The sequence below is a fragment of the Homarus americanus genome, unplaced genomic scaffold (genome assembly GCF_018991925.1).
Source record: "Homarus americanus isolate GMGI-L3 unplaced genomic scaffold, GMGI_Hamer_2.0 scaffold32583, whole genome shotgun sequence".
NCBI lineage: Eukaryota > Metazoa > Arthropoda > Malacostraca > Decapoda > Nephropidae > Homarus > Homarus americanus.
This window is the reverse complement of record NW_024713129.1, coordinates 24,812,799-24,943,117: the sequence shown is the minus strand read 5'-3', so window position 1 is coordinate 24,943,117 and position 130,319 is coordinate 24,812,799. Positions and strand designations below refer to the sequence as shown.

The 130,319-nt window shown below is 43.0% G+C and overlaps 2 protein-coding genes across 2 annotated transcripts; one reads left to right on the top strand and one right to left on the bottom strand.

Moving 5' to 3' along the window:
* Positions 1-32,431: 32,431 nt before the first annotated feature.
* On the bottom strand, positions 32,432-94,745 carry LOC121869628. Its single transcript, XM_042371117.1, has 2 exons — positions 94,581-94,745; positions 32,432-36,488 (listed from the first exon to the last, which is right to left on the bottom strand). Exons 1-2 carry the CDS (start codon positions 94,593-94,595, stop codon positions 33,627-33,629), a joined length of 2,877 nt encoding a protein of 958 aa, XP_042227051.1. The 5' UTR covers positions 94,596-94,745; the 3' UTR covers positions 32,432-33,626.
* Positions 94,594-112,672, top strand: LOC121870533 (mucin-6-like). Its single transcript, XM_042372370.1, has 5 exons — positions 94,594-94,787; positions 108,122-108,549; positions 108,713-109,401; positions 111,712-112,246; positions 112,470-112,672. The coding sequence occupies exons 1-5, from the start codon at positions 94,594-94,596 to the stop codon at positions 112,670-112,672; spliced, it is 2,049 nt and encodes a 682-aa protein (XP_042228304.1).
* Positions 112,673-130,319: the final 17,647 nt, after the last annotated feature.

The following is a 130,319-nucleotide window of genomic DNA, read 5'->3' as shown; positions in this document are numbered from 1 at the left end:
CGGATTGCCTGAAAATTAGCCATCCAGTTTATTTCAGCTGATGATTGAACCCATTAACGGTACCTGGGGAGGGGGTAGCTTAACGTGAAGTAAGCTTGGGGCTAATCTTAGGGTTGCCATATCAGAACATTAAAAAAAGAGGACGCTCCAGAAGACCTCCTGCCCCACTCCCCCCCCACCCCGGCACACACTTTGGCGCTATGTAACCTTGAAGCAGCCGTGACAATTAATTTTGCATACTTGCATAACATTAATATATATATATATATATATATATATATATTAATGTTATGCAAGTATGCAATATATATATATATATATATATATATATATATATATATATATATATATATATATATATATATATATATATATATATATATATCTTGATAAAATCACACGGGAAAAGGGAAACAACGGAGCACCTTAGCTTTCGTCTTTATTCAAGTCATCTTCAGAGGCAACTGGCTTACATGGACAGAGAGAGGCTTAAATATACAGGGTGACCTTAAAAACATGAGGTCAGGTCATAATGATGTCGGAACCAGTGTTAAACAGATGTGAACAGTGGTGAACAGTGCTTAAGTCAGTGAGAACAACTCAACAGTAACAGTCGTACCCAAGTTAACCCTCACACAGTGAGGTCCCAGGTACCCAGTGATAACGGCGAGACCCAACAACAACCAGCGATGTGTTAATCCGTCTACGATAGGAAGGCCTAAGACCAAACCTCACTCATATAACACCATCTGTGAGGGAATTACTACACCACATGTCCCTCATAACACCATCTGTGAGGGAATTACTACACCACGTGAGGCCCCTCATAACACCATCTGTGAAGGAATTACTACACCACGTCAGGCCCCTCATAACACCATCTGTGAGGGAATTACTACACCACGTGATGCCCCTCATAACACCATCTGTGAGGGAGTTACTACACCACGTGAGGCCCCTCATAACACCATCTGTGAGGGAACTACTACACCACGTGAGGCCCCTCATAACACCATCTGCGAGGGAATTACTACACCACGTGATGCCCCTCATAACACCATCTGTGAGGGAATTACTGCACCACGCCAGGTCCCTCATAACAACATCTGAGGGAACTACTACACTACGTGAGTTCCTCCTAACACCATCTGGGAGGGAGTCACTACACTACGAGTTTGCTGTTCAACACCTACAGTAATCTGTATGTTCACTGTATGTTCCTTTACCTTTCTCTAATGAAGGCTTTTGTTAAACCACCAATGTATGTAATAAGTCATTTATGTCCAATGTATATTTTCAGCCTTTCGGGCTGCAGAATTTTTTCAATAAACCGTTAATTATTATTATTATTATTATTATTATTATTATTATTATTATTATTATTATTACACCAACACACACGTAGAGGAGCTTAAGAGAAGGGGGGTGACGTGACTAGTCAGGTCAGGTCAAAAATAAGGGTCCCACTAAATAGTGGGTCCCTTATATATATATATATATATATATATATATATATATATATATATATATATATATATATATATATATATATATATGTATGTATATATATATATATATATAAATATATATATATATATATATATATATATATATATATATAAATTATATATACAATATATATATTATATAAATTATATATATATATATATATATAATATATATATATATATATATATATATATATATATATATATATATATATATATATATATATATATATATATATATATATATATATATATATATATATATATATATATATATATATATATATATATATATATATATATATATATATATATATATATATATATATATATATATATATATATATACTCTGTTAATGAATGTGATGTATATCTTTGTGTATGAACCACTGTCCTACGTGACAGTGAGAAGTGATGCCACCCTCAGTGTCAAGACATAAGAACATAAGGAGTCTGCAATAGGCCGGCTGGCCTGTGCATGGCAGCTCCTGTCGAGAGTTACTACCACTCTCTATCATTCATGAATCTATCCAGCCTCCTTTTGAAACTTTCCAGCGTTCCATCACTTACTACAAAGTTGCTAAGCTTGTTCCACTCGTCCACCACCCTATTTGTGAACCAGTTCCTTCCTATCTCCCTCCTAAACCTAAACTTATCCAACTTAAATCCGTTGCTCCGAGTCCTATCCTGCTCGGAAATTATAAGAACTTTATCTATATCCCCTTTATTGATTCATTTCACCCACTTAAATACTTCTATCATATCTCCCCGCACTCTTCGTCTTTCTAGGGAATGCAAGTTTAGTTTCTTTAACCTTTCTTGATATGGAAGGTTTCTAAGTCCCGGAATCATTTTCGTCATTCTTCGCTGCACCGACTCTAGTGAATTGATATCCATTCTATAATAAGGGCACCAGAACTGAACCGCATAATCGAGGTGCGGCCTGACTAGCGCAAGATATAGTTGCAATACGACCTCTGCACTCTTATTATTTACACTTCTAGATATAAAACCTAATACCTGACTGAATTACTCAGAATAGGGAACTAAAAAAAAAGCACTGGTCACTGACCCACATCGGAGCCTGGGGGACGAAAATGTAATAATAATAATAATAAAGAACCACAAAGAAATAAAAAAAAATAAAAGTGAGAATTGATATACAGCGGGGTATGTATGTTGTGTTTTAGCGTAGTGTATGTGACCAGTTGTCTAATTTTTCTTTGTGTTTCTCTTTATTAGGCTCACATACATACGTACATGTAGGAGATCTTGCACTAAAGATGGAGGTGAGAAAGGAAACTCAGAATAGCTTAACTCTACATGTATTGTATGTACAATGCAGTGCTAGGGAGTTGCTGTGTGGTGAGAAGCTTGTTGAGAGGAGGTTGTAGAGGAGACGTCCACTACAATACGTCCACTACAAGGTCCTGTCCGTTTGAGAGCGTTGAGTAAAATGACCTTCACGTAGTTGTTGTTGATGAGATTGTCGGACCGTAGTCCGACACTGGCCTTTGCCTGTAGGCGGCCCGTTTGGTGGTTCCGACTGGAGCTCTTGGAGCAGCCAGAACGGATTTGGGATTGGGGATGAAGGTTGTCCTACCTGCAGATATGAAAGGATACTGCAGGTTTGCAAGTGTGAGCGGACCCTCGGTCAGTGAACGCTTACCACCAACCCCCCACTCTTGGAAGTGGTCAGTTTCGGAGTGGCGCGCCCCCCGAACTGGGGTCCGCACTTGCTGGGGGAGGATACTTCCTAAGCTATCTGGGTGGTGGGTATCATGTGATGACCCGGAGAAGGTGGTGAATGTGGTTTGTTTGGGCCTTTCGGGTTAGAGTGGCCGCTGGTGTTGTGTATTCTTGGAAGTTTCGAATTCTGTTTCGGAGACTTTGTGTGACTTCGCAGTCGAGGAGATAGTGTTCCAGTGGGTTGGCTGCTGGCTCCTGACAGGAGGTGCATTCCCTGACGACATTTCCGATCGTCTTCCAGGAGCACTTGTACCCTAGTCGTAGTCGATGAAGGCTAACTTTGGTTTGTCTTGGTGTTTTCTTGTCCGCGAAAGGTGGTTCCCCTTTTGTAGCCACCAGGTACCATTTGGCTTATTGGGAACCAGCGTTGAATGCGTCAAGGAAGCTCTTTTGGAAGTGGAATTTGGTAGTCTTTCTGAGGTGGTTCTTGATCTGTTGCACGCTTGCTGGAACTTGAATGTGTATGCTTCTAGAAAGTGTGACTGCCTTGGCTGCTTCGTCTGCCATGTCGTTTCCCCCAATCCCTACATGACTGGGAATCCAGTGTAAGACGACTGGGTGATTTTGTCTTTAGAAGTCCTGTAGCTGTGCGAGGATCGAGGTTATGATGTGGACGTTGTCTCTTGGTTGACTGTGTTGCAGCGCCTGCATGGCTGTTTTCGAGTCCGTGTGAATTATGATGGACTTGTTGTATTCTGTTGCAGCGTGTTGTAGGGCCTCTGAGATTGCTACCAACTCTGTTTGTAGGGTGGAGCAGTCGTTAGAAAGTCTCTTTAGGAGGGTCTGACCTTGGGTGTAGAAGGCCGCTCCGGATCTATGATGTTTTTGGTCCACCGAGCCGTCTGTGAAGTATGATGCTGCATCAGCCGGTGTCTCGGTGGCTATAGCTTCCTGAGTTATTCTTTTGAGGCCCTCCTTCTGGAGGTTGTCTTTGGTATCACCTAGTTCGGTGATTTTTAATGTGGCTGGTGGAGGGCTCCATGGTGATGGAACTACATAATCCTTGCCTCATATGTCTTGGTTTGTCTTGATGTGTGTTTCTGCTTGTAGGTGTCGGATGACCTCACTTGCCTCGTGCGACCAGGTGGCCCCTCGCACTCTGTGGTCGAGGTGGAGGGAGGCACTGATTCGAATCTTGGCAACTGTGGGCTTGTCTGCTCTACAGATTTTGGCGAGGAGACCGGCTGTCACCTGCTTGACTCGTACTGCCAGGGGTGGTAGCTCGGTTTCCATTTGCAGATTGCAAATTCTGGTCCACATGGGTGCTCCGAGCATGGTCCTGAGAGCATTATTTTGGATGACTTCTAGCTTGGCTATTTGGTCTTCTCTCAGTCCAATGAGTGCTGGAGCACTGTAATCTACCAGCGATCTGATGGCGGCCGTGTAGTAGGCTTTGAGCACGTGTATGTTCGCTCCTGTGGTTGTGCTGGTGAGCGACCTTATTATGTTGTGTCTGCTCTTCGTCCTGTGCCTGAGATACTCGAGTTGCGGCTTGAAAGTGAGTTTCTGGTCGAACCAGATTTCAAGACACTGGTGGGTGTTGGTCCAGACTACCGGCGTGTTTTGTACGGAGATCATCATGTCTGGTGTGTCTGTGCCGATGGCCATCGCTTTCGACTTGGCTGGATTTATCTTGAGTCCAAGTCTGTTGCACTCCTTTTCTATAAGTTGGAGTGCGTGTTGCGTGTTGACTAGTCTTTTTGCTCCTCTTACTATGAGCTGTAAGTCGTCTGCATAGCAGAGGAGCTTGGCTGTTTGTCTGAAAGGTAGTCTGACTAGATTTTCCACCAAGACATTGAACAGCGTTGGACTGAGGATGCCTCCTTGTGGACCCTGTAGCTTGAGGTTGCTCCCTGAAAGCGTACTCTTGCTTCTCTCTGTGTAAGGTAGTTCTGGATCCACCTCAGCAACCTTCCTTTGACGCCTTTTTCGGCGAGCGTCGTTATAATGGCGAGTGGATTTGCTTGTTCGAAGGCCTTCTCCAAGTCAAGGAAGACCACCAAAGCTGGTTTATTGTCCACTGTGCAGAGTATCTCGGCAATGTTGTTGCTTGTGCCGGTGTTCTCGGTGGAAGCAAAAATGTGAAGGTGTGGGCTGCCGACTTTCCACTTGAGTCTGTTGAGAACCATTCGTTCTCCCGTCTTCGCTATGCAGCTGGGGAGGGAGATGGGTCTTGGTTTGTCTGGTTCTCTGGGCTTCGGAATGGGCTGTATATCTGCCTTCTTCCATTCCGGTGGAAGTCTCTGTGCTATCCAAGAAGCGTTGATGACTTGTAGCAAAGCCTCGTGCCCAGCTTCTCCGGCATAGGAAAGCTTGGAGTAGATTATCCTGTTGGTCCCTGGTGCTGTGTCCTTGCTTCGTTTTATCGCCTTCTGGAGTTCTTGCTGGTTGAAGGGTCTGTCGGTGTCATCTTCAACATTGCAGGCCTCTTCGATCATCTGGAGTCTGGTCTGTCACAGACGCCGTTGTGTCTCCTCCGCATGTCTCAGGAGGTTTTTCGTTGCTGCTCGGTCGGAGAAGAGTTTTGTAAGTCTCTCGGTTTCCTCTTCTGGGTTGGGATGGGTTGGTGGTGGTGGTGTTGCCTTCCCAGATGCTCTTCGGATCTGGGCCCACATTTTGCCGAGAGAGTTGTGCTCGTTCAGTTCGGAGCACCACTTGAGCCAGCTTGCGCTTTTGATTTCTTCCTTCTCTTCCCTGGTATCCTTGACTACTGTATATCTTGCAGGAGATGTCTGTTTGTGTCCGTGGGATGTCTTCTGTAGTTTCTTCGGGCCATGTTCACTCTATGGTTGAGTTCTTTCACCCTGGGGCAGTCGTACCAGTAATCATTGTACTGTCTTGATGTAGGTTTTGTTTTTGGAATAGCCTCTTCTGCCGCTTGGTGAAACGCCTCGACCAACTGTTGGTGTAGGGTTGTCTCGTCCACAGGTGCTGCACCAGCCGGCTCTGATTTGGCGCACCACTTAGCCAGGTGTTTCTTATAGAGTTCCCAGTCTGCCTTTTGGGTATTGTATCTCCATCTCGGTGGGGGTGAAGTGGGGAGTTTGTTCACCTTGTGTGTTGTTAGGTCGGCAATGTGGTCGCTGGTCAGCGTGGGGCGTAGCTGCCAGGAGGCCGAAGGCTGTAGTGCACTGGACACGAAGGTTAGATCTAGCCTTCCTCCCCTAATGTGGGTGGGCTCTCCGGTGTTTAGGAGGGCGATCTCGGGTGTGTCTTGAAAGTTGGAGTATAGGTTAAGGCCGTCTTCATTTGTGGGGCCTACCGATATTAGGAAGGGATGATGTGCATTGAAATCCCCTCCTGTGAGTGTGGCATGGTCAGCGGCCGAAGCGAATAATTGAGTCACCTCCAGTGAGTCCCTTGGGTTCTTGTAGATGTTGTGGACAGTTATTTCCCGTTCTTGGAGGGTTACTTTGACGGCCTGTGTCTCAATGTTTTCCCCACATGGCAATTGCTGCATGACCTCGGTGGAGGGTATGCTCGACGTGACCAAGATCATACATCCTCTTGTCGACGTCTGCGTGAAATGCCTCCTGTATGTCTTGTTGCCACTGAATTTGAAACAGTGGTGTTCTTGTAGGAGTGTTTCTTGTAGCAGTATAATGTCAAGCTTTTCCTTGGCTGCTGCTTCTTGCATGAGGTGTTTCTTGTTTATGATGCCCTGAGCATTCCATGAAAAGATGTTCAGGGTGCTGGTGTTTTCCACCACTGTTTCATCGGGGACTTCTGGTGGTCCTCAATGGATATGTTCAGGTCTGATTCCGACTGGATCAGGTTCATATCATCTTGTTCTGTTGTGGTTTTTGCCTTCTGGGCCGTGGTTCGGTTCGGGAAAGCTGAAACATCCAGTTTCTTTCTGGGAGCTGACGGTATCTTTGGTTCCCTGGTGGCTTTTTCGGTGTAGAGTGTACCTCGGCTGTCACTCGAGAGCTGTGGCGACTTGCCAGAGGACGCTCCCCATGAGTATTTGAAGCTGTGTGGGCTGGATCTTGTGGCCCAGTAGTCCGGCTAGGCCCTCCGCGAAGGTTGTCAGTACCTTGGCTAGGTCTGATACGTGTATCATTCCTTCTGGTGCCTTGGTGTGTGCTTGTTTTGTCTTTTTCGTAGTTGTTGTCGTTGTCTGCTGCTTGGAGGGATGAGGTGTGGCCGTAGGGAGGCCAGGAAACTGGATTGCACTTTGGGTGTTGACTGGTTGAGGAGGTTGGCTTTGTTGTTTATTCCTTTGGGTTCCCCACACGAAGGTACTTGGTGGGGCTGGTGTGCAAGCGGTGGAGGCCGGTCTTGCTGCTGGAGGTGGTGCTGGTCGGTTTGCCTGGACCCTCTTTGTCCTCTCGGAGCATCCAGGGTTCCAGGCGTGGTGTTTGTCCCCGCAGTTGGCACACTTGGGGGCAATTTTATCCCCATTCTTCAACTTGGTGAGGCAGGAGTGTGTGCCGTGCTTCTGCGCGCAGACGGCACAGATTTCCTTGTACAGTACGTGCATCTCGTCTGATGGTGCCCGTATTTCTGGCATCTGAAGCACCGCAGGGGCTCCGGGACGAAGGGTCTCACTTCATAGATTCCCCAGGTTTTGAGGTCTATGGTGCTGGGGGGCGGACTGTAGTGCCTTATGAGCACTTGTTTTGTGGTGGCCGTCTTGTCAGTTGTGGGAGAGCATTTCTCGGTTTTTAGGATCTTCGGGTGGTTCTCCAGGGGTTCGAGGGGTAGCTCCTTTGGGTATCGGAGGACTACCGACTTCATCAGTTTTTGGGCGGGGTCCAGCTTGGTTGATGCAACGGTGGTGGTGTTTTGCAGGTAAGTGTCGAGGGTGGTGGCGGAGTCCTTGTCTTTGGGGTGAATAATCATCTCCCCCTTTAGGTTGGGCCGCACTGAGAACTTGGCATGTGGATTTTGTTTCTCCATCTCTGTGATGGCGGCATATGTCGTTTTCGTGTCCGTTTTCGAGATCCGGAATTTTGGCAGTGCCGTTGGGGGTGAGCTGGTGGTGGTGATGGGTGCCTTTTGGGCTGCTTGACGGATTTCGTTTCCCGAAAAAGCACGTCGGCGTTTATTTTTTTTCAACCTTCGTCCAGTTGTCCTCAGTGGCGGTAGCAGTGGTGGTGGTGATGGTGGAATTGTTGGAGGCGGTGGCAGTGGTGTGGATGGCGTTGTTCTTGATTTTCAGGGCTTCGTGGAAGGCCCGCAGCTGGTCTGCTTTCTCTGTGCTGAGCCTGTCGTGGTTCGGGTCGTTGGGTTGGCGGTTCAGGTGGGGTCGCGGTTAGAAGGGCGTACGCACTCCATAACTGGTGGTTAAGTGGTGTTTTCTTCTTCTGTGGAGGTTTTTCTGTTGTTCAGAGCCTACATATTCCGGTTGAGTAAGTAGCAGAGGAATTTCAACACTCCCCACAGCCACTTGATGGCCTTGGTGGTCGTAGAGTGGTCCCTGAGCTTCTCTCCTGGAGCCCCGTTTGAGGAAACCTACTTTCTAGTGTATGTGACTGCTCACTAATAGTCGTGAGCTAAGTGTGCCTTTTGGTTAAGGATGGGGATTGCTACCCTCTTTCCAGGTGGACCCGCACGATCACAGTTTTCCTGGAAAGACTTTGCAGAGGGATGGGCTCTTGCTCCAACCCCCTTTCGTGTTCACAATCTCCTGGGAGGGAGGTGGACAGTTACAGAGGGGACTGCAGGATGAATACACTTTTGAGGGTACAGGTCCCTAGGCCAGAGCGAAAAAAAGGAAAAATAGTAGTAGAAGGAAAAGAGCTCAAGCCACGTCGGGAATATCACGCAATAGCTGCTCTCCAGCTGGAATGTGGGTCACTCACACCACCAGTGGGGAGGGCAAACTAATACTCGATAAACCGAAAACGCTCGTGAGATGTTGTCGACGATGTCAGTGGCGGACTGTCCGGTCAGCAAAGTTGGGTAACAATGGCAGCAAAGAGAGGGCAGGTCTTCACAGCTCCGGGTCCGGTTGGGTTGGTGATACGGAGAGAAGAGAGCATTAGCTCTGAGGGTGCAAGAAGGGTACAGCACAAGGTAAAGTTGAGAAGTGGGAAATATGGGAGGAGGTTGACAGCAGGTGGGCTATCCACCTTGCGGAGACGAGGTTTTGTCTTCCGTCAACAGTGCTGCATTAGAGGACTCTTGCGGTTAGGGAAAGCCAGTGTCATGCGACAAATCTTCCGGTGCGATAAACCTTCCAGGCTCAGCAATTACTGATGTTCATTATCGACATCTAAGATGTATTATTGATTTGTGGTTGATTTGTGAGAGCTGAAAATATTAATAAATACGGTAACGGAAGGTTTTGAATGAATTTCCCATTATATCTTGGGCAAACTGACTACAGTATAAGGATGATATGAAACATACTCTCTACCAAAGACAATGAAAGCACAAAGTGGGCAGTGCTTTGAAGTCGATGGAAATTGTGGGGTAAGAACACAAAAAAATGAACCAATCAAACCCAAGGAATCCTGACCTAACCTTTCCTAACCTAACATTACAAAATCTTGCCCTACTTAAGCATTTACCCCGGAAGGTTTTGAGCACGGAAGGCTTGTCGCACGACACCGGTCTCGGCCAAGGTAAGCTAAGTTGTTCTATTTGATGTTTTCTTGGGGCATATTATGTTGGGGGGGGGGGGGTCCCTCCAGGTCCTTGTGGCACTGGAGGGATGATCCCCATCTTTTTCGTTTCTAGTTGTTATTGTGGGTGTTTGTGATCTTTTGAGGTCTTTGTTTGTTTGTGGGGTCCCTCCAGGTCCTTGTGTGACTGGAGAGTTGTTCCTATCTTTAGCTTCTTTTTTATTGTGTATATAGAGGCTCTGGTTCTTTGTTATCATTTTTCCTGCTTCTAGGCCACCATCTGTGTGATGTGTTGTTGTTGTCCTCATTTAGTTGGTTTAGTATGGGATCCTGTTCTTGCTGGATTTTCTCCCATACTGCATTTGCTTGGGTGTGTATTCTGGTGTTGAGTGGGTCTATACTGTGTTCTGTGTGTATGTCTTGTGCTGTTTGTGTGTATGGTGGTCTGTGTTTTGCCGCTCTTCTGAGGGCTATATTTTGCACTGCTTGAAATTTAAGTTTGTTTGTTCTTGTGATTGTGTTCAGAGGTATCGGAGGGTATTCTAAGTGTGGTCTGATCAGTGCTTTGTATAGGTGCAATTGCGTGTTGGTGTTTAATGGGCGGAATCTTCTGAGCTTTGTAAATTGTGATTTTGTAATTGCAATCTTTCATTGATGTGGGGGATTATTCCGTTTCTGGTTATCTTGAGTCCTAATATTTTTCCGTTGGCAGCATATGGTATTTGTTGGTTATTGACAATAATGGGGAAGGGATTTGTTTTTGCGATGTGAATTATTTTGAGTTTTTGGACATTGGTTTTTATCTTCCATTTTCATTCATTGTTATTTATTATCTCTATTTTTCTGCTTGTTCTGATGGCCATCATTTGTTTGGGTTTTCCTGGGTACCTGACTATCTGTGTTACATCATCTGCATATGCTATATATTCTGATTGCCGTGGTTGTGGCATGTCTGATGTGTATACAGTGTATAATGTCGGTGATATATTACTGCCTTGGGGAACTCCACTGTGAAGGTTGAAAGTTTGTTCTAGATGGTTGTCGATGTCCTACTATTGCATAGTTGTAGTGTTCTGATATTGGTAGGCATGTCCAGTTTGATTATTTTTAACGCCAGTCCTTCATGCCAAACTTTATCAAATGCTTTTGAAACATCTCTTAGAATTATATTGCATTGGTCTCTGTTACTTGCAGCATTTGCCATTGATTCGTATATTAGTGCTATTGCTGTATTGGTTCCTCGGTTTTTCCGAAAGCCGTGCTGTCTCGGGTTATATTTGTTTTCTTGGTCTAGATAATTTCTGAGTCTGTGGTTGATTATTTTTTCCAATATTTTACCGGGTGTTTCCAGTAGTGAGATAGGTCTGTAGTTCTCTGCTTGGGTATGGTTCTTGCCTGCTTTCGGGATGAGTCTGATTTTGGCTATTTTAAATTTGGTGGGGAAGAAGCCAGTTGCAAGTGAGACATTATATATATTTTTAAGCTGTTCGATCATAGACTCAGGAATGTTTTGTAGTGCGATGTTATTAATTTGGCTCATGCCAGGTGCTTTGTTCTTGAAGCTTGCTATTGTTTTTTTTCAATATAATTTTGGGTTAATGGAGCAATTATTGGGTTATTAATATTTAATGAATTAAGGTTTATTTTCTAGTGGGTTTCCATTTCTCTGTGTTCTGGCTCAAATATGTTCTAGTTGACTGTTCTTTTTCTTGGCAGAAGCTTCTATTGTCTTCGTCGTTGATTCTGAATATGCCTTTCCAGTATTCTCTAAATATTGGTTCTTTATCGTGTGGTTCTGTTGCCTTTCTTCCGTTTTTTGTCCTTTATGTAGCTAATTTCGTCCGAGTTAGTTCCCATTATTTTTTTTATTTTTTCCAGAATGCTTTTGGATTTCTGTAATCTGCTTGTGTATCCTGGATCAGTTTGTTCCATGTTTCATTGTGTTTGTTCTTGCTTATGTCTTTCAGTTCTTCTTTTAGATTCCTGTATAATATTCTGTTGTCATTGCTCCACCCGTGTGTTTTTGTGTATTCATAAAGATTGGTGAATCTAGTTTGGATCATTTTCTCTTCATGTGTTAATTGTGCATGTGGTAATGTACGGTATGTTGTTTTTGGGATGTTGTTTTTCATTGCTGTTGTTACTTCATTGTACCATGTGTCCAGTGTTATGTCAATCTCAGTTGTGTCTTTGTTGTGTAGGAGTGTTGGTTCGTTGTTGCTAAGATCCGATTTAAATTTTTCCCAGTTTGCTCTATTAAGTGAAAATCTTGGGATTGATGGAATTTGTATCGGGGATGTGGATAGAGTTGTTATTATGGGTAGATGATCACTGGTTGTTGTGGGTACAGCTTTTAGATGTACGTTTAGATGGTGATGCCTATTGGTTAAAACAATGTCTGGTTTCCTAGTGTTACCAGCTGATACGTAAGTTTCGAAGTCGGGCCCAAGGTGTGTTATTGTCCCGTGTTCGATGAGAGCATGGAGGATTTTTCCTCCTGGGTTTCTAATATTGTTTCCTAAGGTTGTGTGTTTAGCATTGAGGTCTCCTATGAAGTATGCTGGATTGTTTTGCCTCATTAGTTTTAAGATGTCCCCTGTAGGGAATATTGGCCTTCTGAATGTTAGATATGAAGTTCCAATAGTTATTGGGCCTCTGGTTGTATTTATTTCGGCTGCAAGAAAGTTACTTTGAAAGTTGTTTATGATTTTGTATTGTATGTTGCATTTTATAGCTATTGCTATTCCGTCATGTGGTTCGTCGTGTATGTTCATTTGATGTACGTGGTAGTTAAAAAGCTTGATTTTGTCACTGTTTTTCCGACCATGTGCGTTGATGAAAATGATGTCTGGGTCTATTGTGCTGTATATGTGAATGAATTCTGTTTTCCTCGCCAGGGTCCAGGCAAGAACATTGTGTTGGATTATCCTTAGTGATTTGTTTTGTAAAGTCGAGGATCCCGAGAACTTGGTGCAGGGTGTTTGCTGGCTCGTGTATCTCCTGGCGAGTGTCTATTTCTTTCTTCCTTTAGTCCTGTTCTGATTTTCTTGAACTTAGTTACGTCTACCATTTCAATTTTGTTATATTTGGGGTTTATTTGTCCTGCATTTATCAACGTTTCCATGTAGGATTGTTCTACCCTGACATCTTCGTAGGTGAATTTGACTGTGCCTTCCTTGATTTCCTGCAGAAGTCTATCACTTGATATTGTAGGTGGTGTGTTAACTGAGTAGAGACGGATACCGATCTCATCTCCAAGGTCTGCTGCCTGCACTTTGGTTGGTGAAGATGGGCGGCACGATGGCCAGTGTTGGATTCTTTTCTTGTTTTCACTTTGGTTGGGTCAGATTTTGCAGGTTGTGGTTTCTCTGTTTGCTGAGTTGTGGAATCTGATGATTTGTGGTGTGATGTGACTGGTTGGCTGAGTGGGTCTATTTTCATGACGTTTTCTTCTATGACAAGTCTGGTTGTTTGCTCCTGTGGTTTAGTTATTCCCAGGCTATTCTCGGTAAAATTTTAAATATTTCTGTTGAAGGGGTGTCGTCTGGGAATTTCACCTCCGGCAGCAAACAATTCCCTGATCGTTTTTCAAAAGGATCCTGACTTTGCGATGTTGTTGATGTGTGCATGAATAATAGTGGTTAGTATTGCGAATGTTAGTCCTTCGCTCAAATTAAGGTATGTAGGTTGCATGAGGGGGTTTTCTTTAGTTTTCTTCAGGACTTTGGAGGTGGTGTCATGCAGCTTTGCAATTGCTGCATATGTTTTGTTAGGGTCCGTTTCTATGTTCTTGTTTGACTTTTCCTTTTCTGTCAGTTCCTAATTATTTATTTCCTTGTGGGACAACGTGCTGCTCGTGTTCTGTGGACCCCATTGCAGTTCAGGCATTTGGGGTTATCCTTGTTACTACAATCTTTGAATGTGTGGCCCTCTGCTGCGCATTCAGAGCAGAACTTCTTATCTTTTTGGGGACAGTTTATTGATAGATGATTGTATTTGTAGCAGTTTCAACACGGTGTTATTGAGTAGAATTCCTCCTGTTCAATTTGTTGTTTTGATAGGTGGTAGTGGGAGATGCAGAGGCCACTCTCTAGGGCTTTTTGAGCCATGGAGATCTCTCCAAACCTGACTTTCATCATGGTGGGAGCACCGGGCATTAGCACCACCTCCCCAACTCGTGCCCATGGGTTCCTTTCTTCTATATTGTTAGCTATGTAGCTTGGTGTTTCGTTCAGCATGTACCTGTCTACCCTTTTAATGACTACTGATTTTTTTGCACGGAGTTGTGGAGGTATTACTATTTCAAAATCCCGTTCTTTTAATTTCTTTATTGAGTCGGCAGAGAGGATGCTGTCCACGTCCTTTTCTTCAAGGCAAAGGACTATGAATGAGTCCTTTGCTTCAATCAAGGCGCCGAATTTGATGTTTAACTGGGCACATAATAGTATGCCCAGTTCCTCCTTGCGTTTTTCGGATACGACCCCCTGGAGGGAGTGTACCCGTATCCTGTTTCCAGTTGTCCTAGTCATTTGCTTTGGTCGTTCTCCGTGGCATCAGTCTTGTTGCGTTGAAGAAGGGGGTATTTATACGATTGAGAGATGTGAAGTGAGCGGCGCTGCTGATTGGCTGAGGTGAAGGCGGTAACTGACCAATCACCGCTCAGTCCGAAAGCGAGGCCCGGTCTGCGGAACTCGCCATTGGTTGGTTGGTAAGCGGACGGCAAGTGACCAATCAGCAGTTGTAGGGGAGAGTATCCACTACAGTGTTGTCAATAGTAAGAGACAATTGAGACCCTGCAGTAGTGTGTAAATGAGGCAGAAAGTCAAATCAGCAACCTGGGACTTGGTCACAATTTTTGTGATGCCATATGGCAGCAGGGTCTACCATTAGACAACACATTATGCTTCCACTATCTTCCCAGGCGGCAGTACCTCCCTGTTTGATAGCTACCTTCTACCTGCACTTTCTATCTAGTTGCCTCAGAGAGTTTCTTTACACCCTGTGGTAATATTTACATTATTGTGGCAGATTGCAATGCCAAATTTGTATCGATGGAGCTGATTGGAGAACAACTTCCGGTGTTGAACTTCACGAGATGGAGCTACGGGGGGGGTCCCTGCCCTAAAGATAAAAACAGTGAAGCCTACCCCACCGCCACACTATCGTGGTAAATCAGTAATCCTCCTCAATTTTGTTTTGATATTTCATGACGGCTCTGTGCACACCTGAGATGATCCCAGACAGAGACACTCCAGACAGATACACTATAACTAGACATACTCCAGGCAGACACATTATAACCAGACATACTCCAGACAGATACACTATAACTAGACACACTTGAGACAGACATATTCCAGGTAGACACACTATAACCAGACAGACACACTATAACCAGACACACTTGAGACAGACACACTACAATCAGACACACTCCAGACAGACACACTACTGACAGACACACTCCGGATAGACACATTCTAGACAGTTACTGCAAAGGTGTTCGAATGTGTTTTGTTAGGTTAGGTTATCGTTTGGGTTTTCAATTATCAGGTGAAATAATTTGGGGTGCCTAATCTTCATGTGGTCAAACCAACTGCAGTACCTGGTCTATTAGTAATGTCTAGTGCGTCGTACACGTCGGTGAATACTGTTTATCTAGGTCGCAACAGGATCAGTAGTAGTGCTGGTTACGAAAGATATGAAAGTCATTTTAAACCGAAGTAGACTTGTCTCTTGGAGGAGAAGGATCACACGTTTGCAGCCTATAACAATAATACTTACCTTGTCATGGGTTGCTTTTCTTGTTACGGGCCTCAATTATCTTATAATACTGAGCTGAAGTCACGCTTCTCCTTACAGACCCCTTAAAGGAAAGGGTTTAGATTATTTTTTTTTATCATTACAGGAGGCGGCAAATGATTTGCCTAGTTACAGTATATTATAAATCCTGTAAATAATCTTCTGAATGATGGTAGAACGTCTTGGGAAGATCATCGTAATGGAAGGTGACACTGTTCGCCTCAGAGGGTCATTTTTGGAACGTTGAGCGTCTGTAATAAAAATAAATAATAATATCGGTATATTGAAAGAGCATGGCATCCGGAAGGCTGAAAATATACAGTTATATAATTGGGGAATGGGTCTCTTGATTCACAAATAATATACAAGTAACATAAGTGATACAAATATGATATATAATTACTAGGTGGGGAGAAGCTCAAATACAGGGCATTTCAAAATAGTGACAGTGCGAAAAGTAAGATTGACTGGGAGTGAATAAAACTGGTTGATTACAAGTTATTAATAAATTTTACAATGGTTGGGACTGGGCTGTTCTTATAGCGATCACTTCGTGCAGGTATGGCTGGATGCGGTTGTGGTGTCGAACAGCAATTCTCGGGCTAGGGATCTCAGGTGGTAGTAGGTGCCGGTGTCGAGGATGGTGCAGCAGCTTCTCACCAAATTTGCGGATGAGGTCGTGGTCATGGTCAGAAAGAGCAGAGGGTCAGTGTGTTGAGCGTTTCTTGATATGTGGAGTAGTAAGGAGAGAGAATAATCTTGCATGCCCTCTTTTGCACTTTTTCTAGATGTTTGCGTTGTGTGGCATTTAGGGAGGAAGACCAGGTAGGGGAAGCATAGGTGAGCTTGGGAAGTATGAATGTTGAGTAAACACTGAGAAGTTCGGGCGCAGGAACTCCGAGGGACTTGAGTCGGCGGAGGAGGTGGAGACGGAAACTGGACGATTTGACAACTTCACTGACGTGTGGTTTCGAATTTAGTTTGTTGTCTATGGTGACGCCGAGGAGCTTCGTGGAATCTACAACCAGGAGTGTGTTGGGGCCTAAAGTAATGGAAGGAGGTGGGACAACGTCGAAGGAGGGGTTGATGTGCATAACCATGATCTTGGTATGGTTGATGGTGACGTGGCTGTTGGTGGCCCAGTTTGGGAGACTGTTCAATAAATCTTGGAGGCTGGTATAATCAGGAGCAGAATTGTTGACACTGATCCCAATGGTGCAGTCGTCGACATATTTCCAGCGAGCAGGGGTTTCTCTTAGGGCATCATTGATAAACAAAAGGAAGCATAGTGGTTCCATCTTGGTGACTTGGGGGACGCCACAGGTGAGTGACTGAAAGGTGGAGACAGCCCCTCGGAAGCGTACAGCTTGGCGTCGGCTACTGAGGAAGTCTGTAAGCCATGGTATAAGACTTCTTCGAAACCCGAGGTCGATAGCCTTGTTGATGATTAAATTGTGGTCGACTAGGCCAAATGCCTTGGTGAAGTTAATGAAGGCGACAGCTACAGACGTTTTTCGTTTTTCCAGATGGCGGTATATGTAGTCGAGAAAGCTGACAAGACAGTGAGTGGTGGAGGAAGTTTTCATATTACCAAATTGCTGAGGATCTACGTAGCCTGCAATATCAGCATAAGCCCAGTCAAACACAAAACTTCCACAGATTAAGCTGGGTATTGGGGTGATAGCAATGGGTCGTAGCTGATTTAAGGATTGTGGGCTGGTTGACTTGGGTACTGGTGACACATATGAAGTCTTCCAGTCAGCTTAATATTTGGCTTGACTGAGGGAAGCATTGATGATGGAGGAGAGGGGTTTAGCTAGCTCCAGGGAGAATTCCTTGAAGAGTTTCATTGGTAAGTCAGTGGGGGTGCTTGCCACACACACACACACACACACACACCCACACACACAAACACACTATTACTTTTCTGTCACTCGGAATCGAGTATGACAATCATCCAGCTATAATACAATGATATTATTTATTAGGGATGTCGCCTTCATTGGTGAGTTTTGAGATGACTAAAGAGGCCAATACGGGACCGGCAGAGTCTTTCACAGATGTTGCACATGTGGAGGGCTACAATGAGTGCGGGAGGGGCGGTAGCAGTGTCTTTCAGGCGTTGGCGCTTGTCTGCCTCAGTTTGCAGTCGGGCTAACTCGAAAGTATTGAGACCTTCTCGTGTGGTGCTCCTCCAAGCGTTACGATGTAGAGTAATCGTCTCCCAGGTGAAGGGGGTCGATTTCTCACATTTTCAGGTTTGTTACGTTACGTTTACTATTCGTTAGGTAACTGTAAAGTAGCTGCTTTGGCAGTCTACTGTCGTCCATGCGCGTAACATGGCCAGTCCAGCATAGTTGTTCATGGTTAATGGTAGCCTCAATGCTCCTACAGTTGGTGTCAGCAAGACTAGTGGCATTTGTTCACTTGTCTTCCCAGCGAACTCGGGGGATGGAACGTAGACTACGTTGGTGAAAGTTTTCAAGTGCCTTGAGGTGCCTCCTGTGTCTCTCTGCCATATAGCAGGGTAGGGAGGACTACTGTTCGATATACATGTAACTTTGTAGATAATTTCAGCTCCCTACAGCTGAAGACACACTTTTGGCGTCTGCCAAAGGCTTGAGATGCACATCTGATCCGATGCTGAAGCTCTTCATCATTTTCGCCGAGGTGGACAGGTGGGAGCCAAGATACAGAAAGTGAGTAACATTAGAGAGGTTAGTACCATTAAGATGGATGGATGGTGGAGGTGTGTCTGAACCAGGGAAAGGTTGAAATAGAATTTGAGTCTTACGTACATTCACCTCAAGGCCGAAGTGTTCATACGCATCTGCATAGGTGTTCAGGATCTCCTGTAGGTCGTATTTAGTGTGAGCAACAAGAGTGAGGTCGTCTGCATTCTGAAGTTCAGTAATAGAAGCTGCCGACACCTTTTTTTCTTGCTTGGAGTCGTCTTATGTTGAAAGACCCTTCATCCAGTACTTGATGTCCACCCCGCCGGCTAAATTAGCACTGGCACTAGAAAGGAATGCAGACAAGAAAATGGAAAAGATAGTTGGTGCCAGTACACACCCTTGTTTAACCCCCGTTTGGAAGGGGAAGAACTTGGACTGCGACCCATTGTGCAGGGCACTGCCGTTCATGCCATCGTGGAATTGCCTTACAGTGGGGATGAAATTTGGGTGAGCAGCCAAAACGTTGAGGGTCCACCAGAGGGATTCCAAGTTGACCAAGTTGAAGGCCATGGTTAGGTCGATGAAAGCCATGTGGAGGTCAAGATGCTGTTCTCTGCACTTTTCCTGGATCTGGCATGCAGCAAAGATCATGTCAGTGGTGCCACGTGATGGTCTAAAGCCACATTGAGGTTCTGGGGAAAATATTCCGCCTCAGGAAGAAGTCTGTTTAGGAGGAATCGGGCAAAAATCTTGCCAGCTACTGACAGCAGCGAGATCCCACGGTAGTTGCCACAGTCTGACCGGTCTCCCTTGTTCTTATAAATATTGACGATGGAGGCGTCTTTAGGAGCTTGGGTGATTTCCTCCTTTTCCCATATATTCTCCAGGAGAGAGTGGAGATGGCTTGTAAGTAGAGGTCCTCCTGCTTTATACACCTCGGCTAAGATTCCATCAGGCCCTGAGGCTTTGTTATTTTTCATCCAGGGATGGAGGATAGCTGAGGTGGGTCAGTTCTGGATGCTGAAGGACCTGCTGGGTAGTCAGGACATCCACATCAGTGTTTCGGTTGAGCAGTGAATGGTAGTACTCAGTCCAGCGCAGAAGGAGGCCTTCATCGTCTTTATTTCTGTAGTTACCATCAGATGAATGGAGGGGCTATGCCATGAGTGATTGACCTATAAAATGTTTTGGTGGAATTGAGAAATTGGCACATCTTGTGCTGATCTGCATTTTTTTGTGTTTCACATGCTTTATTTTTAAACCAGTCATTCTTTAGATTACGAAGTTCCCGCTAGGCCACAGCTTTCTTCTTGCAGAAGGTATCAGCTTTGGTCCGAGACTGAGCGTTGTTTTGCCAGTCAGTTAAAGCAGCACATTTATCATTGATGAGTACATTGATTTCCGGGTAATTTTCATCAAACCAGTCCTGGTGTATTCTTTCGATGTGGCCTAGGGACTCTCTGCAAGTTTTTGTCATGACAGTGTTGAGAATATCCCATTCGGCACTGGGGTCTAGGTTGTTAAAACCTCTTCTCGAGGCTTGGTGCCTTTGCCGTTTTGGGGTGACATGAAGTGAGAGCTTGGCTCTGACAAGCCAATGATCAGTGTCGCAGTGGTCTGAGCCAAACATGGCACGGGTGATGTGAAAATCTCTACTCGATCTCTTTCTCTGATAATGATGTAGTCAATGAGATGCCTGTGTTTGGATCGTGGGTGTTGCCACGAATCCTGGAACTTTTTTGCCTGCTTAAAGAAGGTATTGGTGATAGTGAGGTTGTGTGCTGCTCACGTGCTGGGAAGGAGTAGGTTGTTGGGATTACACTTGCCTAGTCCATTTCTCCCTATGGTTCTCTGCCAAATGTCTGCATCTCTGCCAACTTTGGCATCGAAGTCACCAAGGAGCACAACCTTATTCTCTGGGGATAGAGGTTAGCACTCTGTCAAGGTCGGCATAAATGGCCTTCTCGATGTCATGCTCTGCATCCAGTGTTGGGGCATATGCACTGATGAAAAAAGCATGACGTGAGTGATTCAGTGGGACTCTGAGTGTCATCAGACGCTCACTGATCCCAACAGGCATTTCAGTTAGCCTTTGTAGGATGCGTTGGCGGATGTCAAAGCCAACTCTATAAATGCGGTTTCTCTCCTCAGCTGGCTTACCCTTCTAAAAGAAGGTATGGTCAGACCCCCATTCTGTGTGTTGACCCTCGTCTGGGAGCTGGGACTCACTAATGGTTGCTATGTCGTTGTTATACCTAGACAGCTCTTTTGCCACAAGGGCATTTCTTCTTTCAGGACACTCATTTGTGCCAGTATCCAGAAGAGTCCTTATATTCCATGCAACGACCATAAGAGGTTGTATAGTTTGCTTTTGTTTGGATATGTGATTTTGATTGTGTTTACAACCACAAAAGGATGAACTTATTGGGTGTGGTTGCCCAATCAGGTTGGTTTTTTAGGCAGGGTATGTTTAGGGCACCTTTTCTAGCCTCCTCCCCATGTGGGGTGAGCAGAGTGGCTCCTTGAAAGGGCTGCTCTGTCGCACAGACACAACCAGATTGCACTGCCGCCTAGATCTAAGTGCAAAAACGACCATCTTATCTGTGCCGCTCATGTGCCGAGTTGTGACTAGAGACTCCCAGAAGTTATCTCTTCTTGTTCCCGTCGCCACTCGTCCGTAGCCAAAGGACTTTTTGGGGTTTAGGGATTTTGATGATGATGAGAGGTATAATGAGCTGGATGATGGCTGCGCATGAGTTGATTTATGTGGTGAGGCAGAAGCGCAGGCTGCAACCACACATCTTGGCTCTCCCTTTTCCTGATCCAGTAATACAAATGTTGCAACGACTGGGGAGAGGGAGAGAATGCAATGGATTGTCGGTAGCTAGTTTGTTGGGTCTCGCCTTGGTAACCTGTCCATCTTGCATTGCCTTCAACCGCCGGTGTAGTTGTTGCATTCCCATGGTGGCCACCTTTTCTGCCTATACCGCCGTTGGGGTCTTGTTGGAGCTCTGTAAGCATGTCTGCCTGATGCTGGGCTGAACCGCAGATTTTTCGTTCGGGGTTTACTTCCGTAGCCTTATACCACCGAGGTTAATCTGCAATGGTTGGTAGGCACCAGGACGTGTCCACATGCCAGTGGGCTTAAGCGCTGTCCGTTTGGGGCCCACTGCTGCTCCGAGATCCCCTGCTGGTCTAGCCTGGGCCAACTTAGTACCCAGTTACCATGTGTTGCCACAAGGAGGCACAGCAGGAGTCTTGATGGTGAAGAGGCTGTGTACTGGCAGGGGAAGACTTATGCAAGTTGCTTCGCTGTTCGACACGAGGGCTAGCCAGCGGCGGTAGCTGAAAGTGAGAGGGAGCAAGCAGTGTTTGCACCTTAATACTAACATAACGCTGCCACACTAGACGCATTACATCATCCTGTTCGCACAGACACACACACACACACACACACAAACGCTATGCGGCGTTTTGGACAATGGATAACCCGGTATCCCTGGACTGAAGTGATCACGGTAGACGATGTGCAGAACAAGTGGGATAATTACCTGGACACTATCACCAAAGCCTACCACCACTTCTTTCCAGCCAAAACACTGAGGATTCACCCCGATGATGTCCCGTGGATTATGCCCCAAATAAAAAGACTTATTGAGCAGCACAACAAGGCATACTATACCATCAATCGCCTGTACAAAAGTCTACGTAATCAAGTCATCAGGGAAATCAAGTCGGCCAAGAAGACTTATTATCCCAGGAAAGTGCACGGCCTCAAGGAAGTCGGTATCGGTCAGTGGTACTCCAAGGTAAAAGATCTCTGTGGTCTCAACCGTCAGTCTCCCACACTTCCTTTCATCTCACATTTACTTAGTGAGGAGGCAGCTGAGATAATTAATAACCATTTTGCTACCATATGTCATACCTTACCCAGTCTTGACCTCACTCTCCTCCTAGCTTACTTACCTTCCCCCTCCCCCCCCCTCCCAGTGCTCAACCATATGAAATCGCCAACAAACTCCTGAAATTTAAATCCAAACGCTCCACGATCCCAATTGACCTCCCAATCAAAATATACAAGGAGTTTGCAGTCGAACTTGCCACCCCCCTCTGTTCTATTATTAATGCATCCCTCAGACAAAGCAAATGCCCAAATGAATGGAAAACCGCATTTGTCACCCCCATCCCCAAGGTCACCACCCCACAGTCCCCTAACGACCTCAGGCCACTTGCCATTACCCCCATACCCAGTCTACTTTGTGAGGACTTTGTTTTTGGTGGGCATTTGCCAGTATCTATCAGTCAATTGATCCACAGCAATTTGGCAATATGAGGACCTCCTCTACATCACACTGCTTGGTGAGCTTTCTGGATTTTCTGCACAAAAACTTGCAGAAACGTAAGACATCACTGGCCGTTGCCCTTGTGGACTTCAGGAAGGCCTTGAACCTTGTTGATCACTGCACTGTTATCAACAAGGCTATTGCACTAGGGCTGCCCACCAACCTGGTTTCACAGCTCACTGATTTCTTGAGTGGACGTCGCCAGGCAGTGAGGTATCAGGGCTTGGTCTCCACATTCCAACACCTCACCTGCGGTGTTCCCCAGGGGACCAAGATGGGACCACTGTGCTTCCTCATCCTGATCAACGACGCTCTATTGGACACTCCTCACAGGTGGAAGTACGTGGATGACTGCACTGTGGGGGTTTCAGTGGACAACACCGCACCAGACTACTCATCGCTACAAGGCACCCTGGACAGGCTACAGGCATGGACTATGGAGAACAAGGTCACCATCAACCACACCAAAACCGTAGTCATGCACATCAATACCGCCACCACTCCAGTGCAAGCCCCAGCAGTCATAGTGGATGCCCATCCTCTCCAGCTGGTGCAGTCTGCTAAACTCCTGGTTGTAACTATAGACAACAAACTTGACTGGAAGGCCCATGTAAATAACACAGTCAAGGCAGCCTCGTACCGTCTACATGCTACGACGACTTAGGTTACTTGGAACACCCACGCCAGAGCTGAGGACCATCTACAACGCCTTTATTCTCCCCAAACTAACGTATGCGTCACCAGCCTGGTCTTCTTCTCTCAACTCCACCCAACAACGTCAGCTAGAGAAGGTACAGAAAAGGGCCTACAGAATCATGCTCGGCGCAGAATACTCCGTCTACACCAACGCTCTCTCCACCCTGGAAATGCCATCCCTCAGTGACCTCCACCACCAAGCACTGGAAAGGTTTGGCAGTGGACTACTGCACCACCCTCGTCATCGCCACCTCCTGCCACCTGCAGCCCCCCACCCAACTCACGCAGTCCGCCACTACAACAAAATTCAGCCCATAAGAGCCCGCACCGATAGATATAAGAACAGCACCATCCCATCTATTGTTAAAATAGATACTGTACAGCCCTGTAAATGTATTCAATGCATATTATATCATTATGTCTAATTCAAATGTAAGCCTGTATATGTTCAGCCACCGGCTGCAACTCTATTAATAAACCGTTTATTATTATTATTATTATTATTATTATTATTATTATTATTATTATTATTATTATTACACACACACAAACACTTTACAGACATGGGGTTGATGCCGGCTTCGGTTTCTGGAAGCCAGGTTTTTTTGGCTTGGTTTCGGCTTCGGCTTTGAAACTTTCTAAAGGTTACGGTTTCGAAACTATGGGTCTGGCTTTGGATTTTCTTCTTCACATAGACACACTCACCATATTGGGACTTCACAACAAAGCTGAACCCCGATCTTTCTGTTCACACATTGACCTGACCTGCTAGGAAAGCCCAGATGCCTGTTGCAGCACCAGTAACGTCACAGATAATTCTTCTTATTTCTACGAGTATTGGTCTAGTTTCACTATGACCAACCTACACCTGGAACAAGTACCATCTCTGTCTCCTCAGACCCAGTTGCTGTTGACTAACTGACAGCACTTTGAGAATCCTAAGATGATTCGTTGCAATGCTACTGTGTGATTGTTGACTGTCAATAAAATTTTATATGTTTTCATGTATATTCAGTAGAATTTTTGCCTTACTGGTTTGTTTTAAGTAATTAATAATCTGAATGAATTAATAAAATTAATGACGATGAATACTGAATAAAAAGTTTGAATAAAATGAATAATTTTGAATGATGCATAAAATAAAAAAAAATTATAAAAAAATATATAGATAAATTGCTATTGCAAGCAACCTTTACAGCCAATCAATCAGTCACTCAAAGTTACCGTCCTCATATCTGAGGGTTGGCGACCACAGTCCTCCACTCTAAATGTTCTCGGGCTGTTTTTACCAATCCTCCAAGATTTTGCATCTCTCTAGGATCTAGTTTTTAATTTCATTCATCCATCCCAGTCTCTGCTTTCCCCTGGCCCTCCTACCCTCAACTTTGCCCATTAATATTTCTGTTATTATCCTTCATCTCTGATTATATGACCGAAGGTTCTAATTTTTCTCGTACATTTTGGGGATTTCTCGTGACGTTTTCGCTAATCTTCATACATTTTATTTTATTTATTTTTTTTTTTTTTGCCCCTAACCTCTTTCTAAGGTCCGCTTCTTACCCATGCAACAGTCCTTCCCATACAGCACAATTATATCCCTTCAGCTGCCTTTTTCTCAAATTGAAGTTAATGTCCCCTTTTATTAGTTGTTTTGGAGTGTTAAATGCTGTTTTAACTTAACCTATTCTTGTTTTGATTTCTTCCGTACATCTACCATCACAGCTAAAATTACTTCCCAAATACATAAAATTTTCCACTTGTTGAAGTTCCTTGTCGTCTACCATAATTTTTATTTTAGGATTTATTTCCAATTTGGAAACAACCATTACTTTAGCCTTTACAGAATAAACTATTAACCCATATACTTCACCTTTTCCACTAATCTGTTAACGTGTTTTTGTAATGCTTATTCACTAACCGTAATAAGAGCAGTGTCATCTGCATAGCGTATATTTTATATTACTTTACAACTAACTTTTATTCCTTTATTATCACGTGTAACTTCTCTTATTAAGTATTCTGAACATATATTATATTTTGTTGGAGATAGAACACAGCCTTGTCTTAATCACTGGGATGGGAATATTAAAAACAATAGACAATAAGATTCTGTTTGAGGCAGAAGTAAAAGAGAGATGGGCAGAGAACGTAGAAGAACTAAACAATGATAAGGGAAGAGTAGAGGTAAGAAACGAAAAGGAAATAAAGATCGATATGCAAATTCTGGGAAAAGAAGTTGAGGCAGCTGTGAGAAAATTGAAAAAAAAAAGATAAAGCTTGTGGTGTTGATCAGCTTCCAATAGATTTTATTAAACAAATGGGCAAGAATGTAAGGTGGGAGATGACGGGAAGGGGGAAGAAGGAGGGAGAAGAGAAGGGGGAGAAGGGAAGAGGTAAAGGGGAAAGGAGGGAAAGGAGAAGGAGGGGGGGAGGATAGAGGGAGGGGGGTGTAGGGAAAGGGGAAGGATAGGGAAGGAAGGAGAGAGAGAGAGATTGTGTGTTTAGAGGAGACTGGTGTAAACTTTGTGTTAAGGTACCACGTTAGGACACCCTCACCTCATGGGAATCATGTACAGAAGTTGTAAATTTATACCTAAATCTATATGTACTTATAGTTTATACCTAAATCTGTACATGTACTTTGTATCTAAATCTGTGCATGTACTTGATAAGTAAATGAGTACCTATAGTTATACAACAAGTGATCGCCGGCCCTTCGTGCCGGGTGGCGAGTCCGGTGGTACAGTTTACCGAAGTTGTTATAATTATGGGCGTGGTTGTCATAATCATGGTCGAGGTTGTTATAACCATGGTCGTGGTTGTTAAAATCATGGTCCTGGTTGTTATAATCATGGTCGAGGTTGTTATTGTAATGATTGATTGTCAGACCAAAGCTTACAGCCCAGAATTATGTCACATATAACAACAAGTACACCACAGACCTCGTGGTACCACCACATTCCGGGTTGACACACCTCAGGTCGACCCAAGGGACTTGACCTCGCCCGCTAATGACGTGAGCCGGTGACCTACAACCGCACCTAGCCAAGACACCTGGCCAGGACCACACCTGCACACAATTATCCAGATCAAACCAGTTTAGTGTTAATTGTTAGAGGTCAGAAGCCGGCTGGGCCGACCCCATATAAAGGCCCTACAGTCCCGTCCACGGGCATTATCTTTATCATTATCATTCTGGTCAGACTGATTCTCATTCTGGACCCTGTCATCTCTCTCCCGTTCGGGTCGTCACTCGGTTCACTAAGCAGAGTCACGCACGTCCCCTCCCCAGGTCGGGAGGGAGACCTCCCGACCAGACCACGGCATCGCCAGCTAAGCAGATTCTCCCATAGGAGGCAGCCCAGCCAGCACTCACTGGGCCTACATCAGGGTACACGTGAGTCTTGTCAGAACGTCCTAGGGTGAGTTACCTACTGTGGGAAGTGTATTCATTCAGGTGTGTCCGAGAGTCAGTGTCAAGTAACGTAAAGCATAATGTGTTAGTACCCCGATATAATAGTGATATTAATGTGTCCATGTCATTGAGTGAAGTAATAAATAGTTGTATCAAGAGGTGTTTAACAAGTTGTCCCTTTAAGAAGTGATATACGTGTATTGACATACGAGATAAGATAAGAGTAGTGACGCTGTGCAAACAACATCCAGGCCACGCTACCAAGTTTCCTATCTTTACATTCCTACTCTCTATACTTCCTACTTATGTATGTAATTCTCTTCTTGTGAGTTTTGTCTCATTACATTATAATCATGGTCGTGGTTGTCATAATCATGGTCGAGGTTGTTATAACCATGGTCGTGATTGTTAAAATCATGGTCCTGGTTGTTATAATCATGGTCGAGGTTGTTATAATCATGGTCGTGGTTGTTATAATCATGGTCGTGGTTGTTATAATCATGGTCCTGGTTGTTATAATCATGGTCGAGGTTGTTATAATCATGGTCGTGGTTGTTATAATCATGGTCGTGGTTGTTATAATCATGGTCGTGGTTGTTATAATCATGGTCGTGGTTGTTATAATCATGTTGGTGGTTGTTATAATCATGGTCGTGGTTGTTATAATCATGGTCGTAGTTGTTATAATCATGGTCGTGGTTGTTATTGTAGGTTACGTATCTAAGCTACTGTGCCGAGTAGCAACCTTGTATATAAGCTACTGTGCCGAGTAGCATCTATGTATATAATTACGTGGCAACACTGCACGTGTTATGAGGCAACATTGCCCCGAGGCTGCCATATGGCAAGGCAGTCTCAGTCTGACTTCGTGGGCCGTGCATGGCACACGCTAGTCACCACTTGTATTTCTCCTATCCAAATAAATGGACTTCAGTGTTACCCGGTGTTTCCCTACCCATCACTGCATTCTTCAGGGAACACTTGGAACCTTCAGTTATAATCATGGTCGTGGTTATTATAATCATGGTCGTGGTTGTTATAATCATGGTCGTGGTTGTTATAATCACGGTTGTGGTTGTTATAATCATAGTCGAGGTTGTTATAATCATGGTCATGGTTGTTTTAATCATGGTCTTGGTTGTTATAATCATGGTTGGGTGATATAATTATAGTCATGGTTGTTATAATCATGGTCGCGGTTGTTATAATCAAGGACGTGGTTGATATAATCATGGTCGTGGTTGTTTTGATCATAGTCGGGGTTGTTATGATCATAGTCATCATTGTTATAATCATGGTCCTGGTTGTTATAATCATGGTAGTGGTTTTTATAATCATAGTCGTGGTTGTTATGATCATGGTCGTCGTTGTTATAATCATATTCGTGGTTGTTATAATCGAGGTCGTGGTTGTTAAATTCATGGTCATGGTTGTTATAATCATGGTCGTGGTTGTTATAATCAACGTCATGGTTGTTATAATCATGGTCGTAGTTGTTATAATCATGGTCGTGGTTTTGATCATAGTCGTGGTTGTTAAAAACATGGTCGTGGTTGTTATAATAATGGTCGTGGTTTCTATAATCATAGTCGTGGTTGTTATAATCATATTCGTGATTGTTATAATCGTGGTTGTGGTTGTTAGAATCATAATCGTGGTTGTTATAATCATGGTCGTGGTTGTTATAATCATATTCGTGGTTGTTATAATCGTGGTCGTGGTTGTTAAAATCATGGTCATGGTTGTTATAATCATGGTCGTGGATGTTATAATCATGGTTGTGGTTGTTATAATCATAGTCAAGGTTGTTATGATCATGGTTGGGTGATATAATCATAGTCAAGGTTGTTATAATCATGGTCGTGGTTGTTATAATCATAGTCGTGGTTGTTATAATCACGGTCGTGGTTGTTATAATTATGGTCGTGGTTATTATAATCATGGTCGTGGTTGGTATAATCATTGTCCTGGTTGTTATAATCATAGTCGTGGTTGTTATAATCGTGGTCGTGGTTGTTATAATCATGGTCCTGGTAGTTATAATTATAGTCGTGGTTATTATAATTATGGCCATGGTTGTTATATTCATGGTCGTGGTTGTTATGATCATAGACGTGGTTGTTATGATCATGGTCGTGGTTGCGTTATAATCACGGCCGTGATTGTTATAATCATGGTCGTGGTTGTTATAATCATGGTCGTGGTTGTTATAATCATGGTCGTGGTTGTTATAATCATGGTCGTGGTTGTTATAATCATGGTCGTGGTTGTTATAATCATGGTCGTGGTCGTGAGACTTACAGTATCTAATATACTATAAGGAGGAATAGAATAAAGGTTAGAATAATTAGTTACAGAAATATTCGCCATAAGGAGAGGTTAAAATCATAAAAAAAAATTGTTATGAATCACCGATGATCATTCCGAGATAAATTATATAATGAGGCGAAGTGACCTTGATTCTGGTTAGATTAGTCACCATCTACATAAGTCAGTTTTAGGCCCATCTCACATGACTGACCGACCATCGATGTTCTTTCCGCGCGAGGGTGTTGACTCTTATTATTTACACTGGTGGATGTAAGACCTCCTACCCTCACTGACGCAGCTATGGTCAATTTGGTCTGTACTCTTTGTGTCGTCAAATCTGTCTGTCTTATCCGTTGTTGGCGTGTGTCTGCCTGTTTGTCTAATGTGAACCAGTCAGTCAGCTGTCTGTCTGTCATGTTAGTTGCCATATTGTCTATTTGTGCATGTATGAATCTGTCTATTTTTGTCAACCTCCTGTCTGTTTCACTGTCTATATTCACCCTGTGTCTATTGTAGTCATCTTCTCCATGCATTCCTGTTATTATCTTCTTATCTCTTCTCTTTTTCCATGTACAGTCACCCACAGGAATAAGTATACACTGTAGCTGTAAGGTCGTCTGGTAACGTTGAAACTGCGCATCCAGACGCATGATGAAACTCAGCTCCCGCCCACCTGTTATCTCTAACTATTTTCTGTTTCCCCTTCTTTATTCTTCTATTTACTCATCTTCCTTCCTTTACTAATCCAAACAACATTAAACAAAAGTAGGCTAAGAAAAAGGTGGGGGGAGGAGGAGGGAGCCGTACGATAACTGCAATCGTGGGCTGACAGCGTCCAGCGAATGAGGGTGCGCCAAGTCGGTAAACTTGCATCGTTTTCCAGCGTAAATAAAATGGTTATGTAATGGCCTCCTAAAGAAACCATCGATATGGGACCAGGTTTGTTCCACTCAACGAATGTTTTGCGATTTTTCCACCAAGTTTGATGAAAAACGATTGTGCCGTTTCGGCTGCCCAGAACAGACACACACACTCACACACATGCACACACACGCCTAGTCCTATAGTATATTAGATTTTGAAGATATAGAGAGCTAAGCTTAGGTGATGGTCGTTCCCTATCTCTTATCTCTTCACTCTGAAGTCAGGTAACTCCCCCAGTCTACAATACAATACTGATTAAGTGAAGTTTAACATTGTTTCTGAAAGTGTGCCAGGTATATTCCTCAATCACCCACTTCTAATTTTATTTATCGTATTGCTTATTCTGTACAGGCGTTAAATAACAAAAACGACATCACACATTCTTGGTGTAAATCACCCATGTCATTTCAGACCACTCTAGACAACCTTCAGTGAACATGGCAAACCCCATACGAGGTCACCACTTCCCGCGAGACCTAACTCACCTTATCGGCAGTTGACAGTGTTTGCCAGGCATACTTGTAGCTGGCGACTTGCGTAGAATATTGCTGAAATGTTGAATGTTAGCAAAGTTCGGACATTCTGACAGTAGGGAAGACTCCCATTCACAGGTGCTGCCAGCTGGTGGCCGACTTAGCAAATAACAGTTTTAATAAGTGTAAATAAGCTCCTTGGATGTGGTTAATCAAAGTGCTTTTTAATCGATTTTTTTTTATTGAGCAAGTAATCTCGGCAACCGTTGGTGATAAGCACTTCCTATTCATTTACACAGGTATCATGATAAGACAGACATACGTATGTGAAGTTTACTCTAAGTTGTGGGATGGGTTGTATGAGGGTACCTCACTCACCCTCACCTACACAATCAACCTGAGCTAAATCTGTTTAAAATTTACATGGTAAAACTTAAATACTTTAATATAATTATAATTCTTGAAACAATTATTTTTTATTAGTTTAAGAAACATAAACGCTTCATAACTTGAAGCAACTTATTATCTAATTTGATTTATAAAACAAGCACAGCACAGTACTTATAAGTCTTGTGACAAACACTAAATAAAAAAAAGCCTATTTGTAGATACTATTACAGTACATGTTTATGACTGCTGTAACACTATGGGAAAAATCATAAATGTGTAAATTAAGAAAAAAAATCATCAGAAAATACAAAGATACAATTACAAGAAAATTCCCTGTTTTTTGGGGGTCATTATCTGGCATATTATTCAGGGTCATGGAGATCAAAGGGTCATGTAGGTCAAAGGGTCATGTAGGTCAAAGGGTCATGTAGGTCAAAGGGTCATGTAGGTCAAAGGGTCATGGAGATCAAAGGGTCATGTAGGTCAAAGGGTCATGTAGGTCAAAGGGTCATGTAGGTCAAAGGGTCATGTAGATCAAAGGGTCATGTAGATCAAAGGGTCATGTAGGTCAAAGGGTCATGTAGATCAAAGGGTCATGTAGGTCAAAGGGTCATGTAGGTCAAAGGGTCATGTAGGTCAAAGGGTCATGTAGGTCAAAGGGTCATGTAGGTCAAAGTCAAGGTCAAGGGTCATGTAGGTCAAAGGGTCATGTAGATCAAAGGGTCATGTAGGTCAAGGGTCATGTAGATCAAGGGTCAAGTCAGGGCAGGGTCATGTAGGTTCATGCAAGGGTCATGTAGATCAAAGGGTCATGTAGGGGTCAAAGGGTCATGTAAGGGTCAAGGGTCATGTCATCATGTAGGTCAGGTCAAGGGTCATGTAGGTCATCATGTAGGTCAAAGGGTCATGTAGGTCAAAGGGTCATGTAGGTCAGGGTCATGTAGATCAAATGTCAAAGGGTCATGTAGATCAAGGGTCATGTAGGTCAAAGGGTCATGTAGGTCAAAGGGTCATGTAGGTCAAAGGGTCATGTAGGTCAAAGGGTCATGTCAGGTCAAGGTCAAAGGGTCAAAGGGTCATGTAGGTCAAAGGTCATGTGGTCAAGGGTCATGTAGATCAAGGTCAAGGGTCAAAGGTCAGGGGGTCATGTAGGTCAAAGGGTCATGTAGGTCAAAGGGGTCAAAGGTCAACATCATGTAGGTCAAAGGGTCATGTCAGGTCAAGGTCAAAGGGTCATGTAGGTCAAGGGTCATGTAGGTCAAAAGGTCATGTAGGTCAAATGGGTCATGGTCAATCAAAGGTCATGTCATCATGTAGATCAAAGGTCATGTAGGTCAAAAGGGTCATGTAGGTCAAATGGGTCATGGGTCATGTAGGTCAATCATGTAGATCAAAGGGTCATGTAGGTCAAAGGGTCATGTAGGTCAAAGGGTCATGTAGGTCAAGGGTCATGTAGGTCAAAGGGTCATGTCAAAGGGTCATGTAGGTCAAAGGGTCATGTAGGTCAAGGGTCATGTAGGTCAAAGGGTCATGTAGGTCATGTAGGGGTCATGTAAGGGTCATGTAGGGGTCATGTAGGTCAAAGGGTCATGTAGGTCAAAGGGTCATGTAGGTCAAAGGGTCATGTAGGTCAAAGGGTCATGTAGGTCAAAGGGTCATGTAGGTCAAAGGGTCATGTAGGTCAAAGGGGTTTTATCAATTGTTTACTCTATTTTTTCTTATGGAGAAGTGTTTTATGTTGTTATTCTTATTTAGTTTATAAAGAAAATCATCGTTCACCAGCAGCTGACCCATTAGTAGAGGGAATGATAGCCACTACTGTGCACTTCCTCTCTATGCTAATAACTGTCAACTGTTTGTATGTAACTGGTAACTGGTAACTGTCACTATGTAAGTGTTTATATTTTCGACTCGCTTCCTATGCTAGAGTTTGAATAAGTAATCAACATATTTGACAAAGTTTAAACATCCAATAAAAATGTCCATAATAATAAATACAATATTTTTTTATCAAGGGTTTGAGAATCTTTCTAGAATCTAAAAACTTGAACGATTTTCTTAATCTAAGTACAATACTCCTTCTAATGTCTTGTCAATGGTGGCTTAAATATTAATTAGCATAGTATATATCTCGGTGTGAAGATAATTTGTTTCTCAACATTTAGAAACAAACAGCAACACCTTCAGTTTAAGCTCACTACAACCTTTTAAGTTAAGCTGGTTGAATATTGACCAAGACCACCATTGTCATTAATGTCTAAGATTAAGTATTTTATCGTAAGTTTATTCTCGGTGCTGAAGTGTTGTAGGGATGGTAGTCTGATGGACGGGTCAGTCCCACTAGATCCCTGCCTACCATAGCCCCTTTGGACTGGAGCCCCAATACCAATGATTAGATAGGTTAGGTTAGCATAGGGCCTATTGAGACTAGGAGCTGTTGGGGTTGGGGCCTATTTAACCAGTCACCTTCATTGGCAGTGTTTAGTACTCAGATATAAACAAGTCTGTCTTTAGTACTCTAACGTAACGTAAAGTAACGTAACCTAACCTAACCCAAACTTGAGTCTTTATTGCTCACAGTGTTGACCAAGCCTCGATGTCTTATTATTCATATGGAACAAATGGTCTCATTATCTCGGTAAACATATAACTTGTAATGTAATAAATTAACTATGCCACAACTCACATAACAGGGAGAAATAAAGCGAAGCAGAGTTATACAGGACTTGAAAAGCCACTAGGATATTAAATAAACAAGGATGATATTTACTAACTGGCTTCCTTCTCTGGATCGTAGTCAAAGAAGCCAAACTTGGGAAAACCCGTGAAGTACTCGTCGATGTTGTAGCCGTGCTTGGGGAACTTCACATTGGCATCAAAAAGAGCTTCCATGTCGGGCCCCCTCTTGTGCCTTACCTTCTCCTCTGGTTCGGGGAGACGAAGAATTAAGGAGTCCTCGTAAAGACTACTGCTAGGATGCCTGGAATAACCACGCTTATGGCTTTCATGAGTCCTGCTTTCTTCATCTGAGTTTGCTGGGGTGGGGAAGGTTTGCCTCTGCAGCCTTGGAGGTGACGCAGAGCTGGAAACTCTGTGGCTTCTGAAACTGCTAGAGCCAGGATCTCCTAGTGTAGGAGACTGGGTCTTCTCAGCTCCAGAAGTGGTATGGCTTCTGACGCTGGGAGATCTCTGTTCTCTGTGAGTGGAAGGTCTGTGATATTTATAGATAGGAGAGTTGGGGCTTTTTGAGTTGGAATCACCCTGGTTTCTATATCTTAGAGATGGATCTTGCCGAGAACTCAGTGGTCTTTGACTACTAGAGGAGGAATATCCTTTATTGTTATTGATAGAAAGATTCTGGCTTCTAGAAATAAGTGGATTATAGTTCTGAGAGTTCGAAAACGTGTTACTTATAGGACTAGGTAAGTTTCCTCTGGAACTCGATGAGGTGTGGCTCCTCGAGGTGTGAGGCGTGTAGACTGGAGGAAGTCTGTGGGACTGTGTGTTTTGCGACAGATACTTAGACGACCTGAGAGGTGGACTGATCGACTTCGGTTGGCGGTGACTTTTGCCCTGGGGCGATGATGGGAGCTTGTGTTGGGATTTTGGTTGGGGTGATGTCACATATTTCACATTTTTGTTGAACTTGGGCACGTAGCGAGGCTTGTAGGTGGTGACCGGAAGTCGGTAGCGGCCGTGTCTTTGATGTGTTGGTTGTCTTGGGATAGGATGGGGCTTAGACGATGCTTTGGGCACGAGGGTACTGAAGTGTTCTCTCGCCTCGTGGATCTCCTCCAGCTCCAGCGACTTAGTGCGGACAGGGATGTACAAGTTCTCGTACTCGTCCTCCTCGTCGTCATATGTATCTCTGTGAAGTATTGGTCCTGGCTTGACTTTTAGGGAAGACTGTCGCTGTAGTTTGTCATACAGAGGGTGACTACCAAACTTATTCTTGACTTCTTTAATATCTGGAACGGGAGTGATGGTTGTGGTGGTTTGCTTAACTTTACCGCTGTTGACAGACTTTCCTTCTCTTGTCCTCACATCTTTTATGGCATCGAGTAATACGTTAGACTTTTCAATCTCCCTCTGCAATCCAGTATAATACATAGCTTCGTCCCGGCTCCTTGCATCCACATTGGCAAGAAGACTTCTCAGAGTTGGCGAGTCGTTAGCTCTCCTCTTCTCAGGTGTTGATAAAATGGGGGTCTTCTTGGCGGAGCTGTGGGGTGGGGAGGTGGGGGCTTTGGTCTGGGATCTTGGAGACACAGGACGAGAGCGTGATAGAGTGTCATGGGTCGTTCTCACGTACCTGGGATCATCGCTTTCAGTCAATTGGGAAGCAGTAATGTAATACTTCGGCTGCGGTTGTCCGATATTGTAGGCGCCTGACGGGTAGTAATTCTGGTTTTGGGTTGCGTGACGGTGCAAGGTTGTGGTATACCGGTGTGCCGGGTCTCCACTACGAGCCTCTTCAACCCGCCTAGCTCCAGTGCGGCTGCCAATTCTAGTTCTCTTAACTGCACTGCCTTCAACAAGGTAGTACGAATTGGGATCTACAGATGAATAAATCAACGGACGTGTCCCTGGTAGAGAACGAGCTGTCTGATAGTTATTTTCCGCACGACTGCCCGAAGGATAAATACCTGTAGGATAACTGAAAATTCGACCATTTTCCATTGGATATGATTCTTCCGGGTAATACCCGCCAACGAATGTATTACTGTAAGGGATCTGGTGACGAGTGACTGAGGGGCTGCTGACAAGTGTTTGTTTCTGTCCTCCGTCACTCCTTAAATAATCTTCAGCTTTCACTGGGGCCGGCACAGCCCTTAGGTATAGAGTGGATTCCCCGCTGTTCTGCATCAGCGGCAGCTCTGCTGTATCTAAAAGCGGGTGCTCGGCTGTACCTAGCTGATCGGATGTATCTAAGACTGACTGATCAGATATGTCCAAGAGTGGCTGATCATATATCTCCAGGATTGGCTGATCAGATATGTCCTGGAGTGGCCGATCGGATATATCAAGGGGCAGTCGCTCGACTGTACCCAAGTGCAATTGGTCGGCTGTATCTAGGGGCCCCTGGTTGACTGTACCAAGGGGCAGCTGGTCGACTGTACCCAGGGGCAGCTGGTCGACTGTACCCAAGGGCAGCTGGTCGACTGTACCCAAAGGCGTCCGTTCGAGTGTAATTAAGGATGACTCCCAGGTGTTAGTGGGTGTAAAGAGTAAAGGATTCTTCAGCCTCAGAGGAACATCTAAGGCAGGAGGCTCTTGTGGATGAGTGTCTTCTTCGCTGTCTAAGGACAAGATGGCGTAGTCAGTGACGTCCGTACTGAGCATAGTTTCAGAACTCTGAGGACGCTCTAACGTTGTAGTAATTAGACCTTTAGAAACACGTTCTCTGTCGTCGTTGCTTTCTTCAGCATAATCATAGTCATAGTCGAGCATGACATCATAGCGCCTGAGATCGCTATGGTGAACCGACGGTAAAGGAGGAAGATCCGGGTCAGGGACGGCTCCGGTGATTCGAACCCGCGGGGCTGTCCTCAATATCTCCAGGTTGGCAAGGCCAGGCACCTCCTGCGACAGACACACCCCCGCCACCAGCATCCCCAACATCAGCGCCTCCTGCAAACACACACAAACAATGGTTAGAGAACTCCCTGCTCCAAATAAGTTAGTGTTCATAATAAGAAATATTACAGAAAATTGGAGAATAAAATGTTTTGGTGGTGGGTTTATTAGTATTAAACGGTAAAATTACTAAGAGTAGACGTGTGGGTACTCTCTCTCTCAGCTAAGCATATATTCCCCTGAAAATAAGAGTGATCTTCACAAGGTGACCTAATTGAGGTGTATAAACATCTCAAAGGGCACAACTCATTCCAGTGTCCATACCTGGAGTTGGCGGACACTCGCCCCACAAGGGGCCACAGCTTAAGGTTAAAGAAGCCACGAGTCCAGAAAACTTTGAGGGCAAACTTTTTCGGATTGAGAGCTGTGAACTCTTGGATCAACCTGCCAGAAAGTGTTGTGACGGCACCGAGAGTGATCTCTTTCAAGGTCAGACTTGACCAACACTGGAGCAGGTTCAGATACATTCAGGAGCCAGTGTATGCCCAGTACTTGCCAACAGTGCATAACAGAGACGTGACCGACCACCCAAGCTGCTAACGAGCCGACCAGTGGCGAAGAGGAGAAAAGTAAGGTAAAATTGTAGCAGTAATGCTGGTTAACAATCCTTGGCTTGGGTCACATTTGGTTAATTTATAAAGGTTAATTTCCTCACTCCATTAAATTTAATTAGTAAATTAACATGTACATACAGGGGCGAACCCAGAAATTGGGTGGGGGGAGGGGGATCCACGTACCAGAGCTGGGTGCGGAGTAGACGTGGCACACTGCAGTATACATCACTAGCAACACAGACACGTCTAACAAGGGGGTCCAGGGGCATGCACCCCGGGGAAATTTCTTTAATTTGTGTGGTACTCTAAGACATTTGTGCAGTGGAACATTTTTTATTATTTTTCACCCTAATGCTTATATATATACTAACTTATATTAAGAAAAATATTTGGTCATAATTTTTTAAAATCTTTTATTTGCACAAACATAAAATGCCTTAATTTATGGAGCTAAATATATGCATAAATATAGTCACGTCCTATTCACACTTCATCAAGCTTTCAAAACAAATATCTATCACAATTTCAATTTCAACAGTTTATTCTACTAGGTACCCCTGTACAATGTTACCAGAAACATCTGGCAGGAGTCTCGGGTACTCTACTGTATTTTAAAGATGCTTAGGAGCAGATATCATGTTTTGCGCATGTATAGGCGCACATGGTGAATACGTGGGATGTGGCAGAATAATGGACATTGGCTCAGTTCAATGCTCAGTAGAAGTATTACAGGTGTGGGCCGGAGCTGGTGTAAAGCCTTGTGTTATTGGTGCCAGACAGACTGCGCGCCCTGATTGAATACGAGTGATCTAATTAAATATATAAAAAAACCGTGTTTTGTTGCAGTGATCATTGTAATTAATGACTTAAAAATGAGTCGAACACATTATAAACTAGGCATCATAATATGGTTACCTATATGATAGTAACTAACCAAAGCTAGTGACCCTAAAATTGGTTGAAAATGAACTTGGGTGATGATACAACTATCTTTATTTTTTACTCAAACATTTATCAGTGCTTCTGTGGACCAGTCATTATTGTGAGACACTTGTATTGTAAGTTGCTCAGGTTTCCACTCTCCTCCCACCCTGTGATCCACAAAACCAAGGTTGAAGGGGACAAGCCAAGGTCACGTGCGATGTGACAACACTTTGGTGAACTCTTTTAAAACTGATGTAACATAATTAATTATATGGTCGGCATGATGACCATAGCTATAATCCTGGCGAGGCATCCTACAGTTTGATTTTTGAGAACAAGTCAAGACATTCCTCTTGTCATAAAGGGGACAAAATATTAGCCCCAGTGTTGTTCAATAGACACACTGTGATATTATAATTCATAAATGGTTAACCGTCACTTCACTTATCGTTTCATGATGCAAAATTAGTTTAACACCTGATTTCACCATTGTAGTCGGAAAAAAAATATAAACATCAAACAGCAAATTTCAAACTGCCCCGTCACCAATTTGAACTTGAGCGATAAGTCAGGACAGTGACCCGCCGTCAAGTAAGGGTGGAACGGGTTGTGCACCCTCCACCTCCAGTGTACAGCGAATTTCTGTGTTAAACTGTACGTACACTTGTGTTTTTGTAGTATAACTGACAGTAATGACTTTTTTCACCCGTGTTTCTTTAGCCAACCATGACACGGGGGTGAGAGATGGTGTACCTGAAGGACCCTGGATGATGAGTACTCTCGCTCTTGAAGGTAAAGTTACCAAGATACTCGCTGGGTTCAACACGAATAACAGGTTTTCCTCGTGATGGTCATCTTAACAACTGTGACAGGGTCTTTAACACTTGTAGCAGGGTCTTTTACAGTTGTGACAGGGTCTTGTTACATATGTCTATGTACTTACATAATATAGTAAGATGTGCACTGGATATTCTTTTGTATGTTACCCTTGCCAGAGCGGTTTGGTTTTCTATGAAAGGAGAGGAGATATAAAAGCTGTTTGTCCCTTGTAGTTAGTCTATTTTTTGTATTGGATGTGAATCATAATGGTTCAATGTAATTTCTAATATTTTGTAATCATATATTATGTATTACAGTCACTCATAAAAGTTCAAGGGGGGTTTCCGTGAGTGTGGGTGAATCCCATCCCCAGCCCTTTCTGGACAACAGGTCTCTGGGCACGGGACAACGCACACACGAACATACTCGGTGAACCTGTTGGAACTGTGTGTGTTAAATTAAGACCTGTTGTTTGACAAGAATATTTGTCCATGCAAATATTGTGTTATGTCATATAATGTTTACACATTTGCATTTGTGTGACAGCATATGAGGGATAAAATTGTCATGGACAATATGACCACAGTCCTCTGTTACCTGAACCATGAGACGCTTCGATATGTGAAGACAAAGCAATACGATAGAGGGGGAGTGGAGGAGGAGGGGGGTGGCATATATTCATTACAAATATATGGCAATAGACCTACTTCAATACTTTCCACTATTTACACATTCCGCCAAGTTAACGACACACCGTCACATTAGGTTCGTGGTGGCACCAGAAATTCGCACCTTTCCGCATGGTTTATGGCACTCAATTTACATCGTTCACTAGTTTTACGGCACCGTGCTCACCTGCTTGGTTTATTGTGGTGGTGGTCGATTCTAACACTCGGTTTATGGCATCTTCCCAGTACTGTGTTCCCCTGGCTGTATGGCACCGGTCACCTAATATCACTGGGTTTATGGTGCCATCCAACTATACCAGTGGGTTTGTGGCACTTTCCAGACTTATTACCGGGTTTATGGCACTTTCCAGATTTAATACCGGGTTTATGGCACTGTCCAGACTTCATACCGGGTTTATGGCACTGTCCAGACTTCATACCGGGTTTATGGCACTGTCCAGACTTCATACCGGGTTTATGGCACCAGGTATACCACCACTTAAGTTTGTAGAACCTCCTAACCACCTCCTAACTCGGCTTTTGAGTGTGTCGCCCTACAGAGCCTAACCTTAGTACTTCAGTCAGTCGGTCAGTCAGTCGGGTACCTATCTAATCTGCCAGGTATAAGTAATTAAGTGGGTTCAGTTGTGTTACCTGTATAGTATGTCACTTAAGTGTACTTTATACCTCGGTGTATAGTAACGTGTTTGGTCTGTTCTCTTTCCCTCCCTCCCTTTTTCTCTCCCTCCCTCCCTTCCTCTCTCCCTCTCTCCCTCTCTCCCTCCCTTCCTCCCTTCCTCCCTCCCTCCCCTACCCTTAAGCCCCCATTCCCCCCTCTTCCCCTTGTTTAAACTTCCCTTCACCATTAACCTTTATGTAACCCCCCTTCCTCTCCTCCCTTTTCCCAACCCTTTTAAACCCCCTTCTCTCTACCCTTTCTTTAAACACCCTCCCTACTCTCTCTGTAAGTCTGTATATTTTCAGCCACCTGCTGCAACTCTATTAATAAACCGTTTATTATTATTATTTTATTATTATTTACACACACACACACACACACACACACAACTGTTATGTTGGCCTATACCAACTCCCTCCCCTGAACCCTCCTCCCCACCGGAATATCAACAAGTTCTCGTCAGAAGTTACAATTTCATTTAGGAAAGGAATGGAACCAGTGTTGAACAGAGGTGAACAGTGGTGAACAGTGCTTAAGGCAGTGAAAAACAACTCAACATTAACAGATGAGTCGTACCCAAGCTAACCTTCACACAGTGAGGTCCCTGAGACTCAACAACACCAGCTATGTGTTAATCCGTCCACGATAGGAAGGCCTGGGACTCAAGTGAGTGAGGTCCCCATGATGCTACGACCCCACATAGTGAATGAGTTGCTACAGCATCATGTGAGGTTCCTCATAACACCATCTGTGAGGGAATTACTACACCATGTGAGGCCCTCATAACACCACCTGTGAGGGAATTACTACACCATGTGAGGCCCCTCATAACACCATTTGTGAGGGAATTACTACACCACGTGAGGTCCCTCATAACACCATCTGTGGGGAGTTACTACACCACGTGTCTGCTGCTCAGCACCTCAGTGCACAAGATCTACGTGACCTCCACTGTAAACATTAATCTGTATGTTCACTGTATGTTCCTTTACCTTTCTCTAATGAAGGCTTTTGTTAAACCACCAATGTATGTAATAAGTCATTTATATCCAATGTATATTTTCACCCTTCGGGCTGCAGAACTTTTTCAATAAACCGTTAATTATTATTATTATTATTATTACACCTCATCCTTGACCACCGTAGGGTCGAGACCTATTCAGGCGCTGCTCCTGTGAGCAGCGGACCCCTGTGAGCAGCGGACCCCCTTGGCCAATGTTCGGCCCATTCCCCAAGTCCCTCTACCCGACCCATCCTTACCACCAGGATATCAACATAAACAAAAGTGACAATTTCGTTTCGGAAAGAAGTGGGACCAGTGTTGAACATTGATGAACAGTGTTTAAGACAGTGAATTCAGCACTAGACAGTACCAGTGAGAGCCGTGACCCACCAGTGGGATAAGCACCCCTGTGAACTGACCGCCGTCTTCTGACCAGGAGGTGCTAATCAGTCCACCATGGGAACAACAGAGGGCCGGCCGGCTATGCACCTGACTACGAGATAACATAACACCACCCAGCAGGGCGAAGTGCTATGACACCACCCCACACCACACGGTGTCCCCATGGCCACGTGAGGTCTTTCATATCGACATCCGAGGACAAGTTACTGCACCACGTGAACACCACACCACCCAGTGTCTCCATGACCACGTTAGACCCTTCATATCAACACCCGAGGACGAGTTACTACACCACCTGGTGTCTCCATGACCAGCCCATGCCCTGGCCATCAACTGTAAACTATAATAATTTGTATGTTCAATCATTGTTCCTTCTCCTTTCAGTAATGAAAGCTTTTGTTAAACGACCCACCTACCCCATGTCTTTGTATGTAACAAGTCATTTTTATCTAATGTATATTTTCAGCCTTCGGACTGCCGACGTTTTCAATAAACCGTTAATAATTATTTTTACTATTATTATTATTACACACACACACACACTTTCCCTTCAAACACACACACACACACATCCCCCCACACTTTCTCACACACACACACACACACAGCAGCCCTGGCAGGCAATGCTCGTGTGGCGCTGTTGGTCTCGCGGGAGAGGTTTTGTTTGGCGCTACCTGACTCAGGTTTTGTGTCATGTTGGTGCATTTGACAAATCTGATACTGAGGCTGTCACCAGGGGCAGGTAAAATCGGGGATCCGGGTGAGAGAGAGAAGAGAGGAAAGGAAAGGAGAGGAGAGGAGAGTTAGACAATGGGAAAGTCTCTGAGTGAAGATACAGTCGTTCAAAAAAAAATTTATACGAAATTGTGTTGACATAATATAACACAACGGACCAAGTATTTCTCAACCCTACCGAGACAACAGAGTCGCGGTGTCCATTCTGAAGTTAATCGACTCCTCTCCCTCCCTCCTCCCCAAATACAGTAAAGAGACATAATGGAATATTTCTCCTGTTTTATCATCAGTTCAGGAAGCTTATGGGTGAAATCTTATCACTCGGGATCATGTTTCAGTATGGTTGGAAATTCCGCTGACAGACACAGAGACACTCACCGATATACGTTATAGGCTCTTCACTGATGCACCTGACTCACCTTGTGGCTGATTATTGCCTCATCTCACTGCCTTCCCACTGAACTTTCCGTGTGTGTGTGTGTTTTCCTACTTCCTGACCACTTGTTAATGCAGGGTAGCATGTAGGACTCTCTCTCTCTCTCTCTCTCTCTCTCTCTCTCTCTCTCTCTCTCTCTCTCTCTCTCTCTCTCTCTCATAACAACACACCCATCGTCTAAAAGTGGTGTTGCTGGCCTCTTGGTAACCTGCTTCCTCAACCTTATCATGGACACTCGTTGATTTATCTTAACTCTCTCTCTCGCTCATAGATAGAGTCGGAAAGTGGAATATGAAGAAGCACTGTATGTAGTTGTTCACGATATCACAGGATATGTATTGAAATTTCGAATGTTAACTACGCAAACTATGGCGCTCTGTGTTACTGTGGGGATTATTATTATCAGTAGTAGTAGAAGTAGTAGTTATAGTAGTAGTAGTAATAGTATAAGCAGTGCAAGTTTTAGTTTAGATTAATGACAGGTCGATATTATAACGTTATCCTCTCCCATACGAAGTGGTTAAAGGTGTACTGGGATAATGTTGTGATATCCTTAACCGAGAACGGAACTTTGCCTCTGTAGTATTGCTCCAGTTGGTTAATGTGACGCTGCTAGCCATTGTAGCGCTATCATCCACTTACTCACGAGACGAACGAACGCCCTGGGGTCGTATATTCCTGGAAGGTGACTGGTGGTACTGTACGTGTGTCTGACTTGTTTTTTTGTACGTGTGGTTCACTGACTGTTGTTATGTACGATTGACTGACTGACTTATTGTTGTTGCTATTTACGTGTATCTGACCTGTTGTTTTTGTTCGTGTGACTGACTGACTGTTGTTGTTATTCATGTGACTGACTGGTGGTATTATGTGTGTGACTGACTGGTGGTATGTGTGTGACTGACTTGACTGGCTGACTGAGTGGGGAGGTGTGTAATGGATTTCTCCCCTACAAACGCTGTTTGTCGCTGAGTTGCCGATCCCGCGAATTCCCCAGTGTATGCCTCGTGGTCTAGGTCAACCTAGACTCACGTGAGTTACCTGTCGAATACCAAATTGCGGATTACAAATTGTTCCATACCGATAGGCCGTCCAGGAAAGGAGGCGGAGTAGCAATCTATGTCAGGGATAATCTGAAGTGTGAAATAAATAAGGAAATAAAAACTGAGCGGAATACAGAAACAATTTGGATAGAATTAATCGACGGTAGGGAAAAATTAATCATAGGAGTAATATATAGACCTCCCAATCTTGATAGAGTTAATGAGCGACTTATCTAGGATGAAATGCGCAGGGCTTCCATATACAACAAAGTCTGTATATTAGGCGATTTTAACCTTGGCCAAATAGATTGGACTGACCTTACGGGTAACTCAGTATCAGAGGATTTCCTCGAAACGACCCAGGACTGTTTCCTAAGCCAACATATAACCGAACCCACCCGGGGTAATAATATACTGGATTTAGTTCTGTCGAACAGAGAAAACCTCATTAGTAATGTCGAGGTAGGGAACGAGACGTAGCCCCAGACGGAAGAGTTTTATGACACCCAGTTAAAGGCCTCAAGTAAGCACGCACACTCGAACACACGAACGAACACATACACATAAGTAATTAAAAGTTGATTATATTAGTCCGGTTCTGATAAGGCAAGGGCCACACAGGTATGGCCATCTGCTGGGAGTGTCTCATGACAGACATCTAACTGACACCTCTCACACCAAGTGACCTCTCAGGGTCAAGGAGTAGCTGTGTTTTTCTGTCTGTCTGTCTGTCTATTGCATTTATTCTTCCTCCATCCATCAGTTGTCATCACTCTTCTCACACTTCGTGTCTGGTGAATGTTAACAATTACCCTGAAACATGGTAGGTAGAGTGTTAGGGTTACGGTTTGTCATTTATGTTTTCACCGTGTGTTGACTCTTGAATTAGTCCATAGAAACCTAACGTTACTTGAACGCCATTGTGGTGTGTTTTAGTGTAGGTAAGTCCAGATACCCGTTAAGGGCCTCTGTTGAATATACAGGGCGATTCAGCAAAGAGTACATTAAATTGGAGGATGAAATCCTTGGATAATTCTAAACTACAATGTCTCTAAAGAAAAATGTCACATTCTGCATAGTTTCCATGTTACAATACATTTAAGATGTTGTATTAAGGAGAGTGAATTTGAAGTGAAAACCCTGTAGGTTTTTGTAATCCTTTATTCACAGATCTCTACAGTGTGACCCTTCTTTGTTACAACCTAAAGGAAATGTTCAAAGTCGCCCTCTTCTGCCTCAATGCAGGCCTGTACACGTCGTACCATTGATTGTCTGATGCGTTCCAGAATGCCTGGACTATGTTTAATTTGCTCGCACCTGTCACGAACACGTGGGCATATGCAGAATTTGACATTTCACCATAGAGACATTGTGGTTTAGAATTATCCAAGGATTTCATCCGCCAATTTAATGTACTCATTACTGAATCACCCTGTATCGCCTCTACATTTAATGTGTCTGGACCAATTGTTTAAACATGACCATCAATATTATTTTAGTATTTTTTATTGTTTTTATATATTAGTATTTAGTATCACTACGTTATTATTATTGTTGCTATTATTATTATTATTAACATCATTAATATTATTATTATTATTATTATTATTATTTTTTTTTTTTATTATTAATTATTATTATTATTATTATTATTATTATTATTATTATTATTATTGTTATTATTATTATTGTTATTATTAGTTTTATTATTATTATTTATATAATATTATTATTATTATTATTATTATTACTGATACTATTATTTATAGTGTTATTACTATTTATAATTTTAATCTAGTGGATAGAGAGTTGGGCGACTCGGTGGCAGGTTTTAAACATGGGAAAGGTGGCGTGTAGTGAGGCAAGGTCGCGGTGGTGTGATCCCAGGGCTATCTCTTTCTGACTAAGACTCGCCCAGTGTCCTGTTGTTGTCCAGGTAATTTATATCTGCCCGTCACGTCGGTTCTGCTGGGCGAGTAAGACAAGACCCTCACAGGTAAGTAGTAACAGTAGTTGTGCTAGAGAGGTTGATTGAGACACACCCTCTCCCTCTCTATCTCACTGTGTCTGTCGTTCTGTCACACAAACACACACACAGCCAACGTGCCTTGGGCCTTTGTCAGTATATGAACGACAATGACAACAACAGCTACAGGGCCGTTCGCAACAAAATCATCCGTGAAATACGCACTGCAAAGAATTCTAACTACCCAGCCAAGCTGCAACACCTGAAGCAGACCAACATCAGTGGACTAAACAATAAGACACACTCCCTCCCATTCCTCAGGCACCTCACAAATGGTAACGCAGCTGACCAATCTAACAACCATTTCGAATGCCAGACGCTCCTCCAGCTTGGTTCAACTTATTTCCCTGCTCATCTACCAGCCCCTTCTCTCACTGACTTCGCTGATGAATTTGAACAAGCAAGACGACTGAACAAACTCAGGATCAAGCGTTCCATCACCCCTATTGATCTACTGTACCAATGCGGCTTTACAAGTTCTCCTCGAAACTAGCTAAATTCCCCTGCTCCATAATCAATGCTTCTACCAGACAAGCAAAATGCCTAGCTGACTGAAAGACCTCATATGTGTCATCAGCACCCAATTCAATAAGCCCACAATCCTTAAATGAGTTACGACCCATTGTCATCTCCCAGCTTATTCTGCGAAATTTCAGTTTTTGACTGGGCTTATGCTGATATAACACGTAAAAATAAAGCTTGCTTAGCTGAGATGCTCATCAAGGAGAGTACTTGGATGAATAGCTATCTACACTATGGCAGATTACTTCATCATGAGTGTGAGTCTTGGGATACACATATTAAATAAACTGAGTTCATGTAATTAGTTGTCAGAAGATGCTAAAACAACTAGTGGATGTAGATTTTCTCGCTTGAGGTTAGAATGCGTCCATCTCCTATGAAGGGTGTCTGCATGGTCTGGCTGTCTCAGTGGGTCTCCAGGCGTCCCATTTGACCCGTGAAATCGCGGGTAATTCGTATGTTAAATTTTAATTATCTTCTAAACTAAATTTTTTAGTTTTTTTTATTCAATAACTTTATTGTTAAATTACGTCGTGAGTTTTTCATTACATTTGGTATTCATACAGAGTGTAGTTTACAAGATACAATTTGTCCACTTCCCGCCTGTTTTATACATATCCTAGTCATTTCGTAGCTGATTTACTTGATTAGGTCATTGAAATAACTTGGCTTATAAGATCATATACTACTTAATATTTTAGTACTTAGTATAGATAATTATTTACAGTCTTATGTATACAGTCGCGGACAAAGTTCTCTCTCGCTCCCAGCCACAATGTGACTAAGAAAGATCTGAGGCAAGGTGTGTGTGCGGGGGGGGGAGGATTGTGATAACATTAAGATGGTGATGGACATGGTTGACAATAATAAAGATTATGAATGTATTAACAAAGATCTTATTAAAAAAAAATTATGAATAAATACTAGGAAGTTCCAGGAGCAACAGTGGTATTGCTAATAGTATAAGCATTTCTATACAAAAGTGTGTTCACTCGAACTTTGTAAATGAGGCCGAGAGCAGTTTGTCAGGGAGGGTTAATTACGAGTTGTTAATAATTTTTGCAGTGTTTGTAATTGTACTGTTCTTTTAGTGATCAATATATGGTCGTATTAGCTGGATGCGGATTATAGTGTCGAACAGCAATTCGCGAACGAGGGATCTCGGGTTGGAGCAGGAGACGATAGAGAGTATGGTGTAGTAGTTTCTCCCCAAACTTACAGTGCAGATAAGGCCAAGGTGAGATCATCAAAGTTGAGAAAGCCAGTGTACTGAACGCCTCTTGATATGTGGTGTACGCTGTAAACATTGTAGGGTGTAAAAGGAGTATTGTATATTGTAAAAAAAGTATTTTATTAGAATCCATTTAGTATTATTGTAGGCAGTCGGTAGTAGGCAGCTACCAAACAGGGAGATACTACCGCCTGGGAAGATATTTGGGAGCATAATGTGTTGTTTAATGGTAGACCCTGCTGCCATATGTGACCAAGTCCCAGGTTGCTGATCTGACTTTCTGCCTCATTTACACACAATTGCAGGTCTCAATTGTTTCTCTTACTATTGACAACACAACTTTCATACTGTATATTGTTTCTCACTCTTGATTATTATTATTATTATTATTATTATTATTATTATTTTATTTTGTATATTTATTATAGATTTTATATATTATTGTTTTTTGTATTTATTTATTTTTATCTATTTGTATTAATTTGTATTATCATTAATACAGTGACCTGTGCTCGGGTGTGTTATTGCCCGAAAAAAATTAAATGAATATGTGGCATAATTGCTCAGTAAAGTTGCCAGATACCACTTCCATCCCATCAAGAGTTTTGACGGCACAACATACTGCTTCTCCTAATTTACTTGGTAAATTAATGAGCTGAGAAAAATATTCTGGATTGAAAATTATTTCTGATTAATTACATTTCCTACTTGGGTCGTCTTAGTGGAACAAAATAATGATGTGTGGCGAAGAGGAGAGGGAAGTGTGATGGTAATTTAAATGACTTAACATGTAACATCCAATCTTAAAGATCATATTTTAACCTAAGTCTACTGTACACGAGTAGGAGGTGAGAAAATGAAGTAAGAAGGGAAATAAAAAGATATGAGGCGTGTGAAAATTTAAAACACGCTAGGTTTCCAATATGCCGAGAAAGCCAATGAGTACTGGATTGCTCTCTGACTTCTTTCTCACAGCCAATCAGCGCCACACTGAGCGGCGACTAACCCACCTTGTGAGGCGGGATCCACAATGCATTGTTTTTGAAGCTCAGTTTGCATCTAAAAGGGATATTTTAAGAGACCCACTGAACCTTTTTCACCCCCTGTCACTTGGGATGTATGCATGGATGGATGGATGTATGGATGTATGTATGTATGTATGGCAATGAGTTCAACAGAGAGTAATAGTGTTGAAGAGGTGGGAAAAGGACTATTGCAAATTTGGGAACTTAATGTCGTCAGTTCTCGTCAACGGTCGAGAGTCTAGCACTATGCCATACTCGATTGTGTATGGTGATACCACCTACATTAAGTATAACAGAAAGACGTGCGAGGACTGTCTTGACCAGGGTGTGTCACTGGACGGTGGAGGAGGATAAGAGGCGTACTGTACAAAGCTAATGTGAGGAAGATCAGTGCGGAGTTATTTTTAAAGGACTTCTCTTCACCTCGGTATACCCTTTTGCAACCAAAGGGTTTTAAATGCAATGTTGTTAATATACCCTTTTGTAAAGTAAGGGTTTTGAGAATGATAACATACATTTGTAGAGAAAGGGTTTACAGAATGATATAGGCCTACACTGTTAAAAAATATCTTGTAAAATTTACAGAAAATTCACTGGTTATATTGTTGCCAAACATTTTCTGTATAATTTACAGAGATTCTGTATATATTTTTACATAAAATATCTGTTGAATTAACAGATTGTTGGAAGTTATTGGAAGCTCCAACAACTTGTCCCTGAATATGAATTCGCAACTTTAGATTTACAGCAGGTACCTAATTTGCTGCTAGGTGAACAGGGACCAAGGGGACTAGGAAGAGTGTCGAAACAACTTCCGCCGGCCCGGTAATCGAACCCGTGACATCTTGCTTGCGAGACAAGAGCTGTACCACTCCACCAGCGCGCCGCCCCCGGCCCCCCCCGCCCCCCCCCCCATGTTGTGATGTGGCTCTCTTTGAAATAATGTAAACAAACACGGACATACGTCGAACGTGAAGCACAAACAACCACCAACCGCATATTCAGTAATTACATATAGAAATAACAGCATTAACATGCAATTTTAAATGTTCTTTGCACCATGAAGTGTATATAGTTTGATAAAATGTCAGTTTATATTTATAATTAAACAAATTGAAACAGAGAAAGAGAGTGTCTGAAATATTTTACAGAACAAAAAAAGTAATTCAAATTACTACGTTTTCCTGGTCGGAAATGCAGAAGAAACATGTAAAAAATACTGAATTTTCTAACAGTGATATCCTTTTATGTGCAAGGGATTATTGAAAATCACATACCCTTAAAAGGGTTTGCCATATAGGAACACTCAAAAACCTTATTCAAACCCTTTTTATACCCCCGTTTGTTTCAGCATAAGAGGGGGAAGATAATAATCTTGCACTCTTTCTATGAGACCTCGCTGTGTGATATTTAAGGAGGAAGATCAAGCGTATGTTAGCTTTGGAAATATGAATGTTGAGTATAAACACTCAAGAGCTCAGGCACGGGAACTCTGAGGGACTTGTGAAGACGAAAGCAGGGAGCTTGGACAAGTGCATTGACTTGTGTTTTCCATTTCAGTTTGTATCTATAGTGACGCCGAGGAGCTTGGTGGAGTCAAAACCAGGAGTGTATTGGGGCCCAAAGTAATGATGGGAGATGGGACAATTGGGACATGGTCGGAGGAGAGGTCATAGTATGATTGAGGGTGGCTTGATCGATGATGGCTCAGTTTAGGAGACGTTCAATATATGGTGGGCGTGTTCCTTATTCATATCCACCATTTTGAAAATAAGGGCTGAAATTTGGCTGGGTGATGCGAGTGGCCTAGGGCAGTGTTTTTCAAACTTTTTTTACTGCGACCCACAGCCAGTACAACAATTTGAATTCTGACCCATTAAACCTAAGTGTAATGATATGAAATGAGTAAATCAAAGACAAACACTGCTCTCCTTGCAGTCGCTTCCTAGACTGTGGAGTGTACATTACAATAACCAAGCCTAAATTATGGTGCATTTATTTTTATTTTCTTATTTATTTTCGCGTCCCATTTTATTTTTTTTCTTATTTATTTTGCGACCCAATTTATTTATTTCGCGACCCACTTAAGGGTCGGGACCCATAGTTTGAAAACCCCTGGCCTAGGGGCTAGTCGTGCACGTTTTTCTGGCCCTACTGGAGGGTCGAGCCGACCACGATCCGCCCCACCTGTGGATCAACAGCTTTGAATACAGAGAGCTTAGATTTGGTAGGGAGTTGGGTTGGTTGCACTCTATCTCTGTCCATTCATGAAGGGCTGGTCGGATGCATTTCCATAATTTTGAAGATAGAGAGCTGAAATTTGTTAGAGGGTGCGGGAGTCCAAGGGAATGGTCGGGCACTATATTCTGTCCCTCCACCCGCGCGAATACTGGTATCTCACTTGGTGTATTGTACAGTATATACATAAATGGATTGTCTTAATATTCACCCCTCCGTGACCTTGGTGCCTAGGACTGTTCCCTGTTTTAGTTTTCACAATCTCAATTGCTTACTTGCCTTCGGGCACACATGCACACTCATGTTTGTACATTCTCCAGTCATCAGATGTCAGCAGTTACATGCACAGCATCACACACACTGCTCAACCCACTGGGAATTAATGACTGAAAAGGAAAGAGCTGGGTGATCTTATAGGAAGTGCAGCTTCATCTCACTTTCTAATTTGTCAAAAAGTGAAAGCAACATGTTCCTAAAGTGATATTCATTATTATCAGGCGGAATATTATATCGATGCTGCTGAGGACTCTTGGTGCGTATATGCCTCTGACCCTCTACTCCAAGCTGGTCAGCCACCGTTCCTGTCTGTTTGAATATATTACCATTGTGACCCTGGGTATCTTGAAGCGCTTTTAGTGTAGTGCTCAATAGACAGAAAGCATTACTCTTATCAAAGTTTGTTTCCTGCAATTTTACAGAAAAAAGGAAATATGAGACCAAAGACCAATGTCAAGGCTCACTGGTTGTAAATAAACAGAAATCTTTTCAGACTTAAGGTTAAACTGTGTGCCTTGGGCGCGATCTGAGTGTTGTTAGAAGGATTCTGAATAACATTCAATACATCCAAAATATTATGTATAAAAGATCTTTGAACAGAAGCTCAGAGTCCATGCTTTTCCACCCACCGAGTTGGGCAGACGGCTTTAAGGTTTTTTGGTCACATGTATCCCCAGAATCTTCTCCACACTAGATTTAAGAACGGAAATACGACCAGCAGAAGACTGAGAGACACATCAATTGTTCTTATAACACCCAAAGTATCCCGAACAGTTGGAATATCATAAATTTTCCCGGAGCGAGATTCACCTTGTGTCCTCCACAGTGAGAGTATACCCTGCAAGTGCCGGATGATGGCCTGCACTCCCTTTCTCTCCCCACGTATATTACTGTCACTATCTTGCCCTTGGCCTCTGAGCCCTTAGAAACCAATAACAATGTTTCAAAATTTTCCATAATGGCCTTTGCTATATTAAATCCGGTTAAAGAAGACAATATAACAAGCCCAACGAAACTTTCATGAAAATGGACTTCTCCTTTTAAATTTATAGATAAAATCCAAAGTATCAACGAAAGTGTTTCAGTCACACTTGTGTCAGTTGTTTCCTCTTCATTGATGTTGTAATACCGACAGCCTCACCATCTCCACAGTTTGTCTCTGATTATTATAACACAACATTAAATTAGTTCGTTTTCGATTTTTTCACTGATAACTGCTCCTTTTACCGAAGATGAGTGGATATGATCTATGTGCACTTTATCTCCAGCATCAACTCTAAATCTATTTAGGCCGCGAAACACACCATCATTGGACTCAGTCTAGCACTCTGCCTCAGGTCGGTTTAGTATTAGAGGATCAGAATCTTGATGTCCCCATAGTGGCAGGTTTTCCCGGCAGACAAAGATGTTTGTCTTGTAGATGGGGATAATTTGCCGCTGATTGCGTTCAACTTCTGTGCAGTGTTGTCGGTCAAGTTGTGTTTAAACATCAGCTACATCCTTTCTCGTTTTTTCAGTCTAGTTTTGGCCATGTTGCCCAGAAAGAAAATGATGTTTGAGTTAAAAATTTAGAACCGAATGTTAATTTTGACATCTTTGTCCCTTTTCATTTTGAACTAACATATTAAGGTCAGTCTTTGGGTCATTTTATAACTACATGGCAGTATGCACCTGCCACTTGTTAGTTATTAAACCATTAGTCATGGCTGATTTAAGACTCATCTAGTCCTTTACAAAATTATGAGTTTGGTTCCTTATTTTATTTAGCATTTTATTTTACCAAATTCTGATTCTTATAAACATAAACCAATGAAACATTAGTATATTTAGATAAGATATAAGCGATATTTTTGCATTGCATCTCTGCTATATACTGTTGAACTACGTCATCTAATTTTCTTCTCTAGCATGGGGCCATGGGCACCTACACCAAATAATCCGCCTTTAGTTGACCTTGCTAATAGTTACTTCAAAAGACAAGGGGGGTGAGGGTCACGCCCCTGGTTGTCAGTAATGGTGAGACCTAAATCAGGCTAGGGATTGTAAAATTGTAAAAAAAAAAAATATTAATAATAATAAGATATGTGTAGAAATGTTTAGTATGATTGAGTGAGGTGAGGGTGTGCTGTGTTGCATGCACGAGTGAGTGTTGTGTGTGTGCACACAGGGTTGTGCAACGCATCTACTATGACAAATTCATGTTTGTGTTAAGGTGCATGTACTGTTTGTTTCATCTTGCTTTCAGTTGGCTAGCCCTCGTTGTGAATCAGGTAAACAACATTGTGTGAGTCTTCCCCAGCCATTACATAGCCTCTTCACCATCAAGATTTCTGTGTGCCTCCTCGTGGCAACACATACACTGTTTACACTTCGCATATTACCATACTGTAGACGGTGGCCATCAGTCGGCAGTCTCGCCCTGTAATCTTACCTAACGTAATCTTTCCACTCATCTCCTTCGTGTCTGACTGTACTCAAGGCATAATTTTGTCAATAACACAACAATCGACAACACAAACTCGTCTCAACTGGACCACACTAATATAATACTGCAGTAAATGAGGGTGATATTTCCTCTCTCTCGCCAGGTCAAGGCTCAACCTACACTTCACGTCCGTCTCTCTCTTTCAATATACCAGAATTAAATATTGAAAGACATCGGAAAACTATTAAGTTTTCCCTAACATTCGTAATACTAAGTTTATTATTATTTATTACTATTCTTCTTTTTCTTTCTTTCTTCTTCTTTATTTCTTTTTTCTTCTTCTTTATTTCTTTTTTCTTCTTCTTTCTTTCTTATTCCCTCTTGTTCCTGATGGATATATAGATGGATGGATGGATGAATGTGGATAAATAAGATTAAAGAGAATAAATAGGTCAGATAAATTGATTAATAAATAGACTGAGGATAGCTTAATAGACGGAAATATAATAGATTGAGGAATGAATTAATCTTTCAACCAAGTTTCACTAAAGATTATATACCTTACCACTGTACAGTACCTCATGTGGAGGAGGAATGACCCAGGTGGTGGAGGGGGAGTGACCCAGGTGGTGGAGGGGGAGTGACCCAGGTGGTGGAGGGTTGATCCAGGTGGTGAAGGGGAGTGAGCCAGGTGGTGGAGGGGAGGAATCCAGATGGGAGGGAAGTGGATCCAGGCGGTGGAGGGAGTGACCCAGGTGGTGGAGGTTGATCCAGGTGGTGGAGGGTGGCCCAGGTGGTGGACCCAGGTGAGGTGTGGTGGAGGAGTGACCCAGGTGGTGGGGGGAGTGACCCAGGTGGTGGTGGAGGAGTGACCCAGGTGGTGGAGGGTTGATCCAGGTGGTGGAGGGGTGAGGTGACAGGTGGTGGAGGAGAATGACCCAGGTGGTGGAGGGGTTGATCCAGGTGGTGGAGGGGAGTGACCCAGGTGGTGGAGGGGCGATCCAGGTGGTGGGGGACCCAGGTGATGTGGACCCAGGTGGTGGAGGGGGGTTGATCCAGGTGGTGGAGGAGGAGTACCCAGGTGGTGGAGATGACCCAGGTGGTGGAGGGGTGATCCAGGTGGTGGAGGAGAGTGGCCCAGGTGGTGGAGGAAACAGGTGTGGACCCAGGTGGTGGAGGAGGTGAGGAGGTGGTGGAGGTGGATTGGTGGAGGAGTGACCCAGGTGGTGGAGGGGAGGACAGGTGGTGGAGGGTCAGGTGGTGGAGGTGGTGGAGGGGAGGTGACAGGTGGTGGAGGAGGAAGGTGGTGGAGGAGGAGTGGCCAGGTGGTGGAGGGGGTATTGGGTGGTGGAGGAGGCCCAGGTGGTGGAGACCAGGTGGGGAGTGGCCAGGTGGTGGAGGGGAGTGACCCAGGTGGTGGGGTGGTGGAGGGGAGTGACCCAGGTGGTGGAGGAGGGGAGTGACCCAGGTGGTGGTGGAGGGGGTGACCCAGGTGGTGGAGGGGAGTGACCCAGGTGGTGGAGGATGAGGAGTGATCCAGTGTGGTGGAGGGTGACCCAGGTGGTGGTGGAGTTGATCAGGTGGTGGAGGACCCAGGTGGTGGAGGGGTGACCCTGGTGGTGGAGGGGGTTGACCAGGTGGTGGAGGAGGAGGTGGCAGGTGGAGGAGCACCCAGGTGGTGGAGGAGGTTGATCCAGGTGGTGGAGGAGGAGGAGTGATCAAGGTGGTGAAGGAGGAGTTGCAGGTGGTGGATGGGGGTTGCAGGTGGTGGATGGGAGTGACCCAGGTGGAGGGGGAGGGTGATCAAGGTGGTGGAGGAGGTTACCCAGGTGGTGGAGGAGGTGATCCAGGTGGTGAGGGGAGTGATCAGGTGGTGGAGGAGGTGATCGAGGTGGTGGAGGAGATCCAGGTGGAGTGACCCAATTGGTGGAGGAGGAGGATGGTGGATCCATTGGTGGAGTGAGGAGGTGGCCAGGTGGAGGGGGAGTGATCCAGGTGGTGGAGGGAGACCCAGGTGATCCAGGTGGTGAGGAGGAGAGTGACCCAGGTGGTGGAGGGAGGAGTGACCCAGGTGGTGGAGGAGGAGGAGTGATCCAGGTGGTGAGTGGAGGGGAGTGACCCAGGTGGTGGAGGAGGAGGATCCAGGTGGTGGAGGGGGACCAGGTGGTGGAGGGGAGGAGGTGGAGGGGAGGGACCCAGGTGGTGGAGGAGGAGAGGGTGGTGGTGGAGGTGGGGAGGGCCAGGTGGTGGAGGAGGAGGAGTGATCAAGGTGGTGGAGGGGGAGTGACCCAGGTGGTGGAGGGGGAATGACCCAGTTGGTGGAGGAGGAGTGACCCAGGTGGTGGAGGGGGGTTGATCCAGGTGGTAGATGGGGAGTGACCCAGGTGGTGGAGGAGGAGTGACCCAGGAAACAAACTTTGATAAGAGTAATGCTTTCTGTCTATTGAGCAATACAGTAAAAGCGCTACAAGATACCCAGGGTCACAATGGTAATATATTCAAACAGACAGGAACGGTGGCTGACCAGCTTGGAGTAGAGGGTCAGAGGCATAGACGCACCAAGTGTCCTCAGCAGCATCGATATAATATTCCGCCTGATAATAATGAATATCACTTAAGGAACATGTTGCTTTCACTTTTTGACAAATTAGAAAGTGAGATGAAGCTGCACTTCCTATAAGATCACCCAGCTCTTTCCTTTTCAGTCATTAATTCCCAGTGGGTTGAGCAGTGTGTGTGATGCTGTGCATGTAACTGCTGACATCTGATGACTGGAGAATTTACAAACATGAGTGTGCATGTGTGCCCGAAGGCAAGTAAGCAATTGAGATTGTGAAAACTAAAACAGGGAACAATCCTAGGCACCAAGGTCACGGAGGGGTGAATATTAAGACAATCCATTTATGTATATACTGTACAATACACCAAGTGAGATACCAGTATTCGCGCGGGTGGAGGGACAGAAAATAGTGCACGTCTTGTATTTGGAGGACGAAGACGTGCATAATCCCCGCCAGTTCGGCTTCCGCCAGTACAAAGGCACATCCACCGCCATAGCCCAGGCCTACGAGCAGATCGCCAATGCCATGACTGGCCGCCTACAAGGCGCTGGTGAGGCCTGTGTTGGAGTACCCATCTATACCACTCGTCACACTCGGGAAGACTAGACTACAACAACTACAGAGCTTCCAAAACAAGTGTTTGAGGTCAGCCAGTGGCCAAGCGCCACCCTACCAGGAGACAGTGGAAACCATCCACCTAAGAAATAAAACAGAGGCCCTCGACTTCAGGTTCCATCGCCTAGGGAAGAAGGTTTGGGACAAGCTCCTGGACGACCCTCACAGCCCAGACCACCTACGCGGGGAAGACATCAACAGAGGGAGACCCCACGCCTGGTGGCCCCGGAGTCTGCCCGCACTACAACAACCCAACCCGCAACCCATCTATGTCCGCCACAGTGATCCACCTTAGATTAAAACTTAGATGATATAAATTCACATTTAACAAGTCACAATCAAGTGAGTCCATAACGTAATACAGTATAAAATGTTAATAAACTTATAATTGTAAAATCAATCAAGTCATTGTCTACTAAAATAACCATTGTGCAACCTCATTCTAAATCCTAGGTTAGTTTAGTTAGCCAACAAACTCTGTAATATGTAAAACAAGGGGTGTTGTCCCCCTCTGTTTAACTCATTAAACTTCTTTTCCAACCTTTCCCCCCACGACTATATGTTGTGACTTCTCCATCCCTCATGTCTGGCTGTGCCTTGAGCCCCAGCATTCCTTCCATCCTTTCCCCCACTTTAACCTAAAAAAAAAAAAGTGCCCGACCATTCCCTTGGACTCCCGCACCCCCTAACAAATTTCAGCTCTCTATCTTCAAAATTATGGAAATGCATCCGACCAGCCCTTCATGAAGGGACAGAGATAGAGTGCAACCAACCCAACTCCCTACCAAATCTAAGCTCTCTGTATTCAAAGCTGTTGATCCACGGGTGGGGCGGATCGTGGTCGGCTCGACCCTCCAGTAGGGCCAGAAAAACGTGCACGACTAGCCCCTAGGCCAGGGGTTTTCAAACTATGGGTCCCGACCCTTAAGTGGGTCGCGAAATAAATAAATTGGGTCGCAAAATAAATAAGAAAAAAAATAAAATGGGACGCGAAAATAAATAAGAAAATAAAAATAAATGCACCATAATTTAGGCTTGGGTATTGTAATGTACACTCCACAGTCTAGGAAGCGACTGCAAGGAGAGCAGTGTTTGTCTTTGATTTACTCATTTCATATCATTACACTTAGGTTTAATGGGTCAGAATTCAAATTGTTGTACTGGCTGTGGGTCGCAGTAAAAAAAGTTTGAAAAACACTGCCCTAGGCCACTCGCATCACCCAGCCAAATTTCAGCCCCTTATTTTCAAAATGGTGGATATGAATAAGGAACACGCCCACCATATATTGAACGTCTCCTAAACTGAGCCATCATCGATCAAGCCACCCTCAATCATACTATGACCTCTCCTCCGACCATGTCCCAATTGTCCCATCTCCCATCATTACTTTGGGCCCCAATACACTCCTGGTTTTGACTCCACCAAGCTCCTCGGCGTCACTATAGATACAAACTGAAATGGAAAACACAAGTCAATGCACTTGTCCAAGCTCCCTGCTTTCGTCTTCACAAGTCCCTCAGAGTTCCCGTGCCTGAGCTCTTGAGTGTTTATACTCAACATTCATATTTCCAAAGCTAACATACGCTTGATCTTCCTCCTTAAATATCACACAGCGAGGTCTCATAGAAAGAGTGCAAGATTATTATCTTCCCCCTCTTATGCTGTAACAAACGGGGGTATAAAAAGGGTTTGAATAAGGTTTTTGAGTGTTCCTATATGGCAAACCCTTTTAAGGGTACATGATTTTCAATAATCCCTTGCACATAAAAGGATATCACTGTTAGAAAATTCAGTATTTTTTACATGTTTCTTCTGTATTTCCGACCAGGAAAACGTAGTAATTTGAATTACTTGTTTTGTTCTGTAAAATATTTCAGACACTCTCTTTCTCTGTTTCAATTTGTTTAATTATCAATATAAACTGACATTTTATCAAACTATATACACTTCATGGTGCAAAGAACATTTAAAATTGCATGTTAATGCTGTTATTTCTATATGTAATTACTGAATATGCGGTTGGTGGTTGTTTGTGCTTCACGTTCGACGTATGCCCGTGTTTGTTTACATTATTTCAAAGAGAGCCACATCACAACATGGGGGGGGGGGCGGGGGGGGCCGGGGGCGGCGCGCTGGTGGAGTGGTACAGCTCTTGTCTCGCAAGCAAGATGTCACGGGTTCGATTCCCGGGCCGGCGGAAGTTGTTTGGACACTCTTCCTAGTCCCCTTGATCCCTGTTCACCTAGCAGCAAATTAGGTACCTGCTGTAAATCTAAAGTTGCGAATTCATATTCAGGGACAAGTTGTTGGAGCTTCCAATAACTTCCAACAATCTGTTAATTCAACAGATATTTTATGTAAAAATATACACAGAATCTCAGTAAATTATACAGAAAATGTTTGGCAACAATATAACCAGTGAATTTTCTGTAAATTTTACAAGATTTTTTTAACAGTGTAGGCCTATATCATTCTGTAAACCCTTTCTCTACAAATTGTTACGACCGTGTCGTATTTTTCTATTTTTTTTTATATAACATGCTTCCATGTTCCATATTATTCCTGTAATGATGTGTTGTATTTACTATTATATAATCTAGTCACCTTAACCCTGTGCTGTTAAGGTTTTAACAGTTATTATTTGTTCTCTAACGACCATCTGCATCGTTAAACGACCCACCGGCGGGTCGTGTGGCGGGAACCGACCTTATATATAGGACCCACCAACTGACGGAGTTAGTTCAGTCCTCTTGTCATACAGTCCACATCCTTTGAGTGACACTCGTCACCTGTTACTTATACTTAATTTATTTGTGTTGTTCCTGTCGCCACCAATGTGGTATATCTATGTGAGTACCTATTTATGTCTCTATTTATGTCCACCCGTATTTGCTTAGTTACATTTAGGTAATTCAGTGTTGTTTCACGTTAGTTAATTTCAGTGTTAGTTTTTATACGTTTATGCAGTGTTAACGTAATCCAATGCTTTATTTTTATTCTTTCGATGTTTAGTATCATTTGTGTCTTAAAAGTTTCGATGGTGAATCAATTTGTTGTGACAGCCTACGAGGCTCTTTATTGTGTTTATATTTAATTAATTACATTCTTAAAGGTTTACTTTATTTATTTTTATTCCCTTTTAATTTACTTCACTTTTTTTTGTTTGGTTACGCCTAGAACCTGGAAATTTAAGTAAATTAAGAGACGGCGTAACAAAATGTATGTTATCATTCTCAAAACCCTTACTTTACAAAAGGGTATATTAACAACATTGCATTTAAAACCCTTTGGTTGCAAAAGGGTATACCGAGGTGAAGAGAAGTCCTTTAAAAATAACTCCGCACTGATCTTCCTCACATTAGCTTTGTACAGTACGCCTCTTATCCTCCTCCACCGTCCAGTGACACACCCTGGTCAAGACAGTCCTCGCACGTCTTTCTGTTATACTTAATGTAGGTGGTATCACCATACACAATCGAGTATGGCATAGTGCTAGACTCTCGACCGTTGACGAGAACTGACGACATTAAGTTCCCAAATTTGCAATAGTCCTTTTCCCACCTCTTCAACACAATTACTCTCTGACGAACTCATTGCCATACATCCATACATACATACATCCATACATCCATCCATCCATGCATACATCCCAAGTGACAGGGGGTGTAAAAGGTTCAGTGGGTCTCTTAAAATATCCCTTTTAGATGCAAACTGAGCTTCAAAAACAATGCATTGTGGATCCCGCCTCACAAGGTGGGTTAGTCGCCGCTCAGTGTGGCGCTGATTGGCTGTGAGAAAGAAGTCAGAGAGCAATCCAGTACTCATTGGCTTTCTCGGCATATTGGAAACCTAGCGTGTTTTAAATTTTCACACGCCTCGTATCTTTTTATTTCCCTTCTTACTTCATTTTCTCACCTCCTACTCGTGTACAGTAGACTTAGGTTAAAATATGATCATTAAGATTGGATGTTACATGTTAAGTCATCACACTTCCCTCTCCTCTTCGCCACACATCATTATTTTATTCTACTAAGACGACCCAAGTAGGAAATGTAATTAATCGGAAATAATTTTCAATCCAGAATATTTTTCTCAGCTCATTAATTTACCAAGTAAATTAGGTGAAGCAGTATGTTGTGCCGTCAAAACTCTTGACGGGATGGAAGTGGTATCTGGCAACTTTACTGAGCAATTATGCCACATATTCATTTAATTTTTTTCGGGCAATAACACACCCGAGCACAGGTCACTGTATTAATGATAATACAAATTAATACAAATAGATAAAAATAAATAAATACAAAAAACAATAATAAATAAAATCTATAATAAATATACAAAATATAATAATAATAATAATAATAACAATCAAGAGTGAGAAACAGTATGAAAGTTGTGTTGTCAATAGTAAGAGAAACAATTGAGACCCTGCAATGTAAATGAGGCAGAAAGTCAGATCAGCAACCTGGGACTTGGTCACAATTTTCGTGATGCCATATGGCAGCAGGGTCTACCATTAGACAACACATTATGCTTCCAATTTCTTCCCAGGCAGTAGTACCTCCCTGTTTGGTAGCTGCCTACTAACCTATTGCCTGCAATAATACTAAATGGATTCTAGTAAAATACTTTTTTAAGATTTTGTCATGCTTCAGTACACACTCAGTGTTATTTCCAAGTATTTCACAAATAATGAATTATAACGAATTCGAGACAGCATTCCGAAAAAATTCTTGACTAAAATATCTGGCGCTGATGCTCGCCGTCACATCAAGCTGTTGGATAACGAGACGCCTGACGTCTTCGCCACACGTCTCCGTTCAGTATTAAACAATACTAACGTTGCTCCCGAACTTTCACAAGAGGCCTATGACGCATTCCTTGTACCGTTGTACCGTTGCCAGTCTGGTTAGCACCACGTGTGGACCCATCAGGTACGATAAAAACATGTATTGCGAAAGCACAAATTATTTGGGAGTTGGAACGATCAGAGTACGCTTTCCATAGGCTACCCCCTCCACCTCCCGTACCTGTGACAGATTTAGCATAATCACGACCCAACGTAACTGGTGCGGAGCGACCTCATTATGGCCCGTTGGCTCTCCCGCCCCGCACCTACGCACACGTACCTAACAGGCCCACCACCGCTAGTATGCTGGAATTGCAATCAACGAGGTCATCGGCAAATGCATTGCCAGAAATTTCGAGCCGGACAGCGCTACTAGCGCTCAGATTAAGAAAAACAAACAACTTTCCCCAGACAGGCCACTGATTGAGATAACTGTAAGTGGAGTCCGCCTAACCACATTTATTGACGCCGGTAGCCAGATCACGATTATTAAGAAAAGCGCATTCATAAAACTTAGTCCCACCTGTCGGCTTCTCGGGTCTAATAAGGAGATATCCGCCGTTAGCGGTGAAGCATTGTCGATCACCGTATAGTGTCCACTTGATGTAACTGTTGGGAAGTCCTTGGTTAGACATGCAGGTTTAGTTGTTATTGATCTAGTATTTCCTGAAGACACCTTAATAGGAATGGCTTTCTTACGATGTTTCAACTTTGAGTTAAGAACATATGAAGTTTCAAGTTATCCCATAATACACTCCCCGAAATAAGTTTTTTGCGTCTAAATAATGTAAAGTACCCTGTAAAATTTGTCATGCATGATCAGTCATCGCGGCTACGAGTCGAAGGCCTAAATATCAGAAGGAAATGCCTGAGTGGATGTTAGATCCTACAGTCACGGGTAATCAGTCGGTGTCTCCACCCGTCCCTACCTTCCAGTCTCCGGTACACATTGTTCACTCTCTCGTCGAGAAACATTGCCTCCCTGAAACACTAACTTTTATTAAGGCAGCCGTAGAGAGGCCCGTACCTGACGGTAGTGTGGTTAGGGTAGAGGGTAGGTTAAAACTTCTTGTAATTCCCCATCACATTTCTACTGTAGTGAACCGCACTATTTTTCTTCCTGTCATGAATATTACTAAACACCCTGTCCGCCTGAGAAAAGAGGACGGATTAGCCCATGCTACCATAGTACCCGCGGCGTCAGTCATAGGACCGACACAGCTAACACCTCAAATTTGAGCGCTACAAGCTAGTGCTCCTAACCTTGCTAACACGAACCCACGCTCTGAAGGCCCCGTACTGAGTATAGATGTTGACCTGATGATTAGATCTTTGAACCTGACACATTTGAATCCTGCTGAAAGATTCCACATTCGGGACATTCTACGATCTTTTCCTCACTTGTTCTCACAACATGAAGGTGATAAAGGCTTCTTACCTGATATAGAACACTATCCCTACTGGAGAAAGTGCGCCTATCCAAACAAGACAATGACGACTACCTGAATGCGCCCGGCAGGTGATTAGAGAAGAATGCCAGAAAATGTTACAAACAGGTGTGATTGAACCTAGCTCTTCACCTTGGTTGTCACCTGTTGTTGTAGTGAAGAAACCTGACGGGTGTTTCGCTTCTGCGTAGATTACCGTAAACTTAACGACCTAACAGTCCCAGATTCGTACCTGTTGCCACACATTCAGGGTATTTTAGATGACTTTGGAGCTGCACGATATTTTACTACGTTAGATGCTAAAGCGGCTTATTGGATTATGCCTGTAACGGAGAAAGATCGCGCTAAAACAGCATTTTCTGATGGGGTGCGGTTATACCAGTTTCGACACATGCCATTCGGTAAACACTCGCTAAAGTACCTTGATGATGTTGTTATTTATTCTAATTCATTTGAGGGTCACCTACACCACCTAAAGGAGACGCTAACATTACTAGATAAGGCGGGATTTAAATTAAACGGGGAGAAACGTACCTTTGCCGCGCAGACCTTTAAATTCCTGGGGTTCCAGTTATCACCAGACGGTATTAGACCCGACCCAGATAAGTGCCGAGCTATTGTTGACCTGCCGAGACCCAGGACCGTAAGGGAGGTACGCCGACTACTAGGTGCGTGTAGCTATTTTCGTAGACACATAGATCACTATGCGCAAATGACAGCTCCACTCACACAATTGACCAAATCAAATACTAGATTTAAACGGGAACCGGAACACCAGGCAGCGTTTAACCAACTACGGGAGAAGTTGACTCAGAACCACCCGGTATTAAAGTTACCTAATTTTGATGCACCATTCGAGGTTCACGCTGATGCAAGAGGCCTAGCTATAAGAGCGTGTCTTATGCAAAAAGATTTTGATAGCCATCGTATAATTTAGCCGTAAATTATGAGGTGCCGAATTACGCTATAGTATCACTGATAAGGAAGCTTTAGCAGTGGTTGATTTTTTTTGGGGGGGGGATGGCACCCCCCTACATCCTTGTGTAAGGTAAAGCGCATAAGCGCTTACAGCGCCCAACAGAGAAGCATGCTTGGAAGCATAATGTGTTGTCTAATGGTAGACCCTGCTGCCATATGGCACCACAAAAATTGTGACCAAGTCCCAGGTTGCTGATCTGACTTTCTGCCTCACTTACACGCAATTGCAGGGTCTCAATTGTTTCTCTTACCATTGACAACACAACATACATATATCGTTTCTCACTTTCGATCTTTTTATTAATTTTTGTATTTATAGTTCTTTATTATTAAAATTATTATTATTATTACAGTTACTGTATTATTATCATCATTATTTTATTTTTGTTTTTTTTATCAAAAATTTTACTTATGAATTAATTATTATGACTATTATTTATTACTATTATGATTATTATTATTATTATTATTATCATTATCATTACATTTTCGCCCTACAGGCCCCGATGTGGGTCAGTGACCTGTGTCCGGGTGGGCTAATCCCCGTAAAAAAAAAGTTCATGCTTGCCTTTATGTCTCATGAGGTAAGGGTGTAGAAGCCTGAAGAGTCAGTGGTTTATGTCATCAAGTTATTGGAAGCTCCAACAACTTTCCCTGAATACGAATTCGCAACTTTCGATTTACAACAGGTACCTACATTACTGCTAGGTGAACAGGGACCAAGGGTGCTTGGAAGTATGTCCAAACATCAGTGGTTGAAAGTGTCCGATACTTTGAACCGTATGTATTTCAACGCCACTTTAAGATTTTTACAGACCATCATGCACTAACATATATCTTTAAAAAGAAGACACGTTGTCCCCGTATGTCACACTGGGGTAGTGAGTTAGCCGCTCATTCATATATAAACCCGGCGCCGCTCATCACGTACCGGACGCTCTGAGCCGTAACATCGCCACTATTAACGCCGAGGTGAATATTGAGACCTTAGATAACACTAATCTTCGGGAGTTACATTTGCAAGAAAATGTGTGGCGAGACATTTTTAACTACCTAGAAGAAGGCCCTTTTCCCTCTGTTAACCGCGCTAATCGCATCTCTGATTTTGAAGTCAAAGAGGGGGTGTTGTACCGAGTTGATGAGGGTAGCAACCAGCCTCAGTTTCGCCTTGTAATACCTAAAGTACTACGTCCGACAGCTCTCAAATTGGCTCATTCCGCTAAAATCGCAGGTCACCCAGGTATTCAGAAAACATATGACCGGGTCAAGAATTATTTTTATTTTCCAAACAGCTTAACCTATACGACTAAGTATGTGAAACAATGCCTCCCTTGTCAACAATGTAAAGGCCATTGCAATGTTCAGGCACCCCTTCAGTCATTCCCAGAGATTGAGGCACCCTTAGACAGAGTAGGAGCGGACTTGATTGATTTACATAGTAGCCGCTCAGGTAACAGATATGTTCTCGTGCTTGTAGACCACCTGACTCGCTACACAGTCTTAGTACCCCTAGCCCATAAAGATTCAGAAAGTGTATTAAATGGATTTCTTAAAAATTTTATTGCGTATTTTGGGGCACCCAAGGTTTTAGTTACGGATCGGGGTAAAGAATTATCGTGGAAAATATTTAAGGACGTATGTGACCTTCTCAAAATCCACACGGCACCAACGGCTCATCATCCTCAAACAAACGGGCTGGTTGAAAGAAAAATAGAACCATCAAAGACACTCTATCCATTCTCAGTCACGATGATCCTCACACTTGGGATAAACAATTAAATTTTGTACAGCTTGCCTTAAATACAGCCGTCCATCAGTTCACTATGGGCAGGACACCCCTGCTGAGAAAATCAACCAAATGAAGGCCGCTTGGCGTAGAGCCCAGCAGGCCTCTGATCGAGCCAAGAAATATTACGCTCAGTATTATAACCCGAGAGTAAAACCTTTGACAGTGAAAGTGGGAACATTGGTAATGCTTTGGAACGACTTATCTGAACCCGGAAGTAGAAAACTGGGAACACGTTGGAAGGGACCCTTTAGAATTATTGAGAAGAAAGTACCCGTTAATTATAAGATTGAAGGTGTATTTGATAACTCTGAACCACGTATAGTCCATATTAACAAACTAAAGCTGTTCACAATCTCACAAGAACTAATCATTCCAAACACTTCCCCAAGAGATAAGGCAGACGAAACACCTCACCTTCAACCTGTCTCTGAGTTTAATCATGACCTGAATAATCTACTAACCCCGGTAGCAGGACCTTCTCATCCTATGACTCTACGGTCCAGGGTAGGCCACCATATTTAGGCTATCATTTTATCTATATGAACCAGACATTCTATGTGTTTCCAACACCATGGCTGCTCACTATATTCTTGCAGGATTGTAGAGATTGCATTGTCCCCAGAGGAGCAATGGGTAACCGTGGCTCCTTTGGAGAGAAGTTACCCCTGATGCCACAAGTAACATTGCAGATAAGGCTCTTGGCCCGTACAGGTATCCTACCTCACTCTACACGTCCAGCTAAAACGCTGAATAAATCGACAGGTCAAGCAAAATCCTGTCTAGTGGCGTAAGGACTATAACCACATGTCCGCCACGCTCTAATCTTCCACGATAATAACGGAATGGGAGAGAGAACACCAAAATAACCGCACCAGGGGACTTCGCTACCGTTGCTGAAGGGAGGTACCGGTCAGCGCCGGCAGCTGGTGATCCTAGCTGCCGAGCAAGGCTTCGTGCTGACTGTACCCAACCTATTGCAAGATGATGTCACCATAAGTGACGCTGTAATAACCTTCCTCAAGGAGACCCATCTTATCGGCATGTTATGATTGACACACGCATGAACTCTTTTTATATCAACTATATGTATGTAACCATGCCTTATAAAAAAATAAAAATGAATAAAACAAAAATTAAAACATACAACATGAGAAACACATCACCAACCTTATCATTACATACAACACTCACATTTATCAAGTTAAACTGACACCCACCAACACATATTCAAACAAAAAGACACGGGCTACAAAAAAAAAACAAAAAAAAAAACAAAACAAAAAAATCACAGAGAAACCAGTCACCTGACAAGCCATTTCATCTGGTCTGTCACTAACTCACCATCATATCACTCATGCATACCATAATTCATCCCACAAAACAACAAGAAGAAAGAAGTAACCAAAATACCAAGAACAAGAAGAACACAAGAATAACAAGAAAAGAAGAAACAAGAACATCAGATTAGTTGTAGCAAGAAAGAAGACCAAGATTAGAAGAAGAAAGAAGACATCAGCTTCGGCCGAAATAGCCTAATGGCGAAGAGGCCAGTAATCCCCAACACCAGACCAGACCAGCCATGAAGGTCATTCTACTCAACGCTCTCAAACAGACAAAACCTCCTCTCAACAAGCCCCTCACCACATAGCAACTCCCTAGCACTGCATTGTACATACAATATATATATATATATATATATATATATATATATATATATATATATATATATATATATATATATATATATATATATATATATATATATATATATAATCACTAAGATTGTGTGTGTGAATAATATGAAAGAAAAAATCCGTTTTTTGACGATTGTTCAAACGTGTTAGATTCATTTGTTCACTTCGTCTGTTGTCCCCTAAAACACATTTGTCAAGAGATATAAAGTTCATAGACGTTAGTACTGTCCATGAGAATTCTCTCTCTTAAGGTGATTAAATATATGTGAATTATGTTTTCACTGAAATGAATATGAATTCATCCGTAAATTATATTCCAAAAGTGTCTTGCAGGTGAAAATTTGAGGGGTTAACCCCGAGTCTGAAAGGTGCAGTGTAGTGTAGTGTAGAAGATAATGTTGTGTCTTGAGCGTCATTAATTCTGAAGAAATACATACACTGATCTTGTCTACAATGAAGGTTCCAAGTGTTCCCTGAAGAAGGCAGTGATGGGTAGGGAAACACCGGGTAACACTGAAGTCCATTTATTCGGATAGGAGAAATACAAGTGGTGACTAGCGTGTGCCATGCACGGCCCACGGAGTCAGACTGAGACTGCCTTGCCATATGGCAGCCTCGGGGCAATGTTGCCACATAACACGTGCAGTGTTGCCACGTAATTATATACATAGATGCTACTCGGCACAGTAGCTTATATACAAGGTTGCTACTCGGCACAGTAGCTTAGATACATAACCTAAATACAAATTGTGGCCTGATATTGCCAAATAAAGCAGCAGTTCATGCATTGCTTCCAGATGTAATTTCCAATGGCCTGTTATTTTTATTTTGGGGAACTTTCTTAATATGTCCAAATTTCCATGCACTGTAGCCATAGTTTTGCATTACGGGATGTTCTTAGAGAATCCTTCACTACCAGTTGGCGATCACTGAATTGTTGTATTTCAAAGAAAGTATTGAGGTCATTGACTGGAAGGGCACCCTCAGTAGCCACATCATAAACCTGACCAAGTTTGTCCAAGATTTTATGTTTTTCTATGTGTGTCTGTGTCTCAGACACAGGGACATCATCTTGGTTTGTTGAGAGCGTGTGTTCATGGACATGGTTCGGTCATCTCCATCCTTTTGTTCTTGGTCCTGTGACTGAGTATTGAGAGGAAGATCAGCACTTTAGAGACCAGTATGGCAATAAGTGTTGCCTCAACCAGAAAGGCACTCGTATAACTCTCCCCAAAGCTTTTCCGACTTACAGCATTGCTAGCATAAATTTGCTCCAGTGCATCCTGAAGGTCTAGCCCTGCCATTATGTACCCAATGCATCCTATGAAACTCATTTCCGTGTGGAAACCACCAAGCTGTAGTACGAAAATGTGAAGGTAACCCTCTTCAGGCTCACCCTCTGTTATCTGAATGGTCTTCCACCAGAGTGGCTGGTCAGAGGTAACAATGGATGTAACATTGTACTTCTTGGTATGGGAAGACACAAACTTCAGGGTGGAATGAACACAGCTGAAGTCACTTAAATTCAAATCAATCATGAGGCGGTACAGGTCCGATGACTGTACAGGTGGCTAATTTTCTGTACCATTGCATTAAACCTGACTATCCAGGCCTCTTAAGACTCACTGATAAATAAACTTTCTAAAACACCTGGAGTTGGGTCTTCTGCCTCTGGTACAGTTGCGGAAATGTGTACCTTCACCCCCTGTGGTAACCCGTGTCTTCTAACGGCAACGTTGCAGTAGTAGTATCACTGTTTATGAATGAATGGGTATTGGTCGTATAAGGACGGACGTGATTGGTGAATAGGTTTGCTATAGGTCATATAGGCTGCCCGTTTGGAGACACGGGTTACCACAGGGGGCGTAGGAGCACATTTCTGTAGCTACTGTGACACGAGAGACACGATAACTGCTCTCGGTGGCAGGCGTTACAGTAGCAATCCTGCCAATGCCATGGTTGGGGAAGGTGCTGTCAACTTTGTGGGTTATAACTGAAAAAAAAAATGATCTGGGGTGAAATTTTGAATGTCTGTAGCCTGACTGACTGAGACACTTCGCTCAAAGCGTTGAATCTCTGAATAGGCACAACAGGCTCTATGCCCATTCAATGAGTGTATGGGGAATCTTGATGCAAAATGATGAAGTTGCGCACCAAGTCCGAGCTGTAGTGAGCTGAATATAACTTGGACGTGTTGCTTGAATGATTGCCTGCCCCACTCACTTTTACATAAGATTTTACACTAGGAATATGACACGCAAAAAAGTGCTGAGAGGCTCTGGGAGAAATCCAGTTGACTTTTGAGAACAAATATCTTCAGATGTTGGATAATTATCTCTGGATTGTGTGGTGGATTTTGTGTCACAGTGTAGTGGATGTTGTGTAGATGATAGTAAAGTGGATGTTGTGTAGATGATAGTAAAGTGGATGTTGTGTTGAATGTAGTGTATGTAGCGCAACTGAGAGTGTAGTCATGGACATACAGTGGTGTGTGTGCATGCGTGTGTGCGCACACAGGGTGATGTAACATGTAACACATCTAGTGTGGCAGCATTGTAAACTATTTTTTTTATTGAAAAATATTTACATATAGACTTAGATAATACACTGTAACATAAATGTTTGTGTCTTCACATACTGTAGTAAGGGTTTTGTGTGCTGACGGACGACCGTCACTTTTAAAAACGAAACAAAAAACATAAATATCTGGATTTTTGTGAAATTATTCCAAAGAGAAAAAGAAAATAGACCTCAATATTTTTTGTACGAATATAATTAAGGTGTTAAAGGGTTTTAAGGAACGTTTGTTCTCCCAAATTAAAGACATAACAGCCTATAACGTGGGAAGAAATATTATGTTGGCGTTCAGTGATGATATTTCGCCGCCCTGAGCTTTGCACACAAGGACTGCAATACAGAGGATATACTCCTTGTTAAAGTATCGTAAATTGTAAAAAGAAAATCTGTTGGTAAAAAAAAAAAAATTCAGTAGATCAATCACTCCAAGCTGCCATGATAGCAAGGTGCCTGATGTTCTGTTTGAACTGCTGATATGATTTTTTATGGACGTAATAACAAGGACCAAGATAAATATCTTGAACATAAAGGCATAAGTTCTTCATCTATGATATCAGAACTAGAGATTTTCAATGCCAAGATGTCAAAATCTGAAGACTCGACAGGTATAGTCCGACACAATGTGGGCTCTGGATGTTTCCCTTATGATGCATACTCACACCCAGACACGGGACTTGGTTGACGAGTTATACCGGTTAGGATTCGGTATTTCCTATGATACACTTCTGCAACTTCTGCCGCCCTCCTCCAGCATGTCAGAAGAGCAGCGTATTAAGCTGGCCATGTTTGGGGACAAACAGTGGAAACAAAACAAAATTTGACAGAGCCAGAAGAATGGGGATGACAGCCCCCTTCTCATGGATGGTCTTCTCTGTGGACAACATTGACAGAAGTATCTGTTTCTTTTCGGGAACTGGTTAGATGTTTATACCAGAAAGGTCGCGGAGGGATATACCAGTGTGTGACGGCTAGTGGTGGTGCAGGAGCATGTTACAGAGACTGAACTCTGCAAATTAACAAGATATGAATGTCATTATTGATTGTATTAATTTATGTACTTTATTATTTTATTAACTGTCAACCCTCTATTTACTGTAGTGGTTCACGTTTTGTGGACAGAAGAGGTATTTCACTGAATTGGTCATCTTTTTCAGTCCATACTTGCATTGCATCCAGTAACAGGTTATGATTATTATTTATGCTATTACTATGAAAAGCAGGACTGGATATCACTATCCATGATTCTGGAACTTTGGAATACATATGTCTTGAGACGTGTACACAAGATGTGTTAAAATTTCTGTATTATTATAATATACTCGTAGCAACGGATTTAAGTTGGATAAGTTTAGGTTAAGGAAGGAGATAGGAAGAAACTGGCTCACAAATAGGGTGGTGGATGAGTGGAACAAGCTTAGCAACTTTGTAGTAAGTGCTGGGACGCTGGAAAGTTTTGAAAGGAGGCTAGATAGATTCATGGATGATAGAGGGCGGTTGTAACTCCTGACAGGAGCTGCCATGCACAGGTCAACCGGCCTATTGCAGACTCCTTATTTTCTTATATTCTTCTTATGTTATATTATATCCATAAACTCATTTGATCCTTTTTTTTACTTAGACTCGTTAGAATACATATACTATGCGGTAATATGACAATTAACTTGTTTAAACCCAAATATAAGCTGAATGCTGAACACATCTTATTGTAAATATTTACCAAATGATTATATGTGGTGAATACACTAAAAATTTTACAATTTGACCCGAGGGCAAAATTCAGCATGGGTCCATTTCTTATGTGAATGTACTGTGCAGTACATATGTCAAGCTACATCGCCACCAATACTGGCCCTTTCCTCCCAATTTGAATAATTCTTAAACTTATCCGCTGGACTTAATAGCAGACCACAGCTCATGCTTCACCCATACACTTCAGCTAGTGGCCAAGGAAGCTGGAGAACTCACCATATTTTTAGCAAGTCATCTAAACTAGTATCATTTGTGCACAAATTAACTGTAGCTACCGACATTCTGGAAGGTGAGAAAAACTAGAAACTGGATGCGTCACACGATGGAACTCACAGGTGAAGATGACCCGGTCAGAGCTTTTCGAACCTTATGAAAAAAGAATGCTGAATGCACTCAAAGACAAAATTCTGTCTCTGCTAGTTTTGTGATTTCGTGTGTGAGGGGACTTTAGTTACGGCTGTCTCGATCATAGTTCATCCTGCTACAATAATACCCTGTTATCCGAACTGGGAAAAAGTAATAGAAAAATGGTTATAAAAAATATGAAGACAATAAGGTTGGGGGGACTAACCATCATTTTGGACTCAAGGTTCAAGATGGAGTTTGTATCTTGGAGTTCGTGGTTCGTGGGGAGAGGCGAACTGACTTTAGTAGTTGACTGTACGGACCAGCCTGAGACACAACAACTTCTCGATGCGGAGTGTAAACATGATATGAAACCGCTACTGTACCTGGGCAGCTCGTCTCGTTTTCAAAGGCGCTAACATTTGAGAATCAGGGATTGGACAGAACAGAATGTCATGTATATTCACGGAGAATTGAGCTTATGAAGTGGTGACACGAGCTCGTCCGACTCAACACCGATTGTATGGTGAAAACTTAAATACAGGCCTTGTTCCTGCTTTCAGAAAATACATAAATAACACAAATATTGATAGGTTTGGTTTGTTCGTCTCTTTGTTTGTGTTTTCTACATTTTTAATTCGATTTTTTTTTAAATTATCACAGTACTGCACAGTTTTGGTCAAATTCAATCAAAGTTTAGAGTAAGAAATCACTTAGAATGGTCAGAAAGATTCAGTTCCATCCATGAGTTCCTTGCCACCACAACTGTCTATGGGCAGGTACTGTACACACTGTCACCACACTGAATTTAACAATCTGCGAGCGACGTTTCATTGCTTTTTATTTATCAAACACAAATAAATATTTCTGTCGTGATTTTGTTTGTTAATTTGATTTAGGAGCATTGTTAAGCGTCGCTCTCTGTCTTAGAACGTACTTACTCATAACAGCTCAAACATAGTAGATCAGGTGAAAATTGTTTTACTCTTGTATTCAATGTTTTATTGCACCGCCACATACAGTACAGTAATTGTAAGCACTAGTATGCTGAGCGAGGGAGCTACACTTGTCTTTTCTGTACTTATGCATCACTAACAATAAGTTCTAATTCTGTTCTTGATTTTCAAGTAAAGAAATACTTTGTGTCCATCTTGATCCCACAGGGTCATATGAGTTCTCATTATCTGGATGAAGAAATAAATAAAAAATACTTTCCATGATTTTGTTACACTGGATGGATTGTTTACCCAGTCCATTGCTCTGCCAGAAACACGTTTTATGACAACAAACAGGATATTTATTTGGATTTTAGTTAGTGTTTTACTCTTTCTAACAGTAGCAGTAGTATAAAAAAAAGTATGATGAAGCCGGCCTCAACTCTACTTACAAATATACCCAGACAGTAAAGTAAGATGGTGTTGGGCAATAAACACGAACAAGATACTGTTAAAAGAGCGTTTGTGTTACAGCGGTATGTTAGTCTTTAAGCGTATTAATCCTATGAAAGAAAACATGTTGAATACAGACTCATTATTGTGAACCACTTTAGACATTTCTGATGGTCGGTTACCTTTTAATAAGATAATATTTATTAGAGTTACAGATGTGATGAAACTTAAATTTCATCACAAGAGGTTGAGGTTAAGAATACCTTCAAAGGATTATGATGGAGCGTCTTTGACGTCAGAAAAAACGCATCTTGTTGAAACATGTCAGTTCAAGGCAGATGTGTGTGTGGTTTGGTCACTCTTCTGCTCTGCTTTTGTCTCTCGTAAAAAGGGGTGTATCAGATAGAGAAGAACTTTTGGATTAATGTCTCCTCTCACAGCTAAACACGCCTTATCCTCTTATTTATTGCACAGTTTTATTCCCTAGTGTAGGAGCAGGTGAAATTATGAATCGCCAAGGGAATTTTTCGTTCCATTTTTTTTTTAATTTCTTCTTTCTGTCCATTGGGGTTCTCTCCTTCCTTGGGCTATATTTTTTTGTGTTTGTATTTGTCTTTCATAGTATTGCCCAATACATATTTAAAAAAAAAGAATGTGGTATGAAACAACTAAAACTAGTACTCCTAAGTTATACAACAATACTACTGCTGTACCAATACAGAAAGTAGCAAACATACAGTACATCACTGATAACTGAAGTGTTGACCACATCCGTCTACGTCCTCTTAGTAAATATTACATGCTGTATGGGGATAATGGAGAAAAGTCGAAAATATTCTCGACAGTATGACAACACAAATGAAACATAAAATTTTACCGTTTGTCAACACATTTCTATTAAGTTAAAGCAAAAATGTTACTTACGTCTTAAGGCTTAATTGAGCGATTTTATGTAGTATGACACACACACACACACACACACACACACTCTATTACTACTACTTCCATTACTACTTTGCTGTCATTCGGAATCGAGTATGTCGATCATCAAGCTATGATACAATGATATGAATTTTGAAGTGACTAAAGAGGCCGATACGGGACCGGTTGAGTTGTTCACAGATGTTACACATGTGGAAGGCTACATCCAGTGCGGGAGGGAAGGTGGCAGCGTCTCTCCGGCGTTGGCGTTTGTCTGCCTCGCTTTGCAGTCTGGCTAACTCGAAATTATTGACACCTTCTTGTGTGGTGCTTCTCCAAGCGTTACGATGTGGAGTAATCATCTCCCAGGTGAGGGGGTCGATTTGGCACTTTTTCAGGTTTGTTGCAAGACTATCCTTATACCTTTTCAGTTGCCCCCCGATGTTATGTTTACCATTCGTTAGGTGCCTGTAAAGTAGCTGCTTTGGCAGTCTACTTTCGTCCATGAGGGTAACATGGATAGTCCAGTGTAGATGTTCATGGATAATGGTAGCCTCGATACTCCTACAGTTGGTGTCAGCAAGAATACTGGAATTTGTTCTCTTTTCTTCCCAGTGAACTCAGAAGATGGAACGTTGACTACGTTGGTGAAACTTTTCAAATGCCTTGAGGTGCCTCCTGTATGTGACCCATGTCTTGCTGCCATATAGCAGGGTGGGGAGGACCACTACTCGATATACGTGTAACTTTGTAGATAAATTCAGCTCACTACAGCTGAAAACACGGTTTCGGAGTCTGCCAAAGGCTTGAGATGCACTTCTGATTCGATGCTGAATCTCTTCATCGATGTCTGCGGTGGTGGACAGGTGGGAGCCAAGATACCGAAAGTGGGTAACATTAGAGAGGGTAGTACTGTTAAGATGGATTGATGGTGGAGGTGTGTCTCGACCAAAGCCGGGTTGAAAGAGAATCTGAGTCTTACTTACATTCACCTCAAGGCCGAAGTGTGCATACTCATCTGTGTAGGTGTTCAGGATCTCCTGTAGATGGCGTTCAGTGTGAGCAGCAAGAGTGTAGTCGTCTGCATACTGAAGTTCAGTAATGGAAGCTGCCAACACCTTTGTTCTTGCCTGGAGTCGTCTTATGTTGTAAAGACCCTTCATCCGGTACTCGATGTCCACCCCGCCGGCTAAATTGGCACTGGCACGAGTAAGGAAGGCAGCCAAGAAAATGGAAAAGAGAGTTGGTGCCAGTATACACCCTTGTTTAACCCCTGTTTGGATGGGGGAGAACTCAGACTGGGTGCTATTGTGCAGGACACTGCCGTTCATGCCATCATGGAGTTGCCTCACAATGGTTGAGGGTCCACCAGATGGCTTCCCTGTTGACCGAGTCGAGGGTCTTGGTTAGGTCGATAAACGCCATGTACAGGTCACGACGCAGTTCTCTGCACTTTTCCTGTATCTGGCAGGCAGCAAAGATCATGTCAGTGGTGCAACGTGATGGCCTAAAGCTACATTGAGATTCTGGGAGGAAGTTATCCGCCTCAGGAAGAAGTCTGTTTAGGAGGACTCGGGCGTTAATCTTGCCAGCTACGGACAGCAGCGAGATCCCTCGGTAGTTGCCACAGTCTGACCTGTCTCCCTTGTTCTTATAAATATTGATGATGGAGACAACTTTAAGAGCATGGGGGATTTCCTTCTTTTCCCATATATTCACCAGGAGAGTGTGGAGACGGCTGGTAAGCAGAGGTCCTCCTACTTTATACACCTCGGCTGGGATTCCATCAGGTCCTGAGGCTTTGTTATTTTTCCTCTGTTTGATGGCAGTAGCTATCTCATCCAGGGATGGAGGATAGCTGAGGTGGGTCAGGTCTGGATGCTGAGGGACCTGCTGGGTAGTCAGGATATCCACATCAGTGTTTCGGTTGAACAGTGAATTGTAGTGCTCTTTCCAGCACCGAAGGAGGCCTTCATCATCTTAATTATGGAGTTCTCGTCGGATGAGTAGAGGGGGGCTGTGCCACGAGTAATTGGCCCATAAAATGCTTTGGTGGAATTGAAAAATTCGCGCATCCTGCGCCGATCTGCAATTTTTTGTGCTTCACATGCTTTATTTTTTAACCAGTCAATCTTTAGATTGCGAAGTTCCCGCTGGGACAGAGCTTTCTTCTTGGGGAAGGTATCAGCTTTGGTCTGAGACTGAGGGTTGTTCTACCAGTCAATTATAGCAGCACGTTTATCGTTGATGAGTACATTGATTGCCGGGTCATTTTCATCAAACCAGTCCAGGGGCCGCATACTCAAAACACCTCATCAATTACGTACAGTAGCAGAGATACAGTGCCGTAACTTACAGACTCCATACAGTCCCGTAAATTTCTCACACTCAAAATGTAATTACAGTCCCGTAAGCAGTCCGTAACTCTAGTGTCTACCTTGTAAATTCAGTTCTCTTGTCTGAAGGTAGATGGCAGTACAAAAGCTAGCTGGCCAATCGTCGCTCAGTTTACAAAATCACAAAAGAAGGAGAAATCAGCTGAGATCAACCCATGCAATAGTTGCTAGACGTACTTCAAGCGTCATTAGTGAAGGTGGAATTAAGTTTGAGTAATACTTGAGAAATTTAAATTTTTCTAGAGTACTTAATTGTTTATCATGTGCATTGCAGCTTTCTTGGGTTAGGTCAGGTTAGGTAGGGTAACATTAGATTAGGTTGGATAAGGTAAGGTAAGATTAGGTAAGGTTAGGTTTTGTTAGGGTAAGATTCTACATTTCACTAATTTTGCTGCAAAAACAAATCACTTATGAATGTATCTGATAAAAAAACCTATGAACATAATTTTTTCTAAGATTAGAAAATGTTTTACCACTTAATTTTTATCCCCCTTTTTGTTAGGTTTGATGAACTTAGATTGGGTTAGGTATTATTTAACTCTGAGTCATGGGTACTCATTGGATACTTGGCAGAATAACTTGTTATAACTTGGTCCTAGCAAAGGCAGAGTCTAGGCAAAAATGTTCACTTGACCTCATAATTGGCTTTCATTACTGAAGGATATTTACAGCTATACCACGTTAATAAGGTCTATCTGCAAGTTTACTCGGTCATAAAAAAAAATTGTACCATAAATGTGGGCAATAAAAATCTTCTATTTTGGTACATATTACTTGAAAAGTTGTAAGAAGACAAAAGCTGCCTCTTTTCCATTCTGCCACAAATAGAAACACTCAAGCCTCTTCTTATCGTAAAAAAAAAAGAACTTAAAAGACAAACTGTAATATCGTATTTTAGTATGTTGATGTACAAAACATTATCTTCATTATTCTATGATAAAACAAGTCTAACAAGCTTTATTACAACATATATTATTATTTTTCTTATGCAATTGGGAAACAGCGACTACTATATCCGGGTTGAGAGTGTTACAGCACCTAAGGAGATGCTGTAAGTTACGGGCTAGATTAAGGGCTCACTTATGGAGTCCGCTGCCAAATAAGTCCAGTTATGGAGTAAACAAAGAGATACAGTGCCGTAAATGTCTTTGAGTATGCGGCCCCTGGTGTATTCTTACGATCTGGCCGAGGTCTCTCTGCAGGTTTTTGTCATTACAGAGTTGAGAATATCCCATTCCGCACTGGGGTTTGGGTTGTTCGTTGTCGGGTTGTTTATAATCAGCCCATGTTCGAACTGCTCTCTGAAAGCATGTGCTACCGCTGGATCCTCCAGACGCTCAGTGTTAAAACCTCTTCTAGAGGCTTGCTGCCTTCGCCTCTTTGGTGTGACATGAAGTGAGAGCTTGGCGATAACGAGCCAATGATCAGTGTCGCAGTGGTCTGAGCCACACATGGCACAGGTGATGTGGACATCTCGGCGATCTCTTTCTTTGACAATGATGTAGTGTCAATGAGATGCCAGTGTTTGGATCGTGGGTATTGCCACGAATACTTAAACTTGTCGGACAGCCTAAACAAGGTATTGGTGATAGTGAGGTTGTGTGCAGCACACTTGCTGAGGAGGACTAGGATGTTGGGATTACACTTGCCTAGTCCATTTCTCCCTATGGTTCCCTGCCAAATGTCAGTATCTCTGCCAACTCTAGCATTGAAGTCACCAAGGAGCACAACCTTATCTTCTCTGGGGATAGAGGTTAGCACTCTGTCGAGGTCACTTTAAAAGGCCTCCTCGATGTTATCCTCTGCATCCAGTGTTTGGGCATATGCACTGATGAAAAGGCATGACGTGAGTGATTCAGTGGGACTCGGAGCCTCATGAGGCGCTTGTTGATCCCAAAAGGCATTTCAGTTAGCTTGTGTAGGATGCCTTGGCGGATGGGAAAGCCAACACTATAAATACGGTTTCTCTCTTCAGCAGGCTTACCCTTCCAGAGAGGGTATAGCCAGACCCCCGTTCTGTGAGTTGACCTTGGTCTGCGACCGGGGACTCACTAATGGCTGCTATATCGATGTTGTACCTAGCCAGCTCTTTTGCCACTAGGGCAGTTCTTCTTTCAGGACACTCATTTGTGCCAGACTCCAGAAGGGTCCTCACATTCCATGCAGTGACCATAAGAGGTTGTATAGTTTGTTTTTGTTTGGATCTGTGATTTTGATTTTGTTTTCGACCGCATAAGGATGACCTTCCTGGGTGCAGTTGCCCAGTCAGGTTAGTTTTTTAGGCATGCTATGTTTAGGGCACCTTTTCTAGTCCCCTCCCCATGTGGGGTGAGCTGGATGATGGCTGTGCGTGTGTTAATTTATGTGGTGAGGCAGGAGCGCAGGCTGCAACCACGCATCTTGGCTCTCCCTTTTCCTGATCCAGTGGTACAAGTGATGTAACGACTGGGGAGAGGGAGAGTTGCAATGGACTGCCGATAGCCCAGTTTGTTGGGTTTCGCCTTTGTTGCATGTCCATCTTGCATTGCCTTAATCCGCCAGTGTAGTCGTAGAGCTTCCATAGTGGTCACCTCTTCCACCTATACCGTCGTTGGGGTCTTGTTGGAGCTCTGTAAGCATGTCTGCCTGATGCGGGGCTCCACCTCAGATTTTTCATTCGGGGTTTACTCCCGTAGCCTTATACCTACCAAAGTTAATATGCAAGACAGCGGGGCAGTAGATGGTAGGTGGCAGGGCGTGTCCACATGCCAGTGGGCCTATGCGCCGTCCCTCTGGGGCCCACTGCTACTATTCCAAGATCTCCTGCTAGTAAAGCCTGGGCCCACGAGGCACCCAGTTACCATGTGTTGCCACGAGGAGGCACAGCAGGTGTCTTGATGATGAAGAGGTTGTGTACTGGCAAGGGAAGATTTTTGCAAGTTGCTTTCCTGTTCGCCATGAGGGCTAGCCAGCAGCTGTAGCTGAAAGCGAAAGGGAGCAAGCAGTGCTTGCACATTAACACTGACATAATGCTGCCACAATAGACGCATTTCTCCACCCTGTGTGCGAACACACACACACACACACGATTTGTGGTAGTAAGGAAAACACTGTTTTGTGCTGGAGTTTATTATCTGAGTGTTCGGCCCATTAACGAAACTAATATTGATCCCGATTGCGCAGTTAGCTGTGTTGTTTGGGCTGTCTCAGTTTGGTAAACTTTTTTGCCCCACATCTTACTGTAGTGAAACAGCTTAAACAACAAACACGTTTTGTTGATACAATTGTAATCTATTTTCCGATAACTTTTATTGTTCGTAACAATTTTTAATTGAAAAAAAGTCAGTAAATTACTTTATGACTTTTATACCCAGTAAGATTTCAGAGTCTTAATATTCGGTCCAATCGCACTAATAATGATAATTTTAGGGTCATTTTTTTATTTCTAAGAGGGGTATCACACTGCTGGCAAAATTTTAGCCGTTCTCGGTCAAAAAACTAACTTTTCTAATCGCGGGCTCAGTTGTAGTAACGTTCGCGTACGCTGTCGCTTGGAATAAGACAATAACAGAGATGGCGGGTCGCCCAAATTTTTGTTTTTGTTTTAAGTCTTTCTTGAGATACGATGGATGTCTGAAATCCCACATCGCTATAAATTCCCTCGCTTTACCAACAGGAGACGTTTCATCATTTCTTGACAATTCATACTGGCCGCGTTCACTGGATGTAAACAAAAGTCAAATGAAATGTTATCTGTAATTTTCATTTGTATGTGTAAAAAATATCCTATTGATTACAATAAAATCACTTGTAATATTTCCTTTCAATTATGAATATTATAAAATTTCAATTGGACTTGAAATGCAGTCAAAACTTGCCCAAGAACTCCCGTACTTTCCGTTAGTCCCAGATCTCAATTTCCGGGCGAGAATCTGACCGAGAACAGCGGTATTGTCGCTTTTCCCCCTATGAATGCCGAATTTTGCCCAGTGTGATCGTCCCTTAAGTAATTACAGACTTCTGTAGTCTATGAATACCAGAGCCACTGCTGTAACACAGTGTATATCGGCAAATCAAAAATCAAATTAAATATACGTATCTTTGGACATAAAGCCATGTCAGTTAAAACAAGCTGGCCCTTTAGCACATCGACATCCATGCACAGGTGCATAATGCTGATCATTTCATACATCCGACCCATTTACTATACTGTTGTCAACAGCCGCCCTAACCTCACACAACGCCTGATAATGGAGTGTGTTAACTATTAAGGAGAAACTCTCCTTAGTAATCAACGATACTTCCCTAAACCTCACTTGTTTCTATGTAGGTTTTCTTTAGTCTTGATAGATTATTTTCACTAAGATCTTGTCATGTATGAATTTCCTGTTTTACCCTGTTCTTAGGTTTAGTGACATCACATAGTTTAGTCTTTACGTTAAGTTTCTTTAATGTTATGTTTACTGATGCTCTGAATGTTTAGTGTGTATATTCTTTAACTAAATTTTTACGCCATGTATGATTTTGATCTGTAGTTTGCCTAACGGAGACAGACTGCTCCCAAACTGTTGCCATGAACATATTTTTTACAGTGTTCCAGTTTTCAAAAATCTAGTTTACCTCTGTGTAAGTTTGATGTCATTATTAGTTGTTATATGTGCAGTATGTATATATCATGGTCCACCATCACTTCCGCGGAATATTTACCTTACGAATGTTTACGAATGTGAACACTGGCTGCTCAAGAGGTCTCATACATCAGCCACAACTTTTGACATAGACTGGCACTTGCTTGGAACGTTTGATATTCGTTTGATTTTGCCCATATCACAGTGAAACCTCCATATAAGGACTATTTGAAAGGGTAGTCCGTTAGATGCACGGTCCGTTAGATGTGAAAACTCCATCTAACGGACAACATCCATAAGATTGAGGCATGATAACGTGTAAACTGGGATTGAGGAGACAAAATATCTTCCATATAGGCATAGTGTATTGTCTTGGTAACTAGTCGACTTAGATACGAGAAAAAGGGAATATTATGAAGGCAGAACAGGTGTGGCAGGATAGTTGTGGAGGTAGAACAGGTGTGGCAGGATAGTTGTGGAGGTAGAACAGGTGTGGCAGGATAGTTATGGAGGTAGAACAGGTGTGGGAGGATAGTTATGGAGGTAGAACAGGTGTGGCAGGATAGTTGTGAAGGTTGAACAGGTATAGCAGGATAGTTATGGAGGCATACCAGGTATGGCAGGATAGTTATGGAGGTAAAACAGGTATGGCAGGATAGTTATGGAGGTAGAACAGGTGTCAGGATAGTTATGGAGATATAACAGGTATGGCAGGATAGTTATGGAGGTAGAACAGGTGTGGTAGAATAGTTATGGGACAGAACAGGTGTGGGAGGATAGTTATGGAGGTAGAACAGGTGTGGGAGGATAGTTATGGAGGTAGAACAGGTGTGGTAGGATAGTTATGGGACAGAACAGGTGTGAGAGGATAGTTTTGGAGGTAGAACAGGTGTGGTAGGATAGTTATGGGACAGAACAGGTGTGGCAGGATAGTTATGGGACAGAACAGGTGTGGCAAAATAGTTATGGAGGCAGTTATGTGTGTGTGTGTGTGTGTGTGTGTGTGTGTGTGTGTGTGTGTGTGTGTGTGTGTGTGTGTGCAGAAGACACTTCGTTTTACGACATGTCTGCTAGTGTGTCCTGTTGGGGGATGAGGTGACGTTAGCAGTCATCTCCTAAGCTCCGACCAACTGCGAGTGAGGAGACCTGCTAACAGGATAGAACCAGAAAGAATGAGAACACAGTATGTACAAACAAGATCTTATACTGTACACTCCGTGACAATGGAGGTATTAGAAGTTGCCGCGGCAGGGATGACAAAGAGAAGTATACCGACGTGTATAGTGTAAACGTAATGAGTCGCAGGACAGCCAGACAGTGTTAGTGTCACTTAGATATACAGTAAGGCTGGAGGCCATTGACTTAGTCACGGAGGGCGTGAATCAGCTTGTAACACCTGGATAACCTTCAGGTTGTTATTTATACGAAAAAAGTTTCTTTTAAGCTTTACACCCTCTGTATTTTTTATTTATGGAGAATAGAACACCCGGGCACAGGTCACCGACCCTCAATGGGGCCTGGGGGGGGGGGATTATAGGAAAAAAGAGTTTGTTAATCTACACCACGAAGATGCCGGAAAACCAGCTTTTTGAAATGAGACAGATTGTATGAGTATGGAAACACAGAAGAAGACAGAGCATTCCACAGTTTGGTTGTGTGAGGAAAGAAGGATGTACTGTAACGGGTTATTCTAGTCTGACCGACATCCACACAGAAACCGTATGATAGGCTATACATCCTGTATGGAATCTTATAAAAGTTGAGGTTAAACAATATTATTATTATTATTATTATTATTATTATTATTATTATTATTATTATTATTATTATTATTATTATTATTATGCTGATAATAAGGACGTTTTCAAGCTTAATATTTAAAAGTTAACTCGCATCATCTTCAAAGACTGTAACCATCACCAGCCGATTAAAGTCTAAAACAGCCAATCAGAGATGAGAACCTGAACAACCAACCTAACATTCTCGAAAGCTTAACTGAGAGTTAAAGGAAGAGCAATTACAAGATAAAATTTCATAAGAGGAAAATAGAAGAAGAGGGTATTTAGTGATACTGTTTAGGTCATTGTCCCCCTCTAGCTGATTAAAACACACACACACACACACACACACACTAGCTAAGCCCCTCTGCTTCATCATCAATGCTTCCCTCAGCCAAGCAAGATGCCCAGCTGACTGGAAGACCTCATATGTGTCACCAGTGCCCAAGTCAACCAGCCCACAATCCTTAAATGAGCTACGACCCATTGCTATCACCCTAAAACCCAGCTTAATCTGTAAAAGTTTCGTGTTTGACTGGGCTTATGCTGATAATGCAGGCGTCATAGACCCTCAGCATTTGGCAATATGAAAACTTTCTCGACTACATATACCGCCATCTGGAAAAACGAAAAACGTCTGTAGCTGTCGCCTTCATTAACTTCACCAAGGCATTTGACCTAGTCGACCACAATTTAATCATCAACAAAGCTATCGACCTCGGGTTTCGAAGAAGTCTTATACCATGGCTTACAGACTTCCTTGGTGACCGACGCCAAGCTTTACACCTCCGAGGGACTGTCTCCACTTTTCAGTCACTTACCTGTGGCGTCCCCCAAGGCACCAAGATGGGACCGCTCTGCTTCCTTATGCTTATCAATGATGCCCTAAGAGAAACCGCTGCTCGCTAGAAATATGTCAACGACTCCACCATTGGGATCAGTGTCAACAACTCGGCTCCCGACTACACAGTCCTTTAGGATTTATTGAACAGTCTCCAAAACTGGGCCACCAACAACCACGTCACCATCAACCATACCAAGACCATGGTTATGCACATCACCCTCTCCTCCTACGTTGTCCCACCTCCTTCCATTACTCTGAGCCCCAACACACTCCAGGTTGTTGACTCCACTAAGCTCCTCGGCGTCACTATAGATAACAAACTAAATTGGAAAACACACGTCAGTATAGTTGTCAAATCCTCTAGTTTTAGTCTCCACCTCCTCCACCGAGTCAAGTCCCTCGGAGTTCCTGCGTTCGAGCTCCTTAGTGGTTACTCAACAATCATACTTCCCAAGCTCACCTATGCCTCCCCTGCCTGGTCTTCCTCCCTAAATGCACACAACGTAAACACCCAGAAAAAGTGCAAAAGAGGGCATGCAAGATTATTCTCTCCCCTTCCTACTCCACACATCAAGAAGCGCTCAACACACTGACCCTCTCGGCTCTTTCTGACCATCACCACGACCTCATCTGCAAATTTGGTGAGAAGCTTCTGCACCATCCTCGACACCGGCTTCTACTACCACCAAAGATCCCTCGTCCGAGATTTGCCGTTCGACACCACAACCGCATCCAGCCCATAAGAGCACGTACTGATTGCTGTAAGAACAGCCCAGTCCCAACCATTGTAAATATTATCAACAACTCGTAATCAACCAGTTTATTCACTCCCAGTCAATCTTACCTTTTTGCACTGTCACTATGTTGAAATTTCCTGTATTGGAACCTTCTCCCCACCTAATTATTATATATCATATTTGTATCACATAAATTATGCTGTATATTAATTGTCAATCAAGTGACCCATTCCCCAATTTATGTAGCTGTATATTTTCAACCTTCCGGCTGCCCTGCTCTTCAGTAAACCGTTTGTTATTTTTATTCTTCTTATGTTAGTTTTACACACACACATACACACACACACACACACACACACACACACACACACACACACACACACACACACACACACACACACACACACACCTTATATTATAAGTTAATGTTTAGTATAAAAAACGTACTCCTTTTTTGGGGCATTACGTCATAACAACAACAGCAACATACGCTATTAAGAGTTGTGTTAATAATCTCTTTCGGGAAATTTTCGCCAATCTGGTTGTGGTTGTGGGATAGATATGATAGATTGAACTTGAAGAAAAATATTGGACTCGGAGGACAAAAATCTTGCACCTGTAGGAAAAATATTACACTTGGAGGATAAAACTGTTTATTAATATTATATTTAAATTTAAGAAAAATGGCTATTTAGGTCAGATATCTGGCACTGTACATTATATAGTTGGCACTGTAGAACAAATTTGGCACTTTGAAGCAAATATTTGGCTCTGTAGAGCAAATATTTGGCGCTGTAGATCACATATCTGAGACTCTAGTAAGTAGTAGGCAGCTATCAAACAGGGAAGATATTGGAAGCATAATGTGTTGTCTAATGGTAGACCCTGCTGCCATATGGCATCACGAAAATTGTGACCAAGTCCCAGGTTGCTGATCTGACTTTCTGCCTCATTTACACACAATTGCAGGGTCTCAATTGTTTCTCTTACTATTGACAACACAACACATATATTGTTTCTCACTCTTGATTTATTTTTCGTTTGTGTATTTGTTATGGTTATTATTAGTATTTATATTTTTCGTTATAATTTGTATATATTTGTATTAATTATTATCAAATATTATTATTATTATTATTATTATTATTATTATTATTATTATTAGTAGTAGTAGTAGTAGTATATTCCCCCCTCCCCCCCCCGGGTCCTAATGTGGGCAAGTGACCTGTGCTCAGGTGGGTTAATCCCCGTAAAAAAAATTAAAATAAAAAATAAATAAATATTTGGCACTGTAGATCACATATTTGGCACTGTTGAGCTAGTAATTGGAACTGGAGACCAATATTTGATATAGCACCAGACATACGTAAGGTAATTATAGTTAAGAATTCTGTCCTAGAGATGGATGGTTCACTTCAATGGGGGAATCCGTTCACTCCGACTGTGACGTTGCCTAGTGGCCACCAGGCAGAGTTTGATGCTTGGTTTATGTTGTACTACATTTAGCACTTACGTTATTGTCTAGCTCTAATTTTATGAGTGAATTTAGTCAACTCATGATTATCCATATTCATCACGAGTAACTTGTCACATTAGTTATGTTCCAATTGCTTGTCTAAAATTGTAAATATATATTGCAGGATGGCAATATACTGAGAGATTCATAATTTAAATGACGTTTTTAGAGTTTCACGACTAGAGAAGCAAAACAGAAAATATTTGATTGTGAAATATGTCAAAATGGGCATAATTTTTATATTTAAATCACTGTACTCCCCAGTACAACTCTAAAGTGTAAATTGGTATTACGGCAAACGCAAAAATGGTACTATGTAGCGGACAGTGAAGCCACTCTTCGCTCACTAGCGGCCATGTTAGTATTGACAAAATATCCCTGATGGTGGCTGGCAAGTTTGGCTTTCTGGGTTTAATTGTGTGCATTCAGAGCGTACTGAATCTGTATGTCTAATTAATTACACGCCCTGTTCTCCATATAACTTTCTTAATGACATACAAATTGAGTCAAGATTGCACTGAATTGTTTTGTTGGCAATGTGAGAACCATAGGAAGTTGCAGTAACAACCAAACGTCGAAACAATTCTCTTCTGCGTATAGGAAATTGTTAGTGCAGATTGACATACAGGATGTACTCCGTGGTAACTATTTAAAATTAGAATCAGTGCCCACACTCGCTGTGTCCAACAGCTACAGTATGTATCTAATGCAGAGATGGATACCCCTTCTACTCAGCCTATCAACGCAACGTTAATGAAAAATAATATGAGCTGTGATGGTTATGAGCCCACTCCAACAGGTGATAATGATGAGTATATTTATATTCCTAATGCTGTCCATTTATCTCTGTACTTAAACAATATTGTCGCATACATAGCTGGCATTATGAAGTGTGAAGCACTGCATTAATACCTTCTACTGAAAGCTCGATGCATTCTTTGATAAATTTAAAACCTAGGGACTGCCTATTTTCCCCATTTGAAGATCAGATTTCAGATTTGCCCCCGAGGGGGCTAGTTTATTGGGCACCCCCTTACATCCTGTGCAAGGTGAAGCGCAGAAGCGTTTACAGCGCCCATCTGGGAAGTATGCAAAGTTCATACTTGCCTTTATGACTCGGACATTAAGGGCGTAAAAGCCTGAAGGGTCATAGGTTTTGTCAAGTTACATAAAGTGAGAGAATGATGAGTGTGTGGGGGGAAAGTTCCCGGTACATTTCATGTTTATAGCAAAGCGTGGCAGGTCCCTAATAATGTCAAGTGCCCCAGGCCTGTGACTAGGAGGAGGGATATCTGGTCAGGGAGGGAAGAGGTGTTGGTAACGGCTGGGGACCTGTAGGAGGAGGTCATAGGGCAAGTGAGGATGTAGTGAGAGAGGGTGTGAGAGTCGGGTTGGCCACAAAGTTTACAAACAGTGCGGTGAGGCTCAGGGTTGCCAATGTACTCCCATAGGTACCTGTACCCTAGGCGCAGTCTCATGTATATAATCTGTTGAGATTGAATCAGAGATTGATACTGTTTGTAGTGGCGGTTGGAGTCACCGGTTACAGCGTCATAGTGGCATAGTGTGACGCTGCCCCGTTGTTTCAGGTGTGTCCAATTTTCGTCGAATGCCTCTCGTTGTGTGGCGTGTATGCGAGATTTGAGATGATTCAGGGAGAGGGCGAGAGTGGCTTCAATATCTTCTTCAAATGGGCCTGTAACACTATTGATCGGCTTGCCAAAGAAGCTACACAAGAAGTGATTAACATTTTTTTTTTTTTAAGTGTGTTAACAAAAAGTATCCCATGTTAAAGAATCGTGCAGTGTCTTCCTACACACACACACATGACAACAACAATTGGCGCATGGCCAACTCGTGTCTTCCCCTAATGGAGCCCCACCTATATGCTCCAACTGCCGAACACGAATAACAGTCCAACATATTCTCATTGAATGCCCTGTTTATAATCGGTATCGAACAATGTGCTTCACTAACCCTACACTGTAAGATATTTTAGCAGAGACCCCAAAATTTTCTCAAGGTTCAGTTAGGGTTGCCATATCTGAACATTAAAAAAAGAGGACGCTCCAGAAGACCTCCTGGGGCCCAGGATGTCGGAATTTCCGAATCTTGTTTACCGAATACGCTGATTGGTTCAACTGCTCTCGTTGTGATTGGTTGCGAGTCCATGACGTAATTACTATTTTCTATAATATAATGTCTGGTGAGGGGTAACGAAGATCCCAGATACAGTAATTATATTAGAGTAGTCCTCATACTCGGTGAATTTCATTGTTCCTGTCATTAGTTTTATAAATTTCTGAATAATAAACACTGCATTATACACCATTCAGAGTGTTATACGAGATCACATTGGAACAGACCGTTGGCTTCCTAGTCTCGACTCTCGATATCGCTTCATGTGTGACTCGGCAGAATATAATTCTGCTAAAATATCGCTCATAAAATGTAGGTAAGGTAATTAAATACATCTAAAAAAAATTTATGTGTATTCTACATGGTATTTTAGCCACGAAAAAGCATATTTCCTAAAGTCGGTAATTTACCGACTGTCGGAGCAGTGACGTCACGGCTTACCGACCACGTCATCAATTTACCGATTAGCAGACGAAGTACCGGATTTGAACCAATTAGCGTGTTCGATAAACAAGAGTCGGAAATTCCGACAGCCCTGCTATGATCCTGCCCCCCTGACTAGTCACGTCGCCCCCTTTTCTTAAGCTCCTCTACGTGTGTTGGTGTTGGTGTGGGGTTTATCTTGCGTTATTTAATGAGAGAATAAACGCCCAGCCAGACCGACCATGTGCTTGACATTCTCCCATTAAATAACGCAAGATACACTACAATACTACACCTGTATATTTAAGCCTCTCTCTGTCCATGTAATCCAGTTGCCTCTGAAGATATCTTGAATAAAGACGAAAGCTAAGGTGCTCCGTTGTTTCCCTTTTCCCGTGTGATTTTATCAATATATATATATATATATATATATATATATATATATATATATATATATATATATATATATATATATATATATATATATATATATATATATATATACACCAGTATCGGTGTACTGTATTGTATTGTGTTTTTAATGTAGGCTAATATACAACATTCATGGTAAAGAAATCTTAAAAAAAAAAAAAAATTACCTTTGCTTAAAGGCTGAACATCTTCATTCCCTTAGCTGCAGTCTTCTTCCCCCACTGTGTGTGTGACTTGATGTGCCCATACACATCAAGATTATGGTTGAAAATTGCTAAAATGCCTTAAATGCAGGACAAGAAAAACAAATGTTACAGTGTAAAAAGCCATAAGAAAAATATGGTATACTTTCAACATTTCATTTATGACTGTAATAGCACTAAGTACAAAAACAAATTTAATAATGCGCGTGGCTGAAGAACAAGGAAAAGCAGTACATGGCACTACATGCTAGCCCAAAAATTGTTAGCTAAGTTGACAACACCGTACAGGCGCACACGTGACTTATCACCTGACGAAAACTGAAAGAGATCTCTACGGTTTCCATCTCCCCTCTCTCACAGCCTCTCTCTCTCTCTCTCGTTATTATAGTTTCATGTTTTTTTTCCGTAGAAAAAATGATGGAAGCTGAAATTCCGGACTTTTAAAGAATTTTAAAAATTACTTCCGGACGAAGATTTCGAGACCTAAATGGAGGACATGTCCGGGAAAATACGGACGTATGGCAACCCTAAGTTCAGTTTTGACCTTTTTGAAATGCTGTAATCTCCTCCAAACAATATAACACTAAATTATAGAAACACAAATATATGTTAACTAATCCCTCTGGCCAGCCCTAGGAGAGACTCAAATGGGTGTCAGTGGTCTGGTTAAACTAAATCTTGATGATGATGATTATCGGCGAATGTTCACTCTTCAGTCGCAGGGGTGTTGGAGGAGGTTTGGGGGGGGGGAGGATCCACTTGCAGTTCACTATGAATACATGAAATAGGAAGGGTTTCTTGGGCAGTTGATCCAAAAAGATTTACCAAAACGTTATGTCAGAGTAATAATACTTAACTTAGGTGTTACTAATACCATTAATTTACTCTAGTATATAAAAGTCTGCATCAGTTACCATAACATAATATTACTCTGCCATTTCAGATATGCCTGCAGGACGAGCAAATTGGTCGGCAGTGATTGCTGAGCGAGGCCAAATCATCGGGATGTGGAGAGCTGGGGCAACTGTGCGGAACATTGCTCTCGAAGTGGAGAGGAGCACTAAGACGATTAGGAGGTGGATCCGCCGGTGGGAGGAAGAGGGCTCAGTGGAGACGAAACCTCGAAGCGGGAGGCCACGAGTAACGTCGACAAGGATGGACGCCATGATCGTGGCAGCTGCAACGGCATATCCAATGTGAACATCAGTGGAGCATACAAGAAATCTGGGCCTCAACTGCCATCACATGACGACGAGACGCCGATTTCATGAAGCCGGGATCGACTGCCATATTCCAGCTCACAAAGGGTGGCTAACACCTACTCACAAGGGGTGTCGACTCGGCTTTGCATTGGAACACCTTCCACATAGAGAAGAATACTGGAGAACCATTATATTTACCGATGAAACGGTGTTCAGGTCAGTGGGAGCCGAAGCAAGGCAGTGCTGGCGGACCCCCAACACACGCTACCATGAGAAACACATTCAACATCGCGCAGTGAGTGGTAGGGTGTCAGTGTCATTCTGGGGGTGGATGTGGGCACATGGGCCAGGTGAACTGGTCAAGATCAATGGCCTTTTCACTGGTGAGCAGTATGTAGACATCCTGGAGCAAGGGCTAAATCCTACAGTCCGGGCTATGGCAGTTCCAGCCCCCCACACTATCAGGCTGGTTCATGATAACAGTCCCATTCACACCAGCAACATAGTGAAGGACTACCTCCAGGATCACCCTCAAATTGAGGTCATCAACTGGCCAACACTAGGATGTGATAATAATCCGATTGAACATATTTGGGCCATGATGAAACGTGATTGGGATATTGGGGAGCAGCGAACCTGCGCAGCAATAGAGGCCAAAGCTTACTACGTGTGGGAGAGTATACGTCGACGACCAGGGGTGTGCCTGAAGCTGGTCGACTCCATCCCTAATCGCCTTGATGAAGTCCTGAATGCAATGGGTGGCTGGACCAAATACTAAGATGTGTGTATTGGTGTATTGTTTGGATTCTAGTTTTGTTTGTAAATACAATTAATATATATTAACTCACCTGCAGTGTTATCTTAAATCCATGTCCTTTATGATGTCTTAAACTATATCGCATGAAAATTCATAACAAAGTAACTTAACAGCCACAAATTATGTATTGTGTGGTATACAATGATCTGTATGACACGTCGTGGAATGTGTTGTCTTATAACACAATATAATTATATAGTTACAATTGCTACCATCATTGAAATGCTCATGATGTTCAGCACACAATATTAACGGTAACTGAGCACACTCCAAAATATATGAAGCTTGCATATTGTGGTGGGGTGTTTAAACACTGGAACTTGGAAGAATTGGGACAGTCACCTAGATTAAGTCTGAATACTATTTTACAATACTGATAACTTTTTCACTCCACTCTTTTTAACATAAGTATATAATTATATAATATTGCATATTATCACAAATATTTATTAAGCAAAGGATGGGTGGAATATAAATAAATATTACCATATTCTCTTTGTCGGAATAACAACAAAATTGTGACGTGTCGCTGAGTAAAACTAGCTGACCGAGGCCCTTCATCCTGATCCTTGCATATTTCACCTTTATCCTTAATATATTCCATTCTTTAAAGTATCATTGTGACCTGAGCGGCAATAAGCACCCAGGTCACTGCACCTGTTCCATGAATTCATAACCATGAAGAAACAGCTGTAAGACAAAACGTAGTTAAAAAGGCAGCTTGAAATTATGGTGGTATAAATAATAAATAAACCTGCCTCTCATCCAGCCCCCACCTCCTCTATCCCCCCCCCCCACACACACACACTACAGTGGGCGACATCTGTTGGCCGACCATAGCATTTCGCCCAGCTGTTTCGAAACTTCAGACTCAAGGCTATTCGAAACCTCACTGTGGCTGGGTAGTGGACACGACTTTTGTGCACCATAGTACTGTACAATCAGATAATTTGATAATTCACCCATATTGAATCTTCATGCCAATTTTAATACTTTATCACCACTTGCAAGATTCCCTCAAAAATTGACACTTCTCCCCTTCGCTACAAGAAGACATACGCGCGTAACATGTTTACATTACGACGTCACAATTCATTCATACCCTGGCTACTGAGAGAGACTGCTAATTATTTAATATTATTATACACGTTTAAATTAGTTTACCATGAACATAGACAATACAGGTATACAAACAACCGTAAACAGTTAGTTGAGTTAACGAAAGGTAGCCCAAGAAAGACAGATAACCGCTGTTTGTTTTTCTTAACGTCACTTAATTCCACCACGTGTATCAACCTGAAGAAAGTGGATATATTATGCCTTTGGCTGATATACAGTAGTTCGTCATTCCACCACCAGATGTCGGTGTCTCCGTAAGCAATGGACGAGTTGACGTTCTGGGTAAACAAAAGAAATACACTCTGCCACGTTCGTAGAGTGATACGGTATATATAATTTGTAGTTAAAGTTTGAAGTCTTGCTATAATAGTCGAGATAACATTATTTCTCTAGAAACAGGGCTGCCATTTGCAATGACGTCACTAGTTTCAAACACCACTGGGCTGCAGTCGTAGGTAGTAGAAAGGATGGCCTCTTCAGACCCCAAATGCCACGTTCAGGTAAGTTTTAAGGATGTTTTTTGTATAGACAAGTCATGAACATTTCGTAAGTTAAGAAATGTGCCGCGAAGAGCAACCTCAAACATATGTTGGATGGACATATGAGCGATAGGGGTTGGGTGTAAATGGGACTGCTCGTGCTCAGTATGGGCCAATAAGCCCACTGCAGTTTCCTCCATTCTTATGTTCTTTTGGGAAGTTCACCCCGTTACCCAACCAGTGACGTCACAACCAATCACAGAGCTTTTCGCATTCACGTGACTTTTTAGCAACTTTAACCCTTATTTTTGACACTTTTTGGCCCAATATATTTGAAAATCTCATTACCATCGTGAATTCAAGCGTTTTCTTTACCTATTGACCTGCCATCTTACGAAAAAATTCCGACCACCAGCTTGTCCATTACAGCGGTACATGGTCAGAAATTATATTCTGGTATGTTTCCATTACGTCATTGAGCGTTCCAAATAACAGCCTGAAAATAACAGGTATTTTCTCTACTTATACAATAGTCGGCAGTGTTGAAGTTTATAAGAGACATTTTGAAAAATAGATACTGGGCGCCGAGATGTTAAGAGAAGGCTTGTTCATTTGCCCCGCGGTATAAAAGTTTCCGTTAGAATAAACTTTCCTCCTGCAATGTAAAATTTTGCATTGTGAAAATTATATATATGAGTGAAAAATTTAATGAATAAATCAGGGTTATCTTAATACATCAGCGACTAACATTAACACGGTCTTCTCTGTAAGGGTGGTCGGCCATACAAGCTGTAAATAGTGTTTGATTTGTATTGTTCAACAAAGAAAGTCAGTGTTTAGAGAGGAAAATTTACTTTAATATTGTCGAGCTTGCATTTCCAGACCTTTACAGGTGAGGAACTCTCTCCCTTCCCCCTCAGGCTGTTGACAACGTGTAGTTTTCCCAATTTCAAAGGAAGGCATCCTGATCTCTCTCTGAGAACCTTGGTATATTAGTAGAAGATAACTGTAGACATATAATATAATAAACTGAAGAAATATAATAATTATACCATTATTGAGAAATAATTGTAATACGAATTAAGTATTAATCCTCTTCTGGCATAATATTGGAAACCTTCTGCATTATGCATATATTGTGTGAGTTAAATATGAAAGACTGACAGTAGAGTATTTACATTTGTTGAAATAAAGGTCTGGGCCAGTGATTATCACGGCCTTACTGGGAAGTCTCTTGAACCCCCTTGAACAGAAATTGAAATTCAAATATTTTATTGACAATAAAAAACTTTTACATCAAAAGGACAGGGTAGTATACTACTCCCACCCACACATTTGCGATCCCTACTAGGGCCTCTGTCTTTAACAGACAAATTGCTCACCAATATAGAATGCTTAAGTGAACTTGACAACTGCTTTGTCGGGTTAATGACGGCATCGCATAAATAGGCGGAAACCACACATGTAGCTTACCAGTCTTAGCATCATGCCGCTTAGTTTACACGATGACGGTGGCCCACAGCTGTTGTACCTCCAGAGTGGGGTGAGTATCACTCGTTGGCGGCCGCGAGACTGGCCTCACACAGTCTCTCACTCCAGACAACAAGTGAAGGGTGTCGTCAACCCGACAAAAGAGAAGCAACTGAGGGACCGTAAACTTAGGGCCTCCAGTCTCGGAGAGTAAGCCAGAAGGCACCTTAGAGAAAGTGCTGGAAACTCCAACAGCTGACGGTGGTCGCATCTGAAGTGATGGACCTCGCCAGCGCCGCTCGCCCACACCACCTGCTTCACTAGATGACAACCACGATATATCTGTTGATTGGTGTTATTTTCGTCTGTTGGTACTGTTGTTTTAAACTGACGGTTATTATTAGTAATTTACGCTAGTCATTGGATCACTTGAAAATTAGGGCCCTAGTTTATTTCACTTAAGACTAACCCCCTAACGCAAACCTAACCTAACCTCGCTTGGTCGCGTTAGGGTGGTTAATCATCAGATAAAATAAGCAGGGAGCTAATCTTCAGGTGATTCTAGTTAACTTGTAAATAATAATGTTATTTTAAGTGTCTTGTTTGTACACATGATGGTGTTATTTGAAAGAAATACAAAATTAAACGTTTTAATCTGTTGGTGAACGCCTTGAGTGATCAACTATCCCCAGCTGGTAGTGCTGTACACGGCGACCAATATAACGAACGACACAAACTACTGTATCTCAGACATTAAGATTAATTAAACCTAACCTAAGCACCTTAACACTAATGTAACGTAACCTAACCTATAAGCACGCTAACGTAAAGTAACCTAACCTATAAGCACGCTAACGTAAAGTAACCTAACCTACCCTAACCCAACCTAACCTTACCGAACAACAAAACCTAATCCAATCTCACTTAACCTAGTCTAACCAAACTTAACCTAACGCCCCCATATAGCATTAGGGTGTTTAATCATTAGGTGAAATAAACTGGCGGGGGCTTATCTTCAGGTGATCCACAATTGCCAATACTTGCTGGTAACACTGTACTGAACACCGTGGCCAATTTAACAAACGGGGTGGATCATTTTCTTGGCGGGTTGTTCCTGTAATGATTGCTGATGATGGCCAGGCATTACCTCGAAGACTTAACGCATCAAGTGTCGGTGGTGGACGATGTTTGTTGAAGCCAACAGAGACCACCAGAAGATTAGTCTCCTTAAATAATTACACCTGAGGATTAATCACCCTAACGCTACCTGGGGAGGATGGTTAGGTTAGGTTTGGTTAGGTTAGATTAGGTTTGGTTAGATTAGGGTAGGTTAGCATTGGTTTGGTATACTTTAGTGTGGTTTTTCTTAACCACTTTACTTCGGCGACGCCACTTTTAATATTTCATTTGGCAAACACCAGACGATTTTATTGAGCTCAGAATGAACCCCGTACACAGGTTAGTAAATTATCACCACTAAGATGAAATAGGGGAGGGGGGGGTAAGGGCTAATATTTATGTGATCTGCCGAACAAATTTACATTGTAACTAATGGTTAGAGACGACGTAGCTTGGAGTAAGTAATTATACTCAAGCTATGACGAAGACCTCGTTAAAACGGATGAAATAACAAGATAAACACGATAAACTATTAAAACTGTATAATGTGTTACGATAAAGTGAATAAAAGAGAGATACAAAATGTATAAAGACTGAATACAAAGGGGAATAAAATCCCCCACGTGAATAAAGGAATCGGGTGTATTAACTGTGTATTAAGAGTTATGAATGATAGTGAAGGTGAATAAATTATGCATCTCATACACTCCTCACATACTACCTTCCACCATCATCACTACCACCACGTAACTCACCTTACCATAACAATTCATCCATCATCCACCACACATTCTCTTTCATCCATTACAGTCACTTTCATTCACTACACCCCTTCATTCACTACACCCCTTCATTCACTACACCCTCATTCACTACACCCCTTCATTCACTACACCCGTTCATTCACTACACCCCTTCATTCACTACACCCTCATTCACTACACCCCTTCATTCACTACACCCCTTCATTCACTACACCCCTTCATTCACTACACCCTTTCATTCACTACACCCATTCATTCACTACACCCTTTCATTCACTACACCCATTCATTCACTACACCCTTTCATTCACTACACCCTTTCATTCACTACACCCTTTCATTCACTACACCCTTTCATTCACTACACCCCTTCATTCACTACACCCCTTCATTCACTACACCCTTTCATTCACTACACCCTTTCATTCACTGCACCTATTCATTCACCAAACCTTCATTCACCAAACCTTCACTCACTCCACACCTTCATTCACTAAACCCCCTTCATTCACCACACAGTCATTCACTACACTCCTTCATTCACTACACCCCTTCATTCACCACACATTCATTCACTACATCCCTTCATCCACCACACATTCATTCACTATACCCCCTTCATTCGCCACACCTTCATTCACTACACCCTTTCATTCACCACTCATTCATTCACTACACTTTGCTGCCCTCCAGATACAGGAAAAGTGCAGAGAACAGCCTCGACTTGGTCAACAGGGAAGCCCTCTTGTGGACCCTCAGCCGTTTTGGCTGCCCACCAAAATTCATCGCCATTGTTAGGCAACTCCATGATGGCATGAACGGCAGTGTCCTGCACAATGGCACCCAGTCTGTATTCTTCCCCATCCAAGCAGGGGTTAAACAAGGGTGTGTACTGGCATCAACTCTCTTTTCCATTTTCTTGGCTGTCTTTCTTACTCGATCCAGTGCCAATTTAGCCTGCTGGGTGGATGTCAAGTACTGGATGAAGGGTCTTTTCAACATAAGACGACTCCAGGCAAGAACATAGGTGTCGGCAGCTTCCATTACTGAACTTCAGTATGCAGACGACCTCACCCTTGTTGTTCACACTCAACACGACCTACAGGAGATCCTGAATACCTACGCAGATGCGTATGCACACTTCAGCCTTGAGATGAATGTAGGTAAGACCGTAAGACTCGGATTCTCTTTCAACCTGCCCCTGGTTCAGACACACCTCCTCCGTCCATCCAGCTTAATGGTACTGCCCTCTCTAATTTTAACCACTTTCGGTATCTTGGCTCCCACCTGTCCACCACCGCGGACATCGATGAAGAGATTCAGCATCGGATCAGATGTGCATGACAAGCATTTGGCAGAGTCCGAAACCGTGTCTTCAGCTGTAGGGACCTGAAATTATCTGCAAAGTTGCACGTATATCAAGCAGGGGTCTTCCCTACCCTGCTATATGGCAGCGAGACATGGGTAACATACAGGAGGCACCTCAAGGGACTTGAAAACTTTCACCAACGTAGTCTACGTTCCACACCTCCGAGTTCACTGGTAAGACAAGAGAATAAACGCCAGTATTCTCGCTGACACCAACTGTAGGAGCATTGAGGCTACCATTATCCATGAACAACTACGCTGGACTGGCCATGTTGCCCGCATGGACGACAGTCTACCAAAGCAGCAATTTTACAGTCACCTAACGAATGGTAACCGTAACGCCGGCGGGCAACTATAAAGGTATAAGGATAGTCTTAAGACTAACTTGAAAAAGTGCCAAATTGACCCCCTCACCTGGGAGTCGATTACTCCACGTCGTAACGCTTGGAGGAGCACCACACGAGAATTTGTCATTACTATCGAGTTATCCCGACTGCAAACCGAGGCAGACAAGCGACAACGCCGGAAAGACGCTGCCATCGCCCCTCCCGCACTAGATGTACACTCGCACCAAAAAGTATTGGTGCGAGTGTATATCTAGTGCTGACAATCAGTGTGTTTGTTTCCTCTTTTCGGATTGTTGCTTTGTGTCAACTGAATGATGCGAGAGGGTTCGGTCTCGGTGAACGTGGGTATAAAACGGAGGCAATATGAAGCAGTAGAGATCTACACATGCCAGACGACATAGAAACCTCAGAGGAAACACGAGGAGCTATTATTGCCCTTCATAACGAAGGGTTCGGCGTCACAGATATTACCCGGCAGGTTGGTGTCCACAGGAACACCGCTGCACGATGGATTCGGCGATACCTCGAAACTGGTGCTACAGACGACAGGTCTCAGAGCGGCCGTCCACGTTGCACCACCTCAGGACGACAAATAATTTTTTTAACAGGGAGCTCCTCATATTTCATACTGTCTATTTATCAATTCCCGACCTTATTTATAACGGTTTGTTTCACTTGACTAGGCCATAGTAGCTGCTCAGCAGGATTACAGGGCTGCCACCATACGGCTGGAACAACTCGCCTTTCCCAATACCTATCGTCACTGGTCTCAAATTGTTCACACTACAGTATGCACCGATACTTTTTGTTGCGAGTGTTCCTCTTCACATGTACACTCGTGAACAAAAGTCCTGTCGCCCCTTCTGCTGCTCCACGAATCCTGAGATTCAGACTCATGAATCCGAAGCATTTATGGGCAGAATAATGCACCAGTGTCTACTGCTTCGGGTTCATGAGTCTGAATCTCTTGGTGCACGGAACAGCAGAAGGGGCGACAGGACTTCTGTTCACGACTGTACAACGAATGTGAATGACTCTGCTGGTCCCGTATCGGCCTCTTTAGTCACCTCAAAACTCACCAATGAAGGTGACATCCCTTATAACTCCTAGCATTGTATCATAGCTGGATGATCGTCATATTCGATTCCGAGTGACAGCAAAGCAGTAGTAGTAGTGTGGTGTGTGTGTGTGTGTGTGTGTGTAAACATGTGCGCGCGGTGTGTGTTGGCGTGTGTGTTAGCCCTGAAATTGACAAGAGCCTGGAGCTAACTTCCTGAGCTCGTCAAAAGAATATCCACAACTTTCTAACGTAATTCCTTGCAGCACTTAACGAGCACCTGTGTTCATAAAATATAACCATGGTGCCTTTCATACCTTACACTGTTGTGGAGGGTCAGCGTGTACAGGGAGACTCAGATAAATGTATATGAATTGTGTTAAACATTTCTTTGGATATCGTCTGTATGTCTATATTAAAACTACAATATTACCCTCACATGTTGAAGAACTGTACAAGGTCTCCCACAAGTGGGATCTCTACGAAATATGTGTATTTACTTCTGAATATGATGGTGTTGGATAAGAATATATGACTATGCAGTGTTGTATAATCAGGTATATTTCTCATCCGCAGAAACACAAAAACGTCGTCGCTGTCCATGTGTTTGTTTGTGTGTTTAACAGTGTTAGTGAGTGTGGCTGTGGTTTGGATGAGGCAAAGGGGCGTGCATGTCCATATTAAACATAAACACCCTCCTTACAGCGAATATAGAGGTGACTGATCAATTCATGGCGGAATAACAGATATAAATATTCCTCTCTATGGCCCTCCAGCGACTTGGGAGCCGCCCACTAATTTCCCTAATGATGCGGTCACACGTGTTTGTTCATTTGCACTTGTCTGTGTTGTTTCCCAAATGCGCGTATTTGTCATAACATCACATCCATGAAGCAGAGTAATAAACAAGTCCCAGACATGTTGCAAACCTTAGAGGTGTCGGGTGACTATTAATGATAGTGTTATTATTAAGAATGACAATATTAACAATAAGAAAGATGATAATAATCACAATTAGAATGATAATTATTTAATTTCATTAATACATACTGTACCTAAGTGGCATACAGATCTGAAATGAAACAATCTCTAATAAGTGTAAATACCCGAAAGCTACCTGGGGAGTTAGGTTAGGTTAATTGAGATTAGCGTTAGGTTAGGTTAGGTTAATTGAGATTAGTGTTAGGTTAGGTTAGGTTAATTTTAATGTGAAATAAGCCATCATACCTAATATTCAGGTGTTCACAGGTTAATTACTCCAGAGATAACATAACATTTCTGACGTTTTGAAACCGTCTATATCTGAAATAGATAATGGCCGCTGTTATAATTACTAAACAACTCACATAGCGAAAAATATAGGCCAGTGTAATTATACGTGTATACAGTATATTTAAAACGATCATTGGCAATCCCTGACAGATCACCGATAGCGAGAGAGAAAACCCCGACAACTGAAATGGCAAAATATATCATCTCTATGTAAGGGGTTGCCAACTTTACTATAAGCTGGACCACAACGAACTAATGAACCACCGCCCGCCTGTAATGATGGATTACACTGGAAAAACATTGTGAAAACAATGGTTGAGCATTCATTGATAGCTGGCAACGATTTTATGGCAACGACTACCTGTACAGTCGTGACGGAGTACACTCGTCTCGTGCAGGGGTAAAGACGTTGTCTGCATCCCTGGAGCGTGAAATTGTCACTCCAAAGGGGGGGTTTCGCCAGTAGGCAGAGGCCGGGGTAAGTGGGAGTCAAAAAACAAGCTGGTCCTGGGAAGTAAAATTGGTTACTCAGCGACTTGGGAGCCGCCCTAATTTCCCTAATGATGCGGTCACACGTGTTTGTTCATTTGCACTTGTCTGTGTTGTTTCCCAAATGCGCGTATTTGTCATAACATCACATCCATGAAGCAGAGTAATAAACAAGTCCCAGACATGTTGCAAACCTTAGAGGTGTCGGGTGACTATTAATGATAGTGTTATTATTAAGAATGACAATATTAACAATAAGAAAGATGATAATAATCACAATTAGAATGATAATTATTTAATTTCATTAATACATACTGTACCTAAGTGGCATACAGATCTGAAATGAAACAATCTCTAATAAGTGTAAATACCCGAAAGCTACCTGGGGAGTTAGGTTAGGTTAATTGAGATTAGCGTTAGGTTAGGTTAGGTTAGGTTAATTGAGATTAGTGTTAGGTTAGGTTAGGTTAATTTTAATGTGAAATAAGCCATCATACCTAATATTCAGGTGTTCACAGGTTAATTACTCCAGAGATAACATAACATTTCTGACGTTTTGAAACCGTCTATATCTGAAATAGATAATGGCCGCTGTTATAATTACTAAACAACTCACATAGCGAAAAATATAGGCCAGTGTAATTATACGTGTATACAGTATATTTAAAACGATCATTGGCAATCCCTGACAGATCACCGATAGCGAGAGAGAAAACCCCGACAACTGAAATGGCAAAATATATCATCTCTATGTAAGGGGTTGCCAACTTTACTATAAGCTGGACCACAACGAACTAATGAACCACCGCCCGCCTGTAATGATGGATTACACTGGAAAAACATTGTGAAAACAATGGTTGAGCATTCATTGATAGCTGGCAACGATTTTATGGCAACGACTACCTGTACAGTCGTGACGGAGTACACTCGTCTCGTGCAGGGGTAAAGACGTTGTCTGCATCCCTGGAGCGTGAAATTGTCACTCCAAAGGGGGGGTTTCGCCAGTAGGCAGAGGCCGGGGTAAGTGGGAGTCAAAAAACAAGCTGGTCCTGGGAAGTAAAATTGGTTACTCAGGACAAGGGGTAAAACAGGACCAGGGAAGGGTAGGTTTAAATGTATACTATACAAACAGTAGGAGCGTTAGAAATAAAATAGACTTGCTGAGAGCGGTTGTATGTACCGAGAATGTAGACGTCATAGCAATCACCGAAACTTGGATGAATCTGGAGAGCAAATTTTTTTTATCAGATTACCACATAGAAGGGTATAGCCTTTTTCACAAGGACAGGGAAGGTAGGAAGGGGGGAGGGGTCGCACTCTTCGTCAAGGATTCATTAAAATGTTGTATTAATAATTCAATAAAGGGTGAAATAGGAACCCAGTCTGTATGAGTAGAAATCACGGAAGGAAGAGAAAACTAATTATGGGAGTGATTTGCAGGCCCCCAAGTCTTGGGAAAGAAGCAGCTCAGCCCATATGGCAGGAAATGAGTAGGGCAGCAAAATATAACAACCTGTGCTTTATGGGGGATTTCAACTTCAGAAATATTGACTGGGACAACATTGTAGGTGACTATGAATCTGAAGACTTCCTAGACGCAGTACAGGACAAATTTTTGAAACAACTAATTACAGAACCTACCAGAGGTGACAATATATTAGACCTAGTATTAACAAATAAAGAAAATATTATCAGAGATATCACAGTAGGGGAGGAACTAGGTAACAGTGATCACAGAGAAATCAGGTTCACCCTATATTGGGAAACAAAAAACAATGACAATATGGTCAGAGTCCCAACTTTCGGTTGGCGGATTATCAGGGGTTAAGAAGGTACCTAGGTGAGGTCACCTGGGAACAGTCACGTCAGTCCCTAGTGGGAAGGGGTGAGGTCATAGATGACACAACAATTGATCATGACTATAATATATTCACTAGTATACTACATAAAGCACAAGAACAAAATATACCATACAGAAAAATTAGGTCAAATAAAAATGAGCCAAGGTGGATGACCAGAAAACTTAAACATAACATAGGAATAAAGAAAGGAATATATAAGAAATTAAAGGGAGGGGAGGAGCAGCTCAGAAATAGGTATCATGAACTATCTAGGAATGTTAAGAAAAGTGTAAAGAAAGCAAAGAGAGACTATGAAATCAAAATAGCAAGAGAATCCAAGGCGAATCCCAAGGGATTTTTCCAGGTATATTCCTCAATTCGTGAGGAAATTCCAGAAGTGGAACTGATATTTAGGGGAAACGAAGAAGAGAAATTAATGAATATCACTATCAGAAAAGAGGATGTTCTTAAGAGGATAAATAAACTAAAGAAGACAAAATCCCCAGGGCCGGATGAAATTTTCTCTCGAGTCTTGAAAGAGTGTAGGGAATTTCATTGCGAATTTCTTCTGTGAAAACTGATAAGAAGTAGCTGTTCAATGCTTTGCTTTTTTCTTCACTGCCATTTATCACTTCTCCCCTCCCTGACTTTAAAGGCCCAACTTTGTCCTTGACCTTTGCTCTATATACCTGGAAAAATCCCTTGGGATTCGCCGTGGATTCTCTTTCTATTTTGATTTCATAGTCTCTCTTTGCTTTCCTTACATTTTTCTAAACATTCGTAGATAGTTCATTATACCTATTTCTGAGCTGCTCCTCCCCTCCCTTTAATTTCTTATATATTCCTTTCTTTATTCCTATGTCATGTTTAAGTTTTCTAGTCATCCACCTTGGCTCATTCTTTTTTGACCTAATTTTTCTGTATGGTATATTTTGTTCTTGTGCTTTATGTAGTATACTATTGAATATATTATAGTCATGAACATTGTTGTGTCATCTATGACCTCACCCCTTCCTACTGGGGACTGACGTGACTGTTCCCAGGTGACCTCACCTAGGTACCTTCTTAACCCCTGATAATCCGCCAACCAAAAGTTTGGGACTCTGACCATATTGTCATTGTTTTTTGTTTCCCAATATAGGGTGAACCTGATTTCTCTGTGATCACTGTTACCTAGTTCTTCCCCTACTGTGATATCTCTGATAATATTTTCTTTATTTGTTAATACTAGGTCTAATATATTGTCACCTCTGGTAGGTTCTGTAATTAGTTGTTTCAAAAAATTGTCCTGTACTGCGTCTAGGAAGTCTTCAGATTCATAGTCACCTACAATGTTGTCCCAGTCAATATTTCTGAAGTTGAAATCCCCCATAATGCACAGGTTGTTATATTTTGCCGCCCTACTCATTTCCTGCCATATAGGCTGAGCTGCTTCTTTCCCAAGACTTGGGGGCCTGTAAATCACTCCCATAATTAGTTTTTTTCTTCCTTCCGTAATTTCTACCCATACAGACTCGGTTCCTGTTTCACCCTTTATTCAATTATTGATACAACATTTTAATGTATCCTTGAACAGATTAGCGGAGCCCTCGTAAATTTATTTACAAAATCATTAGACAGGGGAGTTGTGCCAGACTTGTGGAAACAGGCAAATGTAGTACCCATATTCAAAAAGGAAGACAGAGCATCAGCGTCAAATTACCGGCCAACCAGTTTGACGTCTGTAGTGGGGAAATTTCTTGAATCAATTATAGCAGATAGCATCCGATCGCATTTAAAGAAAAGCAAATTAATCTTAGACTCTCAACATGGGTTTACAAAGGGAAAATCTTGTCTAACAAATCTGCTGACGTTTTTTAGGAAAGTCTTCGAGGTAGTAGATAATGACGAAAATTACGATGTTATTTACTTAGACTTTAGCAAAGCATTTGGCAGAATACCGCATCAGAGGCTTCTCAGAAAAATTAAGGCTCATGGTATCGAGGGTAAAGTTTTAAATTGGATAAAATCATGGCTCACCAATAGAACGCAGAGGATCAGTGTAGATGGTGTTAAATCTGAGTGGGGCCGTGTAACCAGTGGGGTTCCCCAGGGGTCAGTACTAGGCCCACTCTTGTTCATAATCTACATAAACGATCTAGATACTGGGATCAGCAGTGACATAAGCAAGTTTGCGGATGACACCAAAATAGGGCGGCAGATTAATTCAGGTCAGGATGCAAATGCATTACAGGAGGATCTAAATAAACTGCAAGGGTGGTCTGAAAAATGGCAAATGAAATTCAACACCAGCAAGTGCACTCAGTGCAGCGTACTTATATTGGAAAAACAAATACTGTCAATGTATACAGCCTTAACAACATCAACCTAGAGAAGTCGACTTGTGAAAGAGACCTAGGGGTACGTGTAAGCCTGGACCTACGGCCTAGAAAACAGTGTGTTAACGTTCGAAATAAGGCAAACAGAGTATTGGGTTTTATATCTAGAAGTGTAAGTAATAAGAGTGCAGAGGTCTTATTGCAACTACATCTTGCGCTAGTCAGGCCGCACCTCGATTATGCGGTTGAGTTCTGGTGCCCTTATTATATAATGGATCAGTTCACTAGAGTCGGTGCAGCGAAGAATGCCGAAAATGATTCCGGGACTTAGAAATCTTCCATATCAGGATAGGTTAAAGAAACTAAACTTGCATTCCCTAGAAAGACGAAGAGTGCGGGGAGATATGATAGAAGTATTTAAGTAGGTGAAAGGAATCAATAAAGGGGATATAGATAAAGTTCTTATAATATCCGAGCAGGATAGGACTCGAAGCAACGGATTTAAGTTAGATAAGTTTAGGTTTAGGAGGGAGATAGGAAGGAACTGGTTTACAAATAGGGTGGTGGACGAGTGGAACAAGCTTAGCAACTATGTAGTAAGTGCTGGAACGCTGGAAAGTTTCAAAAGGAGACCGGATAGATTCATGGATGATAGAGAGTGGTAGTACCTCTCGACAGGAGCTGCCATGCACAGGCCAACCGGCCTATTGCAGACTCCTTATTTTCTTATGTTCTTATGTTCTTATCGTCCCGGAAGGCGGTGAGAGTCAGGGTTGTGTTGCCCGAGGTGTGTTTTGACAGGTGAGGAGAACCATTTCACGTCCCAGAGTTTGCAGGTTACGGTGTTTTGGATGTACGTATATCATCTTGTTTACAACGTTTCGACCTTAATTGTTTCTCAGGGAACTTTTCATTTTAAGTTGATTTTGTTTTTTGAACATATCAGGCCATGTTGTTATTTTAAACCTAACCTCACCTAGCCTCACCTAACCTAACCATATCTTACCTAATTTAACCCAATTAAATGATAACTAATACTGTTAAAACCTAGTGTCTTTTACTTTTCCTCGTTACCTGTGTGTCTGTGTGTCTGCCAGTATCCACTCTGCACCAGTGTACTCTATACGAATTAGATTTTATGACTTATAGATAGTCGGCAACAGGTGGCTCCTACAAGTTCAACCGTGGGTCTGTATCAACATATAGTATTGAAATTAATACCTGTAACTTTCTGGCTAGGTAAACTCTTTTTTGTAGTGGGTGGGGAGGGAGAGAGGGGGGCGAGGGAGTGAAGGAAGGAGTGGGTGAGGAGCGGGGGGAGGTAAGAGGGAGGAGGAGGGAATGAGAAGCAAATGAAAAGGAAGTGAGTAAAGGAAGGAAGAAGGGGGAGAGAGAGAGAGAGAGAGAGAGAGAAGGAGGAAGGAAAGGAGGGAGTGAGAAAGGGAGTAAAAGAGGGAAGAAAGGAGGGAGAGAAGTAAGGAGGAAGGAAATAAGGGAGAAAGGTGAGGGAAAATGTGGAGGGGAGAGAGAGGGAGGGAGGGAGGGAGGGAGAGAGAGAGAGAGACAGCAGCGTGTGTTGTGGTCGAGAAAGCTCAGGTATTATTTATTAATGACCCAACAGTTGCTCCACATTCACTGGCTATTTCCGTTTTCTTCTTCCTGTATTGTTGACAAGGATTATTCACTCTGATGCCTGAGCTTCTTCACGTGACTATGAGATGTTTTTGGCGCGCGAGAGATATGTGCTAGTGCTGGTTTTAATGTTTATCCTAATGCATTTATTATGCTTTTGTTTACTCAGTTTTTCTTTGGCTTCTTTCTTACCGGTTAAGAATATACTCTCAAATATGTGTTTATGTATCTGATTGTGTTTTTTGTCACTTTATACCCCTCTTGTACCTTTTATTATTTCACCCCCTTATAATAAGTAGGTGGGGGGTAATGATTTGACGGGGGTTGCATGAATTATTTGGAGGTAATATTAGGGTGAATGAAATTATATTTCTTCGTCGGGGTAATTAATTAGTGGAGGATATTTATTTTATTTGTTACTTATAGTTGATAATTTATCTTAGTGTCCATAGTAGTATATATTACTTGTACATTCGCGAACAAAAGTCCTGTCGCCTCTTCTGCTGCTCCACGAACCCCGAGATTCAGACTAGTGAATCCGAAGCATCTATCGACAGAATAATGCATCAGTGTCTACTGCTTCGGGCTCACGAATCTGAATCTCGGGGTTCGTGGAGCAGCAGAAGAGGCGACAGGACTTTTGTTAGCGAATGTATAAAAATTATGTATTGATAAGGAGCGTGGCGACCGAGCAGATAGAACACTCGGCTCCTGTCTAAGGGTCGCTGGTTCACTCTCGCGACACCCCCGAGTACTTTACAGTTGGGAGTGAAGGCGGTCGAGTACAGTGCCGGTCACGCTACCTCATTGCTCACTGAAGACTTGTTATTTAAAAAGTGTTGTATCCACACTGACCGAAACGGACCCACTTTCAGGTATAGTGATATGTGCATTATGGTTTAAGTTACTTTCAAATATCTCCAGTACTTGATTTTGACTCATTAATGTACGTAATAATTCAGGGTTTCTTACGACCCTAACAGCCATATGTTTAGGGGAATTAGAACTGATGTAGAAACTGAAGTCTGAACCGGAACTCCGCCATTCGCTCTCTCTCTCTGAATTAGTTTTAAGTGAACACCGGACATTATAGCTCGAAATTTAGGTAATCGCACCGCTCTACTCTCTTTGAAATACTTTTTTAGATGTGAACCGGAAACTACAGTCCGGCGCCTCGTGTTGACGTCGTAAATGTATCAACAAAGCAAAGTTTCCACCAATTTGTCATAATCAGTGATGGTGACAGATGGTAGACGGTAGGATGGTGGTAACTATCCCCATTCGCGACAGTGACACGCCTCGTTGAACACTCGGCCACACCACGCCACACCCTCCAGGACCACACCACGTCACACCCTCCAGTTCCACACCACGCCACACCGTCAAGGATTATATTACGCCGAACCACAGCACACCACGTCACACCCTCCAGGACCACACCACGTCACACCATCCAGGACCACACCACGTCACATCCTCCAGAACCACACCACGTCACACCTCCAGGACCACATCACGTCACATCCTCCAGTTCCACACCGCGCCCCACCATCCAGGACCACACCACGTCACACCATCCAGGACCACACCACGTCACACCCTCCAGTTCCACACCACGCCCCACCATCCAGGACCACACCACGTCACACCATCCAGGACCACACCACGTCACACCCTCCAGGACCACACCGTCACACCCTCCAGTTCCACACCACGCCCCACCATCCAGGACCACACCACGCCACACCCTCCAGGACCAAACCACGTCACACCCTCCAGTTCTACACCACGCCAAACCCTCCAGGACCGCACCACGCCACACACCCCAGGACCACACCACGTCACACCCTCCAGGACCACACCACGTCACACCCTCCAGGACCACACCACGTCACACACCCAGGTCCACACCCCTTCACACCCTCCAGGACCACACCACGCCACAGCCGCCAGGACCACACCACGCCACACTACGCCACACCCTTCAGGACCACACCACATCACACCCTTCAGGCCACACCACGCCGCATCCTGCAAAGCCACATCACGCCACACCCTCCTGGGCCACAACACGACACATTCTTCAGAGCCACACCACGCAGCACCCTTCAGGGCCACACCACGCCACACTATCCAGGAAAATACCACGCCATATTCTTCAGGGGAACACCACGCCCCGCTCTTCTGGACCACACCACGCCACACCCTTCAGGGCCACATCACACGACAGCCTTCAGGGTCACATCACACGACACCCTTCAGGGCCACATCACGCCGCACCCTTCAGAGTTGCACCACACCACAACCTCCGGGGCCACAACACGCCGCATTCTTCAGGTCCACACCACGCCACACCCTTCAAGACCACACCATGCCACACCCTTTAAGACCACACCATGCCACACCCATCAGGGCCACACCATTCCGCACCCTTCAAAGCATCATCACACCACATCCTTCAGAGCCACACCACGCCACACCTTTCAGGGACACAACACATCACATCTTTCATGCCCATGCCACACCTTTTAGGGCCACACCACGATACACCCTTTGGAGCCACACCACACCACTTCTTAGGGCCACAACACACCAAACCAACTACTACTACTTTGCTGTCACTCGGGATCAAGTATAACGATCATCCAGCTATGATACAATGATATGAGTTATTAAGGATGTCACCTACGTTGGCGAGTTCTGAGGTGCCTAAAGAGGCCAATACGGGACCGGCAGGGTCGTTCACAGATGTTGCACATGTGGAGGGCTACATCTAGTGCGGGAGGGGCGGCGACAGTGTCTTTCCAGCGTTGACGCTTGTCTGCCTCGGTATGTAGTCGGGCTAACTCGAAAGTATTGACACCTTCTTGTGTGGTGATCCTCCATGCGTTATGGTGTGGAATAATCGTCTCCCAGGTGAGGGGATCGATTTGGCACTTTTTCAGTTGCCCGCCAGCGTTACATTTACTATTCGTTATCTAAAGCCCCATTGAGATTCTGGGAGGAATTTTTCCGCCTGAGGAAGATGTCTGTTTAGGAGGACTCGAACGATAATCTTGCCAGCTACGGACAGCAGCGTGATACCGCGGTAGTTGCCACAGACAGACCGGTCTTCCTTGTTCTTATAAATATTGACGCTGGGGGCGTCTTTAAGAGTTGGGAGGATTTCCTCCTTTTCCCATATATTCCCCAGGAGAGAGTGGAGACAGCTGGTAAGCAAAGGTCTACCTGCCTTATACACCTTGGCTGAGATTCCTTCAGTCCCTGAAACTTTGTTATTTTCATCTGCTTGCTGGCAGTCTGTACCTCATCCAGGGGTGGAGGATAGCTGAGGTGGATCAGCTCTGGATGCTGAGGGACCTACTGGGTAGTTAGGACATCCACATAGGTGCTTCAGTTGAGCAGTGAATGGTAGTGCTCTTTCTAGCACTGAAGGATGCCTTCTTCCTCTTTAATTAGGAAGTTTCTGTCGGATGAGAGGTGGGGGCTGTACCATGAGTGATTGGCCCATAAAATGTTTTAGTGGTATTGAATAATTCGTGCATTTTGTGCTGAACTGCAAGTTTTTGTGTTTCACATGCTTTAGTTTTAAACCAGTCGTTCTTTAGAATGCGAAGTTCTTGCTGGGCCGCCACTTCTTCTTGCGGAAGATATCAACTTTAGTCCAAGACTGAGGGTTGTTCTGCCAGTCAGTTAAAGCAGCACGTTTATCATCGACGAGTACATTGATTACCGCACCCAGTAAGGATGACCTTACTGGGTGCGGTTGCCCAGTCAGGTTGGTTCTTTAGGCAGGCTATGTTAGGGCACCTTTTCTAGCCTCCTCCCCATGTGGGGTGAGCAGAGTGGCTCCTCAAAAGAGCTGCTCAGTAGCATAGTCAGGACCGGATTGCACTTCTGCCTAGATCCCAGTGCATAAACAACCATCTTATCCATGCTGCCCATATGCAGAGTTGTGGCTAGACTCCCGGCAGTCATCTCTGCCTGTCCCGTCGTCACTCTTCCGTCATCAAAGGACATTTGGGGGTATAGGGGTTATGATGATGATGATGAGGAGCTGGATGATGGCTGCGTGTGAGTTGATTTATGTGGTGAGGCAGGAGCACCAGCAACAACCACACATCTTGGGTCTCCCTTTTCATGATCCAGTGGTGCAACTGTTGCAACGACAGGGGAGAGGGAGAGTTGTAATGGACTGCATTGCCTTCGTCCGTCGGTGTAGCCGTTGGGTTCGCATGGTGGTCACCTCTCCTGCCTATACTGCCATTGGGGTCTTGTTGGAGCTTTGTAAGCATGTCTGCCTGATGCAGGGCTCCACAGCAGATTTTTCGTTCGGGTTTACTTCCGTAGCCTTGTACCTACCAAGGTTAATCCGCAAGGCAGCCGGGCAGTGGTTGGTAGGGGCCAGGACGTGTCCACATGTCAGTGGGCCACTGGGCCTATGTGCCGTCCGTTTGGGGCCCACTGCTACTCCGAGATCCGTTGTTGGTCTAGCCTGGGCCCACGAAGCACCTAGTAACGTGTGTTGCCACGAGGACGCACAGCAGGAATTTTGATGGTGAAGAGGCTGTGTACTACTTATGCAAGTTGCTTCCCTGTTCACCACGAGGGCTCGTCAGTGGCGGCAGCTGAAAGCAAGAGGAAGCAAGCTGTGCTTGCACCTTAACACTAACATAATGCTGCCACACTAAGCGCATTATACGACCCTGTGCGCACGCACACACACACACACACACACACAACATTCAGGGCCTCACCACGCCTTTCAAAGCCACGCCACACCATTATGAGTCACACCACGCCACACTTTCTAGGGCAACAGCACACCTTTTAGGCCACATCACACCACATCCTTCAAAGCTACAACACACATATCCTTCGTGGCCACACCACTCCACACTCTTGAGGGTCATGGAATACCCCTTAGGGCCACACCAAGCCCTTCAGGGCTGCAACGCTCCACATCCTTCAGAGCCACGCCACACCTTTAGACCAACACCTTTCGGGCTACCCTTCAGGGCCATACCACGACACGCCTTTCAACCCTTCAGGGTGTCGTTCTAGTAACTCAGGGACTCGTTCTAGTAGCTCACAGACTCGTTCTAGTGGTTCAGAGACTCGTTCTAGTAGCTCAGAGACTCGTTCAAGTAGTTCAGGGACTCGTTCTAGTGATTCAGAGACTCGTTCTAGTAGCTCAGAGACTCGTTCAAGTAGTTCAGGGACTCGTTCTAGTGGTTCAGAGACTCGTTCTAGTAGCTCAGAGACTCGTTCTAGTAGCTCAGAGACTCGTTCTAGTGGTTCAGAGACTCGTTCTAGTAGCTCAGAGACTCGTTCTAGTGGTTCAGAGACTCGTTGTAGTAGCTCAGAGACTCGTTCTAGTAGCTCAGAGACTCGTTCTAGTAGCTCAGAGACTCGTTCTATGAGCTCAGAGACTCGTTGTAGTAGCTCAGAGACTCGTTGTAGTCAGAGACTCGTTCTAGTAACTCAGAGACTCGTTCTAGTGATTCAGAGACTCGTTCTAGAGCTCAGAGACTCATTCTAGAGAGACTCGTAGTTCAGCTCAGACTCGTTCTCGGTAGCTCAGAGACTCGTTCTAGTAGACTCGTAGACTCGTTCTAGTAGCTCCTCAGAGACTCGTTGTAGTAGCTCAGAGACTCGTTCTAGTAACTCAGGGACTCGTTCTAGTAGCTCAGAGACTCGTTCTAGTAGCTCAGAGACTCGTTCTAGTAACTCAGTCGTCTAGTAGCTCAGAGACTCGTTCTAGTAACTCAGGGACTCGTTCTAGCAGCTCAGAGACTCGTTCTAGTAGCTCAGAGACTCCTTCTAGTAGCTCAGGGACTCGTTCTAGTAGCTCAGGGACTCGTTCTAATAGCTCAGACTCGTTCTAGTAGCTCAGGGACTCGTTCTAGTCGCTCACAGACTCGTTCTAGTAGCTCAGGTTAGTAACGAGTGCTTTTTCACGGTAGCCAGGGGTCTGTTGGGTGAACGGGGCTGAGGTGTGCCAAATTAAGCTAAACTTCTCGCCCGTGTATCATCGAAATACAGTGTCAGAAAAATGTATTCACACTACCTGACATGTTGTCAGGGAGACCCCGTGGATGCTTGTATTATAACAACAACATTTTGAACGCGTGTGTTAGACCTCACACATCACCAAGTGAGGACAATGTTGCTGTTGTAATACAAGCATTCACACGATATCCACGAAAATCTGTAAGATAGTGTGAATACATCAATGAGACACCCTGTATAATCGTAGCTCCTATCCAGTCCGATGTGTTGATGGTCTCCCCAGGTTGAGGTCGGCGCTCGAGACGGACAGTAAAAAAACAAAAAACAAAATCAACAATATCAGTCAGCTTATAATTCCAGGTAGTCCGTACATCTGTTATTTCCAGCTTTTTTTATGGGGGAGAGGGATTTTGATGACGCAAACTCTAGCCCCCTCCTTACCCCTTACCTAGTATCCCAAATTTACGGGATGTCCTGCCTGCGTCACCACCGGGTACTTACGTCATTCCGTCATTACTTAGCAGACGTCTTTACTTTTTGATGTAATGAGGGACGTCACTGGGAAAAATTATCCCTGGACTGGCGAGAAGTACAAGGCTTGCCTCATTCAAGTATGTGTAATTTACATCCTGTATGACGCAACGGATAACGAGACAACGTAGCGGGAGGTATGGGCTCGGTAGTCCCTGCCCGCATATGTGCTGTACTTACATCCCCACTAAAGCTTCATTTTGGCTACCTGACTGTTACCACTATCCAGAATCGCTACATCGACTGACCGAGTGAACTATGACAAGAAAAAATCAGATCTACTGTATAAGTGGGTGAAAGTGGTATACATTTTCTGTTTAGAAAGGGGGAATCAGATCGGCTTAGTGTGACAGAAATGAATTGCTGGTAATGTTTGTCTGTACTGTAGAGAAAGGTGCGAGATGTGAGTTATTGGTGGGTGATGGTGTTGATGTATGATGAAACATGGCGTCTAGTCACGGAAGCTCGCCTCAGTGACAGAATTAGATTTTGGGGAGATGGTAGCGACGACCGTACAGTGTGTTGAGAACTATACGGGAGATTTAGAGAATAGCTGTCAGGAACAAGGCGTTTAAGAAGTATGTTCCAGGCACTTCACTCGACAGCCCTCACTTCCCAAGCTACAAAGTTAGATACATATTCACACCTGGGTGGACTGGGGTGTTTTCCTGGGCGTTAACTAGCGACCCTAAAGACAGGAAGTGAGCGACGTATCCACTCGGCCACTACACCCGTTTATATCAGCCTGTACTATAGTAATTAGGAGGAGCAATTCAGGAATGGTTGGAGGTGTGGAGGTGTAAGATGCCACACAACTGAAGGAGTTCAATATGATAAATGATAAAAATAGATGGGTTGGGGGGAGGAAACAAGAGATACTTACTAGTATTATGTTTAGTGTCAGGAAAGAATTGAAGAAGAGGACATTCAACAAGGTGTCGTTGGTCACTGTGTAGCTGATCATAATATTTTTGTCAGAAATAATAAGATAGTCACTGTTGTCGGGTTGGCGAGGAGGGATTGTACTCAGGGCCGGATTAAGGGTCTAGCTAGTGGGCCTGGGGCTAATTAAGTCCAGTGGACCTATCTCAGGTTATTTGTATTGGCTAGAGTATATGGGTTAATATGTATGTGTGTATGAATATATGCTTGTATGTATATTTTATGTTTGTATGTATGTATGTATGTAAGTATGTAACACATATATGCATACATCCTATGTAAAGATTATTTTGACGTGTAGTAGAAACATCAAAGCAAAAATGTCGTTGACTCATTTACAACATAAGTGCATCATTTATTTAACTACAGTATATGGTGTGGCGTTTTATTTATTAATTATGTTTTAGGTGGAGGTGTATGGTGTGGTGCGTGTGTGGTGTGGTGTGTGGTGTAGTGTGGTGTGTGGTCTTTGTGCTGTGTATAGCGTATGAGGGGAGTGGGATATGGTGTGTGTAGTGTCTGATGTGCGAGGTGTGGTTTGTGCTGTGTTTGGTTTATGGTGAGAGTAGTGCGATCAGGTAATAATAATAATAATAATAATAATAATAATAATAATAATAACAATAACGATAACAATAACAAAAATAATAATAATAACAATAACAATAACAACAACAACAATAATAATAATAATAATAATAATAATAATAATAATAATAATAATAATAATAACAATAACAATAATAATGATAATAATAATAATAATAATAATAATAATAATAATAATAACAATAACAATAACGATAACGATAACAATAACAATAACAAAAATAATAATAATAACAATAATAATAATAATAATAATAATAATAATAATAATAATAATAATAATAATAATAATAATAATAATAATAATAACAATAATAACAATAACAATAATAACAATAATAACAATAACAATAATAACAACAACAACAACAATAATAATAATAACAATAACAATAATAATAATAATAATAATAATAATAATAATAATAATAATAATAATAATTAACGGTTTATTGAAAGAGCATAGCAGCCAGAAGGCTGAAAATATACAGTTACATAATTGGGGAATGGGTTTCGATTTACAAATAATATACAAGTAACATAAGTGGTACAAATAAGATAAATAATAACTAGATGGGGAAAAGCTCAAACAACAGGGCATTTCAACATAGTGATAGTGCAAAAAGTAGGATTGACTGGGAGTGAATACACTGGTTTATTACAAGTTATTGATAATTTTTACAATGGTTGGGACTGGGCTGTTCTTATAGCGATCAGTTTGTGCACGTATGGGCTGGATGCGGTTGTGGTGTCGAACAGCAATTCTCGGGCTAGGGATCTCAGGTGGTAGTAGGAGCAGGTGTCGAGGATGGTGCAGCAGCTTCTTACCAAATATGCAGATGAGGTCGTGGTGATGGTCGTTGAGAGTCGAAAGGGTCAGTGTGTTGAGCGCTTCTTGATATGTGGAGTAGGAAGAGGATAGAATAATTTTGCATGCCCTCTTTTGCACTTTTTCTATGTGTTTACATCGTGTGGCATTTAGGGAGGAAGACCAGGTAGGGGAGGCATAGGTGAGCTTGGGAAGTATGAATGTTGAGTAAACACTGAGGAGCTCAGGTGCAGGAACTCCGAGGGACTTGAGTCGGCAGAGGAGGTGGAGACGGAAACTGAAGGATTTGACAACTTCAGTGACGTGTGGTTTCCAATTTAGTTTGTTGTCTATGGTGACGCCGAGGAGCTTCGTGGAATCTACATCCTGGAGTGTGTTGGGGCCTAAAGTAATGGAAGGGGGTGGGACAATGTCGGAGGAGAGGTTGATGTGCATAACCATGGTCTTGGTATGGTTGATGGTGACGTGGTTGTTGGTGGCCCAGTTTTGGAGACTGTTCAATAAATCCTGAAGGGCGGTTAGTCGGGAGCAGAATTGTTGACGCTGATCCCAATAGTGGAGTCGTCGACATATTTCCAGCGAGCAGGGGTTTCTCTTAGGGCATCATTGATAAGCATAAGGAAGCAGAGTGGTCCCATCTTGGTGCCTTGGGGGACGCCACAGGTGAGTGACTGAAAGGTGGAGACAGCCCCTTGGAAGCGTACAGCTTGGCGTCGGTCACTGAGGAAGTCTGTAAGCCATGGTATAAGACTTCTCCGAAGCCCGAGGTCAATAACTTTGTTGATGATTAAATTGTGGTCGACTAGGTCGAATGCTTTAGTGAAATCAATGAAGGCGACAGCTACAGACGTTTTTCGTGTGTGTTTGTGTGTGTGTGTGTGTGTGTGTGTGTGTGTGTGTGTGTGTGTGTGTAGTGTATGGTGTGTGTGATGTGTTGTTTGGTATATGGTGTGGCATATGGTGTGTATAGTGTGTGGTGTGTTATATGTGGTGTGTGGTGCATCATTTCATAAATTACGGCATATGATAGTTGTTATCGCCGCTGGTTTCAGCTACACATTTGCTGCCTGTCTTCCAGCGGCTTAACCAATGTGCCGTCTACGAGTGTCACCTTACCCAAACAAACATAAATCTCTCAGCCTACAACCACGTACGCCGCGACCTCACTTGTAGACTGTAGAGATTTAGAGTTTAGATTACCCCCGAGGGGGCTACTTTATTGGGCACCCCCTTACATCTTGTGCAAGGTGAAGCGCAGAAGCGTTTACAACGCCCATCTGGGAAGTAATTGATATTTAGTTACATATCTATTACAATCTCTTCAATACATATACACTATCATTAGCAAGTGTCATCAGTTATAAACTTCTATTTTATAAGTATTTTATCACTATAATCAGACACTATCCCTCAGCTGAAAGACCGTAAACAAACTCCCATCTCCCGCCACTGAAAACCTCCAAACCTTCATATTTTGGCCAATAGCATCAGACTTATGTCAACAAGAGCCAATCACAGCTCGAGAAGTCTTCTCCGATCTGCCAACCTCAAGGCGGGAATACTAAATCTAAAATAATGATCGCCAGCCGGAAAAGCTCTCTAATATTCCAACTTGCCTGCCAGGATTTTGTATCGCCTGTGGCGACCGGACTGGCTATTTTGTGCTAGACTAAAAGACCTATTAAAAGAAAAGGCTTATATTTTTGTAACGAATTTTGTCAGCCTATTTTTCTAGAGCTCCTGGGGCTACAGCCCCATTAGTAATCTGCCCCTGGATGTACTGGATTGGTGAGGAGGGATAGACGGGGATGTACTGGTTCATATATTTAGCGGTGGTGAGGATGGTAGCATGATGTTCTGAAGGGTGAAGGAGAAGTTAGTGATCGGGAGGGATGAGTACAGGGCTCACACAAGGATATAAAGGTTTCTTCATAAGACGTTCACCTAAATAAGAAATTATCGCCGCCGGGAGCTTCAATCACGTGGTTCGTTGCCATTGTTCATATACAAATCAGTAAATCAACATAGATTTACAAAATACAGATCATGAAACATCTATAACTACCCCCCCCCCTCTCCCCCCCCGCCCTGAAACTCGTCATACAATACACCAACCTACAACAACTAGGTAAGTGAGGTAGTGAAGACAGATGATTTTTGATGAATCGGTTCAACCATTATGGATGATGCTGATAAAAAACTATTACTCAGTTTAGGAGTAATGATTAGTATGCCGATGACGTGAGTATACTGTATGTGTTGAACGTTTAGGAACACTTTTCTTCCTGGGGAAAATAATGTGTTGGGGATTAATGGACGACGGTGGTTGTGTTGGAGGGTCTGGGGGAGGGGCGACATTTTAGGTGGAGGTGTGTGTGTGTGTGTGTGTGTGTGTGTGTGTGTGTGTGTGTGTGTGTGTGGACGAGTACGGCGTGTATGGTGTTTGGTGGAGTTGTATGGTGTGTGTGAAGTTTGTTGTTGTGAAGTGTGTTGTTCGGTGTTAGGTTGTGTGCTGGGTGTGGTGTGTTGGGTGGGAGGTTTGGGATGTGTATTGTGAGGTATTTGGTGTGTGATGTGCCATGCGTGATGTGTCGTGAGTGGTTATATGGTGTGTTATGTCTGGTGTGATGTGTGATATATGGTGTGTGGTGTGATGCGTGGTGATTAACGAAGAGAAAGGTAAGGTAGGAGAGGTGTGGAATGTTGGTTGTGCAGTATATCACCCCCTGCTTACCTGGTCTTGTGGGTAGCTGAGTCATTTACCAGGTGCTTCTTATTGGAGGTGTTGAGTCCAGGAACTCAGAGAAGGTGGTAGTGATGAGGACTTACCTGGCTCGTAGTAAAGCTTTAGGTAATGGTGTTACTCCCGCCGACTCTCTTCTGTAGGTTCTGTGCAATGCGGTTTCAGACTGTGTTACATATTGTTTTCATCGCTAGTCTGTACGTGGCTGTGATTTACTGAAATAATAGTTTTAAAATGTAAAGTTTTCAGCATCTACTCAGTTGCCCTCACTAATATAGAGGCATATAAACCCTCCGGGCATGCTATCCTGACTAGAATGTCCAGTTTCCTCCTGTAAACCAGATTCTTAATTTGAATGGAAGGCGAACTGTGGTACAGAAAAGGCAATATTTGTGTAGAAATCAAAATAACCTATCCTAACCTAACACAACCAAACCTAACACAACCAAACCTAACCTAACCTAACCTAACCTACCGTGTTAAAATCTTCCGCATCTGTAAGTATATTTTTCTCACCATTGATACATAACATGTTGGGTAACTGTGAACCCACCCGATATTTGTTGATGCACTGCAGGGTGATATATTGACACCACTGGTATTTACTGTGTACAGTATATGACCCTCCCCAGCATACTTCTTCAGGAGAGCAAACTTGACAGCCATGAAGGTGTGTGTTAAAAATTATTACATGTACGGAAGATGATGTAGCTCTTGAAGCGACTTATGTGAAAGCCTTGCAATTTTTAGGACGTATCATAGCAAAAAGAGAATGTGTTGTGTAATTCGAGGAAGACGCTGTGTATATAAAATCGTCTTTTGTTGTTTTGCAAAGTTGTTTGTACTAAAATGTGTATGTGTATGATGATTCAAGTACTACAAAGGTACTGAGACAACTACCTATGGCTGACTACGTAACAACTATAAAACTCGGGGTCATTTAAGCTTCCCTTCCATTGTGAGACTCACATTCACAGGGTAGTTGGTATTCAGTCGAGGTTGTCGCCCTCTACCACAGAAAAAAGGAAGATTGATATTATCTGTCAATTTCTTGTCTATACCAAGCCATTGGCTGGTGAAGCATTCAGGTACACATATTCAAGGAAGAACTTTCACTTGGAGTTAAGGGTCATGAACAATTTTGCATCTGATACGACAGACAGACAGGCAGATAGATAGATAGAGAGAGGGATAGATACATAGACAGAAAGGAAGGCAGGCAGGCAGCTAGGTAGGTAGGTAAGTCGTTGGGCGGATGACAGAGAGAGAGAGAGAGAGAGAGAGAGAGAGAGAGAGACTCAGTAAACGCGTTACACAAGTCTACAGTGAATCGGCAAATTTAATGTCAGAGGGTTTTTTTCCTCTCTCACAGTAAGATATATAATGTGTGCTAAGTTTACACAAGATGAAGGCTGCTCCTGAAGTTCTCCAGGATATGTTCACAATATTTAGATCGATATATCTGACATAATTAAGGACAAAAAATGTCGGGTATGACAGTGATGCATTAATCTATAAACTTTTTTCTGTAAGCATTTGTAACACGTTCACCTTTGATAGATAGATAGATGGATAGATAGATAGATATGTAATGAGACAAAACTCACCAGAAGAGGATATTACATATAGGTAGAATATTTATAGTAGGAGGATGTAAAGACAGGAAGTTTGGTAGCGTGTCATGAGGGTGTGGGGGGTGACTACGTATATTAACACAGGCTCAGTACAAGTGTTGTATATAAAACACAACTGCGTGTTACAGCTTTATTTACTAGTTGCATGGGGGGAATTAATGGGGGGATTCGTACACAGGGTATGACAGACTATGATATGTTCGTTTAACTTCACAAGTCGAATGGGCACTTCACTAAGTCGATCGTCGGAAGGTTCGGGATCACTGCACTTCTACCGCCTACACTTACTGTTATACGTTGAATTGACAGCACTATGTCGATGGACCCGGCGGAGACCTCGTTGCCTTTAGTGACGGACTTCTTTGATGAGCGGGACAGGGGACGTGGTTGCTGGCCCTCCTTGGTTATCAGACTCCTGCCGGTGAGAGGAGCTCCAGTCCCTATATATTGGAGGAGCCGGAGGGTGACCTCTCCTACTTAAGTGGGTGTGTCTTGACCGGGTTGTTGGGTTGGGTAACAGGGGTGCTGGCCGGTCAGCGGGTCCTTGATCTCCCTTGGGTCAGGTCTGGACAGGTGTTTGCCTAGGTGAAGTCATGTCGCAGGACAATAGTGCTTTGTAATTATTACCGCCCGGGTGGGTCTTGGCCAGGTGTGGTTTCCTTAACACGGTTATATCGTAGGGTTACGCATGTACTTAGGCCGGGGTCAGGTCTTGGCCTTGCGGTGTGTCAACCTGTGGTGTTAGGGTACCACGCGGTCTGTACTGTACTTGCTGTTATGTGTGATGTAATTCTGGGCTGTAAGCTTTGGTCTGATATTCGATCATTACAGATAGATAGATAGACAGTGAAGGAGGTATACTGTACGACCACTAGTGAAGGAGGTATACTGTACGACCACTAGTGAAGGAGGTATACTGTACGACCACTAGTGAAGGAGGTATACTGTACGACCACTAGTGAAGGAGGTATACTGTACGACCACTAGTGAAGGAGGTATACTGTACGACCACTAGTGAAGGAGGTATACCGTACGACCACTAGTGAAGGAGGTATACCGTACGACCACTAGTGAAGGAGGTATACTGTACGACCACTAGTGAAGGAGGTATACTGTACGACCACTAGTGAAGGAGGTATACTGTACGACCACTAGTGAAGGAGGTATACTGTACGACCACTAGTGAAGGAGGTATACTGTACGACCACTAGTGAAGGAGGTATACTGTACGACCACTAGTGAAGGAGGTATACTGTACGACCACTAGTGAAGGAGGTATACCGTACGACCACTAGTGAAGGAGGTATACCGTACGACCACTAGTGAAGGAGGTATACTGTACGACCACTAGTGAAGGAGGTATACTGTACGACCACTAGTGAAGGAGGTATACTGTACGACCACTAGTGAAGGAGGTATACTGTACGACCACGAGTGAAGGAGGTATACCGTACGACCACTAGTGAAGGAGGTATACCGTACGACCACTAGTGAAGGAGGTATACCGTACGACCACTAATGAAGGAGGTATACTGTACGACACTAGTGAAGGTATACTGAGCCACTAGTGAAGGAGGTATACTGTGCGACCACTAGTGAAGGTACTGCTGTACGACCACTAGTGAAGGAGGTATACTGTACGACCACTAGTGAAGGAGGTATACTGTACGACCACTAGTGAAGGAGGTATACTGTACGACCACTAGTGAAGGAGGTATACCGTACGACCACTAGTGAAGGAGGTATACCGTACGACCACTAGTGAAGGAGGTATACCGTACGACCACTAGTGAAGGAGGTATACTGTACGACCACTAGTGAAGGAGGTATACTGTACGACCACTAGTGAAGGAGGTATACTGTACGACCACTAGTGAAGGAGGTATACTGTACGACCACGAGTGAAGGAGGTATACCGTACGACCACTAGTGAAGGAGGTATACCGTACGACCACTAGTGAAGGAGGTATACCGTACGACCACTAGTGAAGGAGGTATACTGTACGACCACTAGTGAAGGAGGTATACCGTACGACCACTGAATGAAGGAAGTATACCGTACGACCACACTAGTGAAGAGTATACCGTACGACCACTAGTGAAGGAGGTATACTGTACGACCACTAGTGAAGGAGGTATACTGTACGACCACTAGTGAAGGAGGTATACTGTACGACCACTAGTGAAGGAGGTATACCGTACGACCACTAGTGAAGGAGGTATACCGTACGACCACTAGTGAAGGAGGTATACCGTACGACCACTAGTGAAGGAGGTATACTGTACGACCACTAGTGAAGGAGGTATACTGTACGACCACTAGTGAAGGAGGTATACTGTACGACCACTAGTGAAGGAGGTATACTGTACGACCACTAGTGAAGGAGGTATACCGTACGACCACTAGTGAAGGAGGTATACTGTACGACCACCACAGTGAAGGGTATACTGTACGACCACTAGTGAAGGAGGTATACTGTACGACCACTAGTGAAGGAGGTATACTGTACGACCACTAGTGAAGGTATACTGTACGACCACTAGTGAAGGAGGTATACTGTACGACCACTAGTGAAGGAGGTATACTGTACGACCACTAGTGAAGGAGGTATACTGTACGACCATAGTGAAGGAGGTATACTGTACGACCACTAGTGAAGGAGGTATACATACGACCACTAGTGAAGGAGGTATACCGTACGACCACTAGTGAAGGAGTCTGCGACCACTAGTGAAGGAGGTATACCGTACGACCACTAGTGAAGGAGGTATACTGTACGACCACTAGTGAAGGAGGTATACTAGACCACTAGTGAAGGTATACTGTACGACCACTAGTGAAGGTATACCGTACGACCACTAGTGAAGGAGGTATACCGTACGACCACTAGTGAAGGAGGTATACCCGTCGACCACTAGTGAAGGAGGTATACTGTACGACCACTAGTGAAGAGGTATACTGTACGACCACTAGTGAAGGAGGTATACTGTACGACCACTAGTAAAGGAGGTATACTGTACGACCACTAGTGAAAGGAGGTATACTATATGAATCGGCTGCTTGTCCAATTAACCAGTCCGTTCACACATATTTATATTTTAAGTTGTCTACCACGTGTCAATCTCATGTCTTACTCATAGACAGTGGAAAGTTACAGGGTGGTGAATCTGAATATAATATCAGATGTATTGAACCATTTATATAATACGTTCTGTTGATGAGACAGGGGCCTATTACATCGCTCGGTCACCTACCAGCCGAGCTCCGTGAGGCCTAAATAACTCACAGAGTACAGTACATCCTAGACAACCCTAACCATGTTATAAACAGATATGTAGACACTAAGCTGGGGAAATTACTGTAGGGGTATTCTCTACTACAGGGGACCTAGACTTTTGTGTCGTACGGGTTAGTATGTTATGAACAATGTTGAATTTGGATGATACTGCCCGGTAATAACAGAACAGGAACATTATTGCCAGAATTAACAGAATAGAGGGAATCGTAAGACTTGGTAGTGCAAATTCCCGTGACAGGTAAAATGGCAAGTTATTATTCAAATCAGCAAAATGTGTCTCGTTCAAGAAAGCTAACACTTTTAATTTCTCTGATACTATTTGAATATCCTTGATAGTGAAATTCATTATAGGAAGTGGAATTAAAGCAGACTTGAGTTTTCGATTTAACGCAAAATGCTGATGAGTAGGCAAGGTCCGTAATGTACTACAAGTGATTTCACAGTAATCAGGAGCCTTGTAATGCCCTTTCACAACTAGCTGCTTAACACCATTTTGGCATTTTAAAATTACAGTAGTGAGATTTGGAAAGAACAAATACTGCACATTGTGAAGGTGAGCGTGGAACACAGTCTTTAGACTAACTGGCCTATAACTGCATTGCGCTAACGCTGTGCGTACATTTGGTTGTATGACTGCCAATTCACATATTCCATCTGCAGCAGGAATAAATGCAAACATGTAGGCTGGACATACGTGTAGGTGTAGATAAGACGACTTACACCGTGACAGTACCTCAGAATCCTCTATTGATAACAATGAATATTCTTCACCTACTAAGAAAAGTTCTTTAGGCCTATCTAGGGTATACAGTGTGTCGTTCACAAACCAGGGGAAGGGTTCTAAATGCCATGCATTAAACTCATGTTGCCCTCGCATAGGAATGTGGATCAGAATTGCATTGTGCGTGAGGGTTGACTCCAACAGTGGGTAATGATATTGAACCTCATTGTCATTGAAAATAGGAGTTAAATGATACTGCAACTTGGCTATTTTTAAAGCTTCAAGAAGCGTCTGCACAGGCACAAGCTTCGCGTCCACACGTCCTATCCCGGCATCTACAATGCTGTCTATTAGTTCATTTTTAGAGGTTACAATTTTATGAACTGAAATTTCAGCAGCATGCAAATATTCTGTGAAGTAAAGGAGCCATTCTAACGTCGGGATTGCTTTCTGTAACCTAGTAACAATCCTCGAAACTTGGTTAGACTCCATTATGATTGCATTAACCTTTGATTCTAGAGCAGTAATCGCGTGAAAGGTTTGAGAAATAACACGATTCTGTTGAGATACAGCTTGAGCGACAACGCTCATGAAACTATTGTCGAATTCATCGAAGCTGTGCTGAGACCATGAAGAATGTCCAATGCTGATTGTAGTTGGCCGTCGACGTTTTCCATCTGACGCGAAAGTACGAGTTAACTTCTACTCGCAGAACGTAGTTTCATACAATAGTCATTTGGGACATTTTGCTTCTGAACAGTCTGTAAGGATGTATCAATCACATTATCATCAACTTGAGGTAAGACATTTATCTGGGTCTTCTTCAGACGATCCGCGTGCACGACATCTGCGATCTGTGCATTAGGCTTCCATATTTTGAATTTGTTGCCTGCTTCTTTTGAGATTATGCGGAATGGACCAGAAAATTTCGCCGAAAGTTTGGAGTTCCTTTCAGGTACCTGTAACATAACAGCGTCCCCAACGTTCAGTGCGATAGGTTTAGCATGTTTATGCTGTTTGATGATCATTTCGGCGCGTGACGCCGCTAGCTGTGATCGTACTTGGTTATGAATTTCTGTAAAGACATGAATTTGTTTTGCCGCAAAATCATCCGTATTATATACCGGGTATGGCGCCTCTGTAAGGATGTCGTAAGGCAGACGTTTATCTGTGCCATAGACAATATAGTAGGGTGTTTTGCCCGTAGAGCTATTAACTGACCCATTAATCGACGCTGCAACCTGCGGTAACCAATCCTCCCATGCGTATTGAAAACCATTAACGATTGGACGCAGTATTTCTAGGATTTTACGATTGGTTCTTTCAACAAGGCCATTAGCCTGTGGATGATAAGCTGTCACAAAAGTTTGTTTAATTCCATATTGTAAACATATATGCTCTATTAGCTCATTCTTGAACTCTGTTCCATTATCAGAGAGTAGAACTTTAGGCGTAGTATATGGACATATGAGATTCATCACTAATGCATAGGCTACTGCTTCGGCCGTTTTGCTTTTTAGTGGGATCAAGACCACGAACCTGGAAAAATGATCCACACACACTAAGACGTATCCTGATCCCTGATGACTCATTGGGAGTTGTAACACATCAACAGCGACTGTGTCAAACGGACGTCTGGTGTAGGATATTGTAGAATCGGGGCAGGTGATCCTGTTGATCCTTTATGTTGAGCACATGCCAAACAATTAGCTATGTGTAATTCTATGTCTTTCTTCATAGTGTTCCAGAAATACTTCTTTCGTAAATCCGCTAAGCATTTATCACGACCTTGGTGACCTGCTTGTGGGACATCGTGGAACAATGTCATTACTGCTTTGCACAACGTGTCAGGTACGACTATTTGAGACACATTACCCTCAGGAGATTTTCTCGTCCTATTGAGTATGGTATGTCGTAATTCAGACTGACTTAAGGGAAGAAATAACTTGGGGAGTTTAACATCCTCGCCCGATTCGAGAGCAAAAATAACAGCTGACCAATATGGGTCGCGTCGTTGCTCATCTTCCAGCTGCGAAAGAGTGAATGTTGATACAGGCATTACTGGTGCTATATTTCTTGACAGAGCGTCGGCGACAACATTCGCCCTCCCAGGTAAATACCTAAATTCGGGGTCAAACTCTTGAATTGTCAGATACCAGCGTGCTAATCTGCCTGATAAGTTTCTGCCATGGAACAGTTCGGTGACTGCCGCATGATCAGTAAAACAGTTATCTTGTAGCCAAAGATAATGTCTTTGAACTTCTTAAGTGCCCACACAACGGCTAACGTTTCTAAATGCGTCACCGAATAACGTGTTTCAGCATCGATTAGTTTGCGACTTGCAAATGCTATCACTCTAAACTTCCCACGCGTGTCCTCTTGCATGAGCACTGCTCCGACTCCAATTCCGGGAGCGTCAGTACAGAGAGTGAAAGGTTGAGTGTAGTCTGGGAATGCTAGAACCGGGGCATTGGTTAGCGCTGTCTTCAATGCCGTAATACTTTCCTCGTTTCAGCATCCTATATAAACACTGCATCTTTTTTTGAGCAACCTCGTTCGGGCCGATGCTAATGTTGAATAGTCCTTGATAAAGGAACGATTATAACCAGATAATCCGAGAAGGCTACGCACATGATCATTTGAGGTAGGACGCGAGAACTGAGATACAGCTTTGACTTTATCATTAACTGTGTGTATGCCCTCACCGTCAACTACATGACCAAGGAAATGGATTCTGGATTTTAAAAACTCGCACTTTGAGAGTTTTATTTTGAGTCCTGCTGTGGAAAGTTTGGCCAAAACTTCACGCAGTTTTATCAGATGGGAATCGACGTCCTTACTGACTACTATTAGATCATCCAAATAAGCGCAGACTGTGTTACCAATTAGTCCGGCAAACAGGGTGTTGATCATTCTTTGAAATGTTAGTGGGGCATTTCTGAGACCAAATGGCATTCGTAGAAACTCAAAGTGGCCTAGAGGCGTGCTAAATGCCGTGATTTCTCGTGATTTTTCATCGAGTGGTATTTGCCAATACCCACTAAGCAAATCTAAGTTGCTAAATACCGCATTATCCTTGCCTAAGGATTGCAATATGTCACTCAAGATAGGCATTGGGTACCTATCAGGGATTGTTTGATCATTTACGCGCCTGAAATCTATGACAGGGCGCCATCCACCATCCTTTTTCGGGACGAGGAATAATGGGCTATTAAAGGGGGATTTTGAGTGTCTCATGACATTCTCATCTAACATACCCTGTACCATATCTTGCACTACAGCGCGCTGGCTATGAGGTAGTCTATAAGCTGGTACGTAAATAGGGTTGGTTCCTTCCTTTAACGCTGTATGATGGGATGTTAAATCTGTCTGACCTAGCGTTTCCCCTGGCAAGGCTACTATTTCTGTAGTCGGCAAGCAGCTCTAACAGGCGTGTCTTGCCCTGAGGATGATCGATCACCTTGACATGTGGTGTTATTTGATCTATCCTGGCCAGTCGAGTCTGTTGGCAATTCGCAACAATACCTCGAATTAGGAATTTATTTGGTTGCACTTCGACATTGCTGTGATATCTAGAAAATCACACACATAACATCCTTTCTTTAATTTCTTGATAATGTGAAATTGCTCCCGCAATCCCGTAGACTTGTGGGTGTGTGTGTCACAGTAGACACAGCTGATTCCAAGGTCCGGTGATTGGGTCAATGCTCACAAAAATCCTGAGTACAGCAAACCGCCGCTAATTGTTACACAACGTCATCCACAACACCATACCTCAGAATGCTGAGACCATCTCTCAGACCGGATGTGTCATCATCACTAGGGTGGGTGCTGGGTGCTGGTAACTGGGGGTTGTTCACGCCATACGAAAGAATTTTGTTGACAGGATGTTGATTGATGAGCAGTCACAACAACTGCAGTCACGTCCTGTCACACCCTGGGCAGTGAACGAATCATTTGCAGAAACTAATGTTCACTTTAGCTCACAGGATTTTTGCGTTGGTGAATTCCTCATTCTGGTAATGGAGAGTACTCTTCAACATTGCAGGTACTATCTTCCAACTCTTGCTGCTGTAATCACGCTGGGAAGGTGTGTGGTTGAGGTCGAGAGATATCTCTGACGCATGATCCGCCTTCCTCTTAATAGGATTGGTAGACAACACCTTCGTCCTAGCGGTGAGCATAGGTTCAGAATGACTCATTGCTGTGTAGGAAACACCTTTAAACGTAACACTATTATTACGTGGATGAACATCTATCATGTTCTTTCGAAGAGTTGGTAGACCAAGTAACCCGTCAGCTGGCAAAATGAACTGCTGAACTATATAAAAGTCCGCGTAGAAGGGCGTACCACGTCTTGAGAATCTGAGTGGTAACGTCACCATTCCTTTGATGCTCAGCTGAGTACCTGAAACTCCTTCGAGCTCAGCGTTACTAGGCCTCCATTTGAATTTGCGGTGAGGGAATTTACGTTGTAACTCGTGATACGATGTCAAGGCCAATACATTAGCGCAAGCACCTGTGTCTATATCAAGAGCCAATCTGGTATTATCCACTCTCACCGGTACTGACAACACTTCCACTTTTCTAAGCGCCGCTATTAATGAGGCCGCTATAGAAGTGCTGTGAGGAGGGGCGGGAACTACCCTATCTATCCCTCTCCTTGGTGTAGTGTGCGCTGGTCTTCCCCCGATGACTTGTCCTGGGGACGTTTCTGCTTGCGCCTATACGACACCTCCGTTTCACTTAGGTCCACTCCCCTAGCTTTTATTAGTATATCGCACTCATGTGAACTATGAGATGTCGATTTGTGAAGAGCGCACCATTTGCGCGCTGTCTGGGTAGGAGGAGGAGGTGCTGCTTTAGCTCCCTCTCTGTTTGACCTTGAGAATGGCTTTGCACCGGGTGTGGCTTTGTTTGCACTATTACCTCGGGGCTGAAAACAATCTTCCATTACGTGGCCACGTTTATTACAATGTGCGCATCGTAACGATGTTTTCTGTTTATATGTTAGGCGGGGAGGAGCGATCGGAGCTAAGTGTGTCGCGTAAGGAGTCTGAGAGTGAGGCATCTGTGGCATCTGTGACGGCTGGCCCAGCTGTGACCTACCCCCAATAATCCCAATTAGCGTTCGCTTGAACTTTTCATAGTCAGGGCTTTGTAAACCAAACGCATTTAAACGACTGCCTGCATAGGAACCCTGCGTTATATGGGAACGTACATATGCTTTCTTTTCTTCGTCAGTCGTTATGTGACTATTGCGCATGCTATCTTCACATGCACGAATAAAATGTGCGACCCTATAATCGTCTTGTCCCGTGAAATTTCGAACATTCGCCGCGCTGCATGATATTAATAACAGTATCAGCTGTAGGTGTGTTAGTAGGGTGTGAGGGTTAGAAGATGCCATTTTAGTGTTATTAAGCGAATTAGTATTCTTACTCTTAACAGAAGGCTGGGTTAATAAGGTTGTTACCGATTTAGCAACAGACACACTATCACCTGTAACAGGGGTAACTGCTTTAGTATACTTAGGTGAGGTACTATAGTGATTACCAGACCGTAGGGTACGACGGTTTAAGTCGTCAAATGATTCGTCTATAACTTTCTCACTACTTCCTACCGACTCATTTAACTGTGTTCCATACTCATAATCTATGTCAGTCTGGGCTTGATCATTGATGAGTTGGTTATCAGCAAATAGTTGCGCTAGGCGTTCGATTTCATCTACATTAGACATGGGAAACTTAGAAATTATCTATTAGCCCCCTTGGGTCAATGAATACTTAACAGTAAGTAGATCACTTGCCTCTCATTTACAAGACAAATGAATATTAATTGTAGTTAATTTTAAACTATCAATAAGAAGACAGACACTTACAAACTACTGTAAATTATAGGATTTCAATACATTAATCTTACATTCGACACTTTATCATTGAAATAATCCTATCCGACGAACCTATCGGTGTGAAGATATCTCTCGAACGTGTTCATGTGTGTAAAACTATGTAATTTAAATACCTATTTATACAGAGTACGTCTGTATAGAAAATGTGTGATCCTTCAAGAGTTCTGAGTGGAGTGTGGGTGTTGCCTCTTCCTAGGATGCGTGCGCTGCTGCTGGTTTCCTTGGCAACGAGATGACGCTTCTGCTTTGGTGAGAGACGAGTCCACTTGATTTAGGTGAGTTCCTCCTCCGGCGATCAGAAAAC

Coding starts and splice junctions, on each gene's coding strand:
- LOC121870533 (XM_042372370.1), top strand. CDS start 94,594: ATGCCGCTTAGTTTACACGATGACGGTGGCCCACAGCTGTTGTACCTC. Junction 94,788..108,121: donor AGGGCCTCCAGTCTCGGAGA/GTAAGCCAGAAG, acceptor CACACCCTCCAG/GACCACACCACGTCACACCC. Junction 112,247..112,469: donor TAGCTCAGAGACTCGTTGTA/GTCAGAGACTCG, acceptor GACTCGTTCTAG/TAGCTCAGAGACTCGTTCTA.